General features: G+C 44.5%; 1 protein-coding gene across 1 annotated transcript; it reads right to left on the bottom strand.

The window, feature by feature from the left end:
- Positions 1 to 15,218: 15,218 nt before the first annotated feature.
- On the bottom strand, positions 15,219 to 105,278 carry FAM81B (family with sequence similarity 81 member B). Its single transcript, XM_040420198.1, has 9 exons — positions 105,218 to 105,278; positions 103,358 to 103,423; positions 73,265 to 73,502; positions 68,704 to 68,822; positions 50,847 to 50,976; positions 38,400 to 38,506; positions 33,963 to 34,098; positions 22,228 to 22,423; positions 15,219 to 15,538 (listed from the first exon to the last, which is right to left on the bottom strand). The coding sequence occupies exons 2-9, from the start codon at positions 103,399 to 103,401 to the stop codon at positions 15,405 to 15,407; spliced, it is 1,104 nt and encodes a 367-aa protein (XP_040276132.1). The 5' UTR covers positions 103,402 to 103,423; positions 105,218 to 105,278; the 3' UTR covers positions 15,219 to 15,404.
- Positions 105,279 to 136,786: the final 31,508 nt, after the last annotated feature.

The following is a 136,786-nucleotide window of genomic DNA, read 5'->3' as shown; positions in this document are numbered from 1 at the left end:
TGCTCTTTGGAATGTGGGCCCCTTTGCCCACCTAGGCTGTAAAAAAGTGTCACACATGTGGTATCTCCATACTCAGGAGAAGTTGGGGAATGTGTTTTGGGGTGTCATTTTACATATACCCATGCTGGGTGAGATAAATATCTTGGTCAAATGCCAACTTTGTATAAAAAAATGGGAAAAGTTGTCTTTTGCCAAGATATTTCTCTCACCCAGCATGGGTATATGTAAAATGACACCCCAAAACACATTCCCCAACTTCTCCCGAGTACGGAGATACCACATGTGTGACACTTTTTTTCAGCCTAGGTGGGCAAAGGGGCCCACATTCCAAAGAGCACCTTTCGGATTTCACCGGCCATTTTTTACAGAATTTGATTTCAAACTCCTTACCACACATTTGGGCCCCTAGAATGCCAGGGCAGTATAACTACCCCACAAGTGACCCCATTTTGGAAAGAAAGCACCCCAAGGTATTCTCTGATGGGCATAGTGAGTTCATGGAAGTTTTTATTTTTTGTCACAAGTTAGTGGAATATGAGACTTTGTAAGAAAAAAATAAAAATAAATCATCATTTTCCACTAACTTGTGACAAAAAATAAAAAAATTCTAGGAACTCGCTATGCCCCTCACGGAATACCTTGGGGTGTCTTCTTTCCAAAATGGGGTCACTTGTGGGGTAGTTATACTGCCCTGGCATTTTCTAGGGGCCCTAATGTGTGGTAAGTAGGTAAATGACCTGTGAAATCCTAAAGGTGCTCTTTGGAATGTGGGCCCCCTTTGCCCACCTAGGCTGCAAAAAAGTGTCACACATGTGGTATCGCCGTATTCAGGAGAAGTTGGTCAATGTGTTTTGTGGTGTCTTTTTACATATACTCATGCTGGGTGAGAGAAATATCTCGGCAAAAGACAACTTTTCCCATTTTTTTATACAAAGTTGGCATTTGACCAAGATATTTATCTCACCCAGCATGGGTATATGTAAAATGACACCACAAAACACATTGCCCAACTTCTCCTGAGTACGGCGATACCAGATGTGTGACACTTTTTTGCAGCCTAGATGCGCAAAGGGGCCCACATTCCTTTTATGAGGGCATTTTTAGACATTTGGATCCCAGACTTCTTCTTACGCTTTAGGCCCCCTAGAATGCCAGGGCAGTATAAATACCCCACATGTGACCCCATTTTGGAAAGAAGACACCCCAAGGTATTCAATGAGGGGCATGGCGAGTTCATAGAATTTTTTTTTTTTTGGCACAAGTTAGCGGAAATTGATTTTATTTCTTTTTTTCTCACAAAGTCTCCCTTTCCGCTAACTTGGGACAAAAATTTCAATCTTTCATGGACTCAATATGCCCCTCACGGAATACCTGGGGGTGTCTTCTTTCTGAAATGGGGTCACATGTGGGGTATTTAAACTGCCCTGGCATTCTAGGGGCCCTAAAGCGTGAGAAGTCTGGAATATAAATTTCTAAAATATTTTACGCATTTGGATTCCGTGAGGGGTATGGTGAGTTCATGTGAGATTTTATTTTTTTACACAAGTTAGTGGAATATGAGACTTTGTAAGAAAAAAATATATAATTTCCGCTAACTTGGGCCAAAAAAATGTCTGAATGGAGCCTTACAGAGGGGTGATCAATGACAGGGGGGTGATCAGGGAGTCTATATGGGGTGATCACCCCCCTGTCATTGATCACCCCCCTATAAGGCTCCATTCAGATGTCCGTATGTGTTTTGCGGATCCGATCCATGTATCCGTGGATCCGTAAAAATCATACGGACATCTGAATGCAGCCTGACAGGGGGGTGATCAATGACAGGGGGGTGATCAGGGAGTCTATATGGGGTGATCACCCCCCTGTAAGGCTCCATTCAGACGCCTGTATGTGTTTTGCGGATCCGATCCATCTATCAGTGGATCCGTAAAAATCATGCGGACGTCTGAATGGAGCTTTACAGGGGGGTGATCAATGACAGGGGGGGTAATCAGTGAGTCTATATGGAGTGATCACCACAGTCATTGATCACGCTTCTGTAAGGCTCCATTCAGACGTCCGTATGCGTTTTGCGGATCCGATCCATCTATCAGTGGATCCGTAAAAATCATGCGGACGTCTGAATGGAGCTTTACAGGGGGGTGATCAATGACAGGGGGGTAATCAATGACAGGGGGGTGATCAGGGAGTCTATATGGGGTGATCAGGGGTTAATAAGTGACAGGGGGGGGGTGTAGTGTAGTGTGGTGCTTGGTGCTACATATTGCTGAGCTATCTGTGTCCTCGGGTGGTCGATCCAAACAAAAGGGACCACCAGAGGACCAGGTAGCAGGTATATTAGACGCTGTTATCAAAACAGCGTCTAATATACAGTACCTGTTAGGGGTTAAAAAAAATCACATCTCCAGCCTGCCAGCGAACGATCGCCGCTGGCAGGCTGGAGATCCACTCGCTTACCTTCCGATCCTGTGAACGCGCCTGCGTGCGCGCATTCACAGGAAATCTCGTGTCTCGCGAGAGGACGCGCCGGCGCGTCCAGGCGGAATGAATCAACCACCTCCAGGACGCGTCACTGCGTTTGGCGGTCCGGAGGTGGTTAAAGGGATTCTGTCATCAGAAATGAGCCCTATAAGCTAAACATATGGCGATGTCCCTTGTAAAACACAGAATCCTAAAGTGAGTTTATCAAATGCCCCTGTGGCTCTATATTCATAAAAAAGCGGTTTATATCACCTGTCAATCACTTCAAAATGTGTCCAAGGGGACGTCTCATGGTGAAAGGTGCCCGGCTGCAGCCATGTCATTTAGGTGCCCAGCGCCGCCTTCTGAGCTGAAATCGCCGCCCTCCCTTTCATGCGATCCGCCTACCTCACGTCATCACTGCCTCTCTAACCACCGCTCGCTTCATCCAGATCCCGCACGAGCGCACTAGGTAAATCCTGATGCGCCCGTGCGGAAAACTGGCAGCGGCCTCGTATAGCGAAGTGCGCATGCGCCGGCCGTCGCACTTCGCTCGAACCTCCACTGACTGCCCTATTACAGCCCATCCCAGCCATCCAACCTCCTACAGCCTGGTTCAAAGCTTTCGGGATTTGGATGAAGCGAGCGGTGGTTAGAGAGGCAGTGATGACGTGAGGTAGGCGGATCGCATGAAAGGGAGGGCGGGGATTTCAGCTAAGAAGCCGGCGCTGGGCACCTAAATGACATGGCTGCAGCCGGGCACCTTTCACCATGAGACGTCCCCTTGGACACATTTTGAAGTGATTGACAGGTGATATAAACCGCTTTTTTATGAATATAGAGCCACAGGGGCATTTGATAAACTCACTTTAGGATTCTGTGTTTTACAAGGGACATCGCCATATGTTTAGCTTATAGGGCTCATTTCTGATGACAGAATCCCTTTAACAGTGACTTTCACAGTGACCGCCCCTTTAACAGTGACTTTCACAGTGACCGCCCCTTTAACAGTGACTTTCACAGTGACCGCCCCTTTAACAGTGACTTTCACAGTGACCGCCCCTTTAACAGTGACTTTCACAGTGACCGCCCCTTTAACAGTGACTTTCACAGTGACCACCCCTTTAAGAGTGACTTCCACAGTGACCGCCCCTTTAAGAGTGACTTTCACAGTGACCGCCCCTTTAACAGTGACTTTCACAATGACTGCCCCTTTAACAGTAACCGCCCCTTTAACAGTGACTTTCACAGTGACCACCCCTTTAACAGGGACCTTCATAGCGACCGCCCCTTTAATAACAGTGACCTCCACAGTGCCCGCCCATTTAATAACAGTGACCTCCACTGTGCCCGCTCCTTTAAGCAGTAAAGAAAAATGGCTGGGTTGTTATGGAAACCTGGAGTAAAACTGTGTTTATGGCAGTTGGATTTGAAGAGAAAGACTTGCAGGCTTGTATTGGATAATGTGGGTAATTTTTTGGGAATATCTCAGGAACGTCCTAGAGAGCTGAGACCCGGTCTAAAACCTTCCCAGACACCTGATGTACCTGTGTGCCAAATTTGGTGAAGATCGGTCTAGTCATTTGGTCGCGCATAAAGAACGTCCAGACAGACAGACGTCTAGACAGACGGACAGAAACTCATTTTTATATATATAAGAGACTAGCAGAAGGACCCGGCTTCGCACGGGTATATTTCATCTATTTAATTTAAAGTTTCTGTGTGTCATTAAAAGATAGACAGTTTCCCCATAACATTGACCTCTACAGCACCCCGCCCCACTGTCTGCTAAGCTGTGTATCAAATCCTATCCTGTGTGATACTGTCTGCAGAGATATATATCTAATCCTATCCTGTGTGATACTGTCTGCAGAGATATACACTGCTCAAAAAAATAAAGGGAACACAAAAATAACACATCCTAAATCTGAATTAATTAAATATTCTTCTGAAATACTTTGTTCTTTACATAGTTGAATGTGCTGACAACAAAATCACACAAAAATTTTAAAATGGAAATCTAATTTTTCAACCCATGGAGGTCTGGATTTGGAGTCACACTCAAAATTAAAGTGGAAAAACACACTACAGGCTGATCCAACTTTGATGTAATGTCCTTAAAACAAGTCAAAATGAGGCTCAGTAGTGTGTGTGGCCTCCACGTGCCTGTATGACCTCCCTACAACGCCTGTGCATGCTCCTGATGAGGTGGCGGACGGTCTCCTGAGGGATCTCCTCCCAGACCTGGACTAAAGCATCTACCAACTCCTGGACAGTCTGTGGTGCAACGTGACGTTGGTGGATAGAGCGAGACATGATGTCCCAGATGTGCTCAATTGGATTCAGGTCTGGGGAACGGGCGGGCCAGTCCATAGCATCAATGCCTTCGTCTTGCAGGAACTGCTGACACACTCCAGCCACATGAGGTCTAGCATTGTCTTGCATTAGGAGGAACCCAGGGCCAACCGCACCAGCATATGGTCTCACAAGGGGTCTGAGGATCTCATCTCGGTACCTAATGGCAGTCAGGCTACCTCTGGAGAGCACATGGAGGGCTGTGCTGCCCTCCAAAGAAATGCCACCCCACACCATTACTGACCCAATGCCAAACCTGTCATGCTGCAGGATGTTGCAGGCAGCAGAATGTTCTCCACGGCGTCTCCAGACTCTGTCAAGTCTGTCACATGTGCTCAGTGTGAACCTGCTTTCATCTGTGAAGAGCACAGGGCGAATTTGCCAATCTTGGTGTTCTCTGGCAAATGCCAACCGTCCTGCACGGTGTTGGGCTGTAAGCACAACCCCCACCTGTGGACGTCGGGCCCTCATATCACCCTCATGGAGTCTGTTTCTGACCGTTTGAGCAGACACATGCACATTTGTGGCCTGCTGGAGGTCATTTTGCAGGGCTCTGGCAGTGCTCCTCCTGTTCCTCCTTGCACAAAAGCGGAGGTAGCGGTCCTGCTGCTGGGTTGTTTCCCTCCTACGGCCTCCTCCACGTCTCCTGATGTACTTGATGTACTGGCCTGTCTCCTGGTAGCGCCTCCATGCTCTGGACACTACGCTGACAGACACAGCAAACCTTCTTGCCACAGCTCGCATTGATGTGCCATCCTGGATAAGCTGCACTACCTGAGCCACTTGTGTGGGTTGTAGACTCCGTCTCATGCTACCACTAGAGTGAAAGCACCACCAGCATTCAAAAGTGACCAAAACATCAGCCAGGAAGCATAGGAACTGAGAAGTGGTCTGTGGTCACCACCTGCAGAACCACTCCTTTATTAGGGGTGTCTTGCTAATTGCCTATAATTTCCACCTGTTGTCTATCCCATTTGCACAACAGCATGTGAAATTGATTGTCACTCAGTGTTGCTTCCTAAGTGGACAGTTTGATTTCACAGAAGTGTGATTGACTTGGAGTTACATTGTGTTGTTTAAGTGTTCCCTTTATTTTTTTGAGCAGTGTATATCTAATCCTATCCTGTGTGATACTGTCTGCTGAGCTGTGTATCTAATCCTATCCTGTGTGATACTGCCTGCTGAGCTGTATATCTAATCCTATCCTGTGTGATACTGCCTGTTGAGCTGTGTATATAATCCTACCCTGTGTGATACTGCCTGCTGAGCTGTGTATCTAATCCTATCATGTGTGATACTGTCTGTTGAGCTGTGCATCTAATCCTATCATGTGTGATATTGTCTGCTGTGTATCTAAGTCTATTGTGTGATACTGTCTGCCGAGCTTTGCATGTCGTCGTGTAGCCCTAGCCTAAAGCTGACTTATATCAGTGAAGGAAAATGGCTGGGTTGTTTTGTATTGGCTAATGCGGGTCATTTTTTGGGAATGTCTCAGGAACAGTACGTCCTAGAGAGCTGAGACCCAGTCTGAAACCTTCCCGGACACCTGATGTACCTGTGTGCCAAATTTGGTGAAGATCGGTCCAATCGTTTGGTCGCGCATAAAGAACGTCCAGACAGACGTTTAGACAGACAGACAGAAACTCATTTTTATAATATAAGAGATATATATATATATAAATAAATGCTTAGACTGATTCCCTCTGTGACCACATAACGTCCCCAGCAGTCGGTTCGTGGGTTGTCAATCGCATTCCAGGACAGCCAGGTCCAAGGCCCCTAGGGCTGCCATCTTTGTTCTTTTATTAGGCCCAAGTATTAATTAGGCCCTGCTTAAACATAAGTTAAATGTTCAAAAATATTTTCAAAAAAGGAAAAAAAAAAAAAAGGTCCCATTCAAATATGCTTTAAAAAAATATTGATTTATTTATCCTGCATGGCAGACTCTGTAAAAAAATAAAAATAATTTTCCCAATTACAAATTTTTTATCTAACCTCTCAAAAAACTTTATAAAAAGTGATGAGAAAGTTGTATGTTAGTGGTGAAAATTGGAATTCACCTCACAAATAACCAATTCCTCATACAGTTTCATCTACTGAAAAACAGACGTCTTGGAATGAGTCTAAACAAAATCAAAAGTAGTAAAAAAAAAAAGTATAGAACCTATAATCCCACTGCTCTGCAACATAAAGTTAACACCATTTGATTTTTTTTTACTTCTTTTTCTTTTAAATAATCTTTATTTTATTTAATACAAAAATACAATTATAGATACAAAACTTGTACAGATCAATTACATTGCTGAATCAATGACATCCACTCAGTAACTCAATAGTTAACATGTCATTTATACTGCAAGGTGCACACTGTAAAATTGAAAATACAAAAAGCCATAGTGGATTTGCTGTCCAGCCCCCCCCCCCCCCCAAAAAAAAAGAATCAAAGTTAAATAATAAATTACACGTCGATGGAAATATAAAATACAGTATTTATGGCTTTGAGAATGTGGAGCCTGTTACATGGCTTGGCTTTGCAGCTGAAGGCATCTGTGTTGGTCCCATGTTCATATGTGTCCTCATGCAAGAAAAATGGTGGCTTAATATACGTAAATAAGCCTCAAGTAACAGCAGGGGTGTTGCCGTTACACCTAGAGGCTCTGCTCTCTCCACTATGAGTGCCCTTTCCACTATGATTGACAGGGCCAGGCAGTGTAAACGTCATCACACTTGGCCCTGTCAAAGTGCAGAGGGCGCAGCTGTTGCAGAGAAAGTGGAGACTCTAGGTTTAACACCCCCATTGCTTCTTGAGGCTCACTTGCATATATTGAAGCTTAATTTTTCTCAGCAATGCGGGCACATATCAACATGGGACCAACACAAATGCCTTCAACTTCCTAATGCCCATACAGCTAATTTCATAGGTACAAATCTGGTGGCAGATACCCTTTAAAGGGGTTGTATACTGCTCCAGTTCTCTTGGCCAGGTTCTGTTTACTCGGCAGCAGTGGTGACGTAATGTCGACAACACGTGACTACTGTAGTCAATCACTGGCCTCATTAGGTGCACCGACAGAACGACACTGCTGCAGCCAGGTAAATAGAGCCAGGAGAACAGGGGCAGTTGCATGGGATCTGTTAGGTAAGTACTTACTATTTCTTTACTGCAGGCGGAGGGTTGTTTGGTTTCTCCTGAAACCAGAAAACCCCTTTAGGCTGGGTTCACACGGGTGTTGTGGGTGCGTTGCAGGAAAATGCATGATTTTTCCCCGCGAGTGCAAAGCGTTTTAATGCGTTTTGCACGCTCGTGAGAAAAATTGGCATGTTTGGTACCCAGACCCGAACCCAGACTTCTTCACAGAAGTTCGGGTTTGGGTTAGGTGTTGTGTAGATTTTATTATTTTCCCTTATAACATGGTTATAAGGGAAAATAATAGCATTCTTAATACAAAATGCTTAGTAAAATAAGGATGGAGGGGTTAAAAAAAATTAAAAAATTATTTAACTCACCTTAATCCACTTGTTCGCGCAGCCCGGCTTCTCTTCTTTCTTCTTCTTTGATGATCTGTGAGGAAAAGGACCTGTGGTGACATCACTGCGCTCATCACACGTGATGAGCGCAGTGTCGTCACCACAGGTCCTTTTCCTCAAAGAAGAAGAAAAAAGTGAAGTCGGGCTGTGCGAACAAGTGGATTAAGGTGAGTTAAATGTTTTTATTTTAACCCCTCCATCACTATTTTACTAAGCATTCTGTATGAAGAATGCTATTATTTTCCCTTATAACCATGTTATAAGGGAAAATAATAAAGGTCGGGTCCCCATCCCGATCATCGCCTAGCAACCATGCGTGAAATTCGCACCGCATCCGCACTTGCTTGCGGATGCTTGCGATTTTCACGCAGCCCCATTCACTTCTATGGGGCCTACGTTGCGTAAAAAACTCGATTTTCACGCAATGCACAAGTGATGCATGAAAATCACCGCTCATGTGCACAGCCCCATAGAAGGGAATGGGTCTGGATTCAGTGCGGGTGCAATGCGTTCACCTCACACATTGCACTCGCGCGGAAAACTCGCCTGTGTGAAAGGAGCCTTAGGGCCTAAAAATATCCGCATTCTTAGGCCTCATGCACACGACCGTGGTGTGTTTTGCGGTCTGCAAAACACGGATGGCGTCCATGCGCGTTCCGCTATTTGCGGAACGGTATGGACAGCCTTCATTATAAATGCAAAGCGCGGACAAGAATAGGGCATGTTATATTTTTTTAGCGGGACCATGGAACCAGTGGCGTAACTACCGGGGAAGCAGGGGAAGCGGCTGCTTCGGGGCGCCGCACCGGCAGCATGTGTGACAGTTTTCAAGTTAGTTAAATATGATCGATTCTTGTCTTAATGTTCAGGGCCCCTTCACAGCAGCAGCGGACCAGGCCCCCTCGCTAATGTGATCTAATATTACTGTCTCCTGATGTGTCTGGGATTCGAACAACCTCCTTGTACCATGTATCAGAGGCAAAGCATTTACCCACACAACCATAAGGGCGGCATTGCTACTGATTGAAAAAAATATGAGACTTCTACTGTTATAGCTGGCTAAGTGTACATCTATACACATGACAGCTGCCCCAACACACCCAGCACTGCTATATCTCTATATGACAGCTGTCCCAGCACACTCAGCTATGCTATATCTCTATATACATCAATAGTAGGCAAATTGACATCAATAGTAGGCAAATTAATGGAAACCCTATTAAAGGATAGGATTGTGGAACATCTAAAATCCCATGGATTGCAAGATGAAAAACAACATGGGTTTACTTCAGGGAGATCATGTCAAACAAATCTTATAGATTTTTTTGACTGGGTGAATAAAATAATAGACGGTGGAGGTGCAGTAGACATCGCATATCTAGATTTTAGTAAGGCTTTTGACACTGTCCCACATAGAAGACTTATCAATAAACTGCAGTCATTGAGCATGGACTCCCATATTGTTGAGTGGATTAGGCAGTGGCTGAGTGACAGACAACAGAGGGTTGTAGTCAATGGAGAACATTCAAAACAAGGTAATGTTACCAGTGGGGTTCCACAGGGATCTGTACTGGGACCGATTTTGTTTAATATCTTCATAAGTGATATTGCAAAAGGCCTCGCTGGTAAGGTTTGTCTTTTTGCTGATGACACAAAGATATGTAACAGGGTTGATGTTCCTGGAGGGAAACGCCAAATGGAAAAGGATTTAGGAAAACTAGAAGAATGGTCAGAACTCTGGAAACTGAAATTTAATGTGGATAAGTGCAAGATAATGCACCTGGGGCGTAAAAACCCAAGGGCAGAATATAGAATATTTGACACAGTCCTGACCTCAGTATCTGAGGAAAGGGATTTAGGAGTAATTATTTCAGAAGACTTAAAGGTGGGAAGACAATGTAATAGAGCAGCACGAAATGCCAGCAGAATGCTTGGATGTATAGGGAGAGGTATAAGCAGTAGAAAGAGTGAAGTGCTTATGCCGCTGTACAGAACACTGGTGAGACCTCACTTGGAGTATTGTGCGCAGTACTGGAGGCCATATCTCCAGAAGGATATAGATACTCTAGAGAGAGTTCAGAGAAGAGCTACTAAACTAGTACATGGATTGCAGGATAAAACTTACCAGGAAAGGTTAAAGGACCTTAATATGTATAGCTTGGAAGAAAGAAGAGACAGAGGGGATATGACAGAAACTTTTAAATACATAAAGGGAATCAACTCGGTAAAGGAAGAGAGCATATTTAAAAGAAGAAAAACTACCACAAGAGGACACAGTTTTAAATTAGAGGGGCAAAGGTTTAAAAGTAATATAAGGAAGTATTACTTTACTGAGAGAGTAGTGGATGCATGGAATAGCCTTCCTGCAGAAGTGGTAGCTGCAAATACAGTGAAGGGGTTTAAGCATGCATGGGATAGGCATAAGGCCATCCTTCATATAAGATAGGGCCGGGGGCTATCCATAGTATTCAGTATATTGGGCAGACTAGATGGGCCAAATGGTTCTTATCTGCCGACACATTCTATGTTTCTATGTTTCTATCTATATGATAGCTGCCCCAGCAAACCCAGCTCTGCTACATCTATACACATGACAGCTGCCCAAACATACCCAGTACTGCTACATCTATACACATGACAGCTGCCCCAGCACACTCAGCTTTGCTATATCTCTATATATCTATCTACTGTATAGCAATACTTAGAGATATATAGATGTAGCAGACCTGGGTGTGCGGGGGCAGCTGTCATATATAGAGATATAGTAGGCTGAGTGTGCGGGTGCAGCTGTCATGTGTATTAGATGTAGCAGAGCTGGGTGTGCTGGGGCAGCTATCATATATAGAGATATAGCAGAGGTGAGTGTGCTGGGACAGCTGCCATATAGAGATAAAGCAGTGCTGGGTGTGTTGGGGCAGCTGGGTGTGTTGTGTATAGATATTTTTTCAGTCAGCAGCAAGGCAGCTCTTATGGCCGTGTGGTTAGGTGCTTTGCCTTTGATACAGAAGGTCGTGGGTTCGAATCCCAGCAGAAACTTTTCTGAAATACAAGCACTGACTCCATATATGGACATACACGGCGGGACACAGGAAGAGGCTGCATCGCATCGCTGACATGGAGGTAAGTAGAAGTGTTTATTTATTTTTAATACCCGACTGTTACTGCCATGGGGAGAGCGGGAGGCAGTTGATATTCGCACATGGGACCTGGCACATGGGGGAAGGGTTGGCGCCTGATACTGGCACATGGGGGGGAGGCACCTGATACTGGCACATGGGGGGGAGGCACCTGATACTGGCACATGGGGGGGGAGAGGGGTTGGCTGGCACCTGATACTGGCACATGGGGGGGGAGAGGCACTTGATACTGCCACTTTTTTGGGGGGGGAGATGGCACTATGATACTGGGACATGGGGGGGAGAGGCACTTGATACTGTCACGTGGGGGGGGGTTGGCACTTGATACTTGAACATGGGTGGGTTTGGCACTATGATACTGGCACATGGGGGGGGGAGGCACTTGATACTGCCACTTTTCTGGGGGGGAGATGGCACTATGATACTGGGACATGGGGGGGGAGAGAGAGGCACTTGATACTGGCACATGGGGGGTTTGGCACTATAATACTGGCACATGGGGAGTGGGAAGGAGAGAAGCACTTGATACTGGCACATTGGGGGGATGGGAGATGGCACTATGATACTGGGACATGTGGGGGGGGGGGGGGGGAGAGGCACTTGATACTGGCACATGATGGGGGGGCATCTATGGGGACACTTACTGGCACATTATTGGGGGATATTATGGGGGACACTAGGCCGGCAGCCTATCAGAGGCCGGACACTGAGGGGCATCTACTTGGGCATTATATATGTGTCATTTTATACTGGTACATTATGGGGGGCACTAGCAGGAAGGGGGAGAGGAGCACTATGGGGGAATTTACTGGGGGCACTATATAGGGGTTTTTATACTGGGACATTATGGGGGCACTATGGGGACATTAGCTCAACTGGGGGCATTACAAGGGGGTATTTTTGCACTGTCACATTATAAGGAGAATTATTTCTACTGGGGGGGCATTATGGTGGGCTTTATTACTCCCCCATGGTATGAGCCCCTAGTAGCAGCACCAGCCTCTCCCTGCTCTGCTATTCCTCCTCCCCTTCTCCAAATCCTTATTATGAAATCTTTCTCATTAGGATAAAGCACAACATCAGCTCCGCCGAGCCCCCGGCCAAAGTGTGGAAGTGGTGTCCGAGATCCCCAAGGGCCAAGTCAAGTAACTGTAAGTTTTCATATGAAATATGTTTATGTTATACACATACAGTATAGCATACACTGTGCCACACAATATACAGTATACCGCTACACTGTGCCCCACAATATACAGTATACCGCTACACTGTGCCAAAGGAGTGGGGTTTACACAGGAGGAGGGAGGTGCGAAGCGCGCTGGGGGGGCCCTTACAAATATTTGCTGTGGGGCCCAGTCACTTCTAGTTATGCCCCTGCATGGAACGGAGCAACGGATGCAGACAGCACACGGAGTGCTGTCCGCATCTTTTGCGGTCCGATTGACGCAAACAACGGCCGTGTGCATGAGGCCTTAAGGTGTGAAGATGTGTGCTGCACGAAATTATGAATATACAAGGAATACTTTATAATATTTTATAACCATCTACAAAATTTTTATTTTTGCATGTTCTAAAAAAAAAAATAATGAATATGTAGATCTTATCATCGCAGACATGCTCACAGTTGTGAGTCAGGACTATTTAATGCACACAATTGTCAGCTACTGAACTGTTTAGTAATAAAATGGCACCTTGGAAGTGCTTTTTCATTTGTATTTTTTTTATTTTTTTTTATCACCACCTACTGCAAAATTAAGCCTGGTGACTCAACTCTAGAACTAAAACAGTTTTATGTTTATACCATCAAAGATAATGAGTGAAGTAGTTGCATATACATAGAAAAGGGAACATTTATGAAAAATACAGCCCATTAAAGTGCAGCATTCTAAAGAAATTCGATACAAGAGAATGCATATACTGTATAAAATGATTGTTGAGTAAAAGAATGTTAATAGTGAAACTGTGTTGTATGTAAAGGGCCTATGTCTGGATACAAGTCACTTCTCTATGCATGTCTCCAATGTTCCCTACGGCTATTTGTTCTTGTGTACACTATGGGTCTTGATTTTCTAAAGAAATGTGACAAAATCAAGATCTGATGCACCAAATCCATCCATACGTGCATGCTGTACAGAGATTTGGTAAGGTTCCCAGTTGGCAGGCCACATCTTGAGAACTGCCTTCATTCATAGGCTTTTGTATTCCTATTGGGCCTGATACAGATGGCCATACTTTATGTCTGTGTGTGAAATGCAACTGCACACGACAGCATGCTGATCCATAGAAGTAAATTCACACCTCCCTCACTCCATGCAGAGAAACTCGTGGCATAAAGATTTTGGTCCATGTCTCATGAACCTGGAGACCTTTGGAGACGCTTGTCTTCAACGTTCACCAGGTACGTTTCCTACATGGACATACAGTACTCTCTGCATATTAAAAATCATCCATGTGTTGTAGCTACGCAGATTATTTTTAAAGGGAATGTGTTGCCTTTAATGTTTCCTGCCTTTAATGTTTCCTATATTTTTCTAATTATGATAGATATGCTTTACAGCAGCCCCATGGTCCATAGACACAATGGTCAGGAGGGGACCTCATTGGGAAGTTTTCTAGGCATGCTCCGTGACCTGTGCAGAGGTCATCTCACAAGGTAGAACAGATAAACTGTGAATGGTGTTATCTATACAGAAGTGTTATCTGTCATTGAAATCCTGCCTATGAAGGAAAAAGATCTGTATACACCAAGAAGTGGCACCTACTGTATCATTAGGCTTAAGGTGGATTTAAGCCTGTATTACACCTGCCGATTTTTCGGCAGATGATCGCTAATGATGTTAGCGATCATCTTGCAGTGTAATACTGCAACCGATTGCCCGATGAATGAGCAAACACTCGTTCATCGGGCAATCCAAATCTTTTGACATGTTAAAAAATTATCGTTTCCAGGCGGCAGATCCTGGTGTCTAATCACGATCTGCTGCCGGCAAACCACTATACAGTATGGGGACGAGCGATGGCATAGCAATCGCTTCCCCCCCATGCTGTGGAGATCGCTGCATGTAATTGCACAATCATCTGCCACATCGGGCTGTTTAATACAGCCTTTATACGGAACGATGAGCAGCAGATTGCCGGGAAGGAAGCGTTCCTTCCCAACAGTTGGCTGCTCATTTAGTGGAGGTGAAGCATTGCATTTACATGCAGCGATCTCCTCCACAGTATGAGGACGAGGGATCGCTATAGGGATCGTTCATTCTCATACAGCTGCATTGTTTCTGGGCAGCCGATTGCTATTTAGACAGTACAATCGTTTGCCCAGAAATGATAATTTACTTGCCTGCATGAACGACTGGATTACCTGATAAGCAAGTGTTACATTGGCTGTACCTTTAGATGGGCAGATTGTCGGGAATTAGCATTTGCAAGAACGTTCGTGCCTGATTATCTAGCCGTCTAAATCCACTGTTAGTGGCCAATGCAAAAATTGCTGGATTTTTCTTATTAATATAGTGACCTGGAAAATTAATAATAACATCAAATATTCTTTAAACTGTGTTTAACATAAAAACGTGATTTAAACAATAGATCATTCTGATGGCACATTCCCTTAAATGTGGCTTCTGAATTATGGGCCTGTAAAGGTGGACCTATGCCTGGGGCTTCTTTCTATAAACTAAAACAAAGTCATGCTGTTTATGTTTGCTGCTTCTTTAAATATTTACTCTATAATCATTCAATCCTTACAGTTATTCCTTATTGTCTTATATCTTCTAGATTCTGGTGCAGGCATTCATTACATTCCACTAATGAACTCGTAACACTGCCAGGAATTTCTGTAATTTTTTAAAGGGATAAATACTAAGCTGAGACGAACGTTGCACATCAAGTAGGAACTGCATCAGGACCATTGCCAAGAGCATCTTATATATCTTTCAGTTCCACAATTTTCCGTCGTATTTGCTTTATGTCTTTCTGGAATTTTCTACCTTCTAGTTTCACTTTTGTCTCTTGGATTTGTTGAAGAGAATTCAGAGACTCCTGTATAGCCTGGAAACCTGTTACCGAAACCAAACATAAAAATAACATCAATTCCACCATTAAAGGAGTTGTTTGACAATAGTATAAAATAAACCAATACTCATCTTACTGATTCCAAATGCTTGACAGTCCCTGCTTCCTGTTCCCTCTCACACACAGGAGATGCCTACTGAGTCAATGACTGGCCAAGGCAGGTCACTGCTGCGACTAGTGATCGGCTGAGTGGGTATTTCTTGCATGCCAAGAGGAACCAGGAAGCAGAAACTGGTTATGGACCATGATGTGTCGTCAGTTACAGCTAGATTCCCTCGATGATTGCTTGGGCGCAGATTCTGGACACACACAATCAAAATGAAATATGCCATTCTGTGGCCAGTATACCTCACTGATGATGTACATTTACAACATTTTGCGTTAAAGTGTTAATATCTTACTCTCCATTAAAAATTATTTTCTATGTCTTACAGGTTTGGTGTTCAATTAAAAAGAAATGAGAAAAATGAGTAAAACGTAGCCCTTTGGAATGCTGCATTCTAAAAGGTCAAATTCTTTTTTTTGCAGGACACTTGGAGCTTTGTTATTATTTCAAATTGGAGTGGATATTAATTTTGTAGGTCTTGATTAGGGACTAATGTTCAGCAACAGAAAAAATAATATTTTACACATGTATTTGAGTGTATGTTTAAATGTTGTTGTTAAACACTTCAGAAAGAGTATTTACCCCAAAAATGAATCCTGTGATATCAAATATGTGTATGGTGGGTAACGTATGACGTCAAAGTGCCAAAAACCCTGTGTAAAGTGGTTACCTGAGCTACAGATATTGATGATGGAAGAGGAAGATGTAATTCCACTACACCACTGCTACAATGGACACAGCGCGCAGGTAAACAATAAAGCACCGCCGCACCTTCAAACAGCTGGGATTCCAGAAGTCAGACCCCTACCAATCTGGTATTGATGGCCTATCCTGAGGATAGGTCATCAATATCTGTTGCCCGGATAACCCCTTTAAGCTTTACATGGATCTCCCTCCCTTACTTTTCGACGCAACCTATTTACAAGGATGATAATGTTCCAATTACAGAATATTTTAAGTAAAGGGGAGGTGTGCACCTTTTTGGGGCGAGGTGCTTTATTTTTTAACTTTTAATTTTTTTCACGTTTTATTTATTTTATTCTCTAATATGAACTTTTCTGCATTTTACTGTATTTATAATTTTTTACTATGGGGGTGCAGGTTAGCAAGACACACATTATCTATGTGTTCCCTGCTGTCCCCAAACACAAATCACTAATCACAGTGATCTAATGGCAACAGTCCATAGATCACTGCTAGGTACGTGCAGATCACATCTACTCTGCAAGCTTAATTACAGATATCACAGCTTCCCAAGCAGAGCTTCCACATTCAGAATCATAAGGGGTCATTTACTATGCCCCTTTGTCACAAACTAGCGTAAAAACATCACAAACCGCTTTAAACTTTGTAAACGCCATTACAAGCTAATTTAGTCACAATTGGCGTTTCTTCTCCACCCTCGTCATTTTCTAAAATGGGTGAGGGGCCAATGGCCACGCACATTATCATTATTTCTTCCAGTTTTCTAGTGTAAATTATGACTGAAATTATGCCAGCTACAAACGGGCATAGATTTCACTACCGGATGATGAGCATAAATTAAGCCCATCCTCCTGTAGCGCATGGGGATATCAACAGCGGTGTTGATAAATCTCCCCCATAGTGGTCAATACAAGTTCTGTTTTCAGGGGTTTTGTGAGTCAGGGAACTGATTATTTCAGTTCCATGTTGGAGGGTACAGCATCAGGCTGTCAATATCACAGCCCAATCTTGCCATGTCATTTAGGCTGCTGTAAGCACAGCGACCATGCCATTAGCTTGTTAATTTACAGGTATGGTCAGGAAGGAGTTAAAAGTACCTGACCCAATCAGGTCCCAATGTTGGCACCTGGGCCAGTGGCTGTTAAAGTCATACCTGCCCCACCTAAAGCAGTAACCCTGCGATCACTGGGAGACCATATACTGCGGGTATGCAAATTAGCTCTGCAAGCTGCCGTATATTTCCGTGAAGCTGTTAGGATGAGGTTAAGTGCTCATTCAGATGACCATATATTTGTGTCCCCATCCATTCATTCCTTTCAATGGGGCCGAAAAAGATATGGACAGCACACGGCGGGCTGTCCACTTCCGTTCTGTTGAACCGCATAAAGACAGAACATGTCCTATTCTTGTCCGCAATTGCTAACAAAAATAAGCATTTGTATCATAGGGCTGAACTTTCCGTTCTGCAAAATGCAGAATGCACACAGCCATTACCCGTGTTTTGCGTATTCGCAATTTGTGGACCGCAAAACTGATACGGTCATCTAAATGAGCCCTAAAATGTACAGGGAGTGCAGAATTATTAGGCAAATGAGTATTTTGACCACATCATCCTCTTTATGCATGTTGTCTTACTCCAAGCTGTATAGGCTCGAAAGCCTACTACCAATTAAGCATATTAGGTGATGTGCATCTCTGTAATGAGAAGGGGTGTGGTCTAATGACATCAACACCCTATATCAGGTGTGCATAATTATTAGGCAACTTCCTTTCCTTTGGCAAAATGGGTCAAAAGAAGGACTTGACAGGCTCAGAAAAGTCAAAAATAGTGAGATATCTTGCAGAGGGATGCAGCACTCTTAAAATTGCAAAGCTTCTGAAGCGTGATCATCGAACAATCAAGCGTTTCATTCAAAATAGTCAACAGGGTCGCAAGAAGCGTGTGGAAAAACCAAGGCGCAAAATAACTGCCCATGAACTGAGAAAAGTCAAGCGTGCAGCTGCCAAGATGCCACTTGCCACCAGTTTGGCCATATTTCAGAGCTGCAACATCACTGGAGTGCCCAAAAGCACAAGGTGTGCAATACTCAGAGACATGGCCAAGGTAAGAAAGGCTGAAAGACGACCACCACTGAACAAGACACACAAGCTGAAACGTCAAGACTGGGCCAAGAAATATCTCAAGACTGATTTTTCTAACTTTTTATGGACTGATGAAATGAGAGTGAGTCTTGATGGGCCAGATGGATGGGCCCGTGGCTGGATTGGTAAAGGGCAGAGAGCTCCAGTCCGACTCAGACGCCAGCAAGGTGGAGGTGGAGTACTGGTTTGGGCTGGTATCATCAAAGATGAGCTTGTGGGGCCTTTTCGGGTTGAGGATGGAGTCAAGCTCAACTCCCAGTCCTACTGCCAGTTTCTGGAAGACACCTTCTTCAAGCAGTGGTACAGGAAGAAGTCTGCATCCTTCAAGAAAAACATGATTTTCATGCAGGACAATGCTCCATCACACGCGTCCAAGTACTCCACAGCGTGGCTGGCAAGAAAGGGTATAAAAGAAGAAAATCTAATGACATGGCCTCCTTGTTCACCTGATCTGAACCCCATTGAGAACCTGTGGTCCATCATCAAATGTGAGATTTACAAGGAGGGAAAACAGTACACCTCTCTGTACAGTGTCTGGGAGGCTGTGGTTGCTGCTGCACGCAATGTTGATGGTGAGCAGATCAAAACACTGATAGAATCCATGGATGGCAGGCTTTTGAGTGTCCTTGCAAAGAAAGGTGGCTATATTGGTCACTGATTTGTTTTTGTTTTGTTTTTGAATGTCAGAAATGTATATTTGTGAATGTTGAGATGTTATATTGGTTTCACTGGTAAAAATAAATAATTGAAATGGGTATATATTTGTTTTTTGTTAAGTTGCCTAATAATTATGCACAGTAATAGTCACCTGCACACACAGATATCCCCCTAAAATAGCTAAAACTAAAAACAAACTAAAAACTACTTCCAAAAATATTCAGCTTTGATATTAATGAGTTTTTTGGGTTCATTGAGAACATGGTTGTTGTTCAATAATAAAATTAATCCTCAAAAATACAACTTGCCTAATAATTCTGCACTCCCTGTACGTAATCCTCAGAACAACTACACCATTCTGTAATTTATCATTGTATCATCAATATTGGGAGTCAAAGATCCTGATCATTGATAACAAATTTGACACCCTTGACGTTATCTGGATTGTGCTAAATAACTTCTTAGAGTTGTCGGGACAGAATAAATACTGATTTATTTATTTTATATACTAGTTAAGAACCTGAACTTGAAACCCACAAAATCTTAACCCATATATCTGTACCTTGGTAGCTCCACATGCCAAGAGGTCTATGGTAGACACTTGAGAAGGGGATAAAGTTCCATGTATACATTATCAGCTGCATTGTATCTATATCACTAAAATACCTGCAAATCATCTCATGCAATTTAATATTATACAGTCGTGGCCAAAAGTTTTGAGAATGACACAAATATTTGTTTTCACAAAGTTTGCTGCTAAACTGCTTTTAGATCTTAGTTTCAGTTGTTTCTGTGATGTAGTGAAATATAATTACACGCACTTCATACGTTTCAAAGGCTTTTATCGACAATTACATGACATTTATGCAAAGAGTCAGTATTTGCAGTGTTGGCCCTTCTTTTTCAGGACCTCTGCAATTCGACTGGGCATGCTCTCAATCAACTTCTGGGCCAATTCCTGACTGATAGCAACCCATTCTTTCATAATCACTTTTTGGAGTTTGTCAGAATTAGTGGTTTTTTGTTTGTCCACCCGCCTCTTGAGGATTGACCACAAGTTCTCAATGGGATTAAGATCTGGGGAGTTTCCAGGCCATGGACCCAAAATGTCAACGTTTTGGTCCCCGAGCCACTTTGTTATTACTTTTGCCTTATGGCACGGTGCTCCATCGTGCTGGAAAATGCATTGTTCGTCACCAAACTGTTGTTGGATTGTTGGAAGAAGTTGCTGTTGGAGGGTGTTTTGGTGCCATTCTTTATTCATGGCTGTGTTTTTGGGCAAAATTGTGAGTGAGCCCACTCCCTTGGATGGGAAGCAACCCCACACATGAATGGTCTCAGGATGCTTTAGTGTTGGCATGACACAGGACTGATGGTAGCGCTCACCTTTTCTTCTCCGGACAAGCCTTTTTCCAGATGCCCCAAACAATCGGAAAGAGGCTTCATCAGAGAATATGACTTTGCCACACTCCTCAGCAGTCCATTCACCAAACTTTCTGCAGAAGATCAATCTGTCCCTGATGTTTTTTTGGGAGAGAAGTGGCTTCTTTGCTGCCCTTCTTGACACCAGGCCATCTTCCAAAAGTCTTGGCCTCACTGTGCGTGCAGATGCGCTCACACCTGCCTGCTGCCATTCCTGAGCAAGCTCTGCACTGGTGGCACTCCGATCCCGCAGCTGAATCCTCTTTAGGAGACGATCCTGGCGCTTGCTGTACTTTCTTGGACGCCCTGAAGCCTTCTTAACAAGAATTGAACCTCTTTCCTTGAAGTTCTTGATGATCCTATAAATTGTTGATTGAGGTGCAATCTTAGTATCCACAATATCCTTGCCTGTGAAGCCATTTTTATGCAACGCAATGATGGCTGCACGTGTTTCTTTGCAGGTCACCATGGTTAACAATGGAAGAACAATGATTTCAAGCATCACCCTCCTTTTAACATGTCAAGTCTGCCATTTTAACCCAATCAGCCTGACATAATGATCTCCAGCCTTGTGCTCATCAACATTCTCACCTGAGTTAACAAGACGATTACTGAAATGATCTCAGCAGGTCCTTTAATGACAGCAATGAAATGCAGTGGAAAGGTTTTTTTGGGATTAAGTTTATCTTCATGGCAAAGAAGGACTATGCAATTCATCTGATCACTCTTCATAACATTCTGGAGTATATGCAAATTGCTATTATAAAAACTTAAGAAGCAACTTTTCCGATTTCCAATATTTATGTAATTCTCAAAACTTTTGGCCACGACTGTACACAAAAAAAACTAGTAAATAAGATTGTGGTAAACTTTGAGAAAATTTACTAGAAATAAAAAAAACAAGGAGTGGACATGGCAAAACGCATAGGGGGTTGGGTTCAATACAAAACTAGAGTATTGAGGTGCCGTTTTTCTTTTTTGGGATCAGCAGGTGGGATGGGAGTTTTTTTAAATATTTATGATGAGTGTATGAAGACTAGTTTTTTTGTACTAACTTGTGGGAATTAATACATTACCTATGGTATTTACCGTAACTAGGTGCTAACAGAGTGCATAGCAGGTTAATCTAAAGGTCATCTATATAATAATTAGATATTCGGAACACTTAGGCCCCTTTCACACGAGCGAGTTTTCCGTGCGGGTGCAATGCGTGACATGAGCGCATAGCACCCACACTGAATCCTGACCTATTTATTTCAATGGGTCTGTGTACATGAGCGTTTTTTTCACTCATCAATTCTGCGTTGCGTGAAAAATGCAGCATGTTCTATATTCTGCATTTTTCATGCAGCCCTAGCCCCATAGAAGTGAATGGGGCTTCAGTGAAAAACGTGATAAAAAACTGAAGGTTTACAAATGACATCTCTTAGCAACCATCAGTGAAAAACGCATCGCACCTGCACTTGCTTGCGGATGGAATGCATTTTTCACGCACTCATTTAAATTATTCCCATAAACCTGGGTGGATTTTTTTTTAAATTAAATGATAATGTCCTTTCTTCCCCACCGTGTCTGTAAAATGTTGTCGTGGATCATGACTGAGCTGGAAACAGTTATACAAGACAAAGGACAATGACTTGCCTGCTCTATATTCACTTTTCATATTCTCAATCTCATCCCAGATTTGGCTTTCAAATTTTGAGATTCTGGCAGCCATTTTGTCCTCTGCGTGCTTCAGCTTGCTGAACTTGGCTTCCAGTCTTAGTGTGTGGTTGGTGTTGTCTACTTTCAGAGTCAGGTGATGTACATTCTCCTGTAGTCTCTTTTCTGTTGTGTCCTATGAAAACATAACCCTATTATCCACTGAGGACAAGTTGCTTCTTTCAAATGGAATACAGTAATGGTAACTACAGAACAGAGAAAAAACGCAATATTCAAACAGATTAGCTTTTCTCTTGGTCTACGATATCCAGGAATGATTAGCACAAGATGACCAGATTTGAAAAAATATATATATATTTGTTACTGGTCATCCTACGCGACTCATCTCAGGATATCTTAGCGCAAGAGAAAAGCTAAGGAAGGACACATCTGTACATAATGTCCCAATATAGAGAAAAAGGTGGCACAGCTGTAACTGCGGTCTTACTCAAACACCATAATCACCGACCGCATCGTCTTCAAAGTACCAACATTCTAGCGGTGCACAAGCACTCAAAGTAAATTACATAAGTTCATAACAGAAAGAGATGCAAAGAGCGACACTCACCAATGTTGTATTCAGATAGGCAGTCCTTTATTGTGTTACAAAAACATCTAAAATGGCAAGCAGGGGCAGTATGCATCAATCCCACACATGTTGGCGGCGACGGCCGTTTCGCACAGAACCGCTCTTCCTCAGGCCACTGACCACTGTACATAATACCCTGACAGAGGCAGACTGGCCATAGACTCTGCAGGGAAGTTTCCTGTTGGGCTATTGCCTCACGGCCGCCAGTCAGAAACATAGAAACATAGAATGTGTCGGCAGATAAGAACCATTTGGCCCATCTAGTCTGCCCAATATATCTGAATCCTATTAATAGTCCCTGGCCCTATCTTAAATGAAGGATAGCCTTATGCCTATCCCATGCATGCTTAAACTCCTTCACTGTATTTGCAGCTACCACTTCTGCAGGAAGGCTATTCCATGCATCCACTACTCTCTCAGTAAAGTAATACTTCCTTATATTACTTTTAAACCTATGCCCCTCTAATTTAAAACTGTGTCCTCTTGTGGTAGTTTTTCTTCTTTTAAATATGCTCTCCTCCTTTACCGAGTTGATTCCCTTTATGTATTTAAAAGTTTCCATCATATCCCCTCTGTCTCTTCTTTCTTCCAAGCTATACATATTAAGGTCCTTTAACCTTTCCTGGTAAGTTTTATCCTGCAATCCATGTACTAGTTTAGTAGCTCTTCTCTGAACTCTCTCGAGAGTATCTATATCCTTCTGGAGATTTGGCCTCCAGTACTGTGCACAATACTCCAAGTGAGGTCTCACCAGTGTTCTGTACAGCGGCATAAGCACTTCACTCTTTCTACTGCTTATACCTCTCCCTATACATCCAAGCATTCTGCTGGCATTTCGTGCTGCCCTATTACATTGTCTTCCCACCTTTAAGTCTTCTGAAATAATTACTCCTAAATCCCTTTCCTCAGATACTGAGGTCAGAACTGTGTCAAATATTCTATATTCTGCCCTTGGGTTTTTACGCCCCAGGTGCATTATCTTGCACTTATCCACATTAAATTTCAGTTGCCAGAGTTCTGACCATTCTTCTAGTTTTCCTAAATCCTTTTCCATTTGGTGTTTCCCTCCAGGAACATCAACCCTGTTACATATCTTTGTGTCATCAGCAAAAAGACAAACCTTACCATCGAGGCCTTTTGCAATATCACTTATGAAGATATTAAACAAAATTGGTCCCAGTACAGATCCCTGTGGAACCCCACTGGTAACATGACCTTGTTTTGAATGTTCTCCATTGACTACAACCCTCTGCTGTCTGTCACTCAGCCACTGCCTAATCCACTCAACAATATGGGAGTCCATGCTCAATGACTGCAGTTTATTGATAAGTCTTCTATGTGGGACAGTGTCAAAAGCCTTACTAAAATCTAGATATGCGATGTCTACTGCACCTCCACGGTCTATTATTTTAGTCACCCAGTCAAAAAAAATCTATAAGATTTGTTTGACATGATCTCCCTGAAGTAAACTCATGTTGTTTTTCATCTTGCAATCCATGGGATTTTAGATGTTCCACAATCCTATCCTTTAATAGGGTTTCCATTAATTTGCCTGCTATTGATGTCAGACTCACTGGTCTATAGTTGCTCGATTCCTCCCTACTACCTTTCTTGTGAATGGGCACGACATTTGCCAATTTCCAATCTTCCGGGACGACTCCTGTTACTAATGATTGGTTAAATAAATCTGTTAATGGTTTTGCCAGCTCACCACTAAGCTCTTTTAATAATTTTGGGTGTATCTCATCAGGCCCCTGTGACTTATTTGTCTTCACTTTAGACAGCAAACTTAGAACATCTTCCTCTGTAAAGACACATGCATCAAACGATTTATTAGTCATCCTTTCTAGTGGAGGTCCTTCTCCTTCTTTTTCTTTTGTAAAAACTGAACAGAAGTATTCATTAAGGCAGTCGGCTAGCCCTTTATTCTCTTCTACATACCTTCCGTCCTTTGTTTTTAATTAAGTTATTCCTTGTTTTAATTTCCTTTTTTCATTTATATATCTGAAGAATGTCTTATCCCTTTTTTTCATAGACTGAGCTAGTTTTTCTTCTGCCTGCGCTTTAGAAGTTCTTATAACTTGCTTGGCCTCTTTCTGCCTAATCTTGTAGATTTCCTTATCTTCATTGCTCTGTTTTTTTTTTATAATTACAAAATGCTAGCTTTTTATTTTTAATGATTTGGGCCACTTCTGCTGAGTACCACAGTGGTCTCTTCCTTTTTTTGCTTTTACTGACAAGTCTAATGCAATTTTCTGTTGCCTTCAATAATGCACCTTTTAAGTAGTCCCATTTCTCCTGGACTCCATGTAATCCGTTCCAGTCTGATAAGGACTCATTTATGACTAATTTCATTTTTGAAAAGTCAGTTTTTCTAAAATCTAAAACTTTTGTTTTTGTGTGGTGGGACTCTTTCACAGTTCTTATATTAAACCACACTGACTGGTGATCACTAGATCCCAAGGTTTCGCCTACAATGACATCATATACCGAATCCCCATTTGTGAATACCAAATCCAAAATGGCCTCCCTCCGGGTTGGCTCCTCAACCACTTGTTGTAGAGATAACCCCAGTAGGGAAAGGTACATTATGATCTGATGCTCTCAACATTAATTAATGCAGAAGCATCAGGTTCTTATGCACCTGGCACCGGGCAGGTGCCCTTCTGAATTCAACTGTATCACTGCGACAGTGGTGGTATTTTGTGATGCACTGTGGTATTTGGTTCTGCTGGGGTGAAATTTTGTTATGCACTGTGGTATTTGGTTCTGCAGGGGAGGTATGTTGTGCTGCACTACAGTATTGTTTTCCTTGCTTGCTTGTGTTGCCCCGCCTTCTGTTAATTTGGACTCACCAACAACATGGGGCCACTTTTAGGTTTCCAGGACCACTTTAAGTTCCCAGTCCGCCCCTGTACTCTGATATGATCCTGGCATGTTGTTGCTAAAAACAACCACAGCAGCAGAGCTATATGGGGTGCAAAGGTAACGCTTGCATCAAGGCCCTGTTATATTAGGAGGCCAGACAAAGAATTTTTCCATCCGGGTGCTTTCCAACTGTAGAATGGACAGCATCTGGACTGAACACTTACCCAGGTCAATGGGACAATTCACATGGAATGGTTTTCCACACTGACCATCGCAGAGAAAATTACAGTATGCACCTTCCAGCTCAGATTTTTCTGTAAGACTAATTCACTATAGTGACTAGGGCTGCAACAAAAAACGGACAGCAAGCCGATGCCATCCATGTACGATCCATGTAAAAATACATCTGTGTTTACTGGCCAGAACATGGAGTTTAACATTGTTCATCTGAACACAGCCTAAGGCCACTTTCACACGGGCGAGTTTTCCACGCGGGTGCAAAGCGTGACGTGAACGCATTTCACCCGCACTGAATCCCAACCCATTCATTTCAATGGTGTTGTGTACATGAGCGATGTTTTTCACGCATCACTTGTGCGTTGCGTGAAAATCTCAGCATGTTCTATATTCTATGTTTTTCAAGCAACACAGTCCTCATAGAAGTGAATGGGGCTGCGTGAAAATCGCATTGCATCCGCAAGCAAGTGTAAATACAATGCGATTTTCACGGATGGTTGCTATGAAGATGATGTTAATAAATTGGGATGAGCCCCGGGACCCCATTAAAGTCCATTTACTTTATTATTTTCCGTTATAACATGGTTATAATGGAAAATAATAGCATTCTTGCTATTATTTGCTAAGTAAAATGTCCATTGAGGGTTAAAAAAATAATAAAAAAATTAGTCACCTCATCCACTTGATCGCGCAGCCGTTATCGTCTTCTTTCTTCTTCTTGCAGGACCTGCAAAAAGACCTTCTATCTTCATTCAGCAGGACCTGTGCTGACGTCACCGTGCTCACCAAGTAGTGAGCGCGATGACGTCAGTGCAGGTCCTTCTGCAATTATAGCTTGCATCATTCTCAAAGTGCAGCATTTCAAAGTGCACTAGAGATATTCAAGAGACTAACTTAGAGCTTTCCACTGTAGCAGAACTTCAGCTGTGTTTTTGGTGGCTACTCAGACACTTTGCTTCAAAACAGGTAAGAAATTTGTTGGACAGGTTTTTGCTATTGTCTGATTGCAAATGAGCATAGGGCCATTAAGGTGTTACATTTGTTGTTGGGTGAGGAGTTTTTGTGGCAGTGTGTGTGTATATATATATAGCAACATAGTATTAGCTTGCCTAATTATAGCTTGCATCATTCTCAAAGTGCAGCATTTCTAAGGCCTCTTTCACACGGGCGTTGCGGGAAAATGTGCGGGTGCGTTGCGGGAACACCCGCGATTTTTCCGCGCGAGTGCAAAACATTGTAATGCGTTTTGCACTCGCGTGAGAAAAATCACGCATGTTTGGTACCCAAACCCGAACTTCTTCACAGAAGTTCGGGCTTGGGTTAGGTGTTGTGTAGATGTCATTATTTTCCCTTATAACATGGTTATAAGGGAAAATAATAGCATTCTGAATACAGAATGCTTAGTAGGTGATCAATTGAGGGTTAAAAAAAAAAAAAAAATAATTAACTCACCTTCTCCTCTTGTTCGCGTAGTTCCCGGTCTCTACTTTACTTCTTTAATGATGAGCTGTGGGCTAAAGGACCTTTGGTGACGTCAGATCACATGCTCCAATCACATGGTCCATCACCAATTGTAAATCTGTGGTTTTGGATGTTGTATTGGTCCCTGAGAAAGAATATCCTCCTGGAAGGGTATTCTACATGGTTCTTCCAGTACCATTCGTTTCAGAGTCGAGAACCAGCTTCTTTTCGGTCAGTGAGGAGCTATTAGGATTACTGTTGTTGGTTCCCTCTGGATTTTCTGTATTACTCTGGGGATCACAGGAAAAGGTGGAAATGCATAAACAAGGTTGCATGTCCATCTTATTGACAGGGTGTCTACTGCCCATGGTTTGTCCCTGGGGTCTAAAGAGCAAAACTGAGGAGACCTGGGCATTCTTTCTGGACGCAAACAGGTCTATCTGTGGTAGTCCCCATCTGGAAGAGATTTCCTGAAAAAAAATTCTGCTTAAAGTCCATTCTCCTGGATGTAAGGTTTGTCGACTTAGGAAGTCCGACTCTAGATTTTCTGATCCCTTTAGGTGAACCAACGTTAAGGAGAGAACGTTTGACTCTACCCAAGAGAATATTTTTCTTACTACCTCTGCCAGAGGACTGGATCTTGTGCCGCCCTGTTGTTTTAGGTATGCGACTGCTGTGATATTGTCTGAAAGAATTTTCAGGTGTCTGTTTTTTATTTGGTAGAGGCCTGTTGTAAGAGCCATGAGGACTGCGTACAGTTCTCTGTAATTTGAAGACCTGTTCCTTATAATAACTGGCCAGTCCCCCTGGATGTAATAACTTCCTATCTTTGCGCCCCAACCCGAAGCGCTGGCGTCGGTCACTATTTGGACTTATGGTATCCTGAGCCAGTCTATGCCCTGAAGAAGTTTTTCTTCGTTTTTCCACCAGTTCAGGTCTATTTTAACTATCGGTGGGATGCTGATTATCCTGTCCAGGGATGATTGTTTCTTGTTCCAGTTTTTCAGTATCCAATTTTGCAAGGTTCTGGTGTGGGCCTGACTCCATGGAACTGAACAATGGAAGATGTTAGAGTACCCAGTAGGCTCATCGCCTTCCGGATGGAGCATCTGTGAGAGTTTTGGAACTTTGTTACTTTGTGTTTGAGGGATCTTATCTTGTCTTGTGGTAGATAAATCTTCTGATATAGAGAATCTAACTCTACGCCCAGAAACCTTATTCTTGTGGATGGGGCGAGTGTAGATTTCTTTAGATTTATCAACCAACCCAGCTCTGAAAGGGTGTCCATGAAATCTCTTATTACCCTGGAGGTTTCTTCTGTTGAACCTCCAATTATTAGAAATTCGTCCAGATAGGGGATGATATTTGATCCTTTTTCCCATAGAAACGCCACCATTTCCACCACCAGCTTGGTGAAGGTTCTTGGGGCTGATGAAATGCCGAATGGGAGTGCCACATACTGAAAATGGTAGAGGGAACCCCTGGGATCTCTTACCGCAAACCTTAAGTACTTTTGAGAGGCCTGATGGATTGGAATATGACAGAAGGAGTCTTTGAAATCTATCGACGCCAAAAAGGCGCCCTCTGGAATCAGGGGAATGGTAGAGGCAACTGATTCCATCTTGAACTTCCTGTACACGATTAACCTGTTTAAGGGTTTTAGATTTATTATTGTGCGGTAAGAATTGTCAGGTTTTTTGACTAAGAAAAGTCTTGAGTAAAACCCCTGTCCTACTTCGGTATGTGTTACTTTTATTATGACTCCTGATCTGGTTAGGTCCTGAACTCCCTGACAGATCTTTTCTTGAATTCCCTTGTTGTGGGTTGTAATTATGAATTTCTCTGGAGGGGCTGAATAAAATTCTATCTTGTATACCTGTGCTAAGATTTTTAGTGCCCAGGGATTTGATGTGATTAGTTCCCATCTTTCTAGAAAATTCTTCAACCTTCTTCCAACTCTGGCGTTATTGTTTGTTTTCCTGCTTGTTTTAGTGATTTAGGATGACCCCCCTACCTTTGCCTCCCTTACTGTAGCTCCAACGACCTGTCTTACCCTTCCCTCTATAGGGTCTAGACTTGGAAGAAAATGGACGAAAGGGTCTCTTTCTAGTTTCTTTTTCTTCCGGAAACCCCTTTTTTTTTTATTCGCAGCTTTTTCCAGTATTTTAGCTAACACTGGCCCAAATACAAATTCACCTGAGAAGGCAATTGAACATAATTTGGCCTTAGAGGCCTTGTCCCCCGACCAGGCTTTCATCCACAAGGCTCTTCTAGCTGCGTTAGACAAAGCTGCGTCTCAGCCAATGCGTCAGCCAAGAAAGCAGTTGCGGATTTTAATAGTGGGATAGAATTTATAATGTCTTCCCTGGGAGTTTTATTTTTTAAATGTTCATCTAATTCTGATAACCAGATGGCTACAGATGTGGCTGCAATATTAGTCTTGACGCCAAACATCGCTGCTTCCCAAGCTTTTCTTGGGAGGGAGTCTGCTTTGCATTCCATCGGATCACTTAACTGTGAAGAATCTTCAAACAGTAAGGCCGTCTTCTTAACTACCTTCGCTACCTGTCGATTTTGGGGATCTCATCAAATATCTTACATTTGGCTGGATCAAATCTTAATCTATTCCTGAATTCCTTTGATACCCCTAGTCTCTTTTCAGGTTCGATCCACTCATCTAGGATCATATCCATAATGTTTTCATTGATGGGAAATACTTTAGATTTTTTAGCTCGTAATCCCCAAATATTTCGGCCTGTACCGTACTTGGTTTGGGAGTATCCTTTATACCCATAGTGGACCTCATGGCTTTAAGTAACTCTTCCATCACATCAGAGAAGAAGTATTTCTTGTCATCTTCAACAATTTTGCCCTCAGACATAAGATCTTCCTCAAAACCTCATCTGGAGTTAGAGGCATCCTCGTCAATGTCCTCTGGCTCAGAGGAGGATTGAACTGATAATTTAGGTCTCTTAGGTGGCGGGATGGGACTAGGGGCTCTGAGCGAGGCCATGGAAGATTTGATCTCCTCCTGGATAAAAGCTTTCATCTCAGAAAAGATAGATGGTTGCTCTTCCTTCAGTACGTCCGATATGCAGACTTTACATAATTTCTTTTTGTAGTTATCCGGAAGTTTCTTGGCACAAGTAGCACACTTTAGAGGTCTGGATTTAGACTTTGTTTCTCTAGCTCCCTAAGGAACAGAGAAGAGCAACCAAATATCTTATAGTAAATCATAAATACACAATATAAAATTAATAAGACCATACTCCCCATAGGGGAACTCACGGGAGGTGCAGCCGGAGAGGGATCAGTGCTCTCCTGACAGGATGCTGGAGCTTCCAGTGTTTACATAGTGGTGGTGATGCTGTTTCAGAGCTGCATGAGCACCACTTTTAACTTTGCCGGCGTCGGATGTCATCCTTGTGTGCCGTAGCTCCGCCTCCCCCATTCAGAATTGCTGGTGTGAATGACACACGTGCCACACAGCACGCGCACGTCCCACGTGACTACCGGCATCCACAGTCTGCTTCCTGAATGCTGTGGAAGCCGTGTCGCGATAAGGATGCAGCGCAGGCCCCAGCATGAGCCAGAGCAAGCACCCCATGAGACCACGGCAGTCGGAGGTCTGCTTCCTACATGGAGTGGAAGGGACACCCAAACTGAAATGGAAGCGCAGACCCCAGCATGAGCCGGAGCAAGCGTCCATGTTTCCCCCAGTGCCCAGCCCTAGCCCCTGCCACGGGAGAGCAGCGGGGGAAGATGAAGGTAAAAAATTAAAAATCTTCACCTCCCACATGGAGGCCAATCTCTGCCTGCTGATCCCATAGGGACAGGAAAAACACTGAGGGTGAGAAGGGGTGGGGGCAATTTAACCTCTCTCTGTCTATTTCCTGCCCCACAGAGGTCAAGGGTTATCTCTCACTTGTGGCCGTCATGGTGGATGAGATGGAAATAGGGGGTGAAGTCTCCACAGAGATCAAGTATAAGGGAAAGATCTGCTCCTGTTTTGTGTTTAGAGCCGCACCTGGTTTTGGCTCAAAATCACTGATGGAAATCACTGACCGAACACTGACTGTATGAATAAGGCATGAGAGTGCTGCCACACGTTCAGGTTTTTTTATGAAGTATTTGAAGCAAAAATCTGGTGTGGACCATAAAAGGACAGAAACTATAAAAAAAAATAGACACTACTTCTCTATTATTTTCCAATCCACTTTTGGTTTTGACTTCAAAAATTGCATAAAAAAAACATGAATGTGTGGCAGCACCCTTAGGGCTCATGCACATGACCGTATGCCCTCCGAGACATACGGTCCGTGAGCGGGCCATATGTCCCGGAGCGGCATACAACATGCGCATGGGAGCGCATCAGGGCGCCATCGTGCGCTGTGCGCATCAGGGCGCCTGCGGGGCTATTGTCCCGTACTCATAATATCATATGAGTGCGGGACAATAGTAGGTCAATCTGTTGGTGGGTCTATTTTATGACATCAATTTTTTTTCTACATTAGCCCTTATTTTTTGCAGCTCTGCAGTATGAGTGTAAGCTGAACTGCACTAACGCGACATGGCCACTACACTTTGAATGTGTTTCTGGCTACATTTAATGTGGTAGTCCTGGCGCTGGGTTTGAAGGGAACAGCTAATCAGTGGAGGTCCAAGGTATCAGACCCCACCAAGCTGATATTGATGACCTATCCTGAGACTAGGTTAGGAGCCAGAAAACCCTTCAACAACCTGTAATGAGATCATGGCCATTTGGAGCTGCTGGGGAGGTATGTGGTATTCGCTGCTACTAAGGGATATTGGGGGAGATGCATTAAAACTGGTGCAAAGGAAAACTGCCTTATTAGCCCATAGCAACCAGATTCCAAAAATGTAAGGTTGAATCTGAATGGCGCTATCAGCCCCACAAATTCACTAACATTTACACCTGTTTCCAGTCATAAATTGTGTTGGAAATCTACTCTAGTCAGGGACTGGTGTAGATTTCACTCTGGGTGCACAGACTGCCGGAGGATGTGCATAAATAAAAGTGCATCCTCCAGCAGCACACAGGGGATCAAAGACTGGCGTAAATCTTTGATAAATGACCCCCACAGTTTCCTAATCTCCTTAATGGGACAGACATCAGCTACCGTTTACTCTTGGACTGACTTGAAGGGGTTGTTCACCTCTGGAGGATTTTACTGGAGACCCCTAGTGTGGCCAGACCCATGGTGGGCATCATACTTACCTGATCCATTAGTACCCCATGAGTGCTGTAGGTGTCCCTGCATAAACATCTACAATACCTTGGATAGGGGGCACTACAAAGTAACACCATGTCATTGTTTCCTATGGCTGGCTTTCCATATTCCTATTTAATAAATATCCTCCTTACTAAGGCGTGAACAACTCCTTTAAAACCAAGCCCTATGCGGAAGTTGCCTGCCACAACTGGGCACTCTGACGGAGATTTGTCAAAACTGGTGTGAAGGAAAACTGGCTTAGTTGCCCATAGCAACCACTCAGATTTCACCTTTAATTTTCCAAAGAAGCTCTGAAAAATGAAAGGTGGAATCTGGGTGGTTGCTATAGGCAACTAAGCCAGTTTTCCTTTACACCAGTTTTGATAAATCACCCCCAATGTGCTATCATGTCCTTTGTATAATAGGAGTGTTTCAAAATGACACTAGCAAAAAAAGCTTGTGCTGTGTGTCCTGTTTTCTCAGCAAAAAGCATAAAAAGCCGCAAAAGGGCAGAAAACTATAGGGAAGATTTATTAAAACTGTTGTAAGGAAAATTGGCTTAGTTGTCCCTAGCAACCAATCAGAGTCTGCTTTCAATTTTTCAAAGCTCCTTTGGAAAATGCAAGGTGGAATCTGATTGGTTGCTATGGACAACTAAGCCAGTTTTACTTTAGACCAGTCTTGATAAATCTTCCCCTATGTGTGAACCACACCCATAAATGTTCAACTACCAAGCTATACCATAGACCCAATCCATTGATGGTTGATAGATCACCCAAATCATTACAAAAGTAGCCTGTATACTACATATCCAGCTGCCCTGTACAGCTCTGTGAAATATGTTAGTCATGTCGATAGTATAATTCTATAAGGTCTAGGGCTCATGCACACCTCCTTTGCCCCGGCCATGCCTGTTCTGAGGCCCGAAATCCGGGAAATACGGTGCAGTACGGAACAGAGGCACGGATCGGAAGCCCAAGGGAGAACTACAGAGTGCTTCTGTGGGTTTTCAGTCTGTGTCTCCGCACCCGCAAATAAAATAGAGAATGCACTACTTTTTTGCTGTGCGGACCGTCGGATGTGCATCGCGGACCCCATTCGGACCCCTACGGTCAGTGACCATGCATTGCAGACCGCAATTTTCAGTCTGCAGCAGGGATCGGGCCAGCACATGAGCCCTGACTGTGCTAATAAACAATTTTAAATGATCCGTATACATAATTTTAATAAGTGCAAATATTTGCTTCAAAGAAAAAAATGTGAGTGGTATGTGATATACTACTCACCATCCTGTCTCTCAGAGCATTAATGAGTTGTTGTATGTGCTGGGTCTGCTCATCAGCTGTTCTTCCTAGCTGGGATTCAGCCCACTTTCGTTGATTTTGGATTTGTCCTTGAATCTCCTCTAGTAAGCCACCAAGTCTGAGAATAAACATTGTTAAACTTAGTTATTTGAAGAAAAAGCATTGAGCTCGAGGTTGTGCAGCTAAGATCTAAAGAAAAACATAGAGCTGGCTAGGAATATAAAGTCTGTGTAATGCAGGACAGGGAAGGTCCTCGAGAGCAGTGTTCCTCAACTCCAGTCCTTAGGAACAACCTGCTGGTCATGATTTGAGAATATCACACAGAATGAATACCTGTGGTACATCCTGATGCATTGGCAATAATTATATCACCTGCTCAATGATCAAAAAATCCTGAAAATATGACCAGCAGGTGGGCCCTGAGAACTGGAGTGGAGGAACACTGCTCTAGAGCTAGAGATTCTCTTTGTAATTGTTCTCTGGTCTGGCCAAGCGGTACGGATAGTGAACTGGAGACTCTATGGACTAAAAATTCCTAATAGGGTATAGCACTTCTAAACTGGACAACTCTTTTAAGACACTGGTGAGGATGCATTAACTCTCAAGTCAGTATGCATTAACTCTCAAGTCAGTACAAAGCATTTTGGGTTGAGATTTGTTAAAAAGTTCTCATTAACCTCTTAAGGATGTGTAACACCCCAGAGTTGTGTTACGAAACTCTTTTACACCGCTACAACCTGTTAAGGGCATTAACTTTGTCATCTAATGTAATTTTACATCACATCCTCACAAATGTGCATTCTAAGCCTTGTAAATGTATATTGCTGTAATTTCTATGTTCACCAGCAGGTGGCAGCAATGTGTTCAGCAAGGACTTATTGTCAGTTTAGTGTTTCTAAACTGGAATAGTTCATTCCACTTCAGCTCCCCTCTCTGTGAGCAATGTGGATTATTCCATATCCTGCCTCATGGGGAGAGAAGGAAGTTGAGTTAGTGTGCCAGCCACCCCTGCTAGGGGAAGGCTGTGCGTTTAGGAGCTCCCAGATATAGGGATCCAAAGACAGGATCTTGTCTCGGCTGAGACACTGATCATCATCCCTAGCCTGAGCCTTGCAGCCTCAGCTGGAAGAAAGCAAGCAGACCACTCCAGTTCCAGGAAGAAGCGTACCCTGAGAAAATAGCTGTGAGTACCGTCCAGAGACCCAGGAGAATCCATATTCCTCCTCAGCTAGTCAGTCCCCAGACATCAGAAGATAAAAAGCGCAGAAGCCAAATTCCTGCCACATTACAGAGCTAACAAGCAGACGTCCTTTTCCTGCAAAGCTCCAGGTACATGATAGAGCAGAAGATATTTTCCTGCCACACATTGCCAATACCTGCTGGGACCAAAGACTAATACTGTACCTTACTTGGATGAAAGCTACTACCAGTAAAGACAAGTTTGAACTTTACCAAAGGTCTGGATCTCAATTACTGCTGCAAATTCCTCTATTACTCCTACTAGCACCACACTCATTTTATTGCATGTGAGCCAGGATCCAGGAGTCCAGACGTACCCAGGTAGGAGACACCGTTGGACACTATTACCACTACCATACAGAGACATTACTCCACTCTGGCATCCCTAACCTGGTACGTGAGTTGCAACACTTAAAGGGCCCTGTGTAGTACCCTGCGCACGCTGCAATAGGCGTCACGAACAAAACTATAGACTACTATACCCATATCCCTGACCCACTGCATATTTGGCGTCCGTGTAACCATACCACGGTCAGCTCTATTGCAGATGCATCTTATTTTGGACTCAGGACACAGTGGCGGTCATTTACTAAGACCGCCAGTCTTAGATTCCCCCTTATGCTGCCATAAGATTGATAAATTAGGAGCACCTACCACAGTCCGTGCTCCTGGCACAAGACCTACTCCATACCATGGCTGGAGTAGTTTTTCGTCAACATTTATGCCTGCTTCCAGGCGTAAATGGTAGTAAATATGCTGGGGTCAAAATACAGATACAGCTGAAAGCTATGGTGAAGAAGGGAACCATCAGCTACATCCTCCATCATTCCCCAGCAAGTGCTGTCCCTCAGCAGCAGGCTCAATGCAATGACGTTATCGCGCCTGATGACCTGAGCAGAAGTGCGCACAGGCTCGGGATCATCCAGCCTTTGCGCTCTCCTGCTCAGCTCAACAGCCATGATGACTTACTACATTGTGTCTTGCTGCTGAGGTAAGCATGATGTGCTCCATTCATTAGGGAATGGGGCTAGATGAGTATCACTTTTTTTTTAATACTACAATGCTTCACTACTGTAAGGGGGGCACTAAGGGGCATAACTGTGGGGGCACTAAGTGGCCATGCTTACTGTGAGGGAGCACTAAGGGAGCATAACTACAGTACTGTGTGGGGGCTTCTGTTTCGTGGCAAGAGTTTATTAAAAGCAATGTAGGTCAAAAGAGCCACAATACCATAATGTAGTGAGACAACTGATTATTATTCATGATCCCTTGGGTATAAACAACATATCCAGTTTTATTTTTTTTATAAATTTTTTTACATCATTGTATCAATTCCATCTTAGCAAAATTATTTAGTAGGAACTAGGAAACATGGGGAACTCCAAGTTTTCTCCGTCTCCTTATACCACGTGACGTTTCAGGGGACTAACCCCCCTTACTCATGCGTACGGATGAAAGAAAGCCATAGTTTAAATAAGGCTACGAGCACACGACAGTGCTGTTTTTTTGCGGTACGCAAACCGCGGATCCGCAAAAATCGGAAGCCGCCCATGTGCCTTCCGCAATTTGCGGAACGGAACGGGTGGCCCATTGTAGACATGCCTATTCTTGTCCGCAAAACGTATGCAACGGATGCGGACAGCACACGGAGTGCTGTCCGCATCTTTTGCGGCCCCATTGAAGTGAATGGGTCCACATCCGAGCCGCAAAAACGGAGGCTCAGATGCGGACCGAAATAATGGTCGTGTGCATGAGCCCTAAGACATACATATGCCACATACAATTATTACAGAATGATACAAATTCTCACAACTAACATTAATACATCTAAAATCCAAATATTAAAACCAGTAGACCGAGAGTCATCACAAAACTGTGGCAAGAGAGTAATGAAATGTGTGCTAGGATGTCCTGTTCTGCTGTACACAGACAATCCCTTCAAATGGGCACTGTGTAATGCTTAATTTTTTCTGTGGGGGTGCTGTAGGGAAGTGAAACATATGAAGGGAGATTTATCAAGACCAGTGTTAGGCCTCCTGCACACTGTAGTGCTTCTGTAGTGTTCCATTCCGTGCTTCCGTTCCACATCTCCGGATTTATGGACCCATTCAAGTCAATGCGGAATGCACACGGAACGGTGCCAGTCTATTGCGGATCCACATATTCGGCAATGGCACACCTACGTTCATGTGCAGGAGGCCTTAATCCCTTAACCCATAATGCCATATATATATACACGGCGTTATGGGCCAGCGGGTGTATGGAGCGGGCCTCTGCAGTGACCCTGCTCCATACACGCCGTGTGCCATGATACCAAAAATGGTATCAATAAAAACTACAGTTCGTTATGCAAAAAACAAGCCCTCATACAGCTCTGTAGACCGAAATATATAAAAATTATGGCTATCAGAATATAGCGATGCAAAGAAAATTTAGATTTTTCTAAAGGTTTTTTTTTTTTTTTTAAAGTAGTAAAACAATAAAAAACTGTTCAAGTTTGGTATCGCCGCATTTTGAGCCGCAGAATAAGAACATCAGGTCATTTTTGGTGCATAGTTGTAATGTCAAAACCCAACTTGGTATATTAAATGGTGGCATTAAAAAAATGCATCTTGTCCCGCCAAAAATAAGCCCTCATATAGCTATGTGAACGGAAAAACAAAAAAAGTTATGGCTTTTGGAACATGAGGAGGAAAAATCAAAAATGTAAAAATGAAAATAGGCCAGGTCTTTAAAGGGTTAATATCCCCTGTGCTGCCGGAGGATGCATTTAATTTCTGGCTTATCGCTAGCCTCATCACAAATTAGGCACATCCGTAGATTTCTGTCTTCATTTACGCCAGAAAACTGGCATAAATGAAGACTGACCCACCCTCTCCACACCTAGTTTTCAGAAAGTGTCAAAGGGAGGCCTATGAACACCACTTGCGACTATATTTCGTCACAATGGCGTTTAAAAAGTCGCAAAAGATTGCTGGAATTTCCCACAGGGGGACATCTTGTAATCTGCGTATAATTGAAAGACATTTCTAATAAGCAGGGAAGTGACCAGGATACTGTAAAATTGGAAAGTTCTGCTTTTGTATTCTGTATTGATTGAGTGTCTAGTTTTATGCCAGGCTAGTCATTACATAGCCGCATCCCTGCATCGGGCTGCATTAATGTAATTAAAATACATACTTGAAATCTAGAAGCTGGATCTCATGGCGTTGTTCCCCCTGGGCACTCTTCACTTTGTTATTCTGTTCAGAAATAGAAGTTTCAATTTTTCCTATTAGCTGCATCACCTAATAGAAATTTAACAGAGAAGCCAGCACAATCAGTTTCCTGCATTAAAATATGCACTATTTACTCAAAGCACTCAAGAGAAAAAGAAAAGTTCCCGCAGCCAGATTATGCATCCACAGTTTGGCTGCCAAATTACACATGTTTCTATTCTAAACATTCAGAAACCCCTAACCTAAATCCCAATGCATCATTCAACTTGTCATACAACTGCATATTTGCTTTCTTCCAATGTATTTTTAGCAGTCATAAGTAATAAAAAATCTCATGTTGTACACTGTCATTTCTATCAACCCATGTTGTCCAACCAGTAGCTTGTGATTACACCTTGCTGCACTGACTGGGGATTCAAATTGCCATTATACAGCTTTGTAATTCCAGCAAACCGTTCTTGTTATTGGGGTGCAAGTGCTGTTTGATACAGCCATTAACAGGGTTTATTACAAGGAAATATTTATATGTTATTATTTTCTCCTTGTGCGGTGCAGTTATATGTTCTAAAGCATTTTTTTGGCTCAATAAATAGTGGAGAAAAAAGGGCTTATTAGCCGTTGTGTGGTGAAGTGAGGAAAATACAGTCCTTTTTGGCGTGTTTAGCTGGCAAAAAACTATATATTATTTGCCGTTCATCGGTGCAGTTATATGTTCTAAATCCTTTTGTGGAGTGTATAAGTGGAAAAAAGTAAGGGCCTATTTGCCATTCAGCGGTGCGGTTATATGTTCTAAATCCGTTTTTGGCGTGTATTAGTGGCACAAAAAAAGTATGCTGTTGTGTGGTGAAGTGAGAAAATTACATCCCTTTTTCGGCGTGTATTAGTGGCAAAAAATATATATTTGCTGTTTAGCGGTGCAGTTATATGTTCTAAAGCCCTTTTTTGCATGTACAGTTGTGTTCAAAATTATTCAACCCCCACTGAAATTGAGTGTTTTGGCCAGTTTGACATTGATTTTGATCATTTCAGTCATCTTGTTTACAATTAAATCAAAGAGGCACTTGTAAGTCAGACAAATATAACATAACATTTATAATGAAATAACCACAAATGTCTTTTCTGTGCTCACATCATTATCAGTTTTATTCAACCCCCAAGTGACATTCAATCTTAGTACTTTGTACAACATCCTTTTCCAGTTATAACAGCTTTTAAACGTGAAGCATAGCTTGACACAAGTGTCTTGCAGCGATCTACGGGTATCTTCGCCCATTCTTCATGGGCAAAAGCCTCCAGTTCAGTCACATTCTTAGGCTTGCGCGCTGCAACTGCTTTCTTTAAGTCCCACCAGAGGTTCTCAATCGGATTTAAGTCTGGGGACTGCGATGGCCACTTCAAAATGTTCCAGCCTTTAATCTGCAACCATGCTCTAGTGGACTTGGAGGTATGCTTGGGATCATTGTCCTGTTGAAAGGTCCAACGTCTCCCAAGCCTCAGGTTTGTGACGGACTGCATCACATTTTCATCCAATATCTCCTGGTACTGAAGAGAATTCATGGTACCTTGCGCACGCTGAAGCTTCCCTGTACCTGTAGAAGCAAAACAGCCCCAAAGCATGATTGACCCCCAGCCATGCTTCACAGTAGGCAAGGTGTTCTTTTCTTCATAGGCCTTGTTCTTCCTCCTCCAAACATAGCGTTGATCCATGGGCCCAAACAGTTCTAATTTTGTTTCATCAGTCCACAGAACACTATCCCAAAACTTTTGTGGTTTGTCCACATGACTTTTGGCATACTGCAGTCGACTCTTCTTATTCTTTGGAGACAGCAAAGGGGTGCGCCTGGGAGTTCTGGCATGGAGGCCTTCATTACGCAGTGTGCGGCTTATTGTCTGAGCTGAAACTTCAGTACCCACATCTGACAAATCTTTTTTCAGTTCCTCAGCAGTCACACGGGGACTTTTCTCCACTTTGCGCTTCAGGTAGCGCGCAGCAGTCAAAGTCAGCATCTTCTTTCTGCCACGACCAGGTAGCGTTTCAACAGTGCCCTTTGCCTTGAATTTGCGAATGATGCTTCCTATGGTGTCTCTTGGTATGTTTAACATCTTTGCAATCTTCTTATAGCCATTGCCCTTCCTGTGAAGAGAAATCACCTCTTCTCTTGTCTTCCTGGACCATTCTCTTGACTTCACCATGTTTGTAAACACATCAGTAAATGTCTAGAGTATCACAGTCCTTTTAAATCTGCCTAATTGGTGCTTATTATGCTTGATTGCTGCTCCTTGACATCCACAGGTGTTTTCAATACCTGATCGAAAACACTTGAATGAACCTCTGTTCTTAAGAGTGGTAGTCTTTAAAGGGGTTGAATAATTGTGTCAATGAAGAAATTACAAAAAAAACATTTAATACTGTATTACAAAAACAATTGATGTCATTTTAGTTGCATTTGGTTCTTTAAAAAGTCCTTGTAAGATTTCATTCTGAACACAATTACAAATGTACACTAAATTCCCTAAAACCCTTTACAGCATTGGGGGTTGAATAATTTTGAACACAACTGTATTAGTGGCACAAAAAAAGTATGCTGTTGTGTGGTGAAGTAAGAAAATTACAGCTCTTTTTGGCGTGTATTAGTGGCAAAAAAATATATATTATTTGCCGTTCAGCGGTGTAGATATGTTCTAAAGCCTTTTGTGGAGTGTATAAGTGGAAAAAAGTAGGGGGCCTATTTGCCATTCAGCGGTGCAGTTATATGTTCTAAAGCCCTTTTTGGAGTGTATTCGTGGCACAAAAAAAGTATTTGCCGTTCAGCGGTACAGTTATATGTTCTGAAGCCCTTTTTGGCATGTATTAGTGACAAAAAATATATATATTTGCCGTTCAGCGGTGCAGTTATATGTTCTAAAGCCCTTTTTGGCATGTATTAGTGACAAAAAATATATATATATGCCGTTCAGCGGTGCAGTTATATGTTCTAAAGCCCTTTTTGGTGTGCATTAGTGGCAAAAAAATATATATTTGCCGTTCAGCTGTGCAGTTATATGTTCTAAAACCTTTTGTGACGTGTATAAGTGGAAAAAAATAAGGACCTATTTGCCGTTCAGCAGTGCAGTTATATGTTCTAAAGCCTTCTTTGGCATGTATTAGTGGCAAAAAATGGGCTTATTAGGCATTGTGTGGTGAAGTGAGAAAATTACAGACTTTTTTGTGGTGATTTAATTTCCTTTTTATTTATTTATTTGATCTAACAGTATGTCAGACAGAGAAGTGCCAGGCCCTGCACAGTGGAGTGACAGTGGTCTAAATGTTTCTGGTGCAGGCACAGGTTGCAGCAGAGTAAGGGGGCGTGGCAGCAGGAGTCGCAGCGAGAGGCCTGTGCTCACGGTGTCATCTAGCGGTCGTTTCTTGACTAGCAACCCAGCGGTTCTTGAATGGTTGACTTGGTCATCCACTTCGTCCCAAGTGACATCAGACACCCCCAGTCAGATGCAACCCTTAGTTGGCATGGCCCCGGAGCAGGCCCTGTGTACTCACCTGTACTCAACCTGCCTCTGTCCTTTTCTGTTCCCTCAGCCAGAGAAGTATTATATGCTATACACCTAATAAAAATAGCTCCAACACATATGTACAGTATGCTGTGCCCAATCAGTTTCAATCTGACCACACCAAATAAACATGCACAACATAAAATAAGTCCAACAAAAGCTTTATTAGTACATATCAGAAAATTACATGAGTTAAAGTAGCAGTGGCATATATACACAGGAGACAGAGGAACCATACAGAAGGTCACATAGTGAGTATACAGACTCCTGAATCCATGATACTCGAGCTAGCATCTATCACACTTGGATATAGGGGGTGTGAAAGCACACCATATACACAATCCTACAGCTCCAGGTGGAGGTCAAGTGTTTAAAGGGTTTCTGTCACTAGAATTAACCCTATTAAACTAGCTGACATTAGCGATGTGCCAATGTCAGCTGAACCTAACTAGCCTATTCCTAATTTTATCTATGCCCCCGTTACTCCAGAAATTTAACTTTTATAATATGCTAATTAGCCTCTAGGTGCAGGGGGAACGTGCCCCTGCTCTTAGAGGCTCCGTTCTCAGTGGATTCCCTGAGGAAGCTACAAGCGAAACGTGCGTCGACGTTTGAACCATCTTGGTCGGTAATATTTATTATAATCAGCACTCCTTATATTGTCTATTTGATATTTATGGCACTAGGCACCTTAGATTGTTTTATCATTATCTACGTGATACCTGCTTTCATCTATTAAACACTTGACCTCCACATGGAGCTGTAGGATTGTGTATGTGGTGCGATTTCACACCCCCTATATCCAAGTGTGATAGAATATAATGGATTCATGAGTTTTTATACTCATTATGTGACCTTCTGTATGGTTCCTCTGTCTCCTGTGTATATATGCTGCTGCTATCTTAACTCTTGTAATTTTCTGATATGTACTACTAAAGCTTTTGTTGGACTTATTATATGTTGTGCATGTTTATCTGGTGTGAAGTATTATATGCTGTGGGCTCAGCTCCACTATACAGCGAGGACGAGCTACTAGAGGACAGTCAGCAGCTTCTGGGCCAGCCAAGATGTGGAGGAGACATCCGCCGCTTCCTCCTGTAGTGGGCAAGTAGTGATGAGGAGAGTGGCATGGGAGCTGGTGTTGCGAGCGATCAAGCTCCTGACCCAGAGACAATTGAGGAGGACATCAGTGACGTGCAGACAGTATTCAATGATGTAGCTGATCGCACTTGGGAGCCGGGTGAACTAGGGGCCTTCATCATCATCATCGTGAGAAGAGGGTGGCAGCTTGCCCGTGAGGCACCGCCGGAGCCAGTAAGTCGCTAGTGTTGCCAGGAGTCAGCTGTGGGAGGTCGGGAGCCAAATGTGCCCAGGGTAGACCACCCGCTTTGCAGGAGCCTACCTGCCTGGAAAGTAGTGGTGCAGGGGTTCACAGGAGCAGTGGCGGTTGCAGTCAGTCAGTGCGGAGTGTTGGGGGTAAAATCACCTACTCAGCATCGTGGCAGTTTTTGTTAAGCAGCCGGAGGAGGCGAACACGGCCATTTGTAGAATCTGTGTGCAGAAGGTAAAGCATGGCCAGGGTGCCAATGTTGGCACCAGGGCCTTGCGTCAACAAATGCAGCGTCACCATAAAGTGGCCTGGGAGAACCGTGGCTCCGATGTGGTGGTCCAGCCGGCCACAGCAACTGCTGCATCACCCAGTGGCACGCACCCAATTTCATGCAATCAAGCAGGGGCGTTGCTGGAGTCTTAAGAGATCCGGGGCACGAGGCCACGTGAAGACACGCCACCACCCCATGAAGCCACGCCCTCATCACCACCGGGGGGGGCTTTTACAGTAGTTATTAACCCCTTTCAGCAGTCCTCACTTCAGTGAATGGGGGACTGCTGAATAGGGTTAATAACTACAGTGAAGGGCCTAGCCGTCTGGGCAACCCCACAGATCATCCGTAACAATGTCATCCACAGATCCCCCTAAGTGTCATCCACAGATCCCCTCCCCACCCAGCGCCGCCTCCTAGCTAATTTATTCACTTCACTTGCCTCTGTGTAATCTCGTACAGGCGCACTGGCAGAGATATCGTCAAATGAGGTGCGCTGGAAGACGGCGCATGCACACTTTGCTCGACGATGCCTCTGCCAGTGCACCTGTGCGAGATTACACAGAGACAACTGAAGTGAATAAATTAGCTAGGAGGCGACGTTGGGCGGGGAGGGGATCTGTGGATGACAGAGGCAAGTGAAGTGAATAAATTACCTAGGGGGCGGCGCCGCGGGCCCTGCATTTGGGGCACTGGACAAAACATCTGGGGCTCCAGCCCCGAATGTTTTGACCTAACGACGCCCCTGCAGTCAAGGTTCCACCACCTCAGCCGAATGGAGCTGTCTGTCCTTCCCATCATCTGCTGGTCCTGATGCTCCTGCTTCTCCTCCTCCTACTCCTCATCAGTCATTCCATCAGCAAGTGATCACCGAAGCGATTGCCAAGAGACCACAGTATGCGTGCACTCATCCTACGGCGCAGAAGCTGAACGTGCTCCTGGCCAAGTTGCTGCTGCTGCAGTCTCTCCCTTTCCAAGTGGTGGACTCTGCACCTTTCAGAGAACTGATGGCTTGTGCTGAGCCTAGGTGGAGAGTCATAAGCTGTCATTTCTTTGCGAAAAAGGCAGTACCAGCCTGACACACATATGTAGAACAGAAGGTGGGCCAGTCCTTGAGCCTGTCGGTGTCTGCCAAAGTGGACGGCAGCGCCGACGTGTGGAGCTGTAACTACGGTCAATATATGGCCTAATGGGTAAATGTGGTTCCTGCCCAGCGACCCATTGGAATTCCACCCTCCATATGTTGGACCGACTGTATAAACAGAAAAAGGTGATAAACGATTTCTTGATGATACAGGCAGACAGAGGTACTCCCCTGTGTAACTTCGATGTTAGCCAGTGGCAGTTCATGCGTGACACCTGCCGTTTGCTTGTGCCCTTTGAGGAGGCCACTTTATTTGTCAGTCGCCAGGACTACGGGATGAACAACGTCATTCCACTGCTTCATGTCCTGGAAGAGATGCTGGTAAATCTGGCTGGTCAGGGGACTGGAGACGTGCCACCTAGATCTCACGGCCACATAAGCCCTGTGGGGCTGAACTGGAGGAGGAGGAGGACATTGGAGGACAAGCAATGTGTAGCGAAATGGGTGGTTTTTCTACACAGGTGACAGGAGAGGAGGAGCAGGAGCAGCCAGAGGAGCTACAGGGCGATGAGGAAGAGGAGGCAGAGGACCCAGACACACCGTGGCAGTATGCAGGAGAGGCAGGGAGTCCCTCCAAGTCACTTGCACAAATGGCCCGATGCATGCTCACTTGCTTATGTAGTGACAGCCGAATTGTCACCAGAGGGATGACTTCTGGCTCTCCCCCTTGTTGGACCCTCGCTACCGGTCCAAAATGGAGGCCTTTCTTATACCCGCTGGGAGGGAGGACAAACTGAATTACTATAGAAACATCCTATGTAGTAAGTTGGCCGCTGCCTATCTGCACCATCGTCCATCCTCTCGCAGGTCTGACTGGGGGGGCCCTCTGCGCTCACATTCCTCTGCCATGGCTGCTGTGGCAGGGTTGGGGGGTAGGAGCAGTTCCAGCTCCATCAGCAGCAACTTGAGTCTAGAGTCGCTGATGAGCAGCTTTCTTCACCTGCCTAGTGAAGAAACTACTCACCAGCAGCAGCAGTTAGACCTGGAGAAGGACCTGAACCAGCAGGTGGTGGAATACTTGGACAGCACCCTGCCACCCCACATTGAAGATCCACTGGACTACTGGGCAGCGAAACTGGATTTGTGGCTGCAACTGGCAGAGTTTGCCCTGGAAAAGCTGTCCTGCCCGGCCAGTAGTGTGGCATCAGAGCGGGTGTTTAGTGCGGCGGGGGCCATAGTTACCCCAAGAAGAACTCGCCTGTCCACCCAAAATGTGGAGAGACTGACCTTTGTCAAGATGAATCAGGCATGAATCAGACAGGATTTCCACCCACCAATGCCTGATGCATCAGACTAGATCATCCATGGTGCCTCACCAACACTTTGACAAAAGAGACCGATTTCTTCTGGCTTCCTGCCTCAGCTACTATTCTGATGCTGCCACCCGCCTAATGCCACACATCTGATGCCAAGTGCTCCTTCTTTCACCCACCATATTCAGCTGGTACTGGTATTACCACCCACCTCCTCACTCTGTCACCGGGTCACTCTGTGGTCTCCTGATGCTGCTGCCACCTCCACACTATGTCACCTTGCCACTCTGTGGTCTCCTGATGCTGATGCCATCTCGACACTATGTCCTCTTGCCACTCTGTGAACTCCTGATTCTGCTGCTACCTCAACACTATGTCACCTTGCCACTGTGGCCTCCTGATAATGCTGCTGCCATGTCCACACTCTATTATTGTGCCACTCTGTGATCTTCTCATGCTGCTGCTGCCACCTACACACTGTCATTGTGTCACCCTGTGGCCTCCTACTGATGCTACTGCTGTCACCACCTCCACACTGTCATTGTGCCACCCTGTGGCCTCCTCCTGATGCTGCTGCCACCTCCAGACTCTGTCATTGAGCCATTCTGTGGTCTCCTCATGCTGCTTCCACCTCACCACTATGTCATAGGGCCACTCTGTGGACTTCTCATGCTGTTCCCACCCTCCTCACTTCATGACTGGTCCACTATTTTGCCTTTCAGCCTGGCTGACATAATCATTTATTTGATCCTTCTTCTGATCTGTCAGAAGGAAGGAAAAATGAGACGCACAACAGATCCTGTCTATGTAACAGCTGTAAGGCCTGCCTGACATGGTCCCTATTTTGCATCAGAACTTGCTTATGATTTGGTAGCCAAAAGCAGAAGTGGGTACAAAACACAGAAGACATGCAAATATTCCATTCACGCGTCATCTCAGTGCATCTCGTTCTGTATCCCCTTGCGGATTCATTTAATTGATTTGGGACACGGTAGTACCATTATAGCCCATCTCGGCTGTCCCAGTTAACTCCGTTAGAAACATTACTGCCAACCATTTATACGCTATATGGCTTTACTTATTAGACATTGGAGGATGTTTAGATGGATTTCGAAGGGTTGATATCTACTATCCTAGTTTCTCAACTTGTGTTGCCATTCTGTCTAATACAAGTCTTCATCTAGCAGATCTACTTTGTTTGACATACTCTGGCTGACAGATAGATGGGATGTGGCATATTTCCCTTCTGTTAGTTGTTTAGCCCTGCCAGCAATTATGCATTTTAGGTGCCTGAAAATGTGCAGATGTCCATCCCAGAAAATGTCTTCATTTATATCCCTGGCCTGCCCTCTGATATGTACATCTTAATAGAACTACATCACGATATTTTATGTAATAGCTAGAAAACATTCACTTAATTAATAGGACATATTTCTTGTAAACTTAGTACATATGACGCTAGTGCAGCTGGAGTATCTATGCCATCTGTTTCACCCACTAATTATTTAGCTACTTTAATGCATAATTGTGTAATTTATTTTTTAACAATGCATTTTATAAAATGCTATGGACTCAATTGAAAGATTCAAGGGAGCAAAAGTGACATACGGTATATTAAGCTATAGCATATGATGCAATGTATATCTGCTGTGGACAATCCTATTTTGTTAGATGACTCACCCAAAAATAAGCTGTTACATGGTATCCTGCTGCTTAAAACTTACAGTGATCAACCATGATCCATGGGAGGGCTTGGCAAGAGCTAATCAATTTCCCTTCAGATTCATTGCACAAGAAATGATGCAGTTCACTGCACTGGGCTGTGTATAATGTAGAGACTTGTGGGGTCTTCCAGGATGAGAGCACTCTTTGTAGTTGCTCTCTCCTATGGATGATGAATAGATATCTTGCTGATGAGGGATCTCCCACTATAAACTCAGGATTCCCTAATAAGGTATTTGCAAATTGATATTCCAATGAAATAATCCCTTAAAGAGGATCTGTCACCATGTTCTTGGACTATTATCTGCCATAACCCCGCTGTCAATGTTTAAAGCTGCACTGAAATACATTGTCAGGACTGCTGTGCATGCGCGCAGGAGTCCTCTCCATTATGTTAGCACAACACAGCAGTCCGGAAAATTTGCTTTAAAGGGAACCTATAGCCTGGATTTTGTGTATAATAGAGCTGAGGACATGGGTTGCTAGATGGCCGCTAGCACATCCGCAATACCCAGTCCCCATAGCTCTGTGTGCTTTTATTGTGTAAAAAAAACATTTTGATCCCTATGCAAATTAACCTGAGATGTGTCCTGTACGTGAGATGAGTCCAGCGTGAAGAAGCCCAGCACTGCCCCGCATCCTCAGAATCTCCTCCTTGCTCCTCGACATCAGAAAGCTAGAGCGCCGTAATCTCGCGATAAGCGAGCTAGCGCATGCGCAGTGTCATCATAGTGTCGGCAGAGATGAAGGAGTCTATGTAGAGATGAGGAACACTGTGTGGAGCTTTGTGGATTAGTGTGGTAAGTTTAAATTGTATTCTAAAGTGAAGAGACAACCAAGGCAGTGACTGGCACAAGGCAGAGTGCTGTTCACTTTCCATAATTCAATCTCTCTACAGACACAATAAATAAAGAAATACACCACAATGGCAGTTAGTATTCTGTCTTTGTACCGTTAACAAAACCAGATCATGATAGGTAAAGTGACACAATTACTTGACTTGTAGCCTGCAGTCTTCTACCATAGAGGTCAGTGCTACAAGAGTTGTTAGCTCTTATAGTACTGAGCTCTATGGCTATTTTAGGAACAGTTACCCTCTGCTCTATGCCTGAGCAACCAGGTTGATTTGTTAGTTTCTGTTCTGATTTGGATTGATGCTTGCCTTTGACCTTCTGCCTGGATTTTGCATGAACGCTGCTTGCCCTGACTTTCTGTGTGATTGACTTCTAACCCGATCACCTGATTTTGCTACTACCAAGTGGTTCTACTCTATGTCATCCACTGCCCATGGACTCCGAACCAGAAGTGCTGCACTCCACCTGTGGCAACTTAGAAGATCCACTGTCCAGGTAGGCTCTGTGTCTTTACTACCATTCACTGCAATATGGCACATCTGTCTGAAAAAGCTTACAGTGGTACCACAGGGGATAACCAGGGATACACTAAAAGTGGTCTGGACCCCTCAACTATAATAGTCGATGAGGATAAAGGATCCTTAGCAATCACTATAATAATAATATGCAAATTGCAGATCCACAAAACATGGATACTGGCCGTGAACATTCCGCATTTTGCGGGACGGAACGTCCTGTCCATAATAGAACAGTCATATCCTTGTCCGTAATGCGGACAATAATAGGACATGTCCTATTTTTTTACGGAACGGCTATGCGGACATATGGACATGGAATGCACACAGTCATTTCCATTTTTTCCCCAAAAAAATTGGAACGGACACAGAAAAAAACCGTTTGTGTGCATGAGCCCTTAGTGTATTTCTTGTGCAGACCCTTCTGTGTCTGAACAGTCATTCCACCCCTGGGGACAACCCAAATTAAGTTCAAGTATTATAACTCATCCAGCACAGAATTATACGTGATATACAGACCGAAGACAAGCTGGTCGCTTTTACAGTGAGTCACATCCCTCTACTATGTAATATAAGGTAATGCTCATGAACTGGTAATAGTAAAATAAAAATAGGAGCTTTAAGATGTTCCTCGTTTAGAAAAATGATGCCAAGTTCAGCCCCCTCACTGTCTGTGGGAAGTGTCACCATGCAGCATGAGTCTTCAATGTCTAGGAATGCAGAATTTATGGACACTCTTGCAAGGAATAAGAAGCTTTGAAATTCCTGAAGCATATTCACTAAACAACAAATTAACTTGCAAATAAATGACACTAATGCTATTTAACTAACGTATGCATAAAATAGCAGAGCAATGAGGGCTGCTCTATGTTACAGAACTGTGTATTTGACTTAAAGAGGACCTTTCACCACTCCTGACATGCCTGTTTTAATAGCTTCATGCATTCCCCATGTATTAACACTTCTGGATGATCTATTTTTCTGACTCTATGTTGTGCCGTTCCTTTATTATTATTACTAGAAGTTATAAGTGAATTGCTAGCAGTCTGCAGTAAGGGTACAGAGGGATGTTAAACAGTTGGGGGTGGGAGGTGCCCCTGCACAGACTCACTGTATCTGATCAGTGCTGCCATTTTCAGACTGTGCAGGTACACCCCCCCCCCCCCCAACTTTTTACTACCCCTCTGTACCCTTACTGCAGACTGCTAGAAATTCATAACTTCTAGTAGAAATAATAAAGGAACGGCACAACATAGAATCAGAAGAATAGATGATCCATTCATTTTTATGCTATTGAGTAAGGGAGATCATCTTGTGGCACTCATATGGGGCCTCATGTATAGAAAACGACTGTAATCAAAAACTATTGATATCACCCATAGCAATATCTTAGATTTAAACTGGGCTGCTATGTTGTACCTCCTCCAGTCCAGGAAACGCAAACTAAAGATAAAATGGTAATAACATAAAGTGATATTTCATCCATTTATCGTGATGAATGTAAGAGAAAGCACTGCTCCCATGTAGAACTGGGGTCCTAGATATGGATCCAACCAATCTGCATAGGGTTCACATGTTCTTCTTGTGTTTGTGTAGGTTTCCTCAGGGTAGTCCAGTCTCCAATAAAACTTGAAAACCATACCGATAGGATAACGGGCTTCGAATAAAATTGGTCCTAGTGTCTGTGTGTGTATTGTTGATAGGGTAAGAAACAGGAAATACAGTAAATGAACTTCTTTCAATGATTTGATGGAAGATGCCCCATGTCTCTAACCTTAAAGTCGAGCTCCTTCATATGTGCCTCCAGTGCAGCACTTATATTGTGAAACTCTTTCTCCTGCGTATGCAGCTCCTTTTTAGTGGTTATTAGCTCTCCTGATAATTTTGTTATACTGGCATCACATCTGAAATTAAGGGAAAATAGGAATTGCATATTAGTATGTTTAGATGTAATCCCAATACATATATGCCACAAACCACTATCTGTTCTCTATCAGCTTCTGGTCTGCAGATCTGCATTATTTAGCCTAAGGGACAATAGGCTGAGAGTATTTCCTAACATATAAAGCACTGTTCAAAGGTTTTAGGCAGGTATGGAAAAATGCTGCATAGTAAGAATGCTTTCAGAAACAGAAGTGTTAATAGTTTAAATTTACATTTATTTTGCAGCAGCACAAGGACCCCAAACATACACCCAATGTCAGTAAGAACTATCTTCAATCTAAAAAGAACAAGGAGTCCTGGAAGAGACGATATGGCCTCCACAGAGCCCTGATCTCAACATCAAAGTCTGTTTGGGATTACATGACGAGACAGGAAGATCTGAACAAGCCTACATCCACAGCAGATCTGTGGTCAGTGCTCCAAGATGTTTGTTACAATTTCCCTGCCAATTTCCTTCAAAAACTGTGTGCAAGTGTACCCATAAGCACTGATGCTGTTCTGAAGGAAAAGGGTGGTCACACCGAATATTAATTTGATTTCTCTTGTTCGTTCTTGTTGTTTTTTGTTTATTGATCAAAGTAAACTATTAACAGTTTGTTACAATGTCGGAATGTGCGTGCCGCTGTCCTGCTCCACCTCCCCCGGTGGCCATGGGGCACCATATAACTCACCCAGATTCTTCTGTCTCAGCGGCCCAGAACAGCTTGTCCTCTGCTGATCACCAGCAGCAGGTCCGACTACCAGCATCCCACATGCCAAGTCCTCCTGGTCTGTCTCTTAGGCACTCACTCTTCAACTCTTGCCAGTGGGTGCAAACTAGTCTCCTCCAGCCAATGGATGGTCACCTTAGGGCATTTAAGGGGCCTTCCTCTAGGGGTGCCTGAGCTGTAGGTTATCGAGCTTGCGAGTTCCTGGTGAAGGTGTGCTGTTCCCTTTGTCTGCCCATGTACTGACCTTTGCCATGTTTACCGCTCTGTTTGCTGCCTGCCCTGACTAGTTTCACCGATTTGCACAGACTCTGCCTAGACCTCTGCCTGTTTTCAAACTCTGACCTCCGTGGATCAGCTGCCAACCACCCCAGGACTATTCTAAGAGGTAGCAGCCTGGTGGGTCCCCTTCAACGATTCTGGATCCCTGTGAAAACCAGGGACTGCCGGGATAACATCCTTAGGTCTAGCCTTAAGTCAAACCAGTGTGTTGGTGAAGTAGTTCCACACCCAATGCCCATAAGACAGTTCTATTTTTAAAAGCATTCTTACTTTGCAGCATTTTTCCCCCAGAAACTTTTGCACAGTACTTTACCTTAGATGGATGACTACTACGGATGCTACTGTAAATCCATACAATGATATACATTACTCATGAACTCCCATGTTAAAAAATGTACACTACACTGTATACTTTTTATATTTTGTATGGAATAGAACATCAGACTGTATTATGTCATACAGCTGGAAAAAAAAGGAATAGCAACATATATCAAAGGAAACACATTTTGTCATTGGCAGGTGAATTTGGGCATTAGGACTTGCACCTGGAATTATTCTAGAACATACAGCCCTGGAAATACATTGTGAATTCAGCCTTAAATGGGACTGTTGAACAGGACATAAGTGCAAAATGAGTGTACAAAAGAAGAGGCCTTCCCTGATCTGAACATGTCTATTGGTAATACATTGTGCTTGGTATGGACCATCGATACCATTAAAGTACTACATAATGCCACTTTAAATGGTGTTTTTCTGAGATAGGACAGTAATTATTCTGGTACAGTTTATCTGCAGTATAAAACTACTTTCCTTCCTGGCTGTACTTGATAAGAACTATCCAGCCTGACAATAATTTATGCAGTATTCTTATGTTAGGATAATGTGGTGTGTCAGCGGTTCCTGTGTCTGGCTCCTGATTCAACACTTAATTTAACAAAAACCTAGAACTTTAATCTCCCATCAAATTTTCACTTTAATATGCATATATGGGTATATGAGCACAGGGGTTAGCCAGGAGGTTAAATATGATAAAATAATAATATCAGACAATAATTGTAAAACCAGGTTTATATACCAGTGCAGTCACCTTACCAGAAAAGTGGTATGGTCTGCTAAAAACGTAATTGGGGACATATCGCTAAGATATACCCCCAATGTCTAATAGGTGTGGGTCCCACCTCTGGGACCCGCACCTATACTTAGTAAAGAACCCGCAAAGTGCCAGAGGGTGCACTGTTCATGCACAACCACCCTCCATTCATTTCTATGGGACTGCAGAACCTAGCCGAGTGCTGGCTTGGCTATTTCCGTAAGCCCTATAGAAGTGAATGGAGCAGTGGCAGCGCATACGCAGTGTGCTACCCATTCATTTCAATGGGACTTGCGAAAATACACAAGCACGCTGCTCGCCAATTTTTGGTATTCCCATAGAAATTTATGGAGGGTGACCTCTGGGACCCGCACCTATCAGACATTGAGGCCATATCCTAGTGATATGCCCCCAATGTCCAAGATTGGAATACCCCTTTAAGTACAAACTCTGACATGTCTTTGGTATATATTGTATAGCATAGCATATATAAACTAATTAGCCATAAGATTAAAATCATCTACCTAATACTCTGTAGGTCCTCCTCGTGCTGACACAGTGCTTAAAGGGGTTATCCCAAGAAAAATATTCTATAGTTTTCAAACTAACACCTTCATCTGAATACTTTTGTAATTGCATGTAATTTAAATTTCATATAGCCTCTGAATTATTCAAAAAATGTATCTGCATAGCTCCACTTGCTGTTTGTTATTTTTCTTATTTCTTTGTCCTGCTCAATGAGAAGGCCGCACATGCTCAGTTTCATCCTCCTACTGAGCTGTCATAGGGAGATAGCTGCAGCAGAAAAGACACTTCACTGATCTGTCAGCTTCATATACTGTAAATCTAGCAGAGTAATGGATGGGGAGATCTCTGGATCCATGTGAGGTACAGGTTTGGTTCAAGCTTTGTTAGAAAGTGATTGTCATGTACTATATGATGTCTGATTTTCATTTTTTACATTAGTCATGGGATAATCCCTCCAATGCTAAAGTTAGGCTTAAAGTATTGCATTTTTACTGTATGTTGAAATCCTAAAATATTAGGTTCCAAAAATATTGAAATCTTAAAATGTGCGTGTTGTATTGTGATAGCATAGACCTATATGAAATCTACTGCGCACACGAAATATGCATCAATAATACAGGCATCCTCAAACTATGGCCCTCCAGCTGTTGTAAAACTACAACTTCCACAATGCCCTGCTGTAGGCTGATACCTGTAGGCTGTTCGGGCATGCTGGGGGTTGTAGTTTTGCAACAGCTGGAGGGCCGCAGTTTGAGGATGCCTGCTGTAAGAGATGGATCAGAGGCAGTCAGTGCAGTGAAGGCAGTGTATCACCCTAGATGTCTAACAGCTAGCACGCTACCTGTATTTGCCCTACTCTGCCCTCCCTCTCAGTTCAGCTAGCTATCTCTGTCGATAGGTTGATCCTACACATTTTAAAAAGCTACTTTTTATCAGGGGTCAATGTGCTCAACAGTATTATGGCCAGAAGGCCACTTGTAAGCAACACATTGTAGCTCTGTGGACTAATGGTGCCGTCAAGGCATGGACTCCATAGGACCTCTGAAGGTGTCCAGCATTAACTTTTTTCAGCAATTTGTGCTACAGTAGCTCTTCAGTGGGATCGGACCAGATTGGCTTGTCATTAATCCCCACGATTATCAATAAGCCTTGGGTGCCCATGACCCTGTGTCCTTCTTTGGTCCACTTTTGGTAGGTACTAACCACAGCATACCAAAAATACCCCACAAGACCTGCTGTTTTGGAGATATTCTGACCCAGTCGTCTAGCCTTCACAATTTGGCCATTGTCAGATCCCTATGCTTGCCCACTTCTCCTCCTTCCAATGCATCAGTTTCATTCACTGACAAGTGCCATTGTCACAAGACAATGCTATTCACTTTTGCTGTCAGTTTAATGTTATGGATGATCAGTGTATAACTATATGTTCTGAACCGAAACAGAGGTGAGAATGAATTAAGAGGTTTGCTGAGACTTTTATACTGATGACCTATCCTCTGGATAGGTCATCAGTATCTGATCGATGGGGGTCCGACGTCTGGGACTCCTGCTGATCAGCTGTTTGAAAAGGCACCGACCCTCGCAGTAGTGATGCGGCCTTCTCTCCGGGGTCCATTGTACAGCGACTGGGCTTAGTATTGCACACAGCCCCATTCACTTCAATGGGGTTGGGCTGCACCTAGGCCATGTGAACGATGAATGCGACTTCACATGGTCTAGGCCAGGGATCAGCAACCTTCGGCACTCCAGCTGTTGTCAAACTACAACACCCAGTATGCTCCTTTCACTTCAGTGGGAGTTCAGAGAACATCCAAGCAAGTGTGCATGATGGGAGATGTAGTTTCACAACACCTGGAGTGCCGGAGTTTGCTGATCCCTGGTCTAGGCTAAGATGTGAGAAGGCCACGACACTCCTGCAAGCACCTATGCTTGTCAAACAGCTGATCAGTGGGCAGGGTCCCGGGTGTCACACCTCTACCGATCAGATACTGATGACCTATCCAGAGAAGAGGTCATCAGTATAAAAGTCCTGAAGAACTCCTTTAACCACTTCCCGCCACGCTAACGCCGAAAGGCGTCATCTCTGCGGCGCTCCCAGGTCACACTAACGCCGATTGGCGTCATCTCGCGTGAGCCGAGATTTCCTGTGAACGCGCGCACACAGGATCGGAAGGTAAGCGAGTGGCTCTCCAGCCTGCCAGCGGCGATCGTTCGATGGCAGGCTGGAGATGTGATTTTTTTAACCCCTAACAGGTATATTAGACGCTGTTTTGATAACAGCGTCTAATATACCTGCTACCTGGTCCTCTGGTGGTCCCTTTTGATTGGATCGACCACCAGAGGACACAGGTAGCTCAGCAATATGTAGCACCAAGCACCACACTACACTACACCCCCCCGTCACTTATTAACCCCTTATTAGCCCCTGATCACCCCTGATCACCCCATATAGACTCCCTGATCACCCCCCTGTCATTGATCACCCCCTGTCATTGATCACCCCCCTGTAAAGCTCTATTCAGACGTCCGCATGATTTTTACGGATCCACTGATAGATGGAGCCTTACAGGGGCGTGATCAATGACGGGGGTGATCACCCCATATAGACTCCCTGATCACCCCCTGTCATTGATCACCCCCCTGTAAGGCTGCATTCAGTTGTCCGTATGCTTTTTACGGATCCACGGATACATGGATCGGATCGCAAACACTACAGACGTCTGAATGGAGCCTTACAGGGGGGTGATCACCCCATATAGGACTCCTGATCATCCCCCTGTCATTGATCACCCCCTTGTAAGGCTCCATTCAGACGTCCGTATGATTTTTACGGATCCACTGATACATGGATCGGATCCGCAAAACACATACGGACATCTGAATGGAGCCTTATAGGGTGGGTGATCAATGACAGGGGGGTGATCACCCCCATATAGACTCCCTGATCACCCCCTGTCATTGATCACCCCCCTGTCATTGATCACCCCCCTGTAAGGCTCCATTCAGGACATTTTTTTTGCCCAAGTTAGCGGAAATTTATTTATTTTTCTTTACAAATTCTCATATTCCACTAACTTGTGTCAAAAATAAATCTCACATGAACTCACCATACCCCCTCACGGAATCCAAATGCGTAAATTTTTAGACATTTATATTCCAGACTCTCTTCTCACGCTTTAGGGCCCCTAGAATGCCAGGGCAGTATAAATACCCCACATGTGACCCATTTCGAAAGAAGAGACCCCAAGGTATTCGCTGAGGGGCATATTGAGTCCATGAAAGATTGAAATTTTTGTCCCAAGTTAGCGGAAAGGGAGACTTTGTGAGAAAAAAATAAAAAATCAATTTCCGCTAACTTGTGCCAAAAAAAAATTTTTTTTAGATGAACTCGCCATGCCCCTCATTCAATACCTTGGGTGTCTTCTTTCCCAAAATGGGGTCACATGTGGGGGTATTTATACTGCCTGGCATTTTAGGGGCCCTAAAGCGTGAGAAGAAGTCTGGGATCTAAATGTCTAAAAATGCCCTCATAAAAGGAATGTGGGCCCCTCTGGTATTGCCGTACTCAGGAGAAGTTGGGCAATGTGTTTTGGGGTGTCATTTTACATATACCCATGCTGGGTGAGATAAATATCTTGGTCAAATGCCAATTTTGTATAAAAAAATGGGGAAAAGTTGTCTTTTGCCAAGATATTTCTCTCACCAGCATGGGTATATGTAAAAAGAACCCCCAAAACACATTGCCCCAACTTCTCCTGAATACGGAGATACCAGATGTGTGACACTTTTTTGCAGCCTAGGTGGGCAAAGGGGCCCACATTCCAAAGAGCCCTTTCGGATTTCACAGGTCATTTACCTACTTACCACACATTAGGGCCCCTAGAATGCCAGGGCAGTATAAACTACCCCACAATGTGACCCCATTTTGGAAAGAAGACACCCCAAGGTATTTCGTGAGGGCATGGCGAGTTCCTAGAATTTTTTATTTTTTGTCACAAGTTAGCGGAAATGATGATTTTTTTTCTTACAAAGTCTCATATTTCACTAACTTGTGACAAAAAATAAAAACTTCCATGAACTCACTATGCCCATCACAAAATACCTTGGGGTGTCTTCTTTCCAAAATGGGGTCACTTGTGGGGTAGTTATACTGCCCTGGCATTTTAGGGGCCGAATGCGTGAGAAGTGGTTTGAAATCAAAATCTGTAAAAAATGCCCTGTGAAATCCGAAAGGTGCTCTTTGGAATGTGGGCCCCTTTGCCCACCTAGGCTGCAAAAAAGTGTCACACGTGTGGTATTGCCGTACTCAGGAGAAGTTGGGCAATGTGTTTTGGGGTGTCTTTTTACATATACCCATGCTGGGTGAGAGAAATATCTTGGCAAAAGACAACTTTTCCCATTTTTTTTATACAAAGTTGGCATTTGACCGAGATATTTATCTCACCCAGCATGGGTATATGTAAAATGACACCCCAAAACACATTGCCCAACTTCTCCTGAGTACGGCAATACCAGATGTGTGACACTTTTTTGCAGCCTAGGTGGGCAAAGGGGCCCACATTCCAAAGAGCACCTTTCGGATTTCACCGGCCATTTTTTACAGATTTTGATTTCAAACTACTTTGCACGCATTTGGGCCCCTAAATGCCAGGGCAGTATACTACCCCACAAGTGACCCCATTTTGGAAAGAAGACACCCCAAGGTATTTCGTGATGGGCATAGTGAGTTCATGGAAGTTTTTATTTTTTGTCACAAGTTAGTGGAATATGAGACTTTGTAAGAAAAAAAAAAAAATATAAAATCATCATTTCCGCCTAACTTGTGACAAAAATAAAAAATTCTAGGAACTCGCCATGCCCCTCACGGAATACCTTGGGGTGTCTTCTTTCCAAAATGGGGTCACTTGTGGGGTAGTATACTGCCCTGGCATTCTAGCGGCCCAAATGTGTGGTAAGTAGTTTGAAATCAAAATCTGTAAAAAATGGCCGGTGAAATCCGAAAGGTGCTCTTTGGAATGTGGCCCCTTTGCCCACCTAGGCTGCAAAAAGTGTCACACATGTGGTATCTCCGCTACTCAGGAGAAGTTGGGCAATGTGTTTTGGGGTGTCTTTTTACATATACCCATGCTGGGTGAGAGGAAATATCTTGGCAAAAGACAACTTTTCCCATTTTTTTATACAAAGTTGGCATTTGACCAAGATATTTATCTCACCCAGCATGGGTATATGATAAAATAACACCCCCAAAACACATGCCCAACTTCTCCTGAGTACGGAGATACCACATGTGTGACACTTTTTTGCAGCCTAGGTGGGCAAAGGGGCCCCTAGAATGCCAGGGCAGTATAACTACCCCACAAGTGACCCCATTTTGGAAAGAAGACACCCCAAGGTATTCGCTGATGGGCATAGTGAGTTTTTATTTTTTGTCACAAGCTAGTGGAATATGAGACTTTGTAAGAAAAAAAAAAATCATCATTTTCCGCTAACTTGTGACAAAAAATAAAAAGTTCTAAGAACTCACTATGCCCATCAGCGAATACCTTAGGGTGTCTACTTTCCAAAATGGGGTCATTTGTGGGGTGTTTGTACTGTCTGGCCATTGTAGAACCTCAGGAAACATGACAGGTGCTCAGAAAGTCAGAGCAGCTTCAAAAAGCGGAAATTCACATTTTTCTACCATAGTTTGTAAACGCTATAACTTTTACCCAAACCATTTTTTTTTTTACCCAAACATTTTTTTTTTATCAAAGACATGTAGAACAATAAATTTAGAGAAAAATTTATATATGGATGTCGTTTTTTTTTTTGCAAAATTTTACAACTGAAAGTGAAAAATGTCATTTTTTTTGCAAAAAAATCATTAAATTTCGATTAATAACAAAAAAAGTAAAAATGTCAGCAGCAATGAAATACCACCAAATGAAAACTCTATTAGTCAGAAGAAAAGGAGGTAAAATTCATTTGGGTGGTAAATTGCATGACCGAGCAATAAACCGCTAAAGTTGTGGAGTGCCGATTTGGAAAAAAGGGCCTGGTCACTAGGGGGGTATAAACCTGTGGTCCTTAAGTGGTTAAACTACTTATATCAGAAACTAATGTACAAAAGTCACCATTTTCTTGAAAATACCACATTTTGCATAAAATGTGTTACTTTTTGTGTTTTTTTTTTGCTGCTCCCGCTACATTCTGGAATAGTGGGTAGGGCTTAGCGGGAAGGGAGGGGAGGGCCTCCCGCAGCCCAACAGATTTGCTCCAGCCACTACACAGTGTACAGAGCGGTGCTGCTCTGGTGCCTTTTCTGGAGTGCAAAAAAAAGGGGATTAGTCAGCACATCCCAATGCGCAGGTGCATGCTGCCATGGCTAGAAACAGAGAAAAAAAGACAATGCAAGAGCATGTACAATAATGCCATAGACACAAAAAAAACATTCAAGTGCTAATGCTACGCTTATTTATAAAGTAAAATGCTTCGCAAATGCATTTTGTACAAAACCATTTGAGCCCGTCTGCCAAACGTCAAGGCGATCTCTGTAAGACGGGAACCTAACACTAAATACTACCTGTTATGCGCCATAATGGCCGCCATAAAGTTCAGGAAGTGTTGGATCCACATGCATGCTGGGTCCACTCTGCCTTTTACCATTTTTGGTGCCATAAAGGCCTCCATTACTTCCAGGGGATGCAGGTACCAACATGCATGACGAGCCCACTCCATACGTCTCCTGGCACCAGACGGCTTCCAATGAATGTAGTGAGAGCAGGCCACAGCTTTATACTGAAACTAATTAAAATCAGCCTATGGGGCAGACAGGCTAGTCTTGCTGGTGTGCCACACCTCCAGCGCTGTAAATCTGCAAAAAAAAGGGAGTTAGTCAGCACATCCCAATGCGCAGGTGCACGCTGCCATGGCTAGAAACAAAGAAAAAAGACAATGCAACAGCACTCTGTAAACCAGATAAAGAACAATAATGCTTATTTCTAAAGTGAGATGCTTGGCAAATGCATTTTGTACAAAACCATCCAAATGGTTTTGTACAAAATGCATTTGACAAGCATCTCACTTTAGAAATAAGCGTAGGATTAGCACTTGAATGTTTTTTGTTTCCATGGCATTATTGTACTTTATCTGGTTTGTAGAGTGCTGTTGCATTGTCTTTTTTCTTCTGGAGCGCAGCAGCCTGTTCCGACTGGTTAGTGTGGGTGCATGAAGTTAGACGTTCATCCTTTTGATATTATGCCCTACAGTATTCTAAGGAGAGATCATCAAGAGGTGCTCACCATAGTATACACTCCGCAGCTTTATTGAATATTTCAAAAGGTCGGACACAGGCACTGCACAAAGGGTCAGGCAACAGCCGTTTCACGCTCCTCGCGCTTTGTCAAGCCTACAATGATCCGGTGTGGGGGTGGGATATACCTCACTCCCTCTACCCCGATCACAAATTTATTTATTTATTTTTCTTACCTGAAGTTCCTACAAGAGTCCGTGGACCAGAGCACCACTGATTATCGCAATTTGTCTCGTGCTTCCAAGGGTCTATTAGACGGTATACACACCTGGCAGTGCCGGCTGCTTTTTTTTCTAAATGGACTTTATGCACTTGCAGAGATCATCAATAGTTCAGCCATGCTGAACTCTTTGTTCTCTTTCCGATATGAAAACACTGCAGCCACCACTAGGGGGAGCTCAGTGCAAACAGATTATTCCAGCTTCTATCTCAGCCTATTGTAACCGCTTAAATTCCAATGCACTGTGCTTTCCCTAATGGTGGCTTCAAGCAGCACCTGTTCCACTTTATCTGAAATCAGATAAAGTGAGAGAGGCCAGGTGTGACTTTTTTATTACAATTATTTTATTAACATTTCTTCCGCTTAATAAAAGCAACAAAAAAAACTAAATGAAATTCATCAGAAATCTGCATTACATGGAAGTGGTTGACGTACACGTACTAGGAAAGTGAATGGGGCAGAAGATTTGCTATGATGTCTGTGTACACCCCTGGGCACTGCTTCATCTGTTGTATCTTTATACAGGGTGGGCCATTTATATGGATACACCTTAATAAAATGGGAATGGTTGGTGATATTAACTTCCTGTTTGTGGCACATTAGTATATGTGAGGGGGGAAACTTTTCAAGATGGGTGGTGACCATGGCGGCCATTTTGAATACAACTTTTGTTTTTTAGAAAAGAAGATTTGTGAGACGCACAGGACTGAGGAAAAGTCAGGAGGAGGTGCTGCCAGTAAAGAGGATCCGCCCTTCCTCTAAAAGTGTATAAATAATGATAAAAAGTATACTGGGCACACTCGCTTATGCAGAATCATACATTTTATTTGTACATATATAAAATACAAACAATTGGTCTAAGAACACATATAAAATACAATCAAATTGGTCTATGTACACATTGGCACAATAAAACCATAAATGGGTAAAATGAAATAAATATATATCACCCTAGAATCACCAAATTTACTACAATAAATACAATAAATATAACCAGCCGTAATGAGACTGAAGGTGGAGGGTAATCAGTCCATGCAAAGCGAATAATCAGGATATCCCGACTGGTGGCTTGTGCTAGTTTAGTAACTAGCCTCGCAATGTCATAGAGGATTTACAGTCCTGACTCGTTGGAGGAGAGTAAAAGACTGTGGTTAGAGCAATTCACTTAGGTGAGTGTATTCGCGGCGTCCCGCTTATACTCACTGTACAGTGCGGTTCTTTATGCTGGTAAACTTGGAGACCAGGAACGCTCTCAGGTGCTCCTGTAGTGGCTGGATAGTGCTGTGACTTTCTTCCCGTGTCTTTACAGTCCTCTGGCTACCGCTCCGTAGTAGCAAAGAGCCGGCCAGCACTGGGACTCAAAGTTGCTTTCCCCACGTCGGCTGATCTGCGACACACTCCTGTGTATCCTCGTGTGTTGCGCTTGTAGCCGCCGGCGTGTCAGGGTTTGGTAAGACACGGAATCCTCAGTGGGTTTAAATTACCGCACAGCTTTTTATAACTCCAGCATATCCTTCTTTGAGATTACTCTGGGGGTCTCTTCACCAAACGCGTTTCGGGGTACTTGCAGTCTTTTACGCTCCTCCAACGAGTCAGGACTGTAAATCCTCTATGACATTGCGAGGCTAGTTACTAAACTAGAACAAGCCACTTCCTCAGTGGTAGTGACTCCCCCACAAGTGTCTGCTTTTATAGTGCCATACAAATTATAATTATTCAAACAGATGATGATCCTCCTTATTTTACTCAAAAGCTGATACGGAGTTGAAATCCATTCCATTCGGAGTTCAACCCAATTATCCACAGTAAAACTTAAGTTTCAGCTTGCATACTACTTAATAAACATTAATGTTCGCCAGTTCTTATATATAATATATTCCTGTATATGATTTTTATAATATTTAATCTATTTCATTTACTTTCCACCAAAAAATATATATATTTCGTTGACTTTATTTATTTTAAAATCCCTTGCGGTATCTGTGCGGTATTATTTTAATAATCGGGGGGTTATAGGTAGCAAATTAAATAGCGGTCATTCTTTTCTATCCCCTATCAGTTACATGTAACTACAATTTTATAAGTATAAAAATAAAATACACCAACAGTGGGATAGTCAGATGACCCTGGTCAATTCCCAGGGATTGGGGCGTTAACCCCCTAGTAACCAAATCTAATAGTGATTTCATATCACTTAATTTCATCTTCCATATCCCACTGTTAATACTTCCTGTGGGGACCATATACATCATTCCCAACGGAAAAAACTTTTTCATTTTTTTTTAAAATATATAATTTATAGGTTAATTTAATTTAACTAAAAACACTTCCATTCTTCTTCATCATTTAGAAACCAGGGTGGATTGAGTCTTCCCAAAATTTGGGGAATAAGATGTTAGGTGGAGGTCCCCCACGAAGGGCCGAACCCCCCAGGAAAGAGAAAAACCTGCAGGGGTTTTGCCGTCCACGGGGGACATCCACCAGTTTACAGAAATCTGAATAGCTCGAATTCCGCGTTCAATCCACCCGGCATCAATGTATTCAGTTCATATATTCGTTGGGACTCTAGTCTGGACATTTTACTTATGTGGTCCCCTCCCCTCCATCCTTTCTCTACCTCGTCAATTGCCGCAAATTTTATGCCTGTCGGGTTTTGATCATGCATCAATTTGAAATGCTTGGACAGTGTATGGGTTTCTAGGCCCTTTTTGATATTAGTAATATGTTCGGAGATACGTTTTTTTAGAAGTCTTTTCGTTCTCTCAACATATTGCCGTCCACCTGGGCACTCGATGATATATATGACATTGTCAGAATTGCATGTTAAAAAGTCCTTTATTATATGTTTATGCTTATTGACCGAGGATATGATTTCTTTTGTTTTCCGGGGAAAAGAGGTGATCCTGCAGTTCCCACATTTCCCGCATCTATGGAAACCCTCCATATTCAACCAATTTTGTAAGGAGATACTTCCTTTATCTCCTCTTTTTACTGTTGGGGCCACCCCTTTTCCCTAAGTTGGGAGCTTTAGTAAAGGTTATCCGAGGTTTTGCTGGAATTAGGGGGCCTATCGTTTTATCCTTTTGTAGTAAATTCCAATGCCTCCCTATTATCTTTTGGATCTTCCTATATTCGTCATTAAAGGGTAGGATAATCCTTATCTCTTCCTTTTCCCCATCTGAGTTCTTCCCCTTTTCTAAAAGGAAGTCTTCCCTTTTCATGTTTCTCACTTTGTTCAGGGATCCAGTTATTAATTCCTCTGGGTAATTTTTTTCTAAAAATGCCTTTTTCATCTTATTAGCCTCTTCTTCAAATTGATTTTCTAGTGTGCAATTCCGCTTTATTCTTTGGAACTGGCCTTGCGGTATATTTATCAACCAGCTAGGACAGCTGTTGTACAGTATGTAACTGTTTCTCATAGTGGGTTTCATAAAAGTACAACTTTTGACTACCCTCTCCTCTATAAAAGGTTTTAAATCTAAAAATTCTACCGTCTCATTGCTAATATTGTGGGTGAATTTCAAATTAAGATTGTTATGATTAATAGCCCCTAAAAAATTCTCCAAAGATTCTTTACCCGATTTCCAGATAAAGAGCACGTCATCTATATATCTTTGCCATAGCACCAGGTCCACCCCCAGTCGGGGGGTAATATTTTGTTCCTCCCAATCCGCCATAAATAAATTTGCATAACTGGGGGCTAACCTGGTGCCCATGGCTGTGCCCTGAGTTTGGAGATAAAAATCTGTTTCAAAGTTAAAATAATTATGTGTTAATATAAAATCTATGCTTTGTATTAAAAAATTAATCTGCTCCTCCTTTAGCCTTCCTTCTTGTTTTAGTTGGGACTCAATTGCTCGTTTTCCTTGCTCGTGATTAATAATTGTATACAAGGATTGGACATCCAATGTGCCCATCCACCAGTCCTCCTCGAATACCATATTTTCTACAGTTTTTATTATTTGTGTCGAATCTTTGGTGTATGAAGCAGTTTTTTTGACTGTCGGCTGTAATAGCACGTCAATATACTTAGAAAGATTGCACGTCAAGGACTCTATCCCTGAAACTATGGGGCGACCTGGTGGATTATTCATATCCTTGTGCACTTTCGGTATGCAATAGAATACCGGTATCCTGGGATATTTGTTCAGTATGAAATTGTATTCATTATCTGTCAGAATCCCTCTCACTTTGCCGTCTTCCACTAAGTCTGTTAGTCCCATCAAAAAGTCACTAGTTGGGTCTTTCGTTAATTTCTTATATGTATCCTCGTCTGATAATTGTCTATAACATTCCTGTTTGTATCTTTCTACGTCTTGTACGACTATTGCCCCCCCTTTGTCGGCTGGGCGGATGATAATCCTATTGTCTTTCTGTAGTTGTTTTAGGGTACCAATTTCTCACTTCGTTAAATTCTTGCGTCTGTATTTGTTAGTATCTTTAATTTTTCGTAGGTCGTTCTCCACACTTTCTTTGAATGTCGCCATTTCATGGCTGATTTCGTTCCTCGGGTATTTTTTGGAACGATTTTTGAGTTTAGTATGTGTATATTTCTCCCTCTGGCTATTATTCTTTAGTTCTTTTTCGATCGGGTTTTTCACGAAAAAATTTTTAAAGCATAGCCGCCGTATGAATTTCTCTATCCCTATGAAGGTAGAGAATTTATTAAGTTTTTCAGTCGGGGCAAATTTTAAGCCTTTATTCAAGAGGTGTTTTTGGACATTAGTTAATGGAATTGAGCTCAAGTTAATAATAGAATCATTAGTCACTTCTGACTCTACTACCTGTGGTGTCTTTCCCTTCCTCCTTCCTCTACGTACCTTCCCCTTTTCTCGTTGTGATATCTCGTGTTGTGATTGTATTGGTTGTGTGATTGTCGATATTTCCCTATGTGCTGTGTGTTGGAGTCCTGTTGCTCCCTGTGCACTTGTGGCCTGTCTCTCAGGTTGTACTGGTGATCTATCTGTGGTTTGTGATAAGGTTTCTGTGTTGCCCTTGGGGGTGATAGTGGCCTGGTCCGTATACGGTGGTGCGGTGGGGTCCAATCTAAAAAAGATTCCCTTTCATCGAAAATTTCGAATCTATTATAGATCGGTATATTAAAATTACTGTGCCTATTCGTGTCATTAGTGTGGTTATCCCGTGAGTTAGTGCTACTACCTATCTGCTCATCTTCCCTAATGTCCTCTACTCTTTCCCTCTCCGCACGTTGTGCTCCCCTATATTTCTTGTCTTTTTTGTTTTGAATAAAGAACATTTTCTTTATTTTTTTCTCCATAATCTCCCGTTCCATCTTATCCAGATTGCTACATAATCTAGTTTGTAGCATGTTCAATTCCTCCGTTTTGGGGAATTTATCAGTAGTAATTTTTATATCCGCAATTTTTTTAGTGGTTTCTTCTAAAATTACGGTACGTCTTTTAATGATCAGTCTGGTTAAGGCTACCGATTGTTCATATAGTAAGTTGTCCCATTCTAGGTCAAAATCAACACTACATAGGTCCTGAGCTGGAGTTTTACTGTATGATAAGCCTTTGGGGATCTGATTCACTTCTATACATCTCGTAAGGGTTTTAATCTCCCATTTCTGTTTAAGTTGTCGTTTCAGGAGCCCCTCTAATTCCCTAAAGATTTTGCCCATACTAATTTCCTCTATATTTTCACAGATGTCATTTGTTTCAAAGATAAAAGTTATCAACCTTTTGGTTTTTAGATTCTACATGATTCCACATATCCATAGTTCTCAACAGTCCGTGCAGTCACCAGGACGAATTGGTAAATACAGAAAAGAAGATTTGTGAGACGCACAGGACTGAGGAAAAGTCAGGAGGAGGTGCTGCCAGTAAAGAGGATCCGCCCTTCCTCTAAAAGTGTATAAATAATGATAAAAAGTATACTGGGCACACTCGCTTATGCAGAATCATACATTTTATTTGTACATATATAAAATACAATCAATTGGTCTAAGAACACATATAAAATACAATCAAATTGGTCTATGTACGCATTGGCACAATAAAACCATAAATGGGTAAAATGAAATAAATATATATCACCCTAGAATCACCAAATTTACTACAATAAATACAATAAATATAACCAGCCGTAATGAGACTGAAGGTGGAGGGTAATCAGTCCATGCAAAGCGAATAATCAGGATATCCCGACTGGTGGCTTGTGCTAGTTTAGTAACTAGCCTCGCAATGTCATAGAGGATTTACAGTCCTGACTCGTTGGAGGAGAGTAAAAGACTGCAAGTACCCCGAAACGTGTTTGGTGAAGAGACCCCCAGAGTAATCTCAAAGAAGGATATGCTGGAGTTATAAAAAGCTGTGCGGTAATTTAAACCCAATGAGGATTCCGTGTCTTACCAAACCCTGACACGCCGGCGGCTACAAGCGCAACACACGAGGATACACAGGAGTGTGTCGCAGATCAGCCGACGTGGGGAAAGCAACTTTGAGTCCCAGTGCTGGCCGGCTCTTTGCTACTACGGAGCGGTAGCCAGAGGACTGTAAAGACACGGGAAGAAAGTCACAGCACTATCCAGCCACTACAGGAGCACCTGAGAGCGTTCCTGGTCTCCAAGTTTACCAGCATAAAGAACCGCACTGCACAGTGAGTATAAGTGGGACGCCGCGAATACACTCACCTAAGTGAATTGCTCTAACCACAGTCTTTTACTCTCCTCCAACGAGTCAGGACTGTAAATCCTCTATGACATTGCGAGGCTAGTTACTAAACTAGCACAAGCCACCAGTCGGGATATCCTGATTATTCGCTTTGCATGGACTGATTACCCTCCACCTTCAGTCTCATTACGGCTGGTTATATTTATTGTATTTATTGTAGTAAATTTGGTGATTCTAGGGTGATATATATTTATTTCATTTTACCCATTTATGGTTTTATTGTGCCAATGCGTACATAGACCAATTTGATTGTATTTTATATGTGTTCTTAGACCAATTGATTGTATTTTATATATGTACAAATAAAATGTATGATTCTGCATAAGCGAGTGTGCCCAGTATACTTTTTAACTTTTGTTTTTTCAATAGGAAGAGGGTCATGTGACACAAACTTATTGGGAATTTCACAAGAAAAACAATGGTGTGCTTGGTTTTAACGTAACTTTATTCTTTCATGAGTTATTTCCAAGTTTCTGACCACTTATAAAATGTGTTTAATGTGCTGCCCATTGTGTTGGATTGTCAATGCAACCCTCTTCTCCCACTCTTCACACACTGATAGCAACACCGCAGGGGAAATGCTAGCACAGGCTTCCAGTATCCGTAGTTTCAGGTGCTGCACATCTCGTATCTTCACAGCATAGACAATTGCCTTCAGATAACCCCAAAGATAAAAGTCACATATACTAATGTGCCACAAACAGGAAGTTAATATCACCAACCATTCCCATTTTATTAAGGTGTATCCATATAAATGGCCCACCCTGTACATCACCCTTCATGTTCTAAAAATATATTCTGTTCTGCATATAAAAATAGCCTGTTCTAGAAGATATCTTAAAGTTATTTAATTACTTCCGAAATTATAGACACTGACCTGGCCACACGACCTCGCAGATCACCAATTCCAGCTAGGTGTTTCCTGTCCAAGCTTTGTACTGCGAAGCTTGTTCCTGAGCTGACTGTATCTCTAGTTCTTATCTCATTTTCCAAAACCTGCAACAATAAGAAGAGGCATAAATCTCCTGAGAACATTCATTTAGCAGCTATTACCACTCTCAACATTATTACACTGCATTCAATAAGCTGTTATGAGAAAACAAACGTTTCCCATAAATTCCCCAGATATGCTGTCTAATATGTAATATATTTCACTACTATTTATCATCCTCTATTGTTTCTTTGTAATGTGCTTCTTTCCATATAGCCCTTCATAACCATAACCTTCAAATCCAATTCAGTTAAAATAATAATAAGGCCTCATGCACACAACTGTTGTTTCGGTCCGCATCCAAGGCGCAGTATTTGCGGCTTGGATGCGAACCCATTCACTTCAAAGGGGCCGCAAAAGATGACCTGTCCTATCCTTGTCTGTTTTGCGGACAAGAATAGGCAGTTATATTAATGGCTGTCAGCGCCATTCTGCAAATTGCAGAACGCACACGGACGCCATCCGTGTTTTGCAGATCCGCAATTTGCAGACAGCAAAATACACAACGGTCATGTGCATGAGGCCTAATAATATTACAAACCGGATTCCAAAAAAGTTGGGACACTATACAAATCGTGAATAAAAACTGAATGCAATGATGTGGAGGTGCCAACTTCTAATATTTTATTCAGAATAGAACATAAATCACAGAACAAAATTTTAAACTGAGAAAATGTACCATTTTAAGGGAAAAATATGTTGAATCAGAATTTCATGATGTCAACAAATCCCCAAAAAGTTGGGACAAGGCCATTTTCACCACTGTGTGGCATCTCCCCTTCTTCTTGCAACACTCAACAGACGTCTGGGGACCGAGGAGACCAGTTTCTCAAGTTTAGAAATAGGAATGCTCTCCCATTCTTGTCTAATACAGGCCTCTAACTGTTCAATCGTCTTGGGCCTTCTTTGTTGCACCTTCCTCTTTATGATGCGCCAAATGTTCTCTATAGGTGAAAGATCTGGACTGCAGACTGGCCATTTCAGTACCCAGATCCTTCTCCTACGCAGCCATGATGTTGTGATTGATGCAGAATGTGGTCTGGCATTATCTTGTTGAAAAATGAAGGGTCTTCCCTGAAAGAGATGATGTCTGGATGGGAGCATATGTTGTTCTAGAACCTGAATATATTTTTCTGCATTGATGGTGCCTTTCCAGACATGCAAGCTGCCCATGCCACACGCACTCATGCAACCCCATACCATCAGAGATGCAGGCTTCTGAACTGAGCGTTGATAACAACTTGGGTTGTCCTTGTCCTCTTTGGTCCAGATGACATGGCGTCCCAGATTTCCAAAAAGAACTTCGAATCGTGACTCGTCTGATCACAGAACAGTCTTCCATTTTGCCACACTCCATTTTAAATGATCCCTGGCCCAGTGAAAACGCCTGAGCTTGTGGATCTTGCTTAGAAATGGCTTCTCAACGGCGGATGGCACAATGGATTTTGTTCACTGACAATGGTTTCTGGAAGTATTCCTGAGCCCATTCTGTGATTTCCTTTACAGTAGCATTCCTGTTTGTGGTGCAGTGTCGTTCGGGCCCGGAGATCACGGGCATCCAGTATGGTTTTACGGCCTTGACCCTTACGCACAGAGATTGTTCCAGATTCTCTGAATCTTCGGATGATGTTATGCACAGTTGATGATGATAGATGCAAAGTCTTTGCAATTTTTCGCTGGGTAACACCTTTCTGATATTGCTCCACTATCTTTCTGTGCAACATTGTGGGAATTGGTGATCCTCTACCCATCTTGGCTTCTGAGAGACACTGCCACTCTGAGAAGCTCTTTTTATACCCAATCATGTTGCCAATTGACCTAATTAGTGTTAATTGGTCTTCCAGCTCTTCGTTATGCTCAAATTTACTTTATCCAGCCTCTTATTGCTACTTGTCCCAACTTTTTGAGGATTTGTTGACACCGTGAAAATTGGAATGAACGTATTTTTCCTTTAAAATGATACATTTACTCGGATTAAACGTTTGATCTGTCATCTACGTTCTATTACAAATAAAATATTGACATTTGCCATCTCCACATCATTGCATTCAGTTTTTATTCACAATTTGTTTAGTGTCCCAACTTTTTTGGAATCCGGTTTGTACAATATAGTTTAGTATATTCCTGAAGAAGACACAATGAAGACACACCTGAGAGGGACCTGTGGAGAAAAGTCTGAAGCTGTATTCCATTTCCATGACCATCTGATTGACTAAATATTTATAGCACTCTAGGGCAACCCACAACCCCCACCCCTTCTTCCCCCGGTTTTATTCTGAAAAACAAAGATTTAAATGGTTTCTAATATACCAGGTTGGTCATGTGAATCTAGGTAAATACTGTTTATGGAAGAAAGCAGGCATGTTTTTCTAATCCTAGATAACCCCTTAAACTAAGTATTATTCTTCCGGGAAGAAGCCAGGTTTATTGGCGAAACGGCGTTGGGTCAGGAGTCGGCCGAGAGATCTTTGCACCACTCAGGGTATGTTTAATCTTGTCCTTGTACTTTAACCTCAATCTCTACAATTGCCTCCTTTGCACTTTGTTTGGGGCGTTGCTGTCATGAGGTTTTGAGGTATGCTTTTTTAGCTAGCATTCTTTTTTCCCTGTTATTTTCGTGCACTGATCTCCCGGCCTCTCCTTGGGTCCTGCTCCTCATCTGTGTGTCCTGCCTTGTGCTGCCTTCTTTTATCATGCATGTATGTATTGTTCATATATATTTATAATAAAGTATTTTGGATTTTCATATATATACGAAAGTCAGTTTCATTTTTTGGTGATTATTATGACTCCTTGGGGGTCCGTTTTTTCGATTTATTCGATATTTATTCTGTCCGGTTAATATTGGTTGACCAACAGTACAGCAGACAAACAAAATAGTATGGGGATGAATAGTATGTGTAGTACTGATCATTCATCTCCATACAGCAGCATCATTTCTACATTCCCAATGATTACCAGCTCTATAGGCCCGTAAAAGAGCCCTACTTCTTCTCCATTTACCCCCTTGTATATTATTCCTCAAATCTGATGCTTTATCCAGCATTAACCCCACACACCTTGGCTGGATTCTTGTACAAACCACTTTTTATCCTCAGATTGGTAGAGGTCAAACACCCAACACCCTCACAAATCAGCTGTTCTAATCAGCCGCTGTTACTGGAAATTACTGGAGCTTAGCTCCTATTCAATTGAATGGGAGCTGAGCTGCAGGAACCCGGCACAGCCACTACACAGTGAATGGAGCTTCTGCCGTCATCCACTCGTCATTTCTGGCACCAGCTGCTGTAAACAGTTGATCGTGGGGGTGATCTATCTGATACTGATAACCTATCCTGGGGATAGGTCAAAAATATATGGGACAACCCCTTTCATATTAGAAGATGTGCATACAGTCTATGAAAATGTGTAGAAAAAAATTACAACAAAACTTATTTATTTAAGGATGTGTATACTAATAGAGGAGAAATAAATCCAAAATGCCAAAAAATGACTATAACACATACAATATAATTGTAAAAAAAAATGCTAAAAATTGTTTTCTGTTCAATTTTGCTTACAAAGAATCTCAGAATTAGGGCTTTTCACACGACCGTGTGAAGCCCGTGCCCTTGCTGTGGACCGCAAAGTGCGGTCCGCAATGCACGGGCACCGTCCGTGGGGCAGGCGCATGGGAATCGCAGACCCATTCACTTGAATGAGTCCGCGATCCTTCCGTTCCGCAAAAAGATAGAGCAAGTTCTATCTTTTTGCAGTGCGGAACCACGGAACGGAAACACAGAACGTACTCCGTAGTGCTTCCGTAGTGTTCCGTTCTTCCGTTCCGCATCTCTGGATTTGCAGACCCGTTGAAATGAATGATGCGGAATGGCCACGGAACGGTGCCCATGTTTTGCGGATCCGCAAATGCGGTCCGCAATACGGCAACGGGCATCACACATTCGTGTGAACGAGCCCTTAGGCTGTGTTCACACTTAAAGGGATTGTCCAAGTTATTTTTATTGAGGACCTATAATCAGGATCGATCATCAATATCAGATCACTAGGGGTCTAATACCCGTCACCCCCGCCGATCAGCTGTTTAAGAGAAGGCGTGCACCATGCCAGCACTGCCTACTCATCATTGTTTACCTGCTAGCCATCGCATTCGCAACGTGTAATTACACCTAAGCCGTCCCATTCATTTCAATGGGGTGGCTCGTGTCTATACACTTGTAGGATAGGATAGGTCATCAATAAAAATAACTTTGACAACCCCTTTAAAATAATGACAGAAACCATGACAAATGCTGCACCCGTCACATGTTGTACACCTGACAGTCCCCATTGACTTATAATGTGGTCCACTGGGGTTCCGTAGTGATGCTCATTTTTTGATGAGAAAAATAGCACTGTATGCTATTCGAACAGAGCCTACGTTATGCTCATTCAGTTAGCAATATCATACCTCAATATCTTTGCCCAGTTGCTTGACTATTTGTATGACTGTCTGCATGTGATTTTCAAGCAAGCGTTGGGCCATTAAGTCCCAGTTCTGACCACGGTTTCCTCGCAGCATGGATACATCTTCTTTTATCTTGAAGGCTTGATCTAGGAGAATAGTAGTGGTCTTTTCTTGATTTACTAATCTGTCTTCTAATAACTCCACTCGATGCCCCGGAATTGCAGGCAAGAAAGACTTCTCCCTAAATGCAAGGAATAGTGAGAAATAAACGGGTATGATCAGAATATGTATGATGTATGTACCTATTGGGACCTTCACTTAAAACTATCTCTCTTGTCATGATAACTGATCTACACATAATCTGCCACATTATCCATGCTAGGGCTTCATGCACACAAAGATTTTTTTTTTTCGTGTCCATTCCGGGTTGTTTTGTAGACCGTATGTGGAACCATTCACTTCAATGGGGCAAAAAAAAATGGAAATGACTCTGTGTTCATTCTGTTTCCGTATGGCCTCATGCACACGACCGTTGTGTGTTTTGCGGTCCGCAAATTGCGGATCCGAAAAACACGGATGGCGTCCGTGTGCGTTCCGCAAGTTGCCGAACGGCACGGACAGCCATTGATATAACTGCCTATTCTTGTCCGCAAAATGGACAAGAATAGGACAGGTTATATTTTTTTTGCGGACCACGGAACGGAGCAACGGATGCGGACAGCACACGGAGTGCTGTCTGCATCTTTTGCGGCCCCATTGAAGTGAATGGGTCCGCATCCAAGCCGCAAAAACTGTGGCTCGGATACGGACCCAAACAACGTTCGTGTGCATGAGGCCTATGTCTAATGCTGTTCCGCCAAAAAATAGAGCATGTCCTATTATTGAAGAAAAAAAAGAAAAAAACAGCACACATTAGGCCGAGTTCACATCAGCGTTCAGCCTTTCCGTTCTCCTGCTCAGTTATAGGAGCAGGAGAACGGAAAGGACGGATTCGGCTCATAACTGAGCCGAACGGAGCCTACAGACCCCATAGACTATAATGGGGTCCGTTAGGTTTCCGCTCAGAAGATGATTTTGAAGCGGAGACAAAAGTCCTGCATGCACAACTTTTGTCTCCGCTCCAAAATCATCTTCTGAGCGGAAACCTAATGGACCCCATTATAGTCTATGGGGGTCTATGGGGTCCGTAGGCTCCGTTCGGCTCAGTTATGTGCCGAATCCGTCCTTTCCGTTCTCCTGCTCCTATAACGGAGCAGGAGAACGGAAAGGCTGAACGCTGATGTGAACTAAGCTTTAAACGCGGGTGCAAATCCTTTTAGGGGCCTGCAACCAAGGTCCTAAATGCATATATAGAAGAAAAAAGGCAGCACTCCAGGGATAGTGATGAATAAAGTGGATGGTTTATTGACCCATCTAGCAGTAATCTTTCAGCTCTCTCTATGGAGCTTTTGTCCAGCTGAATAACAAAATCCATAATTAATTGATGAAGTGCAAAATAAATCGCAAATAAGACATTAAAAACATAATTCATCTATCTAACCACGATGGTATCATAATTCTTCAATCGTGATCTCATATAAAGTGCATATCATGGTAAAAAACAGTGACAGTGTTAGTAAAAATACATGATTGTCAATAAAAATATACAAAGTGCTCAGTAGGTGTCAATAACAACTTGATTAAAACCTTAAAAACATGTGGAGTCGTCACATTCGGTCATGATGACATGATGGACCTGCTTGGCGTCCGGAAAAGGGGCCTGCGCATGCGCCGCTGTTCGTGCTCTCGCGAGACACGAAAATGTGCGTCAGAGGTATGGGAACCACATCGAAAATGGCCGCTTGCTCACTTGTATGTAGGGCGCATGCTCTTGCCCTTACAGGCCAGCACACCCCTTTTCTTCCGTGGGAATCATACAAAAATATACAATAAATCAATCAAGGCTCCACAGTAAATGCAGACTGTCGCTGGTCGGAACACAGAAGACCCACGAGTGATCATCAGTTTCCGTGTGTCTGTTGGGGGGGGGGGGGGGGGGGGCGTTGCTGAGAGTCAAACCGCACTCCCTCTCCTCCAGACCTGCCAGCATCTCTGCATCCATGTTGATCTCCCAAGGGTATCTAGAGAACGTCCAAGAAACTACTTGAAAGTATCTCCAACACCAATGAGGACTGGGCATCAGGGTGTCACCTTTGTGTGATCCCGGGCACCCACCCAATTCAAGGGAGTAGCATGGACCATCATGTCATCCATGACTGGATGTTTTAATTAAGTTGTTATTGACACCTACTGAGCCCTTTGTATATTTTTATTGACAATCATGTATTTTTACTAACACTGTCACTGTTTTTTTTACCATGATATGCACTTTATATGAGATCACAATTGATGAATTATGATACCATTATGGTTAGAATTATGTTTTTGTTTTTTTTTAAACATTTCTTTATTTAAGTAAATCATCATACAAATGAATAGGGAGGATGCAACCTCCTAGTGAAGTAATTAATAAACATAAACGTCACATTGGAAAGCAAGTCTTAATGCAGGACTAACACATTTTTTACAATATGTTGTCGGGTGGAGTCAGATCAATGATGAGGCGGGAAGGATGCAGCTAGTGTACGAAGGGGGAGAATGGTTTTAATCCCCTCTTCTCTAGCACTTAACAACCCAATCCATTTCCTCAGGGCTTACTTATCACAACACACCTTCTATGGGGATTTACTAAGACCTCTGAGTTGGTTTGAGAGCTTGATATGCAGTCTACAAGACCCCCCCCAAACTTATATCACAGCTCTACAATAGACTCAGATCTCCAGCATCTTTTGTACCCCCGTCTTTCATAGGACTTTGGGAGAGGGACTTGAAACGCACATTTTCTCGCAAAGAAATCGATACGATCTTAATCTTCTCACACATTTCGTCTAGATGTGTAAGACTTCAAGAAAACGGGTACAAAATCATCACTAGATGGTACAAGACCCCAGATATTGTCTCCCTATACTCTGAAACCACTTCTGACGTGTGCTGGAGATGCTCAGATACCAGAGGTTCCTACCTACATATTTGGTGGGATTGCCCAAAATTGCTCACTTGGTGGGAAAGAATCTTCCAAATAAGCAACCAAGTATGCGGCGCTAATTTCCTCCCATCCCCAGAAATAGCACTCTTAAACCTATATCCGGCCAACCATAAGACCCCTATTCTGGGCCTCTTCAAACACCTAATATGTGCTGCCAGATTCCTCATCCCGAAATTCTGGCTATCTTCTGACACCCCCTCCATAGAAAACTTGCTCCTTAAAGTGGACCAAATTCATAGATTTGAAGAAATATCCTCTTGGCAAACTCTGGCAAGAATGGAAGATATTTAGAAGTTTGGACGTGTAAGTGCGTGTAAAATAAATCGCAAATAAGACATTAAAAACATAATTCATTTTGACATTAGTGAACTTAAATGTTCACTAATGTCAAAATGAATTATGTTTTTAATGTCTTATTTGCGATTTATTTTGCACTTCATCAATTAATTATGGATTTTGATTATGTCAATTGTTTGCACTATTTATGTATGCCACTATGCACATGTTATTCAGCTGGACGAAGGCTCCATAGAGAGAGCTGAAACGTTGCTGCTAGATGGGTCAATAAACCATCCACTTTATTCGTACTATCCCTGGAGTTCTGCCTTTTTTCTTCTATATGTCCTATTATTGTCCGCATTATGTTCCCTTCTGCAAAATGTGGAATGCACAAGGCCTGTAGGCGTGTTTTGCGGATCCACAATTCACAGACTGCAAAACATCCAACAGTCGGGTGCATGAGCGATGTGTTGCAGTAGGACTGTCACTGAAAATCTATTTCATACATGAATAGAGTTTTTTTGCAAACAAAATTTACATGTATAGGAGAGTAGCAGAAATTTTTGTAACAAATATGACACATGTGAACCTGGCCTTAGAGTGAGTTCGGGCGCCACAGAATAAAATCTGCAGCAATTAAGTAGCTCATGTTCATTTTGCCATGGATTTAACTCTTAATAAGTCATGACCAGGTAAAACTGACACAACAGTGGCAAAAAATCCATCCAAGTGGGATTTTTGTCCGACTGTCGCATCGCAGCATTTCGCATGTCTCAGTGTGACACCATTGACTATCATTATAAAAAATGTCATACGACATTGGTGCGACATGAATGAATGTCGCAGTGTAGCCCTAGCCTAAAAGTTTGCATTCACACTACTCCTGATAATGAAAGCTTTCCAAAAGGTATGTTTGTCCTGCTTTCCTCGACCCCTACTTAGTGCTGTCAGCAGTTTAGAATGGTCAACACTGCTGACAGATTACCCTTAGGCCCCTTTCACATGGGACAGATTACCCTTAGGCCCCTTTCACACGGGCGAGTATTCCGCGCGGATGCGATGCGCGAGTTGAACGCATTGCACCCGCACTGAATATCAACCCATTCATTTCTATGGGGCTGTTCACATGAGCGGTGATTTTCACGCATCACTTGTGCGTTGCGTGAAAATCGCAGCATGTTCTATATTCTGCGTTTTTCACGCAACGCAGGCCCCATAGAAGTGAATGGGGTTGCGTGAAAATCGCAAGCATCCGCAAGCAAGTGCGGATGCGGTGCGATTTTCACGCACGGTTGCTAGGAGACGATCGGGATGGAGACCCGATCATTATTATTTTCCCTTATAACATGGTTATAAGGGAAAATAATTGCATTCTGAATACAGAATGCATAGTAAACTAGCGCTGGAGGGGTTAAAAAAATTTTTTAGTCCACTTGATCGCGCTGCCCGGCTACCCGCACATTTTCCCGCAACGCCCGTCTGAAAGAGGCCTTAAATTTGTTTTTGCTTTGCAAAAGGAGAAATCTGGAGTGAACATCCATGGTATGGGCTCGGATTTTTTATCCATGTCCATTCCGTTTCTTTTGTGGCCTGTATATGGAACCATTCACTTCAATGGGGCCACACAAAAAAACAGAAATGACTCTTATTTTATTGTCCACGTTACGGACAAGGATAGGACTGTTCTATTAGGGACCAGCTGTTCCGTTCTGCAAAATCCGTATTGCACACGGCCGGTGTCTGTGTTTTGCGGATCCGCAAATTGCGGACTGCAAAATATCCAATTGTTGTGTTCATCGGCCCTAAGTCTGTAATATAAAATGCAATAGGTAGATTTGAAAAAACAAGATCTATCTATGCAGCATGAAAATCCATTTCATGTAACTGGGGTTTTGTTGATTTTTTGGGTGGAATTTGCATTAAAATATTACCAACAAATGAATGTTTGAAAGTGGCCTAACATGTTGAGCACCTGGGTGTCTATCACATGACCAGCACATGTAACATTGTATGTGTGGACTATATACTATATAGTCTGTTCTATACAAAATGCTATAATACAGGGTTGGTGAAACCTTTGAGGTTGACCACATTATCAAATTTTACAGTTTAAAGGGACTGCAATAAGGGTCCATTCACACGTCCGTGTGTGTGGATCCGCAAAAAACGGACATCGGCGATGTGCATTCCGCATTTTGCGGTCCGCACATCGCCAGCACTTAATAGAAAATGACTATTCTTGTCCGCAAATGCGGACAAGAATAGGACATGTTCTATATTTTTCGGGAACGGAAATGCGGACCCGGAAGTGCGGATCCGCAATTCCAGGTCCCATAGAAATGAATGGGTCCGCAATTCCGTTCCGCAAAATGCGGAACGAAATTGCGGACGTGTGAATGGACCCTAACACTTACAGAATTTGTGCAGTTTACTACAGAATCTCACATTGTAATATTGCTTAGGCATTGTGCCACATCCACCTAGCAAGATGCAATATGGCTGTGACTAGGGATGAGCGAACTTGTGTTTTCAAGTTCGGAGTACAAGGTTCAGGTTATCTAAGGCTCCTTTCACATGGGCGAGTTTTCCGCGCGGGTGCAATGCGTGAGGTGAACGCATTGCACCCGCACTGAATACCGACCCATTCATTTGTATGGGGCTGTTCACATGAGTGCTGATTTTCACGCATCACTTGTGCGTTGCGTGAAAATCGCAGCATGCTCTATATTCTGCGTTTTTCACGCAACGCAGGCCCCATAGAAGTGAATGGGGCTGCGTGAAAATCGCAAGCATCCGCAAACATAACATGGTTATAAGGGAAAATAATAGCATTCTTAATACAGAATGCTAAGTAAATTAGGGATGGAGGGGTTAAAAAAAAAAAAATTAAACTCACCTCATCCAGCCTGGCTCGTCTTCTTTCTTGTTCTTTGATTATCTTTGGTGACGTCACTGCGCTCATCACATGGTCCATCACCATGAGCGCAGAGCCATCACATGGCCCATCAACATGGTGACGGACGATGTGATGAGCGCAGTGACGTCACCAAAGATCCTTTTCTCCCAGGTCCTCAAAGAAGAAGAAAGACGAGACGGGCTGCGCGAACAAGTGGATGAGGTGAGTTTAATTTACGGCATTTATTTTTTTAACCCCTCCATCCCTAATTTACTTAGCATTCTGTATTAAGAATGCTATTATTTTTCCTTATAACCATGTTATAAGGGAAAATAATAAAATTTACACAACACCGATCCCAAACCCGAACTTCTGTGAAGAAGTCCGGGTTCGGGTCTGGGTACCAAACATGCCGATTTTTCTCACGCGCATGCAAAACGCATTAAAACGCTTTGCACTCGCAGGGAAAAATTGCGCATTTTCCCGCAACGCACCCGCATCTTTTCCTGCACATCACCAGCATGTCACGGCGGACGGGATCTCAGATACACAGATAAACCAACAAACCAGATTCTAGGAAAGAAGCAGGGGAAGGGGCAGCTCCTAGCAAATCCCTGACTTCTCTCCCTACCCTGCTAAGCCCACATTCAGACCTTGATGGTAGGAATAATGTGTCCTCGTGCCTGGGCTAAAATACCCTAGGATCCCTGAGATGGTAAAAAGGGGGATAGGAGCAGCCTGCTCCCTCAGAACCTGGAGGGGACAGAAGATACACAAACAACCTAGACAGCAAACAACAAAAACAGAAACCAAACTTATCTGATCTGAGCTGGAACAGACAATCCTTCCTTCCTTGCTTCCAAGGCCAGACTGATTTCTATAACCCGCACAGAACACTGGGATTGAGTGAGATTTAAACCAATGACCCCACCCGGTGCACCTGAAGGGAGGCGGATCCAGCACGACTCCAAAACAAAACAAAAAAAGTAAACACATGCTGCTATTCTGGCCGACCTCCGCACATAGTCAGAGCAGGGCATGACACAGCAACGCCCGTGTGAAAGAGGCCTAAGAATTCCGTTATGGATTCTGCTACTACGGACCATAAGTTATTCTAAGATAACCCGAACCTTGTACGCCCTGCTCTCCCGCAATGCCAGTCCGGTATCTCACGGACCATGTTCCACGGACGTCTGCATGAGGCTTTAGTTGTGATCATCTCCTTTTCTACCCTCTAAAGCAGGGTTGCTCAACCTGCGGCCCTCCAGCTGTTGCAAAAGTACAATTCCCAGCATGCCCTAATAGCTGGAGGGCAGCAGGTTGAGCATGCCTGCTCTAAAGGAACAACTTTTAGCAAATGAATGAGTGGAAAAAGTGCCCAAGGGTTACTGAAAAGGGTTTAGGCAGAAACCCTTCTGTCCTATGTGGGGAGCCTGGTTTGATCCTTGCTATGGGGCCCTTACTTCTCTATGTATGCCACTGCTTAAAGGGGTTGTGCCAAGTTTTGAAGCGTATCTTTGACAGCCCCATAAAGAATGAATGAAGTGGAAGAGTGCATACCAGACTCTCCATTAGATTGGGAAAATTCAACAATCCCTGTTATCTTGGCTTTTAGATACTTGTTTCTGTTTTGCTGCTTGAAGATAGCACATCTCATCTATCAGGTTAAGTAAAATGAATGTGGAATTCACCAGGTGGCTGGAACTGTGATGGAGCTAATGAGGATCTAAATTAATTGTGCTGAGTTTTCAGACTTGTGCTGAAGGAGGTGATAGGAAAAAAAACAATTATCACTATAAAATGGTTTCACATAATGGGGGTCTTTTATCAAAGACTGGATTTTTAGGCCGTTCTCTGATAGCACCTGCTCTGCCAGAGGAAGTGCCTAATTAATGACAAGGCACAGGCCTCCTCCTAAATTAGGTGAATCTCTGGCAGTCGGTGCGCCTGGAGTGAAAACTGTCCTAGCCCCTGACTGAAGTAGTCTTCGCTGCTTTGTTATGGCTGTTTCCAGGTGTAAATGTTAGTAAATTTCTGGGGCCAATGCCCCGGCCCTCGCCACACCAAAGTGGCGAGGATGGCATTTAAAAATGCTAAAAACTGTTGTAGCAATTTTAGTAAATGACCCCCAATGTTTTGTTTATTTGTAGCAAAAAACACAGCGACCAGTTGTTACATGTTGACCAATATAAAATTTTTAAATGCCTTAGGTCACTTTCACACTTGTGTTGTTAATTCCGGTATTGAGAACCAGCAGAGGATCTCAATACTAGAGTTAAATGGATCCGTTTTGATTTTGCATATCAGGATGCATCCGTTCCGTTAGGAAGCGGTTGTGTGAAATCGAAACAGAAAAAACGGAGCAGTCGCTAAATACACTGAAAGTCAATGGGTGATGAATCATTTTTTTTAGGCTCCTAAAAAAAAATTGATCCATCACCATTGACTTACATTGTTTTCAGTGACAGATCCGTTTTTCTAAGTTTTTATGAACAGACACAAAACCACAGCTTGCAGCAGTTTTGTGTCTGGTCACAAAACGGAATGCTAATGGAACAGAAGACATCCTGATACATCCTGACCGGATCTCTTTCCATTCAGAATGCATTAGAACTAAACGGAAACATATTTTTTCCCACTATTGAGCTCCTCTGCCGGATCTCAATACAGGAAAACAACAGATGTGTGAAAGTAACCTTACAAACATTGCTTTTTTATAGTGGTGTTTTATTATAGTTTCCTTGTGTTTTTTGCTCCCATACCTTTTTTTTTTTTTTTTTTTTTATTGCAGCATGCTCTCGGTGTGCCATTATTTAGACTTCACATAGGAAAAATATTTTCTCAATAGAAAAAAAAAATGTCTGAAAAAAATGCAAGAAAAATACTATGGGAGTCATTTACTGTACTGAAATACACCGGCTACTTTCACACTTGCGTTCGGTGCGGATCCATCTGGTATCTGCACAGACGGCTCCGCACCTATAATGCAAACGCTTGCATCCGTTCAGAACGGATCCGTCTGCATAACAGCTTTTTCAGATCTGAGTTTTCACATAGTGAAAACTCAGATCCGACAGTATATTCTAACACAGAGGCGTTCCCATGGTGATGGGGACTCTTCAAGTTAGAATATACTAAAAACTGTGTACATAACTGCCCCCTGCTGCCTGGCAGCACCCGATCTCTTACAGGGGGCTGTGATCCGCACAATTAACCCCTCAGGTGCTAATTGTGCGTACCATAGCCCCCTGTAAGAGATCAGGTGCTGCCAGGCAGCAGGGGGCCAGACCCCCCTCCCTCCCCAGTATTAAATTCATTGGTGGCCAGTGCGGCCCCCCCTCCCTCCCCAGTATTAAATTCATTGGTGGCCAGTGCGGCCCCCCCTCCCTCCCCAGTATTAAATTCATTGGTGGCCAGTGCGGCCCCCCTCCCTCCCTCCCTCCACAGTATTAAATTCATTGGTGGCCAGTGCGGCCCCCCCTCCCTCCCTCCCCAGTATTAAATTCATTGGTGGCCAGTGCGGCCCCCCTCCCTCCCTCCCTCCACAGTATTAAATTCATTGGTGGCCAGTGCGGCCCCCCCCCCCCTCCCTCCCCAGTATTAAATTCATTGGTGGCCAGTGCGGCCTCCCCTCTCCCCCCCCCCCCTAATTAAAATCACCCCCACCATCATTGGCAGCCAAGACACTACTGCAGTCCTGGCTGCCATGGTTACTTAGCAATTTTAGAAGCATTATACTTACCTGCGCTGTCTGTGGCCGGCCGGGCGCTCCTCTTACTGGTAAAGGTCTGTGCGGCACATTGCTTATAGACCTGTCACTTACCAGTAGGAGGAGCGACCGGCCGGCCACAGACAGCGCAGGCCCCTGCTGCCTGGCAGCACCTGATCTCTTACAGGGGGCTATGATACGCACAATTTCCCCCCTCAGGTGTGGCACCTGAGGGGTTAATTGTGCGGATCACAGCCCCCTGTAAGAGATCGGGTGCTGCCAGGCAGCAGGGGGCAGTTATGTACACAGTTCTCAGTATATTCTAACTTGAAGCATCCCCATCACTATGGGAACACCTCTGTGTTAGAATATACTGTCGGATCTGAGTTTTCTAACTCAAATCCGATGGTATATTCTAACATAGAGGCGTTCCCATGGTGATGGGGACGCTTCAAGTTAAAATATAACATTGGATTGGAGAAAACTCCGATCCGATGGTATATTAATAGGGACTCCTGACTTTACATTGAAAGTCAATGGGGGACGGATCCGTTTGCAATTGCACCATATTGTGTCAACGTCAAACGGATCCGTCCCCATTGACTTGTATTGTAAGTCAGGACGGATCCGTTTGGCTCCGCACGACCAGGCGGACACCAAAACGCTGCAAGCTGCGTTTTAGTGTCCGCCTCCAGAGTGGAATGGAGCGGAACAGAGCCAAACTGATGCATTCTAAACGGATCCTTATTTATTCAGAATGCATTGGGGATGAACGGATCAGTTCGGAGCCGCTTGTGAGAGCCCTCAAACTGATCTCACAAGCAGAACCCCAAACGCAAGTGTGAAAGTAATTAGACGTATTTCAGGCGCAGATGGTGCATGAATTCCATGGAGGACTTTTACAAGCCAAAATCATGCAAAAAAAAATTCTGTGTTCGTGATGACATCAGTGATAAAATGATCAGTGTTTCATCTGTGAAGATGTCCGTGCAGAGTCTGTTTTTTGCCCTCTGTGTGTCATCTGTATTCCATGTACACTCCGGAGCATCTCCTACCAATGTTCAGTGAAAACCACTGACCGAACACGGATGCCATATGTGTTCTCTCACTGTTTTTCACTGACCCAGAGACTTCAATGGGCATGTTTGGACCGCATCACGGACCAAATTAGTGCATGTCTTCATTGTTTTTCCACTGACCCATCATCAATGGAAAACCACTGATGTGTGGACAACCACTTTAAATACAATAAATCTATGAGATGTCAGTGAAGAACACGGACAGTGTGAACAAGGCCTTAGGTTTTAAATTATTGCACTCCCCAACACATTATTACAATTATGACATACAGTATTAAAATATCACACTATTACAATTATGAAAATATTACAATAATCATATTTGTTACAATAACTATTGTAAGCAAGGCCTTCATTCATGTAATAATAAATGTAACAATACTGACACGTGCATTTCTGCCTGTAGGATCCCATTGTGATTCGGTGGACTTACTTTAAAAATACAATGCTTTATTTATTTTGTACTGATTATGAACTTTAGCCTATATTATATTATAACTTTGCAGGTTTCAGAGCTGCAATCTTGCAGCACTTCCTGCTTGTTCGGTGTCTGTACAAATTTTCATCTAGGAAGTACAGCTTTTACAACAAGCACAGCACAGTAATCTTATGTCATTAAAGGGGTTGTCCGGGATCAAAGTAAATTTTTTTTTTAAAGTGAACTCATTGTTAACAGGTGATTCTAGGTCCCCCCATATGTTTTAAGGTATTTTCGCCATTTCTACACGGCTCCGACGGTCCCCCACGCACTGTTTACATCTCTGTTTATTTTTGTCTAACTTCCTGCCGCTCTAAACTGTGGGTCCCAGTACAGCACGGCATCACGTGCTTTCAGACGACTCTCATCTCCGCCATGACTCCGCCCCTCATTGTTATTCCGCCTCCTGCCGCACATCGCCACGCCCGCCATGCATCCGCCCCCCTTGAAAGACTCACTTCCAGCTGAGAATTTGTGTAATGAATACTGGGCATCAGAAAAGTATGGGAAAGGTAGGAGATATTTATGTCCTTGTTAAACAATCAAACCAATGTCCCCAATCCCAGACAACCCCTTTAATATTAGCTATGGACGTGCATTTTAAAGGCGCTTAGCTAAGCCATTACAAAGGGATTGCTGAATGTCTTCAGTCGTAGCCAGCTGAAGTCTGAATGCAGCTCTAGAATAGAATATAATGTTAGAGTATTACTTAGTGGACGCTCCTTTACGTTTGCATATACACATTATGAACATGACAAACATTCCTGTTCACAAAATGTGCTTTTGTTCATGATATTTTCAGGTGTTTCTGACTCTAGCGCTGTTTAGCGGCTGCTATTAGGGCAAACAGCCCCAATGGTCACCTGCTGTTGAACTGATATCATTGCTGCAAATGTAACACCCCAGAGTTGTGTTACAAAAATCTTTTACCCCGCTACAACCTGTTAAGTGTATTTACCTTGTCATCTAATGTAATTTTATATAATATTCTCACAAATGTGCATTGTGAAACCTTGTTAATAGTATTTTGCTGTAATATCCATGTTCACCAGCAGGTGGCAGCAATGTGTCTGCAAGGAGTTAACTCAGTTTAGTGTCCCTAGGCTGGAATAGTACATTCCAGTTTAATTCCCCCCTCTGTGAGCAGAGTGGCTGTGCCCACATCCTGCCTCATGGTGAGGGAAGGAAGTTAAGTTAGTGTGCCAGCCACCCCTGCTAGGGGAAGGCTGTGCCTGTAGGAGCTCCCAGATATAGGGATCCCAAGCCAGGATCTTGTCTCGGCTGAGACATTGATCATCATCCCCAGCCTGAGCCCTTCAGTCTCAGCTGGAAGAAGCAAGCAGACAACTCCAGTTCCAGGAAGAACCATACCCTGTGAAGATAGCTGTGAGTACAGATCAGAGACCCAGGAGAAGCCAAATTCCTCCTCAGCTAGTCAGTCCCCAGACAGCAGAAGATAGAAAGCGCAGAAGCCAAATTCCTGCCACATTACAGAGCTAACAAGCAGACGTCCCTTTCCTGCAAAAGCTCCAGGCACATGATAGAGCAGAAGATATATTCCTGCCACACATTGCCAATACCTGCTGGGACCAAAGACTAATGCTGTACCTTGCTCGGATAAAAGCTATCACTAGTAAAGACAAGTTTGAACTTTACCCAAGGTCTGGATCTCAATTACTGCTGCGAATTCCTCAATTACTCCTACTAGCATCACACTCAATTTATTGCAAGTGAGCCAGGATCCAGGAGTCCAGCCGTACCCAGGTAGGAGACACCGTTGACACTATTACCACTACCATACAGAGACATTACACCGCTCTGGCATTCTTAACCTGGTATGTGAGTTACAACACCTTAAAGGGCCCTGTGCTAGTACCCTGCACACGCTGCAATTGGCGTCACAAACAAAACTATAGACTATTAAACCCATATCCTGACCCACTGTAACTTTACCCGCGGCCCGGCTCATTGCAAAAGTGGCGTCACTGGAACAGGATCGGATTGAATTGTGTGCCTATCCCTGCATAACAGGATCGGATTGAATTGTGTGCCATAACAGAACCGGATCCAATTGTGTGCCAACAGGTTTAAATTGCATGTTTAACAGTACTGCAAGATCTGAAGATTGTGCCAAAACCCTGAAAATTTACTTTATTGCTTTGTTGCTGTGCCAGAAAGCACTAAAACGTGCGCACCAGCACTCAAGGGGTTAATTCGCCATATTTGCAAAATGGCGGCGCTTCTTCATGCCTTTCAGAAGCAGGAAAACTCAAGAACACCCTCTCAAGAGCGCAAAGATGCCAAATACGCCCCCCTAGAAGCGGGAAATCTAAAGCCTGCCTACCAAGAACTTTGCAATGCGAGCCAAGGGAGTGCAGACTCCTCCCTTTGGGCACCACCCTCTCTTCCTGAACGTACCCTGACAGAGGAGCCAAGGAAGATGGCGCTCCCTTCACCTAAATGGTACCAGATGGCGATACAGGGAGAACTCATCTACGAGGCTACCTTACCTGAGATCCGGGTCTCCCAGCTCGTGAAGAGAGCCGGCCCCTGCACATTCGGAGTGTCCCTAGAGCCTGTTTATGCCGCAACTATTGGAGAGATAGCCGCCGCCGATCAAGTCAAGATCTGCGCCGCCAAGTGCCCCATCGCCAGCGACCGATGTCCAGGCCCAGGAACAAGCCGTGTCCTCCAAGGAGCCAAACGCAGTTCCGAAAACAGCCGCGATCGCCAACGATGACCACCAGGAGGCACCGGAACCGGTCGCCCACCTGCGAAATCAGGTAGGAGCAGACATGCTCCCTGAGGCCCAGGCCCGGTCCGAAACTGCCCTTCACCGCTCCCGGTGGGTCCTGAAACACCTGATAGGCCCAAGCCTGCTCCGCTAAGCACACCTACTGGTGCAGCGGAGGCGGCCGGAACTTCCACTTCGCCGCCCAGAGCCAATAGCGCCAGAGCGGGACGCTTGAACCCGGAGGTCCCCACAGAGATCACTACCCATGCCCAGACGGCCTGGAAATATAAACCAGCCGTGGAAGAATGGGTGAAACAAGTTATAGATGATCCCCAACCAGGAGACCCTAAGCTAACAGATGTACTGGGATGTTACTCTGGTTCTCAGTTGAAAGAGGAGTGGGCTTCCTACAAGACAATCATTCTGGGGCTGAGATATTTGTGGGCCGCCGCTCTGTTAAGCGCCACTACTTGCCCCAGGCCCGTCATAATCTGTACGCAGGGGACCAGGTGGAATACACCCCCATGCGATCAGTCCAAGGCCCATTTGGTGCCGGAGTGACCCTGCTGGCCAAACCTTTAACCCCTGCCGTTACCCCAGAGACCTGGCAGGAGGACCCAGGCTCTGCAGGGAGAGTCCGCTGTTTGCAAGAAACTCAGGATGGAAGATTACGTTTCAGGGAACAGCCACAGCCTGAGCTTGAGCCACTCATCCCTGACCTGGCTGCCCCACCAACGCTGCGGGTGGGCCAGATAAATAACTTGGTTCTCACTTTTAACCCCAGGGTGCAGCCATATGTGCTACCATGGAAGCAGCCCTAGTCACCCTCTGTTTGCCTACCAGAACCCCTTCAGCCGGAGGTTTTAACCGCCTCTGCACCGGCTAGGGATCCCAGCTTGCAGCATGTCACTACTGCTTTCAACAGGATGACTGCACAGCCACCACCCAAAGACACCACCAGAGGGCAGTGGCGTACTACTACAGCTGCGACTTTGAGCTACTAGAGGCAAGAGCGCCTCCTGATGCGCTTCAGTAGCTCGAGTAGCGAGGAGGACCTGGACGTCCTTCTCTAAAATGCTATCCTTCTCAAAAAATAAGGACTAATGGGAACCACATCATGAACTGTTCCTGATGGGTGAGGACCCGTTGGCATTGTTTTAATGTTTCTTTTCCAGGTTGCCCTAGTTTGTCCTCACCCTGATGGACATGTACTGTAAGGACTCCCTCCATCTTCATCATCATTTAACCCCTTGCATCCAAGTTTTACATTGTTTTATCCCCTTTCTCAGGTTACTTAATAACCCCATGGAACAATGGTTCTTAAAGGGTTTCTACCACCAGAAATACTGTTATGTAGCTGACTGACATTAGTGATGCGCTAATGTCAGCACTACATAACAGTATGCTTTTTACCTTTCTCCCTACAGCCGTTTTGGTCAAATAAGCACTTTTATAATATGCTAATGAGCCTCTAGGTGCTATGTGGGCGTAAAATCAGCACCTAGAGGCTCCGTCTCTTCTGGTGCCGGCTTCCTCACTGCGCCTGCGCCGAATACAGAAGTGAACAGCGCAGGCGCGGGATTTTGTCAACGATTCTGCGAACCGTCACATCAATCAAGAGGAGCGGGGCAGGCAGAACAGAGGACCTGGGCGGGATAAAGGGTGAGTAGACGGAGCCTCTAGATGCTGATTTTATGACCACATAGCACCTAGAGGCTCATTAGCATATTATAAAAGTGCTTTTTTTACCAAAACGGCTGCTGGGAGAAAGGTAAAAAACATACTGTTATGTAGTGCTGACATTAGCGCATCGCTAATGTCAGTCAGCTACATAACGTTATTTCTGGTGGTAGAAACCCTTTAATTATGCTGCTTTTAGACATTTTATATCTCCCATTGGATTACAATTAACTTTTCCTATTCCTGTGGATTACAATTGACTTTTTACCTGTTTCTAGAGGATTCTACTTCAAGTAAAAGGACTGAAGCCTTATTTGAGCACATTTTTGCACTAATAAAATTTGCACTATTTTCTAAAAGTGGTTATTGCAACGTAAAAAGCTTGCACCCAAAGAAAAGACTCAAACGAATACCTAAGCTCTTTGTGATACATACTGTCATGTTTTTGCACTAATTTTACCAGTTTACAGGTTATGTAACGTTTAAGTATAATATGCCCATTGTGTGTATTCTCTTCTAGGTGCCGCAATGTGACCTAATGCACTTTTTGTGAAATTGCACTTAACCAGAAATGTAGCAACTTACTGGTTATACCGAGAGGGAAACTGTTACTTAGGACACCCTACTCATGCGGGCAGGAACCTCAGGTAGCCGTTATATGTTTTGTCTATGTACGGTATGTCATATGTGTAATACATGCAGCACTTTGTATTTATTTGGGTACCCCAGAGCTGGTTCCTCTCCCTCCTAAGCATAAGCCGAGGGCGGCTTAACTCGAAGTAAGGGCGGATGTAATACCCCAGAGTTGTGTTACGAAACTCTTTTATCCCACTACAACCTGTTAAGTGTATTTACCTTGTCATCTAATGTAATTTTATATAATATTCTCACAAATGTGCATTGTAAAACCTTGTTAATTGTATATTGCTGTAATTTCCATGTTCACCAGCAGGTGGCAGCAATGTGTTAGCAAGGAGTTAACTCAGTTTAGTGTCCCTAGGCTGGAATAGTACATTCCAGTTTATCTCCCCCCTCTGTGAGCAGAGTGGCTGCGCCCACATCCTGCCTCATGGGGAGGGAAGGAAGTTAAGTTAGTGTGCCAGCCACCCCTACTAGGGGAAGGCTGTGCATGTAGGAGCTCCCAGATATAGGGATCCAAAGCCAGGATCTTGTCTCGGCTGAGACATTGATCATCATCCCCAGCCTGAGCCCTTCAGTCTCAGCTGGAAGAAGCAAGCAGACAACTCCAGTTCCAGGAAGAACCATACCCTGTGAAGATAGCTGTGAGTACAGATCAGAGACCCAGGAGAAGCCAAATTCCACCTCAGCTAGTCAGTCCCCAGACAGCAGAAGATAGAAAGCGCAGAAGCCAAATTCCTGCCACATTACAGAGCTAACAAGCAGACGTCCCTTTCCTGCAAAAGCTCCAGGCACATGATAGAGCAGAAGATATATTCCTGCCACAAATTGCCAATACCTGCTGGGACCAAAGTCTAATGCTGTACCTTGCTCGGATGAAAGCTATCACTAGTAAAGACAAGTTTGAACTTTACCCAAGGTCTGGATCTCAATTACTGCTGCGAATTCCTCAATTACTCCTACTAGCATCACACTCAATTTATTGCAAGTGAGCCAGGATCCAGGAGTCCAGCCATACCCAGGTAGGAGACACCGTTGACACTATTACCACTACCGTACAGAGACATTACACCACTCTGGCATTCTTAACCTGGTACGTGAGTTACAACACCCTAAAGGGTCCTGTGTTAGTACCCTGCGCACGCTGCAATTGGCGTCACAAACAAAACTATAGACTATTAAACCCATATCCTGACCCACTGCATAATTTGGCGTCCGTGTACCTTTACCCACGGTCCGGCTCATTGCACAGTCAGGTAAGCAAAGCTCGGCGGGGAGAGCAGGAGCGCCAGCGCTGGATGTAATTGGTAAGCAATGCTTCAATTTACAGTCCACAGCATGGGCACAAGGCACACACATTTGTGGCCATGAGCTCTACAATGACAACATTTTGACTGCCTGCAGCCACCACTAGAAGCACGGCTCTGTCCATTGTGTAGTGTAAGAAGCTGCTTACTGCAGTAACCAATTCCATTCGTAACAGTTCCGGTGTTCTGTTAGAAAACCTTAATTCGTCAGATTACCTTACCCCACGTGACTTCCAGGGGTGTGCGCCTCCACGCAAACGCAGTACCACGGCACGGCACCTACACGCAAGCGCATGGTTAAGGTAAAATTACAGTGAGCGTTGACTCATGGACGCGTGACGTGCCCAACCGCGCGTGCGCTCTCAGGGGTAAGGAGATCTTATGTTTTTTTGTCTTGTTAAATCTCCTTACCCTCACACTGCGCACAAGCGGATTTAGGGCAGCCAGCAATGAATCTGAAGCGCGCTGTGTTGTGAGGGTAAGGGTAAGGAGATTTTACAATCCGCTCATGCGCCGTGTGAGGGTAATGAGATTTAACAGGACAAAAGACTGTCAGAGCGCACGCGCAGGTGGGTGCACGCGTGGTGTCTGTGCGCGCGTCCATATGAGTCAACGCTGACTTGCGCGGAGGCGCTGTGCCGTGGTACTGCGCTTGCGCGGAGGTGTAAGGGAATCTGACGATTTAAGGTTTTCTGACAGAACACCGGAGCTACTCTGGAATATCTGATGGGTGGGGGTGCAGGATGTCAGACTCCACCAGTCAGATATTGATGGATATCCTCAGGATATGAGATAACTGTCTGATAAAAGTTGTTATAATGGCACAACCTCTTTAAAAGCATATGAATTTACAAAACTCCTTTTAAAAGCAATTATAATAAACCTATATTTACAAAGCTTCTGAGGTCCCCTGTCACGGAACCATGACCCAGACGTACAACAAGAGATAAGTGAAAATAAGAAGGCTTTATTAAAAATAAAGCTGTAAAGCAAAAGTCCAAACGGATGGTGAAACCGAGCAGAGTCTTTGCGAAGCCAGAGGTCAGGAACCAGAAGGGTAGTCAGACGAAGCCAGGATCAGGAACCAGCAGGGTAGTCAGACGAAGCCAGGATCAGGAACCAGCAGGGTAGTCAGACGAAGCCAGGATCAGGAATCAGCAGGGTAGTCAGACGAAGCCAGGATCAGGAACCAGAAGGAGCAGCAGTCTTAGAAGCATGTGAACACAAGAGGACCAAGCAAGGAACTGAAGCCACAGACCTCCTATATATATGAGCTAGGCATCCAGCTCCTCCCAGGGGAAGGAGGAGCCGCAGGGTGGAAGGCTACAAGAAACCCAGGACCCAAGATGGCCGCCAGCACATGTCAAACGAAGGAGAGCAGCAAGCAGGTAAGACCATGACAGTACCTCCCCCTCAAGGGCCCCTCCTCCGCGGAGCACAAAACGGTTTCTGAGGGAAGCGTGCGTGGAAGGCTCGGAGCAAGGCAGGAGCATGGACATCTGCGGAGGGAACCCAGGAACGCTCCTCTGGACCATAACCACGCCAATGGACCAAAAACTGCAACCGACCGCGGACCAGGCGTGAGTCCAGGATATTGCTCACCTCATATTCCTCACGATTGCCCACTTGGACCGGACGAGGCCGAGGAACCGAGGAAGTGAAACGATTACACACCAGTGGCTTCAACAGGGAGACATGAAACACGTTGGAGATCCGCATGCCAGGAGGAAGCGCAAGGGCATAGGCTACCGGGTTTACCCTGCGAAGCACTCGGAAGGGACCAACAAAGCGAGGCGCCAGCTTGGGAGTGGGCACTCGAAGGTTGAGGTTGCGGGTGGACAACCATACACGGTCTCCGACCTGGTAGGAAGGAGCAGGCGCTCGTCTGCGATCAGCCTGGAATCTCTGGCGCTGCGCAGAGACCTCAAGGGACTTCTGGATCTGTACCCAAGAAGCATGTAGGACGGAAAGGTGATCCTCCACAGCCGGAATATCCTGGGGAGAGAATACCTCCGGTAACACGGCAGGTTGGAACCCATAATTGGCCATGAAGGGAGACGTCCCAGAGGAAGAGTTCACCGCCGTGTTCCTGGCAAACTCAGCCCAAGGCAGGAGGTCAACCCAATTGTCTTGGTGATCGGAGACATAGCAACGAAGGAATTGCTCCAAGGCCTGATTGGATCGTTCTGCGGCCCCATTGGACTGAGGGTGGTAGGCCGAGGAGAAGGAGAGATGAATCCCCAACTGGGAGCAAAAGGCGCGCCAGAACCTGGACACAAACTGACTCCCCCGATCCGACACAATCTCCTTAGGCAAACCGTGCAACCGGAAGACCTCCCTGGCAAAAATCGTGGCCAACTCTTGTGCAGAGGGTAACTTCTTGAGAGGAACACAGTGGCACATTTTGGAAAACCGATCCACAATCATGAGAATGACCGTATGGCCTCGGGATGCAGGGAGGTCCACAATGAAATCCATCCCCAGGTGTGACCATGGGCGCTCCCCGGTGGCTATGGGTTGCAGAAGGCCCAACGGAAGGTGCCGAGGGGACTTACTCTGGGCACAAACGGAGCATGCCGCTACATATGCGGCGATGTCGGAACGTAGGGAAGGCCACCAGAACAGACGTGAAACAGCCCAGGACAGCTGATTCTTTCCAGGATGCCCCGCGGTCTTGGAGTTATGGTAGGTTCGCAACAACCGAGTGCGCAACTCCTCAGGCACAAAACATCTGCCGTTGGGTCTCCCAGAGGGAGCACCAGATTGAGCCGCCAAAATCTGCTCACCCAGGGGAGAGGTCAGGCTGGTGCGAATGGCGGCCAGGATCTGATTCGGAGGTATGACCGAAGTCGGAATCGACTCCTCCCTGGACAGCTCGGAGTACTGCCGTGATAAGGCATCCGCCCTGATGTTCTTGGAACCGGGTAGGTAGGAGACCACGTAATTAAAACGTGACAAGAACAGAGCCCATCTGGCCTGACGTGGTGTCAATCTCTTGGCCTCAGAAAGGTAGGTCAGATTCTTGTGGTCCGTCAGGATGAGAACCGGAACCACCGAACCCTCGAGCAAGTGCCTCCATTCTTTAAGGGCCTGCACGATGGCCAATAACTCCCTGTCACCAATCTGATAGTTGCACTCCGCGGAAGACAGTTTCCGGGAGTAAAACCCACAAGGAAGCAGAGGACCCTCTGGTGTTCTACGCTGAGACAGAAGGGCGCCTACTCCCGTCTCAGACGCGTCCACCTCGAGGACAAAGGGCAACCCAGGGTTGGGATGCGACAGAATCGGAGCCGACACAAAGGCGGACTTTAGGGCCTCAAAAGCTCGGATGGCCTCGAGCGGCCAGACCTGGGAATTACTGCCCTTCCTGGTCAGATCCGTGAGAGGCTTGGCCAGCATGGAAAAGTCCCTGATGAACTTCCGATAATAATTGGCGAAGCCCAAAAAGCGCTGCAGGGAACGAAGACCACTGGGCTGGGGCCACTGTAAGACAGCCGAAACCTTCTCAGGATCCATGGAGAACCCCTCAGCGGAAATGATGTAACCTAAGAAGGTTACCTGGGATCGGTGAAATTCGCATTTCTCAAGCTTACCGAACAGCTTGTTCTCTCGTAACCGTTGCAACACTCGTCTGACATCCAGAATGTGGGCCTCCATGGATTCAGAATATACCAAGATGTCATCCAAATAGACTACCACACACTGCTGCAACAGGTCACGGAAAACATCGTTGATGAATTCCTGAAAGACTGCGGGCGCATTGCACAACCCAAAGGGCATAACCAAGGATTCGTAATGACCGGTCCTGGTGTTAAACGCGGTCTTCCACTCATCGCCCGCCTTGATCCTTACCAGGTTATATGCCGCCCTCAGGTCGAGTTTGGTAAAGACCGTGGCCCCTTTAAGGCGATCGAACAGCTCGGAAATCAAGGGTATCGGGTAAGCGTTCTTGATCGTGATGCGATTGAGACCCCTGTAATCGATGCAAGGCCTCAACTCACCGCCCTTCTTTTTCACAAAGAAAAATCCAGCCCCTGCCGGGGACGAAGATTTGCGAATGTGTCCGCGTGAAAGCGCCTCCCTCACGTACTCCTCCATGGCCTCATTCTCCGCTACCGACAGTGGATAGACTTTGCCACGAGGAGGAACGGCACCAGATTGTAACTCTATGGCACAATCGTATGGGCGGTGCGGAGGTAGGGCAACCGCGCGCACCTTATCGAATACATCCCGGTACTCCTCGTATTCAGGAGGCAACAGAGAGTCCGAGGAAGTACACAGCAACTTGACAGACCCATGGATGCAACTAGCCCCACACTGCGGTGACCACGAGAGGATCTCGACCGATCTCCAATCGAAAGTCGGATTATGCTTCTGGAGCCAGGGGTACCCCAAGACCACCGAGTAGTGTGGAGACGAAATAACCTGGAGGCAGACCGACTCTCTGTGAACGGCACCAATGGCTATCCCCACTGGAAGGGTCTCATGAGTCACGTGTGGCGGCAGAAGGGGTCTGCCGTCTATCGCCTCAAGAGCCAGTGGGGAACCTCGAGCCTGCAGAGGAATGGAATTGGCGGCAGCGAACACACTATCAATGAACAAACCACCAGCACCAGAGTCCACCAACGCCTGGGTCGTCACCGAGCCCCCGACCCAGGAGAGGACAACAGTGATCAGTGGTTTGTCAACACGGGAGACCGGGGACGAGGAGACTCCACCCAAGATCTGCCCCCGACAGGATCTCAGGGTACGAGCGTTTCCCGGACGGTTCGGACATGCCAACCGAAAATGCCCACCGAGACCACAGTACATGCATCGGCCCTCGCGTCTCCGGAGTGCCCTCTCCCCCTCGGACAGGCGAGCAAACCCCAGCTGCATGGGTTCACCCCCAGACAAGTCATCCCCAGGAGGCGTGGGAGGAGAGGGAGGCACGGGTGGGACAGCAAACGTAGGCACCAATCTGTTAGGAGACCTCCGCAGGTTCTCCTTAAAGGAAGGTCTCTCCCTGAGTCTGGTGTCAATCAAAATCAGGAAAGAAATAAGAGACTCGAGCTCAACTGGTAGGTCCTTAGCTGCAACCTCATCCTTCAAGGCATCCGAGAGACCATGAGAGAAAGCAGCGACCAGAGCCTCATTATTCCAGCCCACCTCTGCTGCCAGGGTACGAAACTCAATGGCGTATTCAGCTACGGATCGTGAACCCTGTCTGATGGACATAAGGAGCTTCGCAGCAGAGGCAGCACGAGCCGGCACATCGAATACCTTCCGAAGAGAAGCAACAAAACCGGAAAACTCGGCAACCACCGGATTGTTGTTCTCCCATAAAGGGCTGGCCCAGGCCAAGGCCTTGTCCGAGAGCAGCGAGATCAAGAAGCCCACCTTTGATCTCTCAGTAGGAAAGGCATGTGGCAGCAACTCGAAATAAATGCCCACCTGGTTAAGGAAACCTCGGCACTGAGTTGGCTCTCCCCCAAAGCGCTGTGGAAGAGGGGCAGAACCGGTCATACCCCGAAACACCGCAGACGCAACAACAGGTGTCTGGGTAGACTCTGGCGCAACAACCGGAGCGGCAGTAGGAGCGAGCCCAGGAGCGACAACCGACCCATCGGCAACGGGAGCGAAATGAGCCGTGCGTTCAAGCAGGGTTTGCAACGCCACAGCGAACCGACCCAACAGGTGATCCTGCTGATCAAGTCTGGCAACCAGCGTGGGTAGCGAGGATGGCCCTGTACCGTCAGAATTCATGGCTTGGTCCTAATGTCACGGAACCATGACCCAGACGTACAACAAGAGATAAGTGAAAATAAGAAGGCTTTATTGAAAATAAAGCTGTAAAGCAAAAGTCCAAACGGATGGTGAAACCGAGCAGAGTCTTTGCGAAGCCAGAGGTCAGGAACCAGAAGGGTAGTCAGACGAAGCCAGGATCAGGAACCAGCAGGGTAGTCAGACGAAGCCAGGATCAGGAACCAGCAGGGTAGTCAGACGAAGCCAGGATCAGGAACCAGCAGGGTAGTCAGACGAAGCCAGGATCAGGAACCAGAAGGAGCAGCAGTCTTAGAAGCATGTGAACACAAGAGGACCAAGCAAGGAACTGAAGCCACAGACCTCCTATATATATGAGCTAGGCATCCAGCTCCTCCCAGGGGAAGGAGGAGCCGCAGGGTGGAAGGCTACAAGAAACCCAGGACCCAAGATGGCCGCCAGCACATGTCAAACGAAGGAGAGCAGCAAGCAGGTAAGACCATGACATCCCCATAGAGGTACCCTAAATTTTGTCATGTAAGGCCTTATTCACACTTCAGGGCCTGCGATAACATCTGTGAGAAGACAGTCGGTGTATCATCCATGGAGACTCTGAAGGATCCGTGCCTCCATTTTTTGGCCTCCATGCATCATCAGTATTCCACACGCATTGCTAGACTGAAAAGTTCATTTCCAGAGCAGTGGTGTAACTAGAGTTTTATGGGCTCCAGGGCCCCCACCCCCACCCCCACTTCGTACCCCTCACACCTTCTGTGACTGATTGTTACACCCCTTGTCTCTGGTAATAATAATATCCATTGATGTGTGAACAAACACGTTATAATAAATGGATCTATGTACAGTCTGAGTAGAACTTGGAAAGCACCCGTCTATGATTTACTTATGTCTGAATAAGGACTCCTTCACACGCCCATTGGTTGGCCATTATGTGCATTGGGGACAGCAATTTTGCAGTCCCCAATGCACAGGCAGAATGCATGCGGCTGCCGCATATGGATCAAGACCCATTCAACTTAAGAGGGTCCATGATCTGTCTGCACTGTAAAAAATAGAACAAGTTGTTTTTTTTTTGCGGTGTGGAGGAACGGAGAGGAACCATGCCTCCGTTACGCACCTTCTGGATCCATTCAAGTGAAAGGGTCCACCCGCTATTTGCGGGTCGCAATACGAGCACGGCCGGGCAACAGTCGTGTGCATAAGGCCTACGGCTGCTTTCATACAGTCAGTGTTTTATCAGTGATTTCCAATGTAGTGGGAAGCAGGAAAAAAGAATCCAAATTGGGTATAATATGAAAAAAAACAAAAAACACAATTTTTACTGCATTCACTATACCGTAAAACTGACTTGTGCTCTTCTTTCTCCAGGTCAGTACAATTACAGCGATACTACATGTGTAGTTTTTCTTGCATTTTAATACTGAAAAAAAATAATCTGTTGAAAAAAATTATTTTTTCTTCTCATCAGCGTATTCTGACCCCCATAACTATTTTATAGTTTGAGGGCAAATTTTTTGTGGGATGATCTGTAGTTTTTGCTAATACCATTTTGGGGTGTGTATGACTTTTTTTTTATCACTTCTTCAATTATTTTGGAAAGTAAAGTGATGAAAAAACTGTTAATCGGCCATTTTTTTCTGTTATGCTATTCACCGTATGGGATTCTTTAAAATATATTTTAATAGTACGGGCGTTATTGGACTTACTTTCGGGTTTTAGCCCTCTTAGACACCGTGGTTACATTTGACCACGGCATCTGAGGGGTTAAATGTACATGGCCGGCATTACTGTGAAACAGCAGGCACCTGGCGGCTATGGCATTCGCTCCACTCCAGAGTGGGCGCCATCTTTAAGGAACCGACATCCGCTGTACATGTACGATGGATGTCAGGAAGGGGTTAATTAGATAAAACGAAGAAGATGAGCAACAGGGGCGTACATAGAAATCATTGGTCATTATATCAAGAATCTGATGCGAGTCCCTGTGCCCTGTCCCTGGCCCCTCTCGCTACCTGCCTTGGCTCATCCCTGTTCCACCCTATTTTTACCTACAAATAAAGAATAAAAAAATGTACCATGCAGTCTATTCAGACACCACCCAGCCATTCATGCACTGCAAGTTTCTTATGGGCAAACTTCCCCTACCCCATCACAGACTGCTGCAAACTTACCAGCCACTTCCCGTCACCCACCACCATGAACAGCTATCATGCCCCCTTCCTCCATGAACTGTGTCTGCAATCCTATCAGCCCCCCCCCCCCCCCCATGAACTGTACGGTGACTGCATTCTTATGAGTCACCCATAACACCCCTTAGGCTACATGTACATCTGTAGCAGAGGTTACGCCAGGAGCCTTCAGTGCAGATTCCGGCAAAAATAAATGACACAAGAACTCTGTATGCAGCAGTATTTCATCTGCCAAAATGCCTGTACTCATGCTGGTTACCGATGGACCCCATTATTAAATAGGATAATGCAAGTGCCCGTGGTGTTCAGCATATGAAGTCTGACGATGTCAGTTTTCAATACTGGAATCTGCAAGTGTGCACCTAACCTTAACCCGTGAACTGTGCCTGCTGATGCCATCTTTTATCTCGTGTGCCATTCTTTCCTCCATGAACTGCGCCTGCTGCTGTTTCACACCCCCTTCCCTCACACGGCTGTTACTGTGGCAGAGTGCACTCAGGGCCCACGACAGATCTTTACAGCGCTGGACTGGAGTCTGGACTGGTGACGCTGCTGGATCAGGTCAGGTCCCGACCGGTCAACCAGGTCACAATCTGAGGCGTGCTGGCAGAGGAACAGGGCCAGGACAAGGTATTTTGGTGCCCTAGGCAGAATACGTAAATGTCGCCCCCTTTGTAGAGTTAATTAGACTACCTTACTTACTACAAAAATTCATTTTAAAACATTTTACAAGGTGCAAGCAAAGTATACTAAAGTATTTAATCCAGTCATAACTGATGTTTCTCTGATTGATGTTGTCCACTTTTTTTCTAATCCATTTATCCCAGACCGCCATGAAAAGTTCTCCTAAAGGGCTCATGCACACGACCTTTGTTGTTTTGCGGTCCGTTTTTTCACGGATCCGTTATTCCGTATCTGAGTTTATTTTTCTCTGATTTAAGTCCTCTTCCGTTCCGTTATTGCACAAAACATATCCGTATGGTTTCCGTATTTGATCAGTTTTTTGCGGATCGGAAACAGTAACTTATTAATCACCAAACACATGAGCAATATGGGCTGGGCATAGCATTTCTACAGTATGGATCCACAAAATACGGATGACATACGGATGTGTTTCGTGTGAGTTCCGTATTTTCTGCGGACCCATTGACTTGAATGGGGCCTCGGACCGTGATTTGCGGACAATAATAGGACATGCTCTACTGTTTTGCAGAACGGAAATACAGAAATACGGAAATGGAATGCACACGGAGCAACTTCCGTTGTTTTTGCGGACCCATTAAAGTGAGTGGTTCCACATAAGCAAAAAACCCGGAACGGAAGCGGAAAGAAAATACGTTAGTCTGCAAAGTCTCTATGGCCAGTGACGTAGCTACAAGGGGCTAAAAGGTAGCTGTCCCAGCTGAGTCTGGGGACCCAAAGATTCCTCTGCCACATACAGTAACAAGACACCAGTATTATGACTGACACATTAACTTTGCAGTCTGTTACAGATTTTGCATTTGGGTAAAATCAGCTGCTGCAGAACCTCATAACACACCTCAGCTTCTACAGAACCTCATAACACACACCTCAGCTTCTACAGAACCTCATAACACACACTTCAGCTGCTGCAGAACCTCATAATATACACCTCAGCTTCTACAGAACTTCATAATACACACCTCAGCTGCTACAGAACCTCATAATACACACCTCAGCTGCTGCAGAACCTCATAATAATTTCCTCAGCTGCTACAGAACCTCATAATAATTTCCTCAGCTGCTACAGAACCTCATAACACACACCTCAGCAGCTGCAGATCATAATACACACATGAACTGCTGCAGAACCTCATAATAAACAACTCAGCCGCTGCAGAAGATAATACTACACACCTCAGCTGCTACAGAACCTCATAATACACACCTCAGCTGCTACAGAACCTCATAATACACACCTCAGCTGCTACAGAACCTCATAATACACACCTCAGCTTCTACAGAACCTCATAATACACACCTCAGCTGCTGCAGAACCTCATAATACACACCTCAGCTGCTGCAGATCCTCATAATACATACTTCAGCTGCTACAGAACCTCATAATACATACCTCAGCTGCTACAGAACCTCATAATACACACCTCAGCTGCTACAGAACCTCATAATACACACCTCAGCTGCTACAGAACCTCATAGTACACACCTCAGCTGCTACAGAACCACATAGTACACATCACAGCTGCTGCAGAACCTCATAACACACACTTCAGCTGCTGCAGAACCTCATAATACACACCTCAGCTGCTGCAGAACCTCATAATACACACCTCAGCTGCTGCAGAACCTCATAATAACTTCCTCAGCTGCTACAGAACCTCATACTACACACCTCAGCTGCTACAGAACCTCATAATACACACCTCAGCTGCTGCAGAACATAATACACACATGAACTGCTGCAGAACCTCATAATAAACAACTCAGCCGCTGCAGAAGATAATACTACACACCTCAGCTGCTACAGAACCTCATAATACACACCTCAGCTGCTACAGAACCTCATAATACACACCTCAGCTGCTACAGAACCTCATAATACACACCTCAGCTTCTACAGAACCTCATAATACACACCTCAGCTGCTGCAGAACCTCATAATACACACCTCAGCTGCTACAGAACCTCATAATACACACCTCAGCTGCTACAGAACCACATAGTACACATCACAGCTGCTGCAGAACCTCATAACACACACCTCAGCTGCTGCAGAACCTCATAATACACACCTCAGCTGCTACAGAACCTCATAATACACACCTCAGCTGCTACAGAACCTCATAATACACACCTCAGCTGCTACAGAACCTCATAATACACACCTCAGTTGCTACAGAACCTCATAATACACACCGCAGCTGCTACAGAACCACATAGTACACATCACAGCTGCTGCAGAACCTCATAATACATACCTCAGCAGCTACAGAACCTCATAATACACACCTCAGCTGCTGCAGAACCTCATAATAACTTCCTCAGCTGCTACAGAACCTCATAATACACACCTCAGCTGCTACAGAACCTCATAATACACACCTCAGCTGCTGCAGAACCTCTTAATCTCCTCAGCTGCTACAGAACCTCATAATACACACTTCAGCAGCTGCAGATCATAATACACACATGAACTGCTGCAGAACCTCATAATAAACAACTCAGCCGCTGCAGAAGATAATACTACATACCTCAGCCGCTGAAGAACATACCGGTAATACATACCTCAGCTGCTGCTGAACTTAATAATCTGATGCTACAGAACATAAGGCTTTGATCACATCTGTGTTAGCGGCCTCTGCCCTAGATCAGGTCATAAATGCTGGACAGGATTTTGCAGCCTGCCAGACTCCATGATAAAAAACCCTCAGATCTCATCATAGTCAGGGGGATCCGTCAGGTGCTTTCATCTATAATGTGCCATATTCGGCACTACCCTGATTTCACTGTTGTGCATCTATGACAGAGCAGAACAGCGAAAGTCACTAGTGCGGTTGTGAACAAAGCCTAATACACACCCTAGATGCTGCAGAACATTATAATAGTGACAAGAGAACTACAAGTCTCATCATAACCATTGTTAAAATTAGAGGGTAATAGATGGGAAGGGTTAAAAGGAGAAAACTACAACTCTGAGCATGTACAGATTGTTATTATGGGACACTAGTGAACATTACAGAGATAGGGTATAGGAGGATAGAACTACAACTCCCAGCATGGCCAGATTGTTATTATAGAGTGTTAGTGGACATTATTTGAAAACTCCTACCATTTCTGGGATGTTCTTATGGGCTACCACAGAACATTACAACTTGGCGATGGTGACATCACACAGGTCCTTCACTACTACTCCTCTGCACTGCTGAGCTCTTCCTGCACTGGTCACATGACGATGACATCCCACAGGTTTCTCTCCACCTGGTACCTTCTCCTTTTGCAAAGCTAGCTTGCAAAAGTAATAAAGGGATGGGCCTTTCATTCATAGCAGGGACCCCTACCCCCAAGGACGTGCCGCCATTGGAGGTATGCCACTGATGAGCAGCAATATGACAGATAAATATAACAGACGGATTCCGAACTTGTCACTGAGACGTCAGAAGTCAAACTCAACTTGAATGACATAATATTAATAATTATATGCACAAATACAATCCTATCAGAATCTGAAAGCCACGATAAAACATAGAAAGTTTCCGTGGACTCCTAGAACCACTCTTACCTGTCAGAGAAGGGGACAAGCTGCACAAAGTTTTCTCTTGACATTTTACTTTTCCTGAAATTTTATCTGAAGAAAACATACAAATAATGATTAATCTTCAGACCGATATCTGTGATTATTACAATGTAGAAGAACACTGACTCCGAGCTTCCAATACCCAGGGAGAGCTTTCTGCTGTGCTCCAGAAACAATTACACATTAACTATTAATTATCAGGTCTCTGGGGGGTTATAACTATCTACTGTATGCATGAGAGCACATAGCAGTGCTCAGTGTGCGGGTACACGGCCAGAATAGCTACTGTGTTTGATATTGGCTGTATCTATTTGTCTATCTAATATACAGTATTTCATATCAATTATCTATCTAGCATCTATCTATCATCTCATGTCTATCTAATTATCTATCTCATATCTATCTACCTACCTATCTAATATACAGTATTTCATATCAATTATCTATCTAGCATCTCATGTCTATCTAATTATCTATCTCATTTCTATCTATCTAATTATCTCTCATATCTATCTATCTAATTATCTATCTATCTATAAATCTAAATTATCCACGGCCCTTCCGTAAGTAAAATCAACGTAGATTTATTCACCAACGCAACGTTTCGATCCACATACTGGAACTATTCTCAAGCAGTGAGAATAGTTCCAGTATGTGGACCGAAACGTTACATTGGTGAATAAATCTACATTGATTTTACTTACGGAAGGGCCGTGGATAATTTTTATTTATAACTTTTTGGGGGATTGGATCGCTCCAACAGTCGCTGGCACTCGCTCTCAACTAGCTTCTGCTGTGCTGCTCACAAGCTTTAGACTTTATCTATCTATCTCATATCTATCTCATATCTATCTCATATCTATCTCATATCTATCTCATATCTATCTCATATCTATCTCATATCTATCTCATATATATCTCATATCTATCTCATATCTATCTCATATATATCTCATATCTATCTCATATATATCTCATATCTATCTCATATATATCTCATATCTATCTCATATCTATCTCATATCTATCTCCCTATGTATCCATCTCATATCTATCTTTCTGTACGACATTTCTATGGTTTCATCCTACACCCCATAATCATACATACAGGGTAATTGGCTTCCTATCAAATTGGTTCTTGTGAATCTGACAAATTCAGACTGTGAGCTACAATGAGGACGGGACAGATGTACGTGACAATCTCTGTACATCGTGGAATAAGTATGCACTATATAAGACAGATAGAAATCAGATTTAAGATAGAAAAAAGGACCCAAACTGCAAAAAATGAGAGCTGCACACGTAATTAATATAATTGGCCTTTCCAAACATATTAAAACAAGTGAAAATAATTGTACAATTTCTACTATACTCTGTGTATCAGTTCCAGGCATTATAAAGATCTCTGCTTGATTTCAATGAACAGAAACCTTCAGTGCTTCCAGTACATCTATGACACTGGCTTTATGTCAGGATACCACCATCCCAGCAAGCAAGAAGTTAAATGGAGAAATTAGAATTGAAAACAAGAACCCTGGAGCTGGAAATGTGTATTAGTTCTGTGACTCTATACAGTTAATTATTTACAGTCATTTGGAGGGTCAGATTTTAGCTCAGCACAGACTGCGGTCTGCCGGGCCCTATCTGACGCCGCACAACACCATTCCCTGGAGACGGCAAAGCCACCAAACTTGTTCTACCTATGGAGGAAACTTTTAGCTAATCTTTGACACAAGCAACAGCAGCCAGCAGCCCCTGAGACCCCCTCTACAGGTCACAGCACAGATATGGGGCCCCCAGAACAAGAGCCTTAGGTCCTTACATCTAGCCATATCACACATTTACCTGTATGTCTGTGCAGGTGACAGCTCTGGCATGCTCTCACCCAGGCTTGGCATCAGCTTTCTCGCCCCTCTCTCAATAGACTGCTGCCTGCTTGTGTTTACTGCCGTCTCCTGGCTACAGGAATGCTAACCTCCCCACTTGTCCAGTCTATAGGAACTGTAATGAAGTGCTGAGCACACTCCTATAGCTGCATCAAGTGGCTGTGGGACTCCTGGGATCCAGTATGCCGAATATTGTATTTATGCTAAAGCCTAATGTTAAAGTTTATTTAGGTTTCTAGGTGATGTGGTGAAGATGATTTTGACATTTAAAGCGTTTTTTCCATCTCTGTCTTTGATAGCCAATATGGGAATAAGGCTACAGTCATATGAGAAAAAAAATGGCCATGAAAAATGGACACCCGGTCATTAAAAACAGATTCATTCAATTGGCTTTTTGTTTTAATCACAAACCCCCTGCAGTGTCCTCAGTATACATTATGCCCTCCATAGTGCCCCCTGGATATCAAACATCCCACCATAATGCCCCAGTATGATTAATGACCTCCTACTATTATTAATGCCCCCATAATTGTCCCCTGCAGTATTATTAATGCTCCATTATTGCCAGGGGAGCACCACCAATTAGGTGAGGTGAGGTGAGGTGAGGCGATTGCCTCAGGCAGCACCAGGTAGGGGCAAGAGGGGCAGCAGAAAGAGATTATCTGTTTCTGCAGTATAGTATTGGGCAGCACAGTATGTGGCGCTGTATTACCCTGTATGTTTTGTAGTGCTGTATGTAATGTTTTCCAAGTATGTCTTTAACAGTAGGACTGGGGGGGAGGGGTTAGGTTAAGAAATTGGCATTGGGGAGTTGGCTCTGTTTCAGTTTTCACCTCAGGCAGCAGAAAGGCTAGGTGCACCCCTGATTATTGCCTCCCCCCAGTATTATTAATGCTCTATTAGTGACCCTCAGTATTAATTCCTCCATTATGATTAATGCCCCCTTAGTGCCCTCCAGTATCATTAATGCCCCCATTAGTGTCTCCCAGTAGAAAGAATCCATCGGTTCTGTTTGTGTAAAAAGAAAATACTCACCTCATCCACCTCATCCATGGTATGAGAAAAAACAGCAATGCTGCAACTGAGTTTTTATGTTATAACGTTTGCTGCGTTCCTTTTCCAGCATACATAACATGATAACTTTATGCTCTGGGTCAGTACGATTACAGTGATGGCAAATACATATAGCTTCTTTTAAGTATTACTACTTTTGTATAAAGACCCTCTTTAAAAAATGTTTTTGCATCACTGCATCCAAAGACCCACTCCCCCCCCCCCCCCCCGTAAATCTGTTTATTGAACCACTACTGCGGTGGATGCAAACAGTAACATCTGACTAAACCCTCACACTGATGTTAAAAATGAGACTTTTATTAAGGACATACCTGAGCCCGCGCATCACGCCAAGGTTTCTCAAGTGGCACGGGACCTAATGCTAAATATGGCCAGTACCAGGAGCCAGTGGGCAAATTACACCAGCGTAAGGTCCGACTCACAGCAAACAGCTCCCAGTTCCCTCCAGTGTGACTAACCACACATACAATGGGAGGAGGGAGGAGGCTTAGAGTCCCACCCATGGCTGGCTGATATGTTGCAGGCCACACAGGTGCACCTAAATGCTGCTTATGGATGGTAATCAAGGCGCATTTAGATTGGAGTTTATACACCTCCACATATAAATATACGATTTAAATGACAAAAATGGTCTCAAAAGGCAGGAAATACTCATCCCTAAATGCAGTTGTGCATTTATGCTCGGGGGAGCAGATACTGCGCTTGTGGTCTGTTGCTAAGGGCGATCTCCAGCAAAAAATGCATACAGTGGAGGATGCCCGCAGCAGACCACAAGTGCCACTGAGACATCCCACACCAGATGGTAAAATGTGTGGATGTAGAATGATATATAGAACAAATAGTTACAAGAATAGGTGCACTACTGTGGTGGATGCAAACAGTAGCATCTGACTAAACCCTCACACTGATGTTAAAAAAGAGACTTTAGCCAGTATATCCTTATATTAAGGACATACCTGAGCCCGCGCACCACGCCAAGGTTTCTCAAGTGGCACGGGACCTAACGCTAAACCTACCTGTACAGTATGGGTAGTAACAGGAGCCGGTGGGCAAATTACAGCAGCGGTCACAGCTTTATTGATTTTTTTTTTTCAACCATCCAACTCTTCTAATACTAAACAGTGACTTGGAGTATAAATAAGCAGTATGCCCCACAGAATTTATATGTGGGCAAGTCCGCCTTCTTCTCCCTCTTAAATTGACTCAACCGACCTCCACAGAGGAACCCGTGTACCTCTACATGGTGCTCCCACCCCCACCCAACAAGAACAACGCCTGCTCCACCCCATCTCGCCAGCTACAGAGAAAAATATCCAGACCGATGTCATTGAGGTGGACACTGTCCGGCCTCATCAGTCGCAGGTTATCGCCTTCCAGCTGGCGGTGTCGCACTACCACTCCAGCCCTGGATCGTACAAAACGCGCATTGACTGTCCTCTTACCCCTTTGCATAGCATGCACATCCCTAGCTCCTTGCCAAGTCACCCTAGGAATAATTTCAGACCAGATTATGATGACCTCCTGAAAAAAGGTGATGAGCTCCACCAATTTTAGCAGGCAGAGGTTGTTACCCCCGGCATGTATGACTAAAACGACCGGAGAGTAGGCAACTCTACTTAGCTCAACGGCTTCAGGCAGGACTTGAGACCAGCGTAAGCCCCAGACACCTCGCCATGTGACTTGGACATTCCGAAAGCTGAGACTGCGGCCCCCCGGCTGGTATTCTGATCGCTGGCCCGCCCAAAATATATAGGAATGGTTGAGGAAGCAGATGGTGGGCTGGATAGCATCTGAAAATAGAAATCAAATTACCCCCTAACTGTTTTGCACCAGTCCAGCTTCAGCAGCTGGAAAAGTAGCTAACTGGAGGGGGGAGTGATGCTTTAGATTGTGATATCTCCTTACTGTTCTTGTTTGAAAGCTGACAGTCCAAGCTTTCAGCCAATACCAGAATGACAGCAATATGTTCAGTACAGGAGAAGATATCACTGATAGAAATCGGCATACTGTGAATGCAGCTGAAAGTGAAAGTAAAAACAGGTTTTACTCGCAATTATTCCCGACTCGATTTCTAACAGTGTGCTGTCTTCACTAACTATTGCATAGTCTGTTCATTTGTGTGCCTTCAGCACCATCTAGTGACCTTTATCTGTAAGTGCATCTTTTGCCTTGTTAAGTTATGCATATTCATTAGGTCACCTGACTTCCTGCTCACAGTGCTTTCTGGGAAAGAGACAGGCTCCTGCTTCCTTTTCTCCTCACCTCATGTAAGGAGCAGCTACTCATTGTGTGTCTCTTACTAAAGCATCGTCGGTAAGGGATTAATTAATGTTTTTGTGGAAGTTTTGTGTACACTGTACTGTATATTCAGTTCTTGTATGTTCATTTTCTCATAGTTTACCTTATCTACTACCGGTTAATAAAAACCACAGACTACAGAAACAAGTCTCATCTTATTAACTAGTAGAATGGTGATATCTGCCTGTTGAACGGCATACAGACCCCGGGGGTACATGTTGTGAGAACAGGACAGTAAACGACGACTTCTAGCGAGAGAGACGCACCTGACTACACAGAAGTCTGTTACGGTCCACGCAATATCTGCAAACGGACACCACAGCGACTTCTATACAGTCCAGTGCTGCAAGGGGATAGCCGCTTCAAGCAATGTAGACACATTTGATTGCATACTGTGACCGCTCTCTAAGCACAGTGACCGGCATTCCACAGCACAGTAGTCTCCACGCAGTTAAGTGTCTTCACCAACACCATGTCGCGTAGCACAGTATCAAGCTACAAGACAAGATCAAGGAAGGATGGTTCAACTAAGTCATCTTCCGTTAGCAATGCGGCTGTCATTGCCCGCGCAAAGGCAGAAGGCGGGAAGGTCAAAGCAGCCTTTGCCGAACAAGAAATGAATATGAAAGAAGAAAGGCACAGCTGGAAATGAAGATGAAAGAAGAAAAGGCTGAGAAAGCAAAGCAACAGGCTTCAATAGACATGCAAAAGGTCCTCTTAGATGCAAAGCTAGAGAAACTCGCCGTAGAGAAAGAAACGGCAGCCGCCATAGCTGAAGCAGAGTTCTTAGAAGCAATGGAATACCCGAAAACCGGAAGTCACCGCAGTGTGCTTAGCCCAGAACTCGGCCAGCAAGATCCTGTACAACGCACTTCAGAGTACGTCCGTCAACACTCTAGACCAAACAGCAATGCTGATCCATTCCCAGGACCGAAGACGTCACCTATGCCACAGAAGTATCATACCGTCCAAAAGAAAGAGTCACCCTCGGAACCCAGTCTTACAAACAAGGGAGCCCAGAGACATGTGACAAAACTCCAGCTAACTTCCCTGCACACCAAGGAAGCCAGCTTCCAGTCCAGCCTGCAGAACCACCTTATCCCACAAGACGGTATGATATGGGCTGGCCTAAGTCAGAGACTCCATACAGGTATGATCGCCCACCACACTCTCACTGTGACTTTCCACCTCCAACCAACCTTAGTAGTAACCAGAGCACAATAGACTTTGCCAGGTTCTTTACTAAACGTGAGCTAGTTACAAAGGGACTGGTGAAGTTCAGTGATCGCCCTGAAAACTATAGAGCATGGCGGGCCTCCTTTTATAACATTACAAAAGACTTGGGTCTGTCACACAGTGAGGAGATAGACTTCCTTGTAGATCGGCTTGGAAAAGACTCTGTAGAACATGCCAAGAGAATCAGGGATATTAATATAAACTACCCAGAGATTGGCCTAAAAATGATCTGGGATAGACTTGATGAATGTTATGGTTCTGCAGAGGTCATAGAGGACGCGTTGTTTAAAAGAATTGACAAATTCCCTAAAATATCTAGCAAAGGGTTCCAGAAACTTAGGGATTTAAGTGACCTACTGATGGAATTACAGGTTGCCAAAGCTGAAGGGGATTTACTGGGGCTTGCTTTCCTCGACACTGCCAGAGGTGTCAAGCCTATTGTATTGAAGCTTCCCCACAACCTGCAGGAGAAATGGGTCTCCCACGGGTCAAGGTACAAACATATCCACAATGTGCCATTCCCTCCCTTCAGTGTGTTTGTCGACTTCGTAAGGCTAGAAGCTAATATTCGTAATGACCCTAGCTTTGATCTATCACAGTCTTGTGCCACTCCCTATGACCACAGACCACACAAAGGATCAGTGGCAGTGCACAAAACTAACATTTCACCTGCGGATTCTTACAGGCATTACAGCTCCGCCAGCCACGAAACAGTCAAAGATCCTGGTAAGCAGTGCCCTCTACACAAGAAGCCACACCCTCTTCTGAAGTGCAGAGCCTTTAGAGAAATGTCCATAGGAGATCACTAAGGATGAAACAAATAGTTGGGTCGCACCCCTTCCCTTCAGGCCTCAAAGACAGCGTTTGCCTAACAACAGAGAGCAAATCTACAGACGTTTTGTCTCTCTAAGACGTAGCTTCCACAAGAAGCCAGAAATGAAAGATCACTTCTTTACTTTCATGAGGAAAATATTTGAGAATGGTCATGCTGCGGTAGCTCCCACCCTTAAAAACTCCGAAGAATGTTGTTATTTACCCATATTCGGGGTTTACCACCCAAAGAAACCAGGTCAAATTAGAGTAGTGTTTGACTCTAGTGCTAAATATGAAGGCGTCTCCTTAAACGACGTCCTGCTCTCAGGTCCAGATCTTAACAACAAGCTCCTAGGAGTACTGCTTCGTTTTCGTAAAGACTCTGTTGCCTTCATGGCGGACATTCAGCAGATGTTTCATTGCTTTCTCGTTAAAGAGGAACACAGAAACTTCTTAAGATTTCTTTGGTTTATTGACAATGACCCCACAAAAGATATCGCGGAGTACCGCATGCGGGTACATATCTTTGGTAACAGCCCCTCTCCTGCAGTTGCAACTTATGGTCTCAGACACTCTGCTCAGGAAGGCGAACTAGAATATGGGCCAGACGTCAGACAATTCGTAGAAAGAGACTTTTATGTAGATGACTGTCTAAAATCACTACCCACTGTTGAGGGCGCAGTAAGTCTCCTTAAGAGAGCTCAAGAAATGCTTGCATGCTCAAACCTGAGACTCCACAAAATAGCCTCCAATAGTAAGCAGCTGATAGAAGCATTTCCCTCTCAAGACCACTCAAACTACCTACAGAGTTTAGACTTAGGGACTGACTCCCTTCCTATACAACGTAGCCTTGGTCTCCTCTGGAATCTAAAATCAGACACGTTTACCTTCCAAGTCAGCCAGGAAGAGAAGCCCTTTACCCGTAGAGGTGTCCTGTCTGCCATAAACAGTCTTTATGATCCCTTGGGATTCACGGCCCCCGTTACAATCCAGGGCAAATAACTACTTAGAGACTTAACTCAGGAGACATTGGATTGGGATCACCCACTTTCCCCTTAAAAAAGAAACATATGGATAGAGTGGAGAAACTCCCTAAAGACTTTATCTAACCTGCATGTTCCACATTCTTACGCTCCTGTGCCATCCACAGAAGTAAAAACACAAAGACTTTATGTATTCTCTGACGCGTCCGTCAAAGCAATTGCCGCTGTAGCTTACCTTAAAACTATAGACAACAAAGGTCAGTGCCACACAGGGTTTGTCATGGGCAAAGCAAAACTCGCACCACTTCTCGAACATACAATACCCAGGTTAGAACTCTGTGCCGCTGTACTAGCCGTTGAACTAGCTGAATTAATTACATCAGAGATAAACCTAGAGATTCGAGACACCGATTTTTATACAGACAGTAAAGTGGTCTTGGGCTACATTTACAACCAAACTAGGCGTTTTTACGTTTACGTTAACAACCGAGTGTTAAGAATCAGGAGGTCCACTTTCCCAAAGCAATGGCACTTTGTACCTACTGACCATAACCCAGCAGACCTAGCAACCAGGTCAGTTGCTGCCAGTCACCTTAAGGACACAGTTTGGTTCACGGGTCCTGCTTTTCTATACAACGCAGAACATTCTTCTGCCTGTGACTCATATGAGCTGTTAGATGCAGATTCTGACAAAGAAATCCGCCCCCAGGTATCTGTGCTACTTACTGTAAATTCGAACAATCAGCTCAGTAGTCACCGTTTCATCAAGTTTTCCATCTGGAAGTCACTTGTGCGAGCTATCACCTGCTTAGCACACATAGGCCACAGAATCTTGAACTCTATTTTCTTACAAGTAGGCAATGCTAGACTCTCTCATGAATGCCTTACAACCTTTATGGCCGAAGTCTCAGCCATTATCAATGCCAGACCCTTGGCTTCGATATCAAATGACCCAGGAGATCCAATACTGCTTACGCCTGCCTCTCTACTTACCCAAAAGACTGGTATAGTGAGTGCTCCTTCTGGAGAGTTTGGCACCAAAGATCTCTACAAACGCCAATGGAGACAAGTGCAAGGCCTTGCCGATACTTTCTGGAATAGGTGGAAGAAGCAATATCTTCCCACCTTACAGACAAGAACCAAATGGCACACAGTTAAGCCCAACCTAAAACCTGATGACATTGCTCTTGTTAAAGACTCTCAGGCTCAAAGAAATCATTGGCCTTTGGGCCTCATTACTAAAGTGTTTCCAAGTGAAGACGGACATGTCCGTAAAGTTGAGGTCAAGATTTTCAAACAAAATGAGACCAAACTGTTTATCAGACCTACTTCCGAACTAATCCTACTGTTATCTGTTGAGGACTCTAATAGTGACATCAGCTGATGTCAAGCGGGGAGTGTGCTGTCTTCACTAACTATTGCATAGTCTGTTCATTTGTGTGCCTTCAGCACCATCTAGTGACCTTTATCTGTAAGTGCATCTTTTGCCTTGTTAAGTTATGCATATTCATTAGGTCACCTGACTTCCTGCTCACAGTGCTTTCTGGGAAAGAGACAGGCTCCTGCTTCCTTTTCTCCTCACCTCATGGAAGGAGCAGCTACTCATTGTGTGTCTCTTACTAAAGCATCGTTAGTAAGGGATTAATTAATGTTTTTGTGGAAGTTTTGTGTACACTGTACTGTATATTCAGTTCTTGTATGTTCATTTTCTCATAGTTTACCTTATCTACTACCGGTTAATAAAAACCACAGACTACAGAAACAAGTCTCATCTTATTAACTAGTAGAATGGTGATATCTGCCTGTTGAACTGCATACAGACCCCGGGGGTACATGTTGTGAGAACAGAACAAACAGTGATTTCTCCTCTGTTGCTTGGACTTTAGATTTTGGTCTGTCTTGTATGAAAGCCTGGGCTGCCAGCTTTCAAACAAGACCAGTTGCATGTTTCTAGCTGCTACTATTCAGGAGATAGCATCTGAAGCAGCCCTCCCCCTCCAGTTAGCTACTTTTCCCACTGCCCGAGCTGGACTCGGGCAAAACAGTTAGGTGGTTAATAAGTGGGGACAAACATATGAGGCAAAACATGCTGACCTCCATCTGACTTCAGACTCCGAGAGACCCACTCTGGCTGCTTCCGTAGCTGCCCTTATGTGGAAGGAATGGGTCCCGAATTCAGAGGTGGGGAGGCCTAAGGCCATAAGGCAACGGTGGAAAACCGAGCGAAACTGAAAACATGGGGAGCCGTCAGAATGAAGTAAAAGGGGGGCACCCTGGGCGCGCGACGCCAACAAATCTGACACCGCTTCATAAGGGCACACTGGGCCCTAGCCAAGCACCCCGCGATAAAACTTCTGTTATTTAGCGTCAAATGAAAATACGGAGGGAGGAATCACTAAAAACTACATCGCCAACAAGTAAACCACCCGGCCGGAGGCGTGATTGAGACACCAGCTCCTCGATTCTAAGGGCAGTGAAAAAGGACAAAGAACACATCACATAAATGGGTTATGTTTCAATAGTATTTATTGGATTTTTTTTCAATAATAAGGTGTACAGTAAAATGTACTTAATACAGGGGACTTGGAGTCCAGTTATTTGTACATTCCAAACATATAAAATAAAATAAGAAATAAATAGAACAAAAAGACATACATAAAATAAGATTTAAATAAAAGGGAAGCGTCAGGAAATCAGGGGTATTAGACTTATACTTACAAGGTACATAGGTCTGGTGTCAGGAGGCGATCAAGAGTAGAAAGGTTCATAACTGCATAACCCCCCTTCAGTGTGCAGTACATCCATGACAAATTATCAGAGCCCCCTGTAAAGGGAGAGGTCAATAGAGTGTGAAGAGGACGACCAGGGCTCCCAGACTCTTTCAAACAAAGCAAATGTATCTGAGCGGATTGCCGACATCCTTTCAGATTGGTATATCTTGTTGACTCTATCAATTACTGCTTGATAGCTTAGTGACAAGGAACGCCACTGGGAGGCAATGTAGATTCTAGCCGCAAGCAGGATAAATTGGGTCAATTTGAATTTGGCATTTGTTAATTTCGACGGCTTGTCGCCAAGTAGCAAGACCGAGGGTGTGGGGAGGAGGACGCACCCCAGCAGAGAAGAGAGCAGGTCACAGATGCGACCCCATAGCCTGGCCACCACTGGGCAAGTCCACCAGGTATGGAGCATCGTGCCCTCCTCATCACATCCTCGAAAGCAAGTAGAGGGAACCTCTGGGTAAAAGCGATGTAATTTGGCTGGTACTAAATACGTCCGGTGGAGTATTTTAGAGGTCTCAGCCAAGGTAGTTTGCCATGACCCTTTGGTTAATGTCTGGGAGCGCTGGTGCCACCTAGATACGCTTGATTCTTCCGACAGATCCGCCTCCCACTCCAACATATAGTGGAGTTTGGTGTCCTCTGGAGGTGCAGTGAGGATGGAGTATATCCGGGATAATAGACCCTGTTTATATAGAGAGAAGGACATTGTTCTTTCAAAAGGTGTATATTCAACTTTATGGAGGCTAGTCTTCAGGGAGTGAAGGAAGGAGAATACTCTCCGGACATTGAATTGTTCACAAGCTGGGGGGGGAGTATTTCTCAATAAAGGCTGACATAGTCAGTAGTTTACCCCGCTCTAGGAAGTCCCGGAGGGAGCACAATTTTTTCCCAACCCACCATGAGAAGGTCCTAGATTGAAGTCCAGGGGGGAAGGCAGGATTGCCCCACATGTATTCTAAGGGGGATGGTTTGGATTGGAGAATACATTTGAATCTGATGGATCTCCATAGGAGTAAAGCATAGTATGAGAGTTGGGATTTGGAGCGGAGAGACGAGGGCAGGGTGGATGTGGTCCAAATGAGGGCTCTCCAGGAGAACGGGCCAAACAGCGACTGCTCAAGGGTGACCCATATAGGTTGAGCTTGCTCGGATAGATGTGTCAGGAACAGTTGCGCTAATCTGGCTGCCTTGTAGTATTGAGCTAAATTTGGTACTGAAAGGCCTCCGTGAGCCTTGTGACGGCACATTACCAGTTTTGAAATACGGGCACGTTTATGGGCCCAAATAAATTTAAGGATGTCCGCCTGAAGAGCCCTCAGATCAGACGCTGGGATTGATACAGGGAGGGCACGGAACATGTATAAAAGTCGAGGGAGGACTACCATTCGTACTATGTGTATCTTACCCACCCAGGACACTGGAAGGGATTCCCATGACTGTAGGTCTTTCCGTATCCGAGCAAACATGGGGAGATAGTTGTGCTTATATAGGGTGTCGAGCGTTTTGGTCAGTGATATACCTAAGTATGAGAGGAGATGTGGATTGTGTTGAAATGGGAATCCTCTTTGGAGAATTTCGGAATCTCTAGTGGGGACATTACTTAACAAAAGTTCAGATTTGGACTGGTTAACTAGTAGGCCAGATGTGGTCGAGAAGGACTTGAGAGCTGATAAAAGGCAGGGGAATGAAATGACAGGGTTGGTGAGTGTCAACAAAAAGTCGTCAGCAAAAAGGCTTAGTTTATATTCCACACCCCCAACCGAGATCCCTTTTATATCCGGATGAGATCTGATCTTAATTGCTAGCGGTTCCATGGCTAAGGCGAAGAGGGCTGGGGATAGGGGGCATCCTTGACGTGTTCCCCTAAAGATTGGGATAGGTGACGAATGTGATGAGGGTAATTTGAGGCTAGCCTGTGGTGAAGAGTATAAAGTTTGGATGGCAGAAAGGAAGGGACCTTTAATGTTAAAATGGGAAAGAGTCTGCCAGAGGTAGGTCCAAGACACCGTATCAAATGCCTTCTCTATATCCAAAGCTAATAGAGCAATTGGGGTTACGGTTCTGTTTGCCTCTTGGACAAGACCCAACACTTTTCTTATATTATCTGGAGCCTCCCTGCCCGGGATAAAACCAACCTGGTCTTTGTGAATCAGATCAGGGAGAAGTCTATTTAGTCTACGCGCCAGGATGGAAGTAAATAGTTTGTTATCTATATTCAGGAGTGAGATGGGCCTATAGTTAGAAGGGAGAAGAGGATCTTTGTGTGGTTTGGGAATTACTGTGATTTTGGCCTCTAGGAACTCGGCTGGGGGTGTGGAGCCCTGCAGCAAATGGTTACAATATTTAGTAATGAAAGGGATTAATTGGTCTGAGAATTTTTTAAAATAAAGTGCTGTGTAGCCGTCTGGGCCTGGGGCTTTTCCCAGTTTTAGGGCTTTGATTGAATAGGTCACTTCTTCCATTGTAATGGGGTTATTAAGTTCTACTAGTGCAGTAGGAGAGACCTTAGGGAGAGGAATGGATGAAAGGAAGTTATCAGTCCTATTGCTGGGGCTATTATTGTGGTCTGAGTATAGCTGTTTATAGTAGGATTGGAAAGTGTCATAAATGATGTCCGGGTGAGTAGTAGTTCTACCAGATCGTGTACGGATCTGGTAGACTAGATTTACTTTCTGCTTAGCCTTAAGTTGGCGAGCTAACATTTTATCTGGTTTTTTGGCATACCTATAGTAATAGGAGGAGGTCCAGCGGAGTGCTTTTTCTGTATTGTTAGAAAGTATGGTATTCAGTTGTGACTTAGCGTCCCTTATTTCCTTCAGTAAATATAGGAATGGGGTTTGTTGATGAGCTCTTACTAGTTTAGCCAATTTAGACTCCAGGGTAGTCTGAGCTGAAGACCTGTCCTTTTTAAGCCGCGATGCCACCTGAATGAGCTTACCCCGCATGACAGCCTTGTGAGTCAACCACAGGTTCATAGGGTCAGTATCTGGCGTGTCATTCAGCAAAAAGAACTGTTTAAGTTCATCTAATAGTGAATCAAACACAGCCGGACGGGTCAGTAATGACTCATTCAGGCGCCAGGCAGGGGGAGTACTAGGGTTATTGTTGAATGCAAAGTCTGCTAAAACCATATCATGGTCCGATAGAGAGGACACAATATGTCTGGAGTGGGTTAGTGAAGGGAGACATGAAGAGGAAGCTAGGATTAAATCAATCCGGGAGTAGAGTTGATGAGAAGGAGAATAGTAGGTGTATCCCCTTTGTGGGCCATTGTGCTCCCTCCAGGAATCCGCCAAGGACAGAGATTCCATCACCTGTTTAATTTTGACATTATGGGATAATGGGCGCGATTGGGCCGGGGGGGGCGGATCTGTCGAGAACCGGGTTGGGTACAAAATTGAAGTCACCACACCATAGTATCTTGTGGAAGGTGAGGGGTTCAATAATAGAATGCATAGTAGCAAAAAACTGAATAGGGTCTTCAGTGGGTGCATATACATTCACTATACATAGGATTTCTTCCCTATAGGTGCCTAGAAGAATGACATATCTTCCATTGGGGTCAGCCATAGAACTCTGCAATGTAAAAGGGAAGGAATTACGCAATAGTATTATAGCCCCCCTACTCTTAGAAACATAAGTAGATGAATAGAAACGTGAATATTGTGGATGGAAATATTTGGGATGGGAGGTGGGCGTGAAGTGGGATTCCTGCAGGCAGACCACATCAGGTGTATGTTTAACATAGGTGGAAAAGGCTGACTTACGTTTTCTGGGGGAGTTAAATCCCCTCACATTATGTGAAAGTAACTTACACATGTCAGTATACACATAAATGGGTTAATAGGGCATAAGATGTTCGGCCTGTTATCGTGCAAGTTGATCCAGAGGAAGGCAAAAAAAAAACTGTGAGGTACAAGCGAATTTTCCCCACTTAAGGGGGGACAAATTCCTTCCCGACTCCAATAAGGCGATCAGAATAACTCCCCTCTCTACTAGCTATAACCTGTAATATTATTACATATGTGTAGAGAAAAAAGGCTCCAGCACTCAAAGTAAAAGTTTTCCGGTCCCAGTCTTTATTCCACCAAAAGTATCATGTACAAACACAGTGGCACCTTCTCCCACTCTCCCATGGGAGTGCCGCCTATATAAGCTCATGGCGGAACAGACACACTGGATTATGAGTAAGAACAGAATTGTTCGGAACGCGTAAATCGGGGGCAGAGTGGGAGAAGATGCCACTGTGTTTGTACATGATACTTTTGGTGGAATAAAGACCGGGACCGGAAACCTTTTACTACGAGTGCTGGAGCCTTTTTTCTCTATACATACGTGATTATCTGGACTTGCTTGGGTCTGTTCCGTGCACCTATCCACAGGATTGATACGGGTGAGCTGGATAATATCCAATTAATATTATTACACTCCAGAAATACATCCAAGCCCCTCTTGAATTCTTTTATTGTACTCACCATCACAACCTCCTCAGGCAGAGTTCCATAGTCTCACTGCACTTACCATAAAGAATCCTCTTCTATGTTTGTGAACAAACCTTCTTTCCTCCAGACGCAGAGGATGTCCCCTCGTCACAGTCCTAGGGATAAATAGATGATGGGAGAGATATCTGTACTGCCCCCTGATATTTTTATACATAGTAATTAGATCTCCCCTCAGTCGTCTTTTTTCTAAAGTGAATAACCCCAATTTTGATAATTTTTCAGGGTACTGTAGTTGCCCCATTCCAGTTATTACTTTAGTTGCCCTCCTCTGAACCCTCTTCAGCTCTGCAATGTCTGCCTTGTTCACAGGAGCCCAGAACAGTACACATTACTCCATGTGTGGTCTGACTAGTGATTTGTAAAGTGGTAGGACTATGTTCTCATAACCGGCATCTATGCCCCTTTTGATGCAACCCATTATCTTATTGGCCTTGGCAGCAGCTGCCTGACACTGGTTTTTACAGCTTAGTTTGTTGTTCACTAAAATTCCATGTCCTTTTCCATGTCAGCGTTACCCAGTGTTTTACCATTTTGTCACGGCACGCCGGGGCGCTCACTCTCCTCAGCGCCGCCGGCGTCCCGTTTCTGTGCAGGAGCGAGGACGTGCATGTCTCCTTGGTGATAAGGGGCGGGACAGACCGGCCGCGCATGTGTCCTCCGCACGGCCGGCGTCCCCAGTTCCCCCAGCAACCAGGCAGGATCTGAGCACCGAGCACATCTCTACTCTCCTGGTATTTGACCCCGGGCTTCTCCTGACCATTCTTTGCTTAACCCTCTGTACTCCGTAGCTCTCTTGGTTCTGACCCGGTCCGTTCACATTCCGTATTTTGTCTGTCTTCCCTGCACATATTCTAAGTTAGGGACTGCCATCCAGTTGTCCCCTGTCATCAGGACTCGTGAGTGAAGTAGGGCTGGCCAGGGGTGAGGGTGGAGCGCAGTGGTCACTATCCTCCCCCCTGTGTGTGTGTGGACATGACTGTTACAGATTAACAGGCCCCATAACCACTGTATTATGAATCCTCTGGTGACCATGACTGACCATGTCTCTAACCTGACTCAGATGGTGCAGGAGCTAGGGGAGAAACTCAGTTCTTTTGAGTTAGGGCAAGGTTCTTCCACTCCTCAGGCCTCCAGTCCACATTTGAGCCCCAGATCAAGCTCCCAGAACCCTTTTCTGGAGACCGGAAGAGGTTTCTCTCCTTTAAGGAGAGTTGCAAACTCTACTTCCGTTTGCGCCCCGTGTCCTCTGGTCCCGAGAGTCAACGCGTGGGTATTATCATTTCTCGACTACAGGGTTACGAACCAGACAGGGCTCTGGTAGCCAAGACGGCATTAAAGGCACTGGTTCAGGGCCATCTCCCTGCGGAGGAGTATTGTACCCAATTCAGACGGTGGTGCGTCCCCTCAGGATGGAACGAACCAGCCCTGAAGAGTCAGTTTAGGTCCGGTCTGTCTGATAATTTGAAGGATCTTTTAGTCAGTTATCAAATTCCAGAGACCTTAGAGGAGATGATGACCCTAGTTGTCCGACTTGACCGACGAGTTAGAGAGAGACGACAAGAGCGACAGTTCTTTTCTCAGATGGTGGTACAGCCAGAGGCCTTTTCCAGGGACAACACTAAGGTCTCCACCGAGGAACCCATGCAGGTTGGCATGACCCGGGGTAATCTTCGCCGCAGACGCGGAGAGTGCTTCTACTGTGGTGATCCTGACCATTGGATCAACAAGTGTCCTAAGAAGGTCCTCTCTGACAAGGCTCCTAAGGCAAGACAACCTAAGGACCAGGTACACCCTGATTTTTCTAAATGTAAGCTTTTGGTACCCATAACTATTTCTCTGGGGGTTAATAAGTGGTCGGGTAAGGCCTTTATTGATTCTGGCTCAACGGCCAGTATTATTGACTTTGAATATGCTGGTAAATTAGGTATTCCAATGTTTGCTTTACCTACACCTATCCATGTCATGGCTATTGATGCTACTCCCCTGATTGGTGGTACGGTGAGGTCACGTACCTCTGAGATTTCTCTAACCTTGGGTGTGTGCCACTCTGAGAGATGTTCTCTTTTAGTCTTGGAGAACCTACCGGTTGAGGTGGTACTAGGGTTGCCTTGGCTCCATTTACATAACCCCACTATAGATTGGTCCAAAGGGGAGTTGGTGAAATGGGGACCTAAGTGTGACTCATGCTTGTCCGTGGTACAGGCTGGGGTCTCAGTAAAATACATTATCCTCAGTCATTAAGGAGTATTCTGATGTATTCTCATCCCCTACTCCAGAGTTTCTACCCCCCCATAGACCTTATGATTGCTCCATAGAGCTAATTGAGGGTGCCAAATTTCCTAAAGGGCGAATTTATAATCTTTCTAAGTCCGAACGCAAGGCCATGGAAGATTATATTAAGGAGAGCCTTAGTAAAGGGCATATTAGACCTTCAGTCTCTCCTATGGGAGCAGGGTTTTTCTTTGTTAAGAAGAAGGATGGTGGTCTTAGGCCTTGTATTGATTGCCGGAGATTAAATGAAATCACTGTCCAGAATAGATACTCTCTCCCATTGATTCCGGATTTATTTAACCAGGTTCTGGGGGCAACCTGGTTTTCCAAGATTGACCTGAAAGGGGCATACAATCTAATCAAAATCAAGGAGGGAGACGAATGGAAGACAGCGTTCAATACTCCGGCAGGACATTTTGAATATAAGGTGATGCCTTTTGGACTCAGCAATGCCCCAGCTGTGTTCCAAAACTTAATGAACGATATTCTTAGGGAGTTCTTAGGTAAATTTATTATTGTCTATCTTGACGACATTTTGATATTCTCTCCTGATTTCGAATCTCATGTGTCTCATGTCAAACAAGTTTTAGAGGTGTTGAGGGAGAACCAACTATCCGCTAAACAAGAGAAATGTGTCTTTGGTGTACAGGAGATACTGTTTCTAGGGCATGTTCTGACTCCTCACGCCTTTAGGATGGATCCTGGTAAGGTACTAGCAATTAAGGAATGGGTAAGGCCTTCATCCTTAAAGGCCTTACAACGGTTTTTGGGTTTCACTAATTACTATCGTAAATTTATTATGAATTTTTCTGTAATTGCTAAACCGTTGACCGACCTTACTAAGAAAGGGGCGGATTTGGAGAATTGGTCTACTGAGGCCATTTCTTCATTTGAAACATTAAAAAAAGCATTTAGTAGCGCTCCCATTCTGATCCAGCCTGATCAGGAGAGACCCTTTATTGTGGAGGTGGATGCGTCCGAGGACGGCGCAGGAGCAGTCCTTTCACAAGGCCCTGCTAGCCTCACTAACCTGAGACCGTGTGCCTTCTTTTCCAGGAAATTCTCTCCCACGGAGAGAAACTACGACATAGGGAATAGGGAGCTGCTGGCTATTAAATGGGCATTTGAAGAGTGGAGACATTTTTTGGAGGGGGCAAGGCATCGGGTAACTGTTGTCACTGACGATAAAAACCTAATGTTTCTTGAGTCTGCTAAGAGGTTGAATCCCCGTCAAGCCAGATGGGCTCAGTTTTTTACCCGTTTTGATTTCTCCATTACGTTCAGGCCGGGAAGTAAAAATGTGAAGGCAGACGCACTATCTCGGAGCTTCCATGCTTTTCAACCCACTGAGGCACCGCCTGAATCCATCCTACCAGCAAACATCTTCTTAGCAGCTCTAACCCAGGATATCTTGGCTCGCATTAAGGCTGAACAACATCTGGCAACGGCATCTACCCCAACAGATAAGTTATTTGTTCCCGTACAATATCTCGATGGACTTTATAACTGACCTACCGCCGTCGGAGGGTAAGACTGTGGTTTGGGTAGTGGTCGATAGGTTTAGCAAGATGGTTAATTTCATTCCCCTGTCTAAACTTCCGAATGCCAAAACCCTGGCGTCTATTTTTGTGAGAGAGATTGTTCGTTTGCATGGCATCCCGGAAAATATTGTTTCTGACAGGGGTGTACAGTTTGTGTCCAAATTCTGGAGGGCCTTCTGTCAAAGATGTAAAATGTCATTGTCTTTTTCTTCCGCCTACCATCCTGAGAGTAATGGGCAGACTGAACGCCTTAATAAGTCTGTGGAACAATTCTTGAGGTTGTATGTTGCTGATGACCAGCAATTATGGCTGAATTTGCTTACAATAACCGTGTTAATTCTTCTGCTGGATTTTCACCTTTTTTTTGTAACCATGGTTTCCATCCCCGCTTTCATTCTGGGTCATCCGTCTCCTCCTCTAACCCTGAGGCGGATAGGCTCTCTTCTGAACTGTGCACTGTTTGGGCCCGGGTTCAAATGAACCTAGAAAAGGCTCAAGGTTCTCAAAAACTCAAAGCCGATAGGAAACGTTCAAGGGGGGTGAATTTTCTGGTTGGGGATAAGGTATGGTTATCCTCCAAGAATCTCTCTCTCAAGGTAGATTCAAAAAAATTTGCTCCTTGTTTTATTGGACCATATAAGATCAGGGAGGTGATTAACTGGTTAATTGGTTTCGTTTAGGTTGGAGCTGCCCGAATCATTCCACATTCATAATGTGTTCCATAAATCTCTACTTAAAAAATATGTTGAACCGGTAGTACCATCAATAGCCTCGCCTCTGCCGGTTCTTGTTAATGATGCTGTCGAGTATGTGGTGTCTAAAATAGTGGACGTCAGGAAGGTGCGTAATTCCTTGCAGTACCTGATTCACTGGAAGGGGTATGGACCTGAAGAAAGATCTTGGGTACCTGCCAGGGAGGTTCATGCTCCTAGACTTGTTCGAAAATTTCATTTAGAACACCCTGAAAGGCCATCGCCTGAAGTCTTGGGTCCGGTGGCCCCGCACAAAAGGGGGGGTACTGTCACGAGACGCAGGGGCGCTCACTCTCCTCAGCGCCGCCGGCGTCCCGTTTCTGTGCAGGAGCGAGGACGTGCACAGCGTCCTCGTCTCCTTGGTGATAAGGGGCGGGATGGACCGGCCGCGCATGTCTCCTCCGCACAGCCGGCGTCCCCAGTTCCCCCAGCAACCAGGCTGTGCTCAGCTGTACTTCCTGCTGCGGGTCATGTGACGCTGGCCACGTCACATGACCCCAGCTAGCCAGTATTTAACAGGCAGCCTGCTGGCCACAGGTTGCCTGTTAATTTTAGGTTCCTGGCGATTTGTTTGACTCCTGAATACTTACCTGATCCTGTTCCCTGACGATCCTTTGCCTGCTCCTCCTGTACTGCACATCCCTCCTGGTATTTTGACCTCGGCTTCCACCTGACTACTCTTTGCTGACTCCTGTGGTACTTCTCTACTCTCCTGGTATTTGACCACGGCTTCTCCTGACCATTCTTTGCTTAACCCTCTGTACTGCGTAGCTCTCTTGGTTCTGACCCGGTCCGTTCACGTTCCGTATTTTGTCTGTCTTCCCTGCACATATTCTAAGTTAGGGACTGCCGTCCAGTTGTCCCCTGTCATCAGGACTCGTGAGGCAAGAAGCAGGGCCAGGGGTGAGGGTGGAGCGCAGTGGTCACTATCCTCCCCCCTGTGTGTGTGTGGACGTGACCGTTACACATTTAGTATGTACTGGTGACTTGCATTATTCCTTCCCATGTGCATAACCTTACATTTGTCAGTGTTAAACCTCATCTGCCACTTCTCTGCCCAAGCCTCTAATCTATCCAGATCTGTAGCTGTATATTGTCCTCTTCAGTGTTAATTACTTTACACAGTTTAGTGTCATCTGCAAAATTTTATATTTTACTGTGCAAGCCTTCTACAAGATCATTAATAAATATTTTGAAGATAATATGGCCCAATACTGACCCCTGAGGTCCTCCGCTTGTGACAGTGACCCAATCTGAGTGTGTACCATTAATGTTTTCTATCATTGAGACAGTTACTTACCCACATACAGACGTTTTCTCCCAGTCCGAGCATTCTCATTTTATATACTAACCTTTTATGTGGTACAGTGTCAAATGCTTTGGAGAAGTCCAGATATACGACATCCATTGATTCGCTGCTGTCAAGTCTAGAACTTACCTCATCATAGAAACTGATTAAACTAGTTTGTCATGACCGATCCCTCATGAAGCCATGCTGATATGGCGTTATTTGCTTATTTTCGTTGAGATGCTCTAAGATAGCATCTCTCAGAAAACCTTCAAACAGTTTACCCACAACAGATGTTAAACTTACCGGCCTATAGTTTCCAGGCTCTGTTTTTGGACCCTTTTTGAATATTGGCACCACATTTGCCATGCGCCAATCCTGTGGGACATTCCCTGTCAGTATAGAGTCCGCAAATATCAGAAATTAGGGTCTGACTATGACATTACTTAATTCCCTTAGGATACAGGGGTGTATGCCATCCGGTCCTGGCGATTTGTCTATTTTAATCTTTTTAAGTCGCTGTTGTACTTCTTCCTGGGTCAGACAGGACACTTTTAATGGGGAATTTATTTTTACATTCTGCATGTCAACTGACAGTTTATATTTCTCAGTGAATACATTGGAGAAAAAAATATTTAACAGCTTTGCTTTCTCCTCGTCGCTCTCTGCGACTCCCCCCTCATTACTCTTTAAAGGGCCGACACCTTCAGATTTATACTTTTTAACATTTATATAATTGAAGAACATTTTAGGGTTAGTTTTACTCTGTTTGGAAATTAATCTCTCGGTCTCTAGTTTGGCCGCTTTTATTTGTTTTTTACATGTTCTATTTTTTTCCTTATAGTTTTTCAGTGCTTCTGTGCTACCCTCCTTGTTTTAGTTTTTATATGCTTTCTTTTTGTCATTTATTGCTTTCTTTACAGTTCTATTTATCCATATTGGTTTCTTTTTGTTTCTTAACCTTTTATTTCCATACAGTATGTACCTCTCACAATGAGATTTTAGGATGTTTTTAAAGATATCCCATTTTGTGGCTGTATTTTTATTTTTGAGGACTTTGTCCCAGTTAGTTAGGCCTATGGCCTCTCTTAGTTGGCTAAATTTAGCTTTTTTGAAGTTTGGTATTTTTGTTCCTCCCTGTAGAAACGCTCTTTTGAATGATAATTGGAAGGTTATTACTTTATGGTCACTATTTCCCAGGTGTCCCCCAACCTGCACGTCTGTTGTTCTGTCAGGCCTATTGGTTAATACTAAGTCCAGTATGGCCGTCCCTCTAGTCGGGTCCTGAACCAGTTGGGAGAGGTAATTGTCTTTGGTTATTGCCAATAACCTGTTTCCCTTATGAGATATACAAGTTTCAGTTTCCCAGTCTATATCTGGGTAGTTGAAGTCCCCCATAATAACCACCTCATTATGATTTGCCGCCTCGTCTATCTCGTTTAGTAGTAGATTTTCAGTGGACTCTGGTATATTAGGTGGTTTATAGTAAACTCCTATTAGTAATTTATTGTTGTTTTTAGCTCCATGTATCTCTACCCACAGTGACTCCACATGTTCATGTCCCTCACTTATATCTTCACAGAGTGTGGGCTTTAGACAAAACTTTACATAAAGGCAAACCCCTCGCCCTCTCTGGTTTTGACGATCCTTTCTAAACAGACTGTAACCTTGTACATTAACTGCCCAGTCATAGCTATCATCCAGCCATGTCTCAGTTATTCCCACTATGTCATAGTCCTCCTCACACATCACTAATTCCAGCTCCCCAGTTTTATTAGTCAGGCTTCTGGCATTAGTATACATACATTTGAGAGGTTTATGTATATTTTTTACCCTACACCTTTCCTTCTGAACTGTTCTAGTCCCTCCTTCCATTCCTCCCCCAGTCCCACTACCTTGCCCCCGGTCTCTATCTGCACTATCTTCCCCTCCTATAACGTAATTACCTTCCCCCCAGTCCCTAGTTTAAACACTCCTCCAACCTCCTAGCCATCTTTCTCCCCAGCACAGCTGCCCCTTCCCCATTGAGGTGCAGCCCGTCCCTACGATAGAGCCTGTAGCCGAAAGAGAAGTCGGCCCAGTTCTCCAGGAACCCAAACCCCTCCTTCCTACACCAGTTCTTGAGCCACTTGATAATCTCCCTAATCTCCCACTGCCTTTCTTGTGTGGCTCATGGTACAGGCAGTATTTTGGAAAATACTACCTTTGAGGTCCTTGCCCTAAGCTTTTGACCTAAATCCCTGAAATCATTTTTAAGGACTCTCCACCTACCTCTAACTTTGTCATTGGTTCCGATATGGACCATGACCGCCGGATCTTCTCCAGCCCCTCCCAGTAATCTTTCAACCCGATCCGCGATGTGTCGAACTCTAGCGCCAGGAAGACAGCACACTGTTCGGCGATCACGGTCTTTGTGACAGATTGCCCTATCTGTTCCCCTAATAATGGAGTCTCCCACTACCAGCACCTGTCTGGCCTGCCCTGCTCTCCTGGTTCCCTGCTTACTGGAGCTGACATACCCCTGACTGGCAGAGGAAGTGTCCGGCTGCAGCAGTGCCATTCCTGGACTGACATCCCCCTCATCTGCTAAACGTGCAAACTTGTTGGGATGTGTCAGATCAGGGCTAGCCTCCCTGGCACTCTTCCCTCTACCCCGCTTTCTAACTGTTGCCCAGTAGCCCTAGTTACCGTAAATGCAAATTAGCCATGGTACTAATCACTCTGCTATTGACTTATAGGGTCTAGTTAGACCCAGAGGTTCCTTTCTGCACCTTGGGTGCCTGCAGTTACGTTGCCATCTTGAATAGTAACCACTACCTTTATTCCATATATACAGAATCAAACACTATTAACCTCTACCTGCTTCCATATAAAATAGGATACATATGGCGGTAGAGTTGCTTTATTATGACTAAATACAACTTTGAGGTTGTACAGACCCATTGTGTACATGGCCCAATAGCTACAGAACTACAATGAATTCTTGCAACTGCCTAATATAGATAATCAAATGAAGCAATGTTTTTATTATGGACACATTGGGGGACATTTATCAGACTGGTGTAAACTGGTGTAAAGTAGAGCTAATCAGATTCCACATTTCATTTTTCACAGCTCCTTTGGAAAATAAAAGGTCGAATCGTATTGGTTGCTATGGGCAACTAAGCTAGTTCTACTTTACACCAGTTTGATAAATCTCCCTATTGTGTTGTAAAACAGCTCATAGCCCTGCTTAAAGACAAGGATTCCTATATATTAGAAAGCTGCTGTAAAGACGTCCCTATCACTGTTCACAAAAGTAAGTATTAAAAGGAGATGTAATATTTAATATTAGATCCGACTGAAACATCTCCTAGGAACACCCAGTAACTGCAACAATGTTCATTCTGTGACACGTGCTAGGAATTTCACTGTAAATTCCCCTCTACATCTTAGTGATGAAATCCCACACAGGAGCCGGTGGAGAGGATGGGAGTGGTAGTGGCCCTGATGAGGTGATGTCTCACCATTTACTCCCTCAGGCCATCATCCCTGGGGTTCAGTTTCAGTGCAATGAAACGGTAAACTAACTAATCAGGCCAGAAGTAAACATATAAAAGTTTCTCTTCAGTTAATGCAAAATATAACTTGTGGCACATCCAGCATTATAAAGTACAAAGTGCAGTTACTCTGGCACCAGATGAGGAGGTATGGTGGCAATAAGTTGGTATTAGCAAGCACTTATGGATTTGGGTGTGTATTGTAGCACAGGCTTAATGTGTATGTGGCCTAGAGATGGTTTAGGTAGGTGGTGGTGTCTGAGCGGTTGTCCCTCACCTTGCAGCAGTGTCTGTAAAGCTGCGTTTCACTGATCACTCGCTGTCTTGTTGCACTGATGCTTTCTTGAAGCTGTGCTCTTGATTTTGATGATCTCTCTGGAATGTTAGTCTCACAGAGGAATATATATGGTTCCTAGGAGCTCTGTCACGACAGAGGGGAGGGATAAGTGCTGCCCTAAACTCCACCCCACCTCTGTCTCTGCCTACTTGCATGGCCCGTTCTAACCGATGGCGTACAACTTGGCGGCAGTCCCTCGCTTAGATACGTGCAGGGGCCTAAGAAGGTAAGAGGAATACCGTAACAGAGACAGGCAAGCCAAAGTCAAAGCCAGGAGGTAATGCAGGTATACAGGGAGAAATACAATAATGAGGTCAAAACACAATCCGGAGTTAGAAGCCAAGAGGTCACGTCAAATCCAAAGAGGTCACAAGGTCGAGGTCAAACACAGTGCCGAGGTCAAAACACACAGAGTACACGATATACACAATGCTGGTGAGGTTAGCAAGACCAATCACAGGCAACCTGTGGCCGGCAGGCTGCCTGTTCAAACGACCCCTACAGGTGAGTCACATGACGTGGCCAGCGTCACATGACTCTCATTGCTCATAACACAGCTGAGCACCGATTCATTAATATCGGCGCTCAGATCCACTGCTGCTCGTTTTCTAGGGGACGGAGGACACCGGGCACGCTAAGTAGGCGTGTGCGGCCGGATCCTCCCCGCCCCCTGGTCCCTATGGAGACGAGGATGCCGACCGCGTCCTCGCTCTGCTGTATGCGCAGGATGCCGGCGGCGCTGCGAATGAAGAGCATGCCGCCGGCTCCCCGTGACAGTACCCCCCTTCTACGAGGGGCCACCGGACCCATCATCACTGGAGTGGGTTTCTCTGGGTGAGCTAAATGAAATTTTTTTACCAACCTCTTAGCATGCATCTTGGGTTAACATAGATACATGCGGTTTTATTATTATGGTAATTATTTATCTATATGTATCATTTTGCTCGTTCCCCCCGCTCTTTTTACCCCCTTGCTTTATCATTTTGGTGTCCTGAGTTTTGATTCCGATTCTGTCAGACGGCCGTCTGTTGCTCCTCCCCGGTGTGATGCGTGCGCGCGTCATCTGGCGCCGCCTCCCGCGCCCCTAGCCTGTGCATCTACATGTCATCCCCGCCCGATCATGTGCTCCGTCACGTGAGTGGGCGGGTGTTCGACTTGACGCCGGGTTCGGGGCGTCCGGATGTGGTTTGGTTCCGGAGTGATTGCGCGCCCATAGACATACGCACCTGGGGACAAGTAAGTGCTGGTGCGTGATTGGCTGGTATTGATTTTAAAATGTCTGATCTGCAGTGATGGCGTTACCCCCTGACGAAGGCACGCCGAAACGCGCGTTGGGGTAGAGCCATCCTGGTTGGTTTCCTCCTGGTCTGATTTTCCGGTGAGTCTTGTCCCAATTTTCCCTATCCCGGCCTTCCTCTATTTGGTTCTCTACTCATTGCCAGGTATTCACCTGTAGGCCGGGTATATATGCTCATGGGTTGTGAGCTCTGTATCTTCTGGACTCACCGCTCCTATTACATCCATTGTGTATCCGCAGTTGAACTATTCTTTTATTATGTATTTATCCTGCTGATTGTACACACTATTACTTCTGACCGGAGTGTCCCTTCCAGGGTGGTGCCGTTTTCTCCTTCCCCTGCTCCTTTTCTGTTCCCTGTCCCACTGCATTTTTTGTATGTATCTTTAATGTTTGTTTATGACTCAATAAAATATCTATTATATTTATTTATTTGGCTTTTTGAGCTCCATTTTCCCCTTTGTTCTGATATTGTGCTCGGGAGCTTTAGCCGAGTTATTTCCATAGGGGTGTCATTGTGGGTGTATTGAGTGAGCATTGGCCCCTCTCTTATTATTAATATTATCTTTATTCCCGTTTTTGGCGCCCCTGGGGTCACCCCCCTCTTCTTCTTGTCTAATATAACTACTGTGTTTTTTCACAGAGCCAGTGACCCTACACTATTATCATGGATTATAAAGCCAGAGAACTCTCCTGGCTGTCTCAATTGGATGCGGTGTTCAGGGACGAAGGAGCAGTGGGTGGTCCCAGCGACGGCATGATTAAGGAAACCCAGAATACTTTGCAACTATTACTTTATAAGAGAGCGCGCACTTGGTGGAATAAGGCCTTTCTGGAGAAGTATCTCCAGAAGGGCCTTATTCCCCGTGGTCTCCGGATACAGGTCTTCCCCTCCTTTCCCATAGAGGATGACATGTTTGTCTCCAAATGGGAGGAAATTTGTAACCAGAGCTCTTTTGGATTCATTGAGCTTTTAATTGGTCATAACAGAAAGAGCTTAGAACAGATGGACAGTGAAATCGATTCATTGCAGTCGCGCCTGTCCAGCGACTGTAGTGCCGCCAGTCTTAAAAGTTTCCAGGACCAATTGGATACTAAATACCCAGTCTGGGAGAAGGAGATTCAGGAGGTGAAGATCCAGAAATTTTCTCGGGATAGTAATGACGCACAATTAAACCGGGTGTATAAGTGGAAAAATAAAGGACCCTACAACAATGGGACCAGGTCCCGCAGTAGATCGGCTTCGGTATCCTCTGTGTCCTCAGCCGGAGAGCCCCAGTCACAAGGCACCAACCCCGTCCGTCTGACCCGTTACAGGAGAAGGATTCAACAGGGGAATGGACCGGGGAGAAGAAGGCGACCCGAGCCAGCTACACAGCCCAAGGGGCCAGCGAACGAACCCAAGGTAATCAATCTGTCTGGCCACACATTCTCCGATACGGACATTTCCCTATTGGAGAAGGGTCTTTCCTATGTGCCCAACTGTAGATTTGACCAGTTCACTGCCATCAAGGACCTGCACCTGTTTGGGCGGTCCTTGATGATGAAGCGATGGCATGCGAGGGCGGATCCCATTGGGGGCCTGGACACCGAGGAGGAGCAACAAGCTCTCCGCGTGTTGGAGGATTTATTGGCGGAACAAACTGGACCACTTGATAGTGGCGCTGGTGCAATCCCTCCAGTAATTAGGAGAAAGTCCACGAAGTTCCCTCCCTTGTCCCTTTGTCCGGCAATTGATCTTTTTGTCAAGATGGTCAGTAGGGATTTTGAACATATCCCAATGTCAATTCGACGTGACAACCTTGACAGGGATCAACGATGCAGCCTCGGTAAACTTAAGGGCATTTCTGATGTAATTTTTAAACCGGCTGACAAGGGAGGGAACCTGGTGGTCTGGCCATGCAACATGTATTTGACGGAGGTGTATCGCCAAATTAATAACCCAACCTGTTACAAAAAACTCACCTTTAATCCCTCTATCTCTTTTAGAGGTGAGCTAATGCAAATTTTGGACACCGGTTTGGAGAGGAACATCATCTCCAAACAGATGCATGAAGCCCTTATCATCCAGGAGCCATCCATCCCAACCCTGTACCTCTTACCCAAGGTACACAAGAATGCCTCAGTACCCCCAGGTAGGCCTATTATATCTGGCTGTAACAGCATGGTGGAAAATATTTGCAGATTGCTGGACTTCCACCTAAAGCCGATTGTAGAAACTCTGCCATCTTATGTCAGGGACACCTCTGACTTTCTACAGAGGATACAGGGTATTACCCTGGATGAGGATCACATCATGGTGACATGCGATGTAGAGTCTCTTTATACGAGTATTCTACATACAGATGGTTTGCTAGCAGTGGAGGTTTTCTCTCTGCTAGCAACCTACCGAGAGACTTTGCATCGTTTTTACTTCAACTCCTTAGGTTTGTGCTTACGAGAAATTTCTTCTCGTTTAACGGGTCCTTTTTCCTGCAGCTCCAGGGGACAGCCATGGGTGCGGCATGTGCGCCGGCCTATGCCAACCTGTTCCTGGGGCTGTGGGAAAGGGACCTGTTCCTGTCAGGTGGACATGTCGCCATGGACCGCGCCATTTTATGGGCGCGGTACATAGACGACGTCTTCTTAATCTGGCAGGGAACCGAGGCACAGCTCCATGATTTTTTCAAGCTTTTAAATACCAATTCCAAAAATATCAGGTTGACTTATGCTCACCACAAACAAAGGGTTGATTTCCTAGATGTATCAGTGTTTAGAGGCTTTGACGGCCAACTCAGGACGGATGTTTTCCGTAAAGAGACGGCCGTCAATGCATATTTACACGCAACCTCTTTGCATCCCAAAAGTACTATCTCTGCGATTCCGGTGGGTCAATTCCTGCGCATCCGCAGGATATGCTCTGACGATGCGACATTCGAGAGACAGGCTAGTGACCTGAAGGATCGGTTCCTCAGGAGAGGATATAGCCATCGGTCTATTAAAAAGGCCTTTTGGCGGGCAAAAAATCAGTGCCAGTCGCAATTGCTTGTGACCAAAAAAGAAAGCGCACTGGATGGAAAAATAAGATTTATTAGTACCTATCATTCGTACTGGGATAAAATGAGGACCTGCTTGGCCACACATTGGCCTATCCTACGCACTGATCCAATCCTTAAGAAACTACTGCCCACACGTCCCCTTGTCACGGCACGCAGGGCTAATACCCTGCGGGACAATTTGGTTAGAGGCTATTTACAGCCAACTCCTCCTCAACTTTTTTCCGGACAGGGTGGCCCCAGAACTGGCTTCAGACCATGTGGCCAGTGCGCCGCGTGTCCAAACATGGAGCGCTCTTTTGATTTTGTTAATTCCTCAGGCACGAGGACTTTCAGAATCAATCAGTCCCTCACGTGCTCCAGCACCCAGGTGGTATACTACACCCAGTGCCCATGTCCTATGATTTATGTGGGGCTGACCACACGGGAACTGCGGGTTCGTGTGCGGGAGCACGTGAGGGACATCCTGAAGGCGCAGAAATTGGAGGAGACTGAGATTACCAAACCTATCGCTCGACACTTCAAGGCATTCCACTCCTGTAACCCCAGGTTTCTCAAAGTGAGGGGAATTGATTGTATCCAAGTAGACTTGCGTGCTGGTAACACATTTAAGCGGCTGGCCCAAAGGGAGAGCCGCTGGATTTGGACCCTGGGGACGTTACGTCCCAGGGGCCTTAATGAAAATCTGGGTTTTTCTGCCTTCTTGTAGTCGCTGGGTCCACGACTGTGGATCCTATATTTTCTTTTAACAGTTTGTATGTAACTTCTATGTATACACGTTATTGACTTACTTTTTCTTATCCGCCTTTCTCCTCAGCACTTTTTTAGTTATTTACAGGACACCGCTTCTACTGTTCTATTCGCTTGATCCATCCTTTGATCTTCATATGCAGGACCTCTTCTATGGTGTCTGGAACGTTTGCAACATACCTTGGACTCACAGAACGTACATCTGTACTTGTGTTAATATTTTATTATTTTGTCTCTTAGGTATATTTATATATTTCTTTTTCCATCCTCTCTTTTTCTCCCCCCCTTTTCCCTCCTCCTTCCTTTCCCCCTTTCCCTCTCCCCTTTCCCCCTTTCTCCTTCCCCTCCGGTTCTTTCCCACCCCTTCCCACTCCTTGCTACTTCTCTTTCCTCTTTCTTTCCCCCCCCCCTTTTCCTTCCCCCTTCCCTCCCTTTTTCACCAGTTTACTCTCCCTCCATCCCGGAGGGCGTGCACAGTTTTTACTTTTTTCCACATATTATATATACATTCTTTTCTCAGGTTGGTAATACCTCCTGGCTACACTAGATCTCTCCCTTTCCCCCTCTTCTCTCCCTTTCCCCCCCCCCCTTTCCTCACTGAGGTTCTTACATATCTATGTTCCTCACGTATATGCAGGCTCATCCTGCAACCATCACAATTGATGTCTTTACTCTAGCATCTTATCATTTTTTGATAGTGTTATCACTGTCTTTTCCAAGGGACCTCACTTTTACACACCTCCCTCCCCCCCTTCATCACACGTGCACTCACACTTACCCACACATGCCCCGCAGTTTGTTTGTTTGTTCTATATATTTTTTTCATTTATCTTTATTATTTTTTCTCATGTTTATTATTTTCATTATCATTATTATTCATTATTATTTTTATTATTTTTATATCTATTTTCATTCCTTCATCCATTATTCTTAGTGTTTTCTCCTTTATTGCTATTTTCATATTCATTATTATCATTTTTCCTATTATCCTTCATCACTGGTTGCCTATAATTAATCATGCACTCTTTGATTTATATGTTTTTTGCATATAGGGGATTCTGATATTGTGCTTATATACATTAATAAATTTTTTAGCCCATTTTATAAATCATTTGGCGCACTGTGTGTGTGTATATATATATATATGCATTTGTATTTTATGTATTGTATATCTTGTATTTTTTACCTATTTATCATATTGTATTTCTATACACGGTTATATATACATGTGCACACCATTGGATGTATGGATATATGTATTTACTTGATGTATTATATTATATTTATTTGGATAACTATTATATGTATTTGACCACTGCATGGTTTCCCTGTATATCTGAGTTGGATAAAATATGTGGAGGTCACCCATATGGGTTAACATAGATACATGCGGTTTTATTATTATGGTAATTATTTCTCTATATGTATCATTTTGCTCGTTCCCCCCGCTCTTTTTACCCTCTTGCTTTATCATTTTGGTGTCCTGAGTTTTGATTCCGATTCTGTCAGACGGCCGTCTGTTGCTCCTCCCCGGTGTGATGCGTGCGCGCGTCATCTGGCGCCGCCTCCGGCGCCCCTAGCCTGTGCGTCTACACGTCATCCCCGCCTGATCATGTGCTTCGTCACGTGAGTGGGCGGATTTTTGACTTGACGCCGGGTTCGGGGCGTCCGGATGTGGTTTGGTTCCGGAGTGATTGCGCGCCCATGGACATACGCACCTGGGGACAAGTAAGTGCTGGTGCGTGATTGGCTGGTATTGATTTTAAAATGTCTGATCTGCAGTGATTTGCGTTACCCCCTGACGAAGGCACGCCGAAACGCGCGTTGGGGTAGCGCCATCCTGGTTGGTTTCCTCCTGGTCTGATTTTCCTGTGAGTCTTGTCCCAATTTTCCCTATCCCGGCCTTCCCCTATTTGGTTCTCTACTCATTGCCAGGTATTCACCTGTAGGCCGGGTATATATGCTCATGAGTTGTGAGCTCTGTATCTTCTGGACTCACCGCTCCTATTACATCCATTGTGTATCCGCAGTTGAACTATTCTTTTATTATGTATTTATCCTGCTGATTGTACACACTATTACTTCTGACCGGAGTGTCCCTTCCAGGGTGGTGCCGTTTTCTCCTTCCCCTGCTCCTTTTCTGTTCCCTGTCCCACTGCATTTTTTGTATGTATCTTTAATGTTTGTTTATGACTCAATAAAATATCTATTATATTTATTTATTTGGCTTTTTGAGCTCCATTTTCCCCTTTGTTCTGATATTGTGCTCGGGAGCTTTAGCCGAGTTATTTCCATAGGGGTGTCATTGTGGGTGTATTGAGTGAGCATTGGCCCCTCTCTTATTATTAGTATTATCTTTATTCCCGTTTTTGGCGCCCCTGGGGTCATCCCCCTCTTCTTCTTAGCTGGTACCCAAGACCTCTCCTCAGGACCATAACCCTTCCAGTGAACCAAATATTGCAATGAATTACGGACCTTTCTCACATCAAGGATTCTAGAATTGTCAAATTCTAGTTGGCCGGCAACCTCCACTGGAGGCGGAGATTCCTGAGTAGGGGATGCAGGCGGTACATTCTTTTTGAGTAATGCTTTATGGAACACATTATGGATACGAAAGGAGTCAGGTAACCGTAACTTAAAAGACACATGGTTAATAATTTCATACGGACCAATAAAGCGCGGTGCAAATTTACTTGAAGGTATCTTCAGAGACAAATTCCTGGTAGACAACCACACTTTATCTCCCAACCCAAAATCCACTCCTCGCGAGCGCCTCCTGTCAGCCTTAACTTTTTGAATCTCCTGAGCTTTTTTCAGGTTCGACTGAACCTGGGCCCAGACTGTGCACAGTTCTTTAACTACTACATCAGCTTCAGGAACCTGCGAGGAGGATGGAGAAACTGAACTAAATCGCGGATGGAAACAAACATTACAAAAGAAAGGAGACATCCCAGTAGACAAATTCACCTGATTGTTAATGGCGAATTCCGCCACAGACAAGTATTCCAACCACCGATGTTGGTTGTCGG

This window comes from Bufo bufo, chromosome 2 (assembly GCF_905171765.1).
Source record: "Bufo bufo chromosome 2, aBufBuf1.1, whole genome shotgun sequence".
Taxonomy (NCBI): Eukaryota; Metazoa; Chordata; class Amphibia; order Anura; family Bufonidae; genus Bufo; species Bufo bufo.
This window is presented reverse-complemented; position numbering and strand designations above follow the sequence as displayed.

Excerpts from the sequence above, each read along its gene's own strand:
- FAM81B (XM_040420198.1), bottom strand. The coding sequence starts at position 103,401 with ATGTCAAGAGAAAACTTTGTGCAGCTTGTCCCCTTCTCTGACAG. Across the intron at positions 73,503-103,357 it reads CTTGTCCCCTTCTCTGACAG|GGAGAAGTCTTTCTTGCCTG; the intron begins GTAAGAGTGGTT and ends CCTTGCATTTAG. Across the intron at positions 38,507-50,846 it reads TGAAGGAGCTCGACTTTAAG|GTGATGCAGCTAATAGGAAA; the intron begins GTTAGAGACATG and ends AATTTCTATTAG.